The sequence below is a fragment of the Aulonocara stuartgranti genome, assembly GCF_965226115.1.
Source record: "Aulonocara stuartgranti genome assembly, chromosome: 1".
Taxonomy (NCBI): Eukaryota; Metazoa; Chordata; class Actinopteri; order Cichliformes; family Cichlidae; genus Aulonocara; species Aulonocara stuartgranti.
This window is the reverse complement of record NC_138939.1, coordinates 7,946,048-8,054,323: the sequence shown is the minus strand read 5'-3', so window position 1 is coordinate 8,054,323 and position 108,276 is coordinate 7,946,048. Positions and strand designations below refer to the sequence as shown.

The 108,276-nt window shown below is 40.1% G+C and overlaps 3 protein-coding genes across 6 annotated transcripts; all 3 read right to left on the bottom strand.

Moving 5' to 3' along the window:
- Positions 1-22,972: 22,972 nt before the first annotated feature.
- Positions 22,973-73,548, bottom strand: cskl (c-src tyrosine kinase-like). Of its 2 annotated transcripts, none has more exons than XM_082533768.1 (13): positions 73,222-73,548; positions 43,915-43,998; positions 39,062-39,175; positions 38,209-38,321; positions 34,648-34,867; positions 28,237-28,330; positions 27,671-27,736; positions 27,458-27,557; positions 27,174-27,264; positions 26,566-26,639; positions 25,831-26,026; positions 24,782-24,868; positions 22,973-24,443 (listed from the first exon to the last, which is right to left on the bottom strand). In XM_082533768.1, exons 2-13 carry the CDS (start codon positions 43,927-43,929, stop codon positions 24,261-24,263), a joined length of 1,353 nt encoding a protein of 450 aa, XP_082389894.1. In that variant the 5' UTR covers positions 43,930-43,998; positions 73,222-73,548; the 3' UTR covers positions 22,973-24,260. The 2 variants fall into 2 exon arrangements, with proteins under 2 accessions (XP_082389894.1, XP_082389895.1); XM_082533769.1 differs by lacking the exon at positions 73,222-73,548 and adding an exon at positions 44,435-44,453.
- Positions 73,549-76,250: 2,702 nt separating this feature from the next.
- On the bottom strand, positions 76,251-100,517 carry LOC309706030 (enhancer of mRNA-decapping protein 3-like). Of its 3 annotated transcripts, XM_082532220.1 has the most exons (8): positions 100,368-100,517; positions 99,492-99,671; positions 98,275-98,459; positions 87,986-88,035; positions 87,685-87,847; positions 80,116-80,269; positions 79,108-79,325; positions 76,251-78,070 (listed from the first exon to the last, which is right to left on the bottom strand). In XM_082532220.1, the coding sequence occupies exons 1-8, from the start codon at positions 100,505-100,507 to the stop codon at positions 77,736-77,738; spliced, it is 1,425 nt and encodes a 474-aa protein (XP_082388346.1). In that variant the 5' UTR covers positions 100,508-100,517; the 3' UTR covers positions 76,251-77,735. The 3 variants fall into 3 exon arrangements, with proteins under 3 accessions (XP_082388346.1, XP_082388345.1, XP_082388347.1); XM_082532219.1 differs by having other exon boundaries at positions 87,685-88,035; XM_082532221.1 differs by lacking the exon at positions 100,368-100,517 and adding an exon at positions 100,062-100,346 and having other exon boundaries at positions 87,685-88,035.
- Positions 100,518-100,653: 136 nt separating this feature from the next.
- Positions 100,654-104,326, bottom strand: cyp1a (cytochrome P450, family 1, subfamily A). Its single transcript, XM_082533754.1, has 7 exons — positions 104,196-104,326; positions 102,941-103,803; positions 102,723-102,849; positions 102,535-102,624; positions 102,193-102,316; positions 101,935-102,021; positions 100,654-101,693 (listed from the first exon to the last, which is right to left on the bottom strand). Exons 2-7 carry the CDS (start codon positions 103,778-103,780, stop codon positions 101,396-101,398), a joined length of 1,566 nt encoding a protein of 521 aa, XP_082389880.1. The 5' UTR covers positions 103,781-103,803; positions 104,196-104,326; the 3' UTR covers positions 100,654-101,395.
- Positions 104,327-108,276: the final 3,950 nt, after the last annotated feature.

Genomic DNA, 108,276 nt, shown 5'->3' with positions numbered 1-108,276 from the left:
GTGAATGTGAATGAAATCATTCAAATCAGCGGATGTGTGCTCCCTGCTTGCATTTCGACCTCGTGACAAAGTATTCTTTGTGCGTTCAGTAGATTTCATAGAGTCCCTTCGAATTTAACATGAATACGTTTGCATGGGCACAATGGCCAGGAAATGAGTCATTCAGAGAGAAGGAAAATGCTGTATATTGATTACGAAAAGCTGAAAGCAGGAACCAAGGCTGGAATTCTCATTACATACTGGCGTGGTTTAAAGTGTGAAAAGAAGCCGCTAAGAGACACACTCGGTGACAGAATTCACAGCAGAAGGAGGCGCAGATCAAAAGTGAGAAAGATGAAACACAAATGTTCAGAGGATTCAAACTGAAATAGGTTGTGAAATTGAGTGTGAACAGAAAAAAGGACTCAAAATGTGTGCAGCTGCCTCCAAAACTGCAAGCACATTTGAAAATTAGGAAGATAATTTATCACAGGGAGTGTGTAAATCATTGTGATTACTGTTATGAAAAAGTATGTCTTTTGCAGACATATAAAAGCTGAAACCCTTTCGATACAAAGACAATGCCAAAGTATTTCAGCCGATGCTGCTGAGAACACCATCTGCTTAAACAGCCTCACCTAATGACAATAGAGAGTTAAAAACAGGACGTCAAACATAATTGCAACTCTGACAGTGGAAACTCTCACCTGTTCTCACCCGTCTAAGAGAGGCACCAAAACCTCCTAAAAAGCAATTCTGCCAAAGAAATAGCTGTCAGGGTGCCTCTGAATATCTAGCCAGTCCACAAAAACTCTGGCTGTACTGTTTTTTCGCAAAAAGCCATAGAATCCCTATTACTATTACTATTTGGTGTTCATACCTCTTATATTGCATGTTAGTCAGTCCAAGGTCTAAGTCATTATTGGTGATGACCCTAACCCTATATCTATCTATCTGTCTAGCTATCTATCTATTTATCAATCAATCAGGCATCCTAGTAAGGCATCCTAGTTAGATACCTGAACCACCTCAGCTAGCTCCTTTTGCTGTGGTGGAGTAGCGGCTGTACTCTGAAGACCTCACCATCAGGAAGCTTATTTACACTGCTTCTATCTGTAGTCTCAGTCTTTCTTTCACTATCCACAGCTCATGACCTTAGGTAAAGATAGGGGATTGCTATTTTCTCTTTCATGCTCACCTCTCTCTTTGCCACGACAGACCATCTGGATCACTGCTGACGCACGTGACAGAGTGTACCAAATGTTCTCATAGACATCTCAGGTTATTACAGTGAGACTCAGTGTGAAAAAACAAAAAAGAAACAAGAAAATGCTTCTGATCACACTACTGATCTCATGAACTGCCTCACAGGCTTAAGCACTGTGGGATCTTGAAGACACTTCTGTGTGGTCTCCAGTGATGATCCTCAAGATGAAAGTCTGCACAAATCTGCACAAATCTGAGGTCTGTGGTGTAATCTGAGATACACATGTGGTTCTCTAAAAGACAGTCTAAAATTGAAATCGGAGACAGTTTTTGTTTTTTTATTGGTGAAGTTTTGGAACTTTTTTTTTTCTTCCTTGCACGTGGCCTGCAGTACATTTCTTAACACACACACAAGTCATGTTTGAACAAGTGTTGTTTCATCCCTGTGCTGTGCTTTTAACTGCTGCCAACCTGTTTAAACCCACATCAAATGCAACCCCTATCTCTATATATGCACCGACTAGTATTAACATTAGCATGCTCCAAGTCTTTGCATTCAAATGCATGAACTTGTATTAGTATAAGTAGCTCTGCTGGCTTTAAACCTTATAAGCATAGCGGCTTTATTGCCTTGCTTGGCTACCGAGTAGGCCGAGTCGTGCATCAGATAATTAAAAAAAATGTCAGGATTTGTATCCATATTTAATTGCAGTTAAAATGACCCTTAGTTGTTCAGTTCTTATATAAACTTAAAGTGAAGATGAAATGCTAAGTAAAACTCAGATATTAGCATGTTACATAAGGAAAGTAGCCATTTTAAAAGTGATGTTAGAGACAGAGAGAGAGAGGATGGCAAGCAGCAAAGATCACAGGTCAGCTCTGAGTTCACATTATGAGCATATGGCTGGCTGCTAAGCCTGCTCAGGCGCTGTAATGTCTCTACTTATTTCCGTTTTCTTTCCTCTCATGCTTCTTTACACCTCTCCTTTGCTGCTCTCACACACTTGCCTTACTCACTCTCATTCCCCTCTACTAACCCGTCCTTCTTATCCACCCCTCCTCCTTCCCCTTTCCTCAACCCCACCGCTCCTTCAAATCCCTACCATCCTTCCTCCATCCCTCCCCCTTCCCTCGTCTCCCCTGCCTGATTTAGACCTCTTGCCTGAGAGGAACATCAGAGCACAATGGGTTAGTGCTGGCTGAGCTTAAATGGAATGAGAAAACCGGAAAATTCTCTTTCATGAATAGGTGCAAACAATCGGCAGTGTGAGGGTAAACGGGGCAGAGGAGCATGGGCTGGGTAAGTAAGAAGAGTGAGATGAGGATGGAAGAAAAATGGCTGATGAGGTGGCTGAAGATGGGTGAAGGTCAAAGAAGAAGGAGCAGGGAGGAGTGACTGAAACTCACCCTAGAAGTCATTTTGACAACAAATTGTTTCCTGACATTTGCAACTTAATATACTGTACTATTAATATACTGCACATAATCTTGTGTTTGTGTAAATGGTATTTTTAGGGGAAAGGTCCTCAAAGTACACATAAGCTATCAACATTTCATGTTGAGTTTGAGGTTTTAAAGCTTTGAAAGGATTTTCTTCTTAGTGTCTTAGTAAGGAAGTCAATAATCTTCAAATATATTTACTTCTTTAATTGAAACGTACTTAATAACTTTCCAAAAGTATTAGTTAGATGCCAGTTAGCAGTGTTAAAGCGCTAAAACCCAGTTGAATTATCTTATATGTGATAAATGTTCTTCTGTGTCAGTGGAGTTTGTCTGGGATTAATTTATGCTGTTACCAGATTTAATTAAGAGACTCACAACCATACAATAGCAACTTGTCAATTGCAAAATGGACCCCTGAAGGATAAAGGACGCCGTGCTTTGTTGTTTCCTTTTGACTTTAATATGAACCATAACTCCCAAAGTGAGCAGTGTGCTTCAGTCACTAAGATTTAAAACTAAGAATTGAGACCATAAATCTGTCAGGAAAGTGTTTACTGAGATCAAAGGTCAAGGGAGTTTTAGGAAATTTTTCATAGACTTCTGAACAGTCTGACTGTTCAACATGAGGAGTTGCCTCCTTCCCAAGGTTGGCCGAGCTGTTAACAAAGGAACAGTCAGTTTGTGGACTCCATCACTCTACTGTGTTGGGTATAAATGTCTCTGAAACATAGCAAAGCATACGAGGTCCAGTTTAAAGCTGGAGGGCAGATTTTCTTATCTTTGGTGTTGCTGAGTTTGCCAGTGCATTTCTTCTTTTTAAGAATGTAACACATTATTGATTTGGCCACTCCTGAAGTGTTTGCATTCTCTCTCTGACAGATTTATTTAGTTTATTCAGTTAGTCTCTCTCACTTCCACTAACATCACTTTGGGTAAACAAAGACAAATACAATACAAATACAAATTCAACACTTTGAACCAATTTCAGATATCATGTTTGCATCATTTGTCATGAAATTACAAGAAACAGTCCTTACCTGGGCATGAAACTGCTTGTCAATTAGTTGTCGAATTAATTTTGAGCTGCCAACAATTGAGGGGCAGGGTTATGTATGAAAAATTATTGTGATTCCCAAACACTTATTAAAAAAACCCCTCAAATTGTGTGATGGAAAAATCTAGGAAGCATCAAAGAAAATTACAGCTGGGAAAAAAGGGAACAACGGCCTTAAATAAACACAAAATCACTGTTGTGGCTTTGGCTCATTGAAGAATGCTAAAACATGAGAAGAGACTGATGACACACAGGAATGGAGACAGCTTTGTAGCTAACTATTACCTTATTACTCTCTTAGTATTGTGGAAATATTTATATATATAATTAGTATGCATCATAAGTCTTATGTACTACAAGTTTCTCTGTTACTGGCAAATTCTGGGAAATAAAGCTTTCCGAACTCAGACAATACATCTGGATCTAGAAGGTGTAAATGCATGCAAATGTACTGGGATGCAATTGCCAGACAAGTTGTCAGACGGCACAGAATCAGTCTCACAATCACTTAATCGGCACTTTTTCCTCATAAAGCTACAGGTAGTAGGAATAACGTTGACTGACACTGGGGTGAAAAAAAAAAAACACAAAACAAAGCAAATTTTGCATAATAGCACAAACAATATTCACGACACTGTATTAGCAATTACAGATTGCATGTTAATTCCAGGTGCAAATGAAACACCAATGTCATCTGATTAAACTTTCTTTCATTTCTACCTATTTGCATTAATTTTCTACCTAATATTAACCATTAAAACTTGGTGTTCCTTGATTTCATGTCATTAGTGTGGTTTCCGTCTGCAAAAAGGTTCTACAAACCCACAGTACAATCCTCAGCAGACTCATTACACATTATATAGCCTGCTGTGTGCATACTTTATATCCCCTGTGATGCATCGTGCCGTAGCTTTTCCATACATCTTGTCATCTTGTTGTGACCCTGAGGTCTCCCTGAAGCACTCCATGTGTTTTCAGTGTGCTGCACAGTTCCAGCTTTGTTTCTCTTTCTCTCACACATACACTGACAGACAGGCAGACTTCAAAGTAGTCACAGAGGCAAACACTTCTCAACAACATCATCTAGCTGCAGCAGCTATGAGGGAGGTGTTAGTATTCCGATGTACACACAGACACATAAATTTACCCAGTCCCCGCATGCGCTGCCATGACGGCTACATGCATCCATTTCTCTCCGTTACATAACACCCCTCCCCAACCCACACAATGAGAAGTTATGACAGGAGTTATGACCCCCAAGTCTGTAACACATGTCTCTCTCTGCTATTTCTCTCGCAAACACACGCTCACACATACATGAAGGCTTTGCTGTCACTGACATGATGACGTTTCCCAGCCAGAGTCACATGCACAAGAGCCACAGTGGAACTGTTTTTATATTCAAATAAACACAGTCTCGGTGTGTTTACAGAGAGATCAACAACTCTTACAGTTCAACCTCAGAAAACCTGCACTCAGGTCTGGTGTTACTTAGGCTCACACAAAATTTTAGGATTCAGACAGAAAAAAAGAAGAAGAGCGAGGCAGAGGACAAAGCATCTGCCTCGGGAAAGAAAGCAATTTTCTGGACTTTTTGAGATCCTTATGGCAAAGATTCAATGCTCAGAGCCTCTACAGCTCACACTGTCTGCCACACTGACCCAGCTTCCACTAATACATCCTCACTGCCCAAGTGCGTATGATTGTTTGCCTTTGCGTGTAGCCTCTGTCTGTCCATTCACTGGAAGCTTTCAAGTGCTCATGTTTACATGCTCCCAGTGGACATGGCCAATCTATGAGCATCTGAACCACTGCAAATATGATGGAGTTAGGACAGATAAGAGTGGAGGCGGAAAATGCCTATATGTGATGACATGTGTATTCACACGATAACAGCTCTCTGTCTTACTGTATGTGCTATAAATAGTTTGTTTCTACGGAGGAAAAAAAAAGGAAATTTTGTTTGCAGAATTGTGACCCTAAACATTTTCTTTTCTATCAGCAGTCAAATGTAAAATGTCGCCATCCTAATATATGCTCCAACTAAGAGCATCCTCTCCCCCTCCCTCTCTGCTCCTCTAATAAACAAACACCACTGACTTCCTCACACAGCTCAGGACAGACCCATCTAAGCTCGCCATCCCTGATGACCTCATCTGATCTCGGCCCTCACACATCGCTGCTTCTGAATCCTAGTTATCCGTAGAGGCCTCATATCTGTAAACACGAAATACGCACACGCAGTGATTTAATGAGAAGCTATGTTGTTCCCCATGTGAGGAGGGAGTATGAGTCAGTGTGCGTGTCTGTGTGCACATGCACTATGGTGGGCGGAGGTGGAGCTAAATCGTCCTCATCCTGTCACTTCCTCTGTTCCTCTGTCTGCAAAGGTTCTCGGACGACTGTACAGATAAACAACAGACTATATACATAGGTTATAGACCTGCTGACAAATTAATCAGCTGCTGTTGTTTTTCAAAAAGATTTGCTAGATGTGCCAAAAGACCAGACTTTCAGGAAAGTACAGCAGATATAATTGCTTTGACTTGCACCACAATAAGTGTGATAATTAGACTTGTGTTATTTTGACCTATAATTAGAAGAAGTACAAATAGAGTAGGAAGACCATTATTTTTCTATTATCTTGAAACTGATTTTCTTGAATATCAAATGCAGCACACTTTCAAGTGAGTCTTCTACATGAATTTTGGAAAATTTGCTTTCTGCAAAAGTTTGATATCAGTGACACTGTTACATAAAGTGCAGTCAGTTTGCTTTGCTTGCTTTTAAGTACCATGTAGTAGCTTGCATCAATAATGGGGCATGAATTGTCCTGCTAGGTTATGCTGCACTTTTCTATGTACTCTATTTTTGGTCCATTGTGACATCATTTAGTGACCAGTGCAATTATAAATCAGTTTCATTTTAGTTCAATTTATGTAGTGCCAGTTCATTACAACAGTTTATATAGTATATAGTGAGGTAAAGACCCCACAATATTAGAGAAACGCCCCAAACATCAAATGATCCCCTATGAGAAGCACTTGGCGACAGCTGTAAAGAAAAACTCACTTCTAACAGGAAGAGACCTCTGGGAGAAGCAGGCTCAGAGAAGGGTAGCCATCTGTTACTACCGGTCAAGGGATGATGGCAAAGAGAGCAGAAATAAAGAGGATAGAGAGACCACAGAGTCCTCTTCCTCTGCCAGTCCCTCAGTAGTGAACATAACTATGGCCATTAAAATACTTTCACTATGAGTAATCTTTGCAATGTCAGAGTTATTATTGAATGTCCACAGACCAGAGTAAGTGATTTATTGTCAACTGTTTTATTCAAGGCTGTTCCCTTACAAGGAGAAATTTAAATATTTAAATCCTGCATTTCCTGTGGGGTATTTTGATAAAACACACTATTTTAAGTGAATGTGGGCCCTAAGGAGGTTTATTAAACACCTGTCTTGTCTGTCATTCATTTATTAAAGAATATACCTTTGCAGCTGTCTCAGAAATAAACTTACATCTCAAAGGACTGTACATAGCTTAAATCCTGCCTTTCTTTTTTTGTTTGTGTTTTCTTTTCGGGGGGGGGGGGGGGGGGGGGGGGGGAATTCACAGAATCTTGATGGCTTAGTGAGCTTTGCTGAGCTTAAAGTTTTCTGTATCATGAAGAGACTTTGTTAAATCACCATGGTAACAACATGGACCATTTGCATTTTTCTGTTACATTTTTCATGCTCTTCGTCAGTTTTTATTTGTTTCAACATTTTTATCAACATCTGATAACGCCTCTGATTGGAGCAGGCTGCACCAATGGGCTGGACTCCTAGGGACCATCCTGTGTACAAGAAGAGTCATGCGATGCATGAACCATCACTTTTTATGTGAGTGTGCACAGAACCCAAAGCAGAAAGTCAGCTTAACAGAGAAAGTTGATAACCATATGTTATGTTAGGTGATGTGCTTTCTAGTGGGTTAAAAAAAAACCTCCACCAACCAGTCGTTCATGTGACCCTCTAAAATGTTGCTCATAGAAAAGTTATTCTAGCACTGAATTTTGCCCTCCTCTGACATCCGAGCAAGGTTTCTCTATAACAGCTCACCCAGAACAGCACAAGGAATAGTTACATAAGATCCCGTCTATTGGTAAATGAATCTGCCCAATCCTCCACCCCTCCACTCCAACAACATGAGGCTGGCTTTGATGAAACCCACTGAAAACAGCTCACATGCTCTACTGAATCAAGCCCTCACCCCAAAGGCAAACTCATCATCTCCATCGCTGCTGGAGCGCTAACGTCTCACCCTCTCCTCCTGTGAAACCTCAGCTGAATTCAATCAACTCCAGCTCAATCAGAGCGTCACTGCACCCATCACAGCTGAAGGTGAAGGTAAGGTTAGTGGCTGAAGTAGGCCGCTGACATCTCAGGAGTCAGGGCCGAACGTTGGATTTATGTGACAGGCTGCCTGAAGACGTTAGCATTTCTGGGTGTCATGGATCCCACCAAAGTTATGGCCTCCATGCCAAGTGACTGCATAGGTAGGCTGCATAGATTTCTCTCCAAGCCAGTGGTGTCCGTCACGACTTGTCCCCGCTAACCACGAGACCTGTCACAGTCCATGCACTCCAGTGCACACCTGGCTGATGCATCACACAGCAGTTATATAAACAACAGGGAAAAAAGAAAATGCTTTATTAGCACCGACTGTATCAGTGAATAATACAAAAGTGAACAAAACACTTTTCATGACAACAAACACACAAATCATGTAAACAAAGTAAGAAGATGGCTAAAAAGGAGCAGGAGATTATTCCCCGGTAAAATTATAAGATGCTGCTTTGAAATCTGAAGAGATTTCAAAAGTTTCTTTCTTGATATAAAGGGCAGGTTTGTAGTTTTGCACTGTGCATCACAGATGTCTAACATAACGTCTCTGTGATTCACCAAGGAGCAGGGCCGCATCTAATATAGGCATTGTATACTTGCAGTACAGCACAGGGAACTTGACATGGCTGGATTTTGAACTTTAGATTGGTCAGCTTGAACAGACAGCTACGAGGCACACTGGATACCCATAAACCTTTTTAAGTATCTTTAATTTTAGTTTTTTGCAGAAGCAGCATTTCAGGCTTAAAAGTTGTCATTTTTTGATTGATAGATATGTGTCATTTGTATGCTAAAAAAAAGGGATTCTGAGGCATGTATGCACAGAGCTGCTATATGTAACATGATTGACAGCCGTGCTTTCACAGCTTTTCTTGTCACATGTTATGAGAGATGATGGAAGCGCTTTGTGTGTCTCTTTCTTGACATTTTTCTCCAAATTCATCCCCAAGTCTAAAGATAAACATTTGACCAATCTCCTGCCATCCTCCTTCAGGATACAAATTGTTCTTGTATCCAAAAGCACAAAATTTGATGGCTGAAGTAATGTTTCTGCAACAGCTTCCAGTGAGTAAGGATCTATTTTGGCTGCTGATGTGCCAGGGTGGTGATTCAACCTGTCAAGAAAGGATATGAGCTAGGAGAAGAGGTAAAAGATGACATGATCTGTTTTAAGAGGATCATGGTGGAGTAAAAGCAACAGTTTGTAGCTGACACGAGGGCTGGACTGTGAAAAAAGGATTCACAGATTTTTAGACTCACGAAGCCCTGTGGACTCCATGAAAAAATATTTTCACAGGTAGATTGTGAAAAAACCTCAACTGGGAAACATGTATGAATTCCCCTTTAATCCTTATGAGTGCTCTCTAATGTAGTTGGAAAGTGGCCATGAGACGAGGACTTGGCAGCTCTAAGTGTCAATGTATGAATATGGAAGTAGTAATTGGTTCACTTTAATCATTAATAATGGGTTTTCAGGTAAAGTGCATCACTTCCAACCTTGTGAACCTTTTTCATCTCGCTCCTTCCAACTTACACTGAGGTCACAACTAACACTCCCCCCCTCCTTTAGCCAGCGTAGGGTTAAAATGAACATTCTTGGGAGCCACGTGAGTCACGCAAGACATCACTGCCTACGTCTGTGTGGGGGGGCTGATGAGTAATCTAGTTTGGACTCAGGCAGAAGGCGAGCTTTTGAAGCCAAATCTCAGTGGAGTGGGGAAATATTAAAGCACAGACCAGGGTAAACACACTGCTAATGCAACACTAATGAGAGTAAAGGAGTCAGTGAGCGACCTTGAATAAAATTTGAATGTACAACATGGATTTGATCACATTTGGAGTATCACGTCTCACTGCGCGACTCACATAATGTCATAATAGGATAATATTACAGATAGCTGGACAGGAATAAACTCTTGAGTCACGTGACCAAAATGTCACTCAACACAAAAGTGATGATGTAAAACTGGGATCAGGTTTCAGGAGCAGCAGTGGTTGAGTGTAAATCTTAGGTAAAATGTACTCGTCGACCGAGGTCACAGGGGTCGAATGGCAGAGAGTCACAGTAATCACACCAAGACCGGGAGAGCAATCAGTACTTAGTGAGCTGAAACAATTAGCAATTAATTAATTAGTGACTGACATTACAACAAATCTGAAATAATTTTGATTATGGCCTCATTTATTTTTTTTCACAATTTTGTTTAATATTTAGGGATTCCCTCTCCGTGAATCGCTACCTTATCGTGGTGGAGGGTTTTGTGTGTCCCAGGGATCCCAGGGGCTACCCAGGGGTTGTCTGGGGGCTTTTGCCCCTGGTAGGGTCTCCCATGGCAAATTGATCCTGGGTGAGGGACCAGACAAAGAGCGATTCAGAAGAAAACATCGAGGGAACAGTTTACCCTGCCCAGGATAGGGTTACCGGGAGCCAGGCCCGGGGAGGGTGCCCGAGGGCGAGCGTCTGGTGGCCGGGCCTTAGTCCATGGGGCCTGGCCGGGCACAGCCCGAAAAGGGGAAATTGGCCCATCCTCCCGCAGGCCCACCACCCGCAGGAGGCGCCATAGGGGTCGGGTGCATTGCGTGCCGGGCGGCAGCCAGGAGCGGAGGCCCTGGCGGACTGATCCCCGGCTGCTAAGACTGGCAATTGGGACATGGAATGTCACCTCTCTGGTGGGGAAGGAGCCTGAATTAGTGCATGAGGTTGAGAGGTACCGGCTAGATATAGTCGGGCTCACCTCTACGCATGGCTTTGGCTCTGGAACCAGTCTCCTGGAGAGGGGCTGGACTCTGTCTCAGTCTGGAGTTGCCCCTGGTGAGAGGCGGCGGTCTGGGGTGGGTATTTTAATATCCCCTCGGCTTGCTGCCGGTACGTTGGGGTTTTTCCCGGTGGATGAGAGGGTTTGTTCCCTGCGCCTTATGGTCGGGGAACGGGTCCTGACTGTCATCTGCGCTTATGCGCCGAGTGGCAGTTCAGAGTACCCAGCCTTCTTAGAGTCCCTGGGTGGGGTGCTGGAAGGTGCTCCACCTGGAGACTCTGTTGTCCTGCTGGGAGACTTCAGTGCTCATGTGTAATGACAGCGAGACCTGGAGGGGCGTGATTGGGAGGAACGGCCTCCCTGATCTGAACCCGAGTGGTGTGTTTTTTTATTGGACTTCTGTGCAAATCACAGTTTGGCCATAACAAACACCTTGTTCGAACATAAGAGTGTCCATAAGTGCATGTGGCACCAAGACGCTCTAGGCCGCAGGTCGATGATCGATTTTGTAATCGTATCACCAGACCTGTGACCATATGTTCTGGACACTCGGGTAAAGAGAGGGGCTGAGCTGTCAACTGATCACCACCTGGTGGTGAGTTGGATCAGGTGGCGTGGGAGGACGCTGGACAGACCTGGTGCACCTAAACGCGCAGTGAGGGTGTGCTGGGAACGTCTAGCAGAGGCCCCAGTCCACGAGATCTTCAACGCACACCTCCGGCAGAGCTTCAACAGCATTCCGAGGGAGACTGGGGACATTGAGTCCGAATGGACCATGTTCAGCATCTCCATTGCCGAAGCTGCTGCATTGAGCTGCGGCCGCAAGGTGGTTGGTGCCTGCCGTGGTGGTAATCCCCGAACCAAATCGTGGACTCCAGAGGTGAAGGGAGCCACCAGGCTGAAGAAGGAGTCCTATCAGGCTTGGTTAGCCTGTGGGACTCCGGAGGCAGCCGACAGGTATCGACAGGCCAAACGGAATGCGGCTCGGGCAGTGGCTGAAGCAAAAACTCGGGTGTGGGAGGAGTTCGGAGAGGCCATGGAAAAAGCCTTTCGAACTGCCTCGAAGAGATTCTGGCAAACCGTCAGGTGTCTCAGGAGGGGAAAGCGGCGCTCTACCTGCACTGTGTATAGTGCTGGCGGAGCGCTGCTGACTTCGACTGAGAAAATTGTCTGGCAGTGGAAGGAATACTTCGAGGACCTCCTTAATCCCACTAACACGTCTTCCGAGGAGGAAGCAGAGTCTGGGGATGAGGGGAATGACCCGCCAATTTCCGGAGGCGAGGTCACTGAGGCAGTTAAACAACTCCTTGGTGGCAGAGCCCCTGGTGTTGATGAGGTCCGCCCCGAGTTCCTGAAGGCTCTGGACGTTGTAGGGCTGTCCTGGTTGACACACCTCTACAATGTTGCGTGGAGATCAGGGGCAGTACACCTGGACTGGCAGACCGGGGTGGTGTTCCCCATCTTCAAGAAGGGGGACCGGAGGGTGTGTTCCAACTACAGGGGGATCACACTCCTCAGCCTCCCTGGGAAAGTCTATGCCAGGGTGCTGGAAAGGAGAGTTCGTCCGCTAGTCGAACCTCGGATACAGGAGGAACAATGCGGTTTTCGTCCTGGTCGCGGAACACTGGACCAGCTCTTTATCCTCTCCAGGATACTTGAGGGTGCATGGGAGTTTGCCCAACCAGTCTACATGTGTTTTGTGGACTTGGAGGAGGCATTTGACCGTGTCCCTCGGGGTGTCCTGTGGGAGGTGCTGCGGGAGTATGGGGTGTCTGCCCTTTGTCACCGATTCTGTTCATAATTTTTATGGACAGAATTTCTAGGCGCAGCCAAGTGGCAGAGGGCTTTCACTTCGGTGGCCTCAGAATCTCATCTCTGCTTTTCATGGATGATGTGGTTCTGTTGGCTTCATCGGGTGAGGGCCTTCAGCTCGCACTGGAACGGTTCGCAGCCGAGTGTGAAGCAGCGGGAATGAGGATCAGCACCTCCAAATCTGAGGCCATGGTTCTCAGCCGGAAAAGGGTGGAGTGCCCACTCTGGGTCGGGGATGAGTTCCTGCCCCAAGTGGAGGAGTTCAAGTATATCGGGGTCTTGTTCGCAAGTGATGGGAGAAGGGAGCCGGAGATCGACAGACGGATTGGTGTGGCGGCTGCAGTGATGCGGACGCTGCACCGGTCCGTCGTGGTGAAGAGGGAGCTGAGTGTAAAAGCGAAGCTCTCAATTTACTGGTCAATCTACGTCCCTACCCTCACCTATGGCCATGAGCTGTGGGTAGTGACCGAAAGAACGAGATCGTGGATACAAGCGGCGGAAATGAGCTTCCTCCGAAGGGTGGCTGGCCTCTCCCTTAGAGATAGGGCGAGAAGTTCGGCCATCTGGGAGGGGCTCAGAGTAGAGCCGCTGCTCCTCCACATCGAAAGGAGCCAGCTGAGGTGGTTCGGGCATCTGACAAGGATGCCTCCTGGGCGCCTCCTGGGGTTGGTGTTCCGGGCATGTCTCACCGGATAAGCTGGAGGAGGTGGCTGGGGAGAGGGAGGTCTGGGCTTCTCTGCTTAGGCTGCTGCTGCCCCCACGACCCGGCCCCGGATAAAGCGGATGAAGATGGATGGATGGATTTAGGGATTTGGCTGATTTTTTAATGGTGGAATTCTTGGTGTTTGTCGAGGGCATTTTGCACAATTTTATGATGTTTTATAAATTAAACAATCAGTCTGCTAATCAAGAAGGCAGCCTACAGAGTCATTGATAATGAAAATTGTCCTTTATTTTGTTAAACTGTCAGTTTCAGCCCTAGAGAAGAGAAAATGTTGGGTATTTATTGTTTGTTTTGGTTCTCAATAATGAGGATGTGCATAGAAGATTCCCAAAATGCTGCACAATAATTGCAATCATAATTACTGCAGTTCACAAAGTGATGAGGGTGGCTATAATCATACAATTATGCAAAATCTACCAGACAGATAATGTAGATGCGCGCGCACACACACACACACACACACACACACACACACACACACACACACACACACACATAGAAAAAGGCAGAGGTAGCAGCATGCTATGATGATCAACAACATGATAATAAATAGATGCTTTCTAATGCTCACATTATTACAGTGTCCACACAACACATCCTTAAATAAAGCCGCAGAAAACTACAGTGTGAGACCCACAAATCGGCACAGGAATACAACAGCAATACCACTGAAGCAGTGATCCATTAAATGAAGAACACAACGGGGCAAAGTGGGAGGGTCAAGCGCTGCCCCGAGTGCACTTTATATTTGAGGTAAAGTATACAAGAGAACAGAGCAGGCAAATTATCCATATGATCTCTTGAGAAAAAGGCTCCTGCATACCATCTTTTACTTGTTTTAAAAAAAAACAACCCAAAACATGGAGAACATATGAGCTTGCTAGCAGCTTGCTTTGACGCGGCTACGTGATTATACATGTCTGTTCACATGTGAGTTGCCACAATGCATCAATTTAATTAATGTGAATGTGCTTGGAGCAGCCCGGAGTCATTCCTGCCCACCGTAGAGGGGCTGTTATGTCACTCACACACAGAGCAGGAAACACACACACAAACACAGAGAGAGAGTTATTTACAGACATTTTCCTGCCTATAAACGTGGAAGAATGTTCTCCTTGTATCCAACACACATCTCTGGTCATTTGTTTTACTTGGTGAGCCATTCCTCATTTTCCTCTTTTATTTTCATTTTCAGAGCCGTTTCTGTGAGGTAGTGTGTGCTGTAGAGCTGCAGCTGCTGAGCCACACACTGACTTCTGGCTGCATTCATTAGCTCCTGTGCTTCTAGGAGGATCTGGCTAACAGCACTGCACAGGCTTTCAGTCCTCATCTGTGTCTCTCCTCCCCCTTCCCTCCTTGCCAGGCTGCAGGAGTAAAATTCAGACGGTGTGTGTGGTCACCCTCGTGGATAAATGGTGAGACAAGGTGGGAGCTCTGAGAGCGCACATGGCAATTGGCCTCTTCTTAAAATGTTGAAAAGCATGCATTTGTAATCACAAACAAAGGAAAATCAGTCTAGTTGCCAAAGGTTTTTTCCCCTAAACGCTAACATTTTTCAAGCTTTGGAAGAAAACAGTGGAGGGTATTTCATACACATTGCTGCAGGACTGAGCCGATGTCCTCCCTGACCTAAAGGCAGGCCTTAAATTACAAACATCCACCCAAGAAATCCAGTAATATAACTGTGAACATACAGTTGTGACAAGCCTTTGACTGGACGGTTTTATTTGCAGTCTCCCAGGCATTTTGTGAACCTTAACATTACTTGCGGTTGGCTGCAGATCCTCATGTGTCACAATAGTTTATAGTTTGTCTTCTGTGGGTGCTCACAAAGTCACAGAAACAAAGCCTGGGTCATTTGTGAGGGTGGAAAACCCGAAAGACACAGCATTCATTTTCGAGACAGGAAATGTTCAGACGTCTCCTTTTCAGTTTATCCATTACATCTCTGCAACTGTCACACCAGGCATGTCAACATAGGCTATTAGGCTATATATAGTTATGTTTTTATGGCTGGCTTAATATTTACAAGTCAATAATTCTATTTGTAAATCCTGTTTGGAAACTAGTGTGCACCTATTAGTGCCTCGTAGATCCTGTGTGTTCCTTACAGGGTTTTTTTTTTGTATAGAAAGGTGCTGTGCCTTGTTTGTCAAGTACACCCACTGCAAATGGTAGACAAAGACGTCATCTGCTCAGGCAGCCTGCCACCCAGCCTGCTCCTCGTCTATAAAAAGTGATAACAAACTCCTACTTCTGAATGACAGCAAATGTCAGACTATAGCTCTGACTCACTCTGTGAGGATTCATCAAACCTCACATCATCTGCCAGGCGCCAGGCTGTCAGGAGAGAAGAGTCTTTCAAGCTGAACCAGCAAACTTTGCACACTAGCGTCTCCAAATGGCAACGAGCCGTCCGTGGAAACTATTTGAACTTCAAAACCCATAAATCCTGTGAGGTGACGTCAAGCAAACTAGACTCCGTTTGTTCATGTTTACCGACTGAGCCGGCACACTGGGATGACAAAAGGTCTAATTTTAGTATGTCTCCTCTTTCTCTTGCAGGAGTTGAAACATTTTGCAGTATGTTTATGTTGACGCGATATAGTGATTATTGTGAGGCCTTGATTTGTTTTGGTTCTGCAGTCCCACTAATATTTCAATACATTACATCTCAAATAGGACCTTTTCTTATTTGTGCAAATCACTAAGCAAACTAGCCATAACTCCAGTTTCCAGCAGCTCTTGTACTACCGCATTAATGGTGAGCAGGACTACTACACGGACATTGCTTCCAGGTCTGAAAAATTAAATTCGCCAATGAGCATGCGCTTTCACAGTGAGACCCGCCCCTCTCCCCCTCTGAACACCCCTGATTGATTAAAGTCAAATGTATTATCAATTATCAAAAGTGGTGCCAGATAAATTTATGTAAATGAGCGACTGTGGACTTTACACTTTAAAATATAATTAGTTTACGTACAAAAATGGTTATGAAATGGTTATGATACTTAAAATTTTTTAGTAAAATTAGAGATGATGAGTTTAATAACTTTCTTTTTTGAGGGTCGCACCTTAATTTAATTAGGAACGCATACAGGATGAGTTATGTGAACTGTCAAGGTAAGTCAGCATTACTTAATTTTAGCTTGAGCTGATTGAAAAGAAACAAAATTAGTATTTTCTTTAAGACTGTAAAATGCCTTTTTTTCATTTTAATTTTTTAACCTGTGCTCAAAGAACTTCACAGACACGGAAATACTTGTTTGTTCTTTTGTATTTTTTGTATTTTTTTTTTTTTTAATTTCTGGAAGTGATTAATCGCTACACGACTCTTTGGCATGGCGACCTGTTGCTAGCTAAACTTGGAGATCACACATCCACAACAATCAAAGCCCTGACACAGCATATTTAAAGTAATGATCCCAATAAAACTAAGTTAATTATTTAAACGTATGCATTAGAAAAATCTAATTAAAATAAAATTGAACAAATACGCAGGTGAAAAGTTCCAATAATCCAGAACAGGCAGATAAACCAAGGCCGAGTATAAAAAAAAGTTCAATTCACTCACTCACTTTAAGGACTTAACAGTTCTGTATTTACAGCTCAGTGTAGTCTGCTTGAAATTCACTATATCTACATGTTTAGCAGTCTTGACTAGTTGGTTGACTTTTGCAAAGAAAATGCCAGTGAAACACAAAAGACAAAACTTTACAATGAATTTAAATGCTTTGAAAAGATGCAGAGACTTTAAATTGATTAAAAAGCTCCAGGGGCTGAGAGACCACTGCAAAGCTGAGTGATAATTTCATATTGTTTTGGTGAGTAAAATATCTTACATTCATTTGATGGATTGTTAGTATGAAAACACTGATTGGAGCAGCTTTAAAAAGAGCATTAAAATTGTTAAATGTAACCTTTTCTCCACCTATCAGTTTTGATTGTAGCATAGTGTTTTCATCTTTGTCCAGATTTAATGCTTTTCCTCATTTATTCGCTGCAGATTTACAGCAGAAGAGAGAATAATACAGGTAGGAACGTTACCACAGATTATATGATGACTCCTCACAAGGGCCAGAAGGCCCTTCACCCTCTTCTTGTTGGGATGTGTGTTGGCACATTCCCCCCCATGGCTGGTAACCAGCAGGCCGCAGGCCCAGGGCACGAGGAGGTGAAATGTCAAGAGCAAAATGTAAATTCATGCTGACAAGCGATGCAGAAAACATGTTCTCTGCGACTCAGGGAACCTTGATATTTCACAAAGTCAAATGAACATGTCAGCCAACACTGCAGGGCAACCATTGGGTTATTTAAAGAGGAGGCTCAGAAAGCAGGCCGGTGTTACGTTACATGCAGGAGGGACTGTTTTTCATGTAGCTCAGCAGGCAAAGCTCTCCTCTGATTGTGGTTGTTATCCTCCTTCCACAGTCTCGCTCCGCCTGTGAGCCATCACCGAGTCCCACAGTGAGATACAATGACGATGAGACACAAGAGGACACACAGTGGTTCACGTTGGACCGTCATTACAAAACTGCTTCGCTCTCACCCACCAGGTCCGCTGTTGGACCCAGATCCTGCACGTTATCTGTCCCAATACACCAAGCTCCCCAGAACATCATGTGGCCCACAGCCTGAGCTATGATTAGCAGCAGGACAGCACCAGGACTCAAACCCCCTTCATCCAGGCTGCATTATAAACTGAAAAAATAAAGATCAGAGTCTGGATGCTTTGGAACCGATGACTTTATAAATATGATATCAGAGTCTACTGTGAAAATGTGATCTGGACGGCACTTGTACCTCATGTCTTTTGCATCACTATGATAGAAGAAGCGTGGCTCTGTGAATGTCGCTGTCAGTCTTAGATGCACTTTGGTCCAAACTGAAATATCTCAGCAACCACTGGATGGACAGTTCTGGGGAAGTGGAATTAATCCTGGTTAAAATCCTGACTTTTCCTCTAGCACCACCAGCAGGTTGACATTTTAGGGGTTTTCAACTGACAAAACTATAACAACGACTGAACAGCCTGTCACACTAAGATTCAGGCTCTTATATTGGACCTCTATCATTACTATCCAAATAAAGATGTTCATATCAGCCCAAAACTCTATGCTAAGATAAGGAACATGGCAGAGATTACTGTCAATTCCTGCCAGTATGGATTGAGACTATGAGCCTTATGTGCCTCATCTGCTGCCCCTCCTTGATAGCCAGCTTTTCACTACATTTTTATTGCATCCGACTGTTTAAAGGACTTAAAGCTGCCTGATCAGTTAAAAGGTAATCATCAATGCTGTTTCTATTATATTCATAATATTTAAGTTTGAATATATTGATTTTATGTCATTATGTGGACAAGATTTGTCACTAGAAAAATTAGCCTGGGACCAAAATTCTGCTCAAGGTGGCCAGGTCCTGTGGTTGAAATCATGCATAAATCATCACCCCTCCACTGCCGTGCTCATACTGAACCCTGCACTTCTCCCGATATTTCTTTGTGCTTTGCTCAGTTTTATCTTATGGTGAATTTGCTGGGATGTCCATCCCCGTGCCACTCTTTAAGCACACACCGGAATGAGCCAGACCAGCAAATTGCCAAAAAGGTGATCACACTTGCTAATGATTAATTAATCAAGTGCATTTGATTAGCACTGCCTGACTGCTTCTTTACCCTCTTAATTCAGCAAGGGTGTGCTTAATTTTTCACAGGTCTGCATAGAGCCCTGTTAAAACTCTTTTTCACATGAAAGTACGCCCCGTGATAATGATCCTCATAAAAGAAAATATGATGTTTTTTAAAGAATACTACTGAAATTATGGAGCATCATAGTGCTAGAAAAATAAGTAATGTGAATTAAAATATGCAAGATTTGGACCCCTTTGTGCTTTGGACCTGTAACTTATGGTACTTTTATAAAGGTATCTACCATTGCAACACACACTGATGGAGTGTTTTTAAACACAGAACAAGAACTGTGAATTTTTCCACCCATATAGTATCAAAAATGTTTTTGAATGGGATCTTTTACCAAAAACCATTACATCTTACATAGAGGCCAATGAACACTCATGGATATCTATTAATATACATTTCAAATTGATGGGAAAATAAACATAAAACTAAAGATTAAAGTGCTTAATTGATGTGTCTGCTCATCGTTCTGTACCAAATTCTTTTTATGCCTGGGTTAATTCATAGCTAAAGAGCTCCCTTTTCAGCAGAGGATGTCCTGATGACACTCTCTGACATCTGAGATCACGCTCCCTTCTGTCATGGTGTACATGAGCTTTCGCTGGCTGTGCTCATGAGTAGTTCCGTTTCTGATGTCATGCCTGCTGCACTCAGACACGAATAATTCAATGAGCTCTTGATGTGACAGAGTTAAATGAAGCTTCAGTGCCACACTTAACACAAACCGAAAGATGCAAAGAAGAATGTCAACATTTACAATGCAGACATGACTGCTGATCTCACAGCAAACAGAGCATGCAGTGGAGTAAAGAACATATGTTGCATATGGCCAAGAGGGGAGTGATTCAGACTGCTAAAAACAACCGTGACCCTACTCTGCAGTGATACAGAACAAGGTCCAGAATACAGCATCACACACAAGGACAGAAAAGTGCTATCAGTGTTTGAAATGTTAACATCCTTGTCAGTCCCTAAATAGAAGCTAATTGCAGCAGGAAGCAGCGTGTTTTTAGGCTTTTTAGCGAAGTGGTGAGGGGCACAAAGCCAGACAGAAAAAGACATGTGATGTGACCAAGGGATGTGTCCATGTGAAAAGATTTCTGTCACTGAGGCCACATTTGACACAGCCAGCCACATGTTGGCCTGATAATGTCAATATCATTTCCTTCATCAGCTGTCAGCTCAATGCCCGCTCCTTGTCACTAAAACAGTGTGAAAATAAAGAACTCCCACACTTGGTGACAGTGCTTGAGCTGCACAATAAACCCCCTTGAGTCCTAGAGTCAGTAATTAAGGGGCATCCAAATGTCCCCCCCCCCTACAGTCTGCTGCATCACTGACAACAATCTTTAATGGAACAGTTCAACATTTAGGTTAAGACACTTTCTTGCTGAGAGTTAAGATGAGAAAATTGTACAGCAGTCATGTCTGGGTGCCAATACAAAGCCTAAGGCATCAGTCAGCTACTTCAATTTAGCCTGGCTCACTCCAAAGTTAACAAAACACACCTGCATCATTAACGTCTGGTTCAGACCAAGTTTAGCTTGTTTTTTTTAAATTAAAGTAATGTCATGTGTTTGGCAGGGGAAAAGTCCGATGACTCACTTCTGTCATGGTGTAGCCTACTGAAGTGCAAATTTTGCAACCTCCAGCTGCTTCAGGGTATTAAAGGTTAACTACAGCGGAGGTGGCCCATCTGCATACAGGCCCTGCGAAAGTACTCATTAAAAAAACTGCAGAGTAATCCAAGCTATGCAACCGAACCGGGGGCTTGAAGAACCCTTCCATTGTGAAACCCATAAACAGCACATGATACAAGCTTAATGTTTATGTGCTGCCTGTATGTGAAGTTACACCCCCCACCTCACCCTCATTCTGTCACGCATGTAAGTCTGTCAGGTCCAGCTTGACGTGTGGGGGAGGGACCACACAATGCACATGCCAACTGCACAAAAACATGTGCAGAGCCCTGAGCATCTTCCTCATCCTTCCCTCCCAAAAACTGTGTTGGTGTAATCAGATTACACTGTCAGTAGAGTTGTGCCTGGCTGCTGCCAGTAGCACAGATCCATAACTTATCGAAAGCTGATTAACACATCAACCCCCGTGCTTGTGCCTGCTAAGAACGAGGAGCTGTGCGGTTGTCAGGATTACTTAAGTGTGAACCAAAGACTGAGGCTTCCAGATGTGAGAGCAGTGCATTAACCGTCACTGATATAACCACAAGCTCCTGTCACTGTGACACTTCAAGCTGGGCTTTACATTTTAAAATATACTTTAATAATCGCACAATAGTTTACTGTAATATTAAAGAAAAAAAAAAACAAATAGGGTATAATGAGGTGGAAGCAGATGAGCTGCGACAGCAAATGGCGTCTCATTAAGAATCCAAACGTCATTAAAGGATGCAGCTGCTTCTGACCTTTGACATGGATTGAGAAAATCTCTCGTTTGATATCTTGAGTGCCTCCTTCAGCACTGCAATTAAATCTGAGCTGAAAGCTCTGCGCTGCTCCTTTTCAGCTCCCTTGGGATCTCAGACTGTAGGATGCCTCCTGGTGGTGACTTCTGGCAGTCAGATGACATCTAGAAATCCTCCCCCAATTCCCTAATGAGCTGTAATTTTCACCAATAGCAGAGCTACTTTAGGATTTTTTTTTTTTGCAGGGTTGGCTTCTGCAAAAGGCCCGTCTTGTGCAGCCATGGCAGGATGGTAAATTGGAGCTGGCGCGATGAGTCCTGACAGCAGTACAGTCTTGGCCACGAGCACAAACTGCCGTGCTTACGTAACCAGCCTATTGTTACCGCCCTGTCACTGCCATTAAAATTCATAGGATTCACATGAAAATGCGACCCAAACAACTGTCTGCTGCTGCAGCGGAAGATTGAGAAGCAGGCGGATGGATGAGATTCAAATGAGCTAAAAGTGAAAGCACCACACAGATGGCCAGTCCACTGAACTCTTGGTCCCGTTTCAGCCTATAGGTCACTGTACTGGGGACAACTGGGCCCTCTCCAAAGAGCAGAGGAGGCACAGTGAAGGCAGCACTGGGAACAACTCAGCTGACACTCCTTCACACCTTGATGACAAACCCCATCTGTTTGTAGCAGTACTATCAAAGAATGATCACATGAGGATTATTTATAGCTGCAGGTATAAAACACTCCTCTAGATCAGTCGTTTTGCTTTCTGATCTGCATCACAAAAAAGGTAAAGAGTTGAACGGTTATATCAAAGAACTCTTTTCTATTGTTGTGTTTTGATATTATTCCTTTTACAAGGGAAAATAAGCATTTTTCATCCTGTTAGACATCTTTAACCCTTCACATTTACTTTGCAACTCACTGAAGGGCATTACAATGCAGAAAGCCGAGTGTGGATTTAAATGTCTCTTTAATTGGGATCAAGGGATTTCCTCATTATCGGCAGAGACAAAAGGAAAATGGCAAAACAGCAACCAAAAGTAATTTAAATATAGATTCACACAGCTCATACTCCCTGGAGAATAAACCACGAAAGTCGAGAAAACGAAAACAGGATTTAGTAATATTTCCACTAAGGACTGTGATCATGATGTGGAAACCCCCCCTTCTTTTTTTAGAACCATTAATAGCGCAGTGCCCATGTGGCTTTATTGTACCGGGATGTAAACATGTTAATTTTGTCTGGTGGAATTTACTTTGGAGCCAGCCTCTAGTGGCCAACAGAGGAATTGCAGTTTTTTTTGGGGGCATTTTAGCATTTGCTTTATTTTCAACCCTGAAATTTGGCGCTTGTCAAATCCAAAAACCACACATTCATAGAGGTGGGGAGGTGCTTGTACAGTAAGACAGCACTCCTCCTTCTAAAATATGCTCTCTCTCTCTCTCTCACACACACACACTTAGATATAATTATGCAGGTGTTTCCACACTGTTCAGATGGAATGATTTATTCATAATTATGATAGCATAATAAAACAATGAACATTGAAAGCACTGACAGTTGAACCCAAGGCCTCTCACACACAGCATGCACCACCCCGACCCTAGCATTCACAGAGACACTGAACATCCCTAACGGCAAGTTGCTCCTGGCTTCTGAAAAGCGTCCTTTTTTAACTCTGTCCAAGTCAGTTTTTCCTTGTTCTTTTTTTTTTAATCCTTTAAATATATTTTGATATAAAAACAAGCCCACGTATGATGAATCAACCATGTTTGTGAACTGCCTCTCCCCCTTCTTCTCCTGTTATTGCCCTGCCACCCAACCACCCACCTACCGCTCCTCTGGGTGGTCTTTAAGGAAGGATGAACATGACACTGGCCCCCTCCAAGTCTCCTCACTTCCTATTCTCGTGCTCTTCATGGACGCTTGGATTAACAAAGCAAAAACCAAAAAAAAAAAAGAAAAAAGTCTGATGTAAAGATGGTGGAGGTGAAGGAGATGCCACTTAAAAAAACCCCAAACAGTTTCATAACCTCTGGAACAAAGAAAGCAATAAAAAAAGATTTTGTTTAAAAAATAAAAATTGAAACCATAACAGTCCAATCAAAAGAAGTGTTGGAGGGAAGTCTGGAGCTCTGTAGACTGGAGGCACTTTGGCACAGAGCGAAGGCCCCACACCTGACAACAAGGCCGAGGGAAAGCAAGGAGGGATGCAAGGAAGGAATGACAGAGTTGGGCTGAAAGGCATGCAAAGCCACATGGTGATATGGGAATCTGGGAATGATCGAGTGGGGTGGACTGGAGAAGAAAAGAGCACCTGACAAACGTGGAGGAAAAGGCCAGCCTCCCCTCCAGTTAATGCCATGTTCAGGAGAGGAGGAGGAGGGGAGGAAATACAAAGAAACAAAAGGGAACTTTCACATAGAAGAAGAAGAGCAATTTGGACCAAGTGACAAAGAGAAGGGAGAGTGAGTGAGCAGTGGCAGGTGTAGGAGGAGGAAAGAGAAGCGGCCCATCGCGAGAAGAGGAAATTGTCTGGCAAAAGCTATACAACACAAACAGGAAAACAGTCCTAGTGTGAAAGCAGAGGACGGCTGGTGGACGGTGGAGGTCGGGGGAGGGGGCACAGCGTAGCAGTCCCACAGGTCAAGAGGCTTGGCAGGTAGGAGGAAAGTGCTGTGGTCCCTCTTCTCCTTCTCCTCCTCCCACTTTACAGCTGTGCTGGGCTGCATCTCGCCCCCGTCCTCTTCCCCCGGTACCCCCCACAAGCACCTCCTCTTCACAGGTAGAGCTCCTTGGCTCTGATATGCTGGAGCTTCTCCCTCAGCATGCGGAAGGAGGGCCGCATCACGGGATCCAAGGTCCAGCACTGCTTCATCAGGTCGTACACCACGGCGGGGCAGCCGTCTGGGGCATCCATCTTGTACCCTTTCTCTACCCGAGGCACCACTTCTTTCAACGGCTGAGAGACACAGACAAAGAAATGCTGACATTAGCTCAACATTTTGATCAGTCAAACTGATGCAATGGACTCAAAGGTGATGCAATATTCCAGGCAAAGGTAACTACATAACAAGAATAACTAAAAATAACTAAAAATAACTAAAAATGCGAACGTATCAACCGGTGACACATCACCTGCTTCAGTTGTTTCATGGCATGAATGAGGCCAACACAGAGAACCAGCAGTTACACTGATCTTGCACAAAAATAAATAAATGGTTCAGGCAATAAAGCCTGCCATCTGCTGGTGTATGTCAGACGTCAGCGAGCCACAGAAAATCCCATAAAGGTACTTACAATTCTAGGATAAGGCACACGCCCAAAGGAGTAGATCTCCCACAGTAGGATCCCATAACTCCAAACGTCTGACTTAGTGGAAAACCTCTGTTGGATTAAGAGAGAAGCCGAAATTCATACATTATACATAAAGGCATTCAGAAAGCAGATCAGGCTTGCGCCTCCCTCCAGACCAACAAAACCAGGTCGTACAGTACATGCACCCCCACGGTGGATTTTAAACCAAACAATCAAGATGTGACTGAAGTGCACACTTTCAACTTTAATTCAAGGGCATTAACAAAAGGACTGCTTAAACTTAAGGAATTGCTGACATTTTTATAGACAGTCCCTCATTTTCATTTTAAATATAAAGATTTCCACTCTATAACTGTCCATTTCCACTGCACTGCTGCCACAGCCATTATATTTTGGTCTGCTGCCTTGACCCTCGCATATACACACACACACACACCGTTTGTGTTTTTTTAAACCAACATTAAGATGTTGGCATCAAATTCAGAAACATTTCTCATTCTCAACATTTTCAGTTAAACTCAGGCCTTAATTCATTAACATTTCAGTGAATTTGTTTACACATTGTCCTAACTTTGTTGGAAATAGAGCTGAATAATTATTTTCCCCCCCATATTTGCAGCTTGTTCAACAGTCATACACTCTTTGCTGTCAGGCTCTGGGTGCCCAGAGTTACTTTATCTGGGCAGAAATTCTGGGCAGCTTGACAGATGATTCGATTAAGATGTTGAGAAAACCTTTGGGCTTGCTTTTACTCTCCAGCAGGAAAACTGTTTATGAGCCACTAAACACCACTCTTTGTTAAACTGGCCTCTTTAAATACTTTTAGGGCAGACAAACACACTATTAATGAACTTGCTAGACCCGGGATCAAGATTATACCACTATTTAAAAGACTGTCTTGGACTGGCACTCTCATTCAAATAAACTGATATCCTGCAGCCTCTCCTTTTTAATCCATTTTAAATAAACCGCCCTTATTCAGATCAATTAAGAGTCGAGTCAGCAACATCAACCCTGTCTCATCCCATCACCTTCTCTCTTAGTGCTTCTGGGGATGTCCATTTGACGGGCAGCTTGGCAGTGTCCTGTATGGAGGATGCCTCCTTGGTGAGGCCGAAGTCGCTGACCTTGGCGATGTTATCGTCAGAAACCAGCACATTGCGAGCCGCCAGGTCTCTGTGGACGAAGTTATTGGCCTCCAGGTACTCCATAGCTTCACACACGTCACTGCCAGGAAAGAGGATGAGTGAGAACTGGCTAACTAATATAGGGCAATAGGTGGTTGAGGATTTTACTTTTATCACCTGCCCTTGTCAGGAAAATTAGCTTGGCTAGAGGGAAAACTAAGCCATTATGATTTTCAATTTAGTTTCAGATGTAAATGCTCCAAAATGTTTTTTCACTACTGTAAGTTATTTCAAAACTTACAAGGCTGGCACAGAAAAATGAAACTTCAACTGATTAATTTGAGACAAACATATAATAATGCTCATCTGAAAGCTTACACTCATTCTTTGTACTGATCACAATGGACTTAACTTGCTTTAGATAACAATATTAGCTAGATAATTATTAAATTAAAATAAATAAGGATGTATGAGTTGCAGCAAACAACGTTCATGTTACTGCTATGACACTTTTCTCCTGAAGTTCAGTAAGAACGCAGAGGGTTAAAGTGGCAGTGATTTAGTTTCAGATCCCGAAAAGAGCAGTTTAAAAATGTTCTTTTAAATAATTCTTTAAATAATTGCTTGAAAGAGACTCACAGTGAGAACTTGAGTAAGCAGTCTCCACCGAGAACAGTCCGCCCTCGAGAGCGCAGGTAGTCCACTAGGCTGCCCTGTGGTGCAGTTTGGATTATTAACACAATGCTTACATTCAAGAAAGTCTCACAGAAAACTGTGTAGGTACATTTTTTAGCATGAATAGCCTGACTAAAAACCAAATCGACGACCCCGTGCGAAAAAAGAAAACATGTCAAAGTATTTTTTTTTAATAAGGGGAAACATTTGTTTCATCTGTACAATAACAAGTGTTTTAAAAATCCATTTGCTGTTTTACATGAGGTCACAGTCGTCATCATTTCTTGGCTTAGAAGCAAATGCCTCCTCTAGTGCACAACCTGTAACCCCCTCTGCAGATGAAACAAACAAGATATAAATCTTTTTGTACCCGCTGAATGGGGTCAGGTCAGGTGTTTTCCAGTGTCTCCTGTCTTTATGCTAAGCAAGGCTAACAACTGTTTCATTAGCGTGGTTTTGACTGTGTTTTATTCTCCTAATGTACTGAACTAGCGTTTAAATCGCAGAGGGTTAATGCGAGCATGTACCATTTCCAGTTTTAGAACTTGTCATAAAAGAGCACTTGGGCTGACCTTAGCCATGTATTCTGTGACGATGTAGAGACTGCCCCTCTCCTCCACGATTACCCCTAGCAACTGCACCAGGTTGTTGTGCCTCAGTTGCCTGTCGAAACACAGAAACAGAGGGGGGAAAAAATATGCGGTAAGCATGCAGTAAAATATTTTTTAAAAATCATGGTCAACTTCTACCCACAAAAATGACAAAGGATGACCTAATATTTGATGAAGAAACATGTCTGCAGACAGAAACATCTGTGGTGGTGTGAAGTACAAAAAGCAATAGCTGCGGATCTTACGTCATGACAGAAGCCTCAGCGATGAAAGCCTGTGCTGTAGCGTCATTTTTGATGCACTTGACCGCCACCTTGGTCCCTCTGTAGTCTCCTACCATCACATCTGACAAGGACACAGAGGGGACAAAGTTTTAGTACATTCTCCAAGGTGACCTTGGCCTGATGTGAGAAATGAAAATGAAATATGAAAATATCCTGTTTAAATTTGGTTCTTACCCCCAAACTCCCCTTTGCCAATGGTCTGGAGGAGTTTCAACTCTTTTCTGTTCAAGGCCCAGCCACCTGCCAAAAGAGGACGTTAATGACACTCTGCAATCATAATGTAAGTAATAATATTATTCCAAAAAGGCGTTATGAAAAAAATCCTCTGTTCATGACTTTGCAGTTACAGCAGCTATTTTCTTGTTAAAATAACTTTGACAATGATGTATATCCTTTAAGCAGGAGAATTAATCTTTGCATTTCTCTAGTGTAAGAATTAGCTGGGTCAGATGGGTATGTGAGGGTAAATAAAGACAGACAGAGCTGGAGATTGACCTTGAGAGCCGGTGAAGCCCAGCAGTCGTTCCCAGCCACACAAAGATTAACCACCCTCAGTTGATTAATGCTATTAAAGCTCGTAGGAGACGCAGGATTTCTCTGTACACTGTGTGTGTGTGTGTTCATGCATCTGATACTGTGAGGTTAATGTGGCATATAAAGACAAGCATAACAAAGTGTCCCTGTGTGTATTGGTGCCAGTGTCCCTGTAGGGCTGTGTAATGAGCTCTGTGTGCTCTTACTCCTAGAGAATTCGTCTTGCGCTGCCACTGTTCCCTCCATCAACTTCGGTTTAATCAGCCTGGTACAAAGGCCATCAGCGTCTTTGGTGTAGTGCTGGAGAGAGAAAGTTTGAGAATTAAATACAATCTCCATGCATAAAGAAAAAAAAAGTATGTATGCTTCAAGTGTTAAAAGTTACAAAGAAAATCCTCTCTCAAAAGGTTTTCCCTGAATTTAGGTCAGCAGTATATACTGTACTGTGCCACTGTACCTAGCTGAATGATCCGATACGGATGTTCTTGGATTACTTCATACTGTTGAGTCTATATACAAGCTTTTGATATGCAAAACAAAAGAGAGGCTGATGTTCGGGGCCACCCTCTGCAGAAAAATGTGACGGTAGCGATGAAAAGAAGATTCAAGCTGTGTTGTCAGATTTTATGAGAGGAGGCTCCATCCACCAAACAGGTACAGCATGACAGGTTTACCTTTTATCAACATGCATCTTTGTTAAAGACGAGGAGGCTCGTCTTGAGGGACGACAGAATCCCGGCCTCATTTCCATATGAAAGATGGAATAAAACAGGAGCAGCAAAGTTGGGAGGATTTACAGCAGAGTACAAAGCGAGAAAACACAGTAAGGTGTTCGCCTGAAGTTTAAGGGCTGCTTCTGCTGCTCTGTAAAATTTAACTCCAGCTCCAGTCAGAAGTACTCTATTAAAGCAGTGTGTGTTTCTAATCAGCTCCAGTTACAAAAGACATGAGTACATTTTCAGATTTGCCCTTTTTCCAGCTCTAAAACAAACCAAAAAAATCCACCAGAATAAAGTTTTATTACTTTAAAAGCTCTATTTTTTTTCTTTAAATTCGTGTAGTTGAAGAGACAGATGATCCACTATGTCTAAACTTACTAAAGGTCTTTTATGTGTCTTTCACTGCATTTCCATTTGAAACGATTCCTACTCATGTTACACAGAGACTCATCCACTGTGTAAAACATTTTAGCTTCCTTCCCTTTAAGACAGATTTCTTTTGATTGGCTGTCCTTTGGTAAAGTTTGTGGGTGGGTCTCCTATGCTCACAGCCTGAGTTGCGTGTCTGAGATGACCAAATTATGGATATCAGCCCTTACTGACATCATGCAGACCCATTAGTAGACTTGTTTGTTACTGGAAACTTTGAACATGTTTAATATGATATGAGCATCCACCATTGTAAAACAAAATAAGAAAAAGCATAAGGTGTAGTCTCTTTAAGCTACTTCAGATGTGGACAGATCAAGGGACAACAATACGGAGGGCAAGTCACTTATAAAATTACATCCCCTGCAGCTTTGGCTACTATATAAAATGCTTAAATAATCACTACACTACAGAAAAGTAACTATCAACAGAAGTCAGTTAAAAAACAAACAAACAAAAAACACAAAGGAATAAAAATCTACACTTTAAAGTCAGACACACTGTGATGAAAAGATCACACTTGGGAAATGTTTAAACCTCTGCTGGACACTGTCAGTATTAGTGTAAAGGTGAGGTTCCTGGGGAGCATTTACTGTGGGAACAAGGAGGAGGGTGAGAGGGCTGGTGCATTTGCACCAAGCTGACAATACAGGGATGACTCGTCTACCTACAGAGAGCTCTGCTGTCAGATGGAGGCAGCGTGCAAAGTATGTGGTACAACCGGTCTTTGGGCCACTCTGGCATGTACTGTTGTTGGTCTGTCTGCCAGCCACGGAGAAGAGTGAGGTTATAACATATAAACAGCTGAAGTGACAATGACAGTGACAAGTGTCCACTGCAGCTGCTGTCTCTACTTTTTATACTGTATTTCTGATCTTTTAAGATTTTTTTCCACAATCCTCTCATTCAAGATGAACTCTTCTGTCACTCCCTTCCCTATTCTGGCCCACTTGTCAACCAATCGCCTTTCAGCAGACGCATACATCATCTGCTTCCAGCGATGTGCAGATAGGTTTTGGAAGACTGCATGGCAGCAGACCTGACATGGGTGAAAACGCCTCTCTGCTGTCTGTCCAAATGGAAACGTGTATGCAGACACATTTGTGGGACCATATTACACTTTACAGTTCATCCTTATAAAGACAACAAAATAATCTAATCCCAGTCCATATCTGCTTATCAATTTAGGATAGTATTACAAAGGCAAGGACCCTGTTTGTCACGGCAAGTAAAGAAATAAAGACCATCTGCGTTGAATTGCAAAGGCAAAAAAAAAAAATCATGTGAAAAGAAATCAGTGCCTCCTTAAGTGATAGCAGAAGTTACATAAATCATGAAACCTCTTTGTGACCACTGTTACACAACTGTGGACTGATGTGATGACTATAGACTGTAAGATATGATTATAACCACCAGGGGGCAGCATGGTGAAGGAAGGCTGAAGACAAATTAACTGCACATGTAAAATAGCCACAGTTATACACAAATGATGCATTTAGATTATGTATAGCATTTATCAGGTCATTATTTATCATTTCTGAAGCGTTGCCTATATGATCTTGAAAAAGACAGCCCTGAACGGACCTTAATTAGCATTGCTTATGTAACAAATAATCACTGAAATGCAATCTTAGAATGCATGACAATGTGTTTTTAGAGCACAAGTGGCTAAATCACAATCTTCCCATGTGTAATTAGCAGAGAAAGGTGTGATCACAGAGTTGAAACAGCCAGTGAGCACCCTAACAGACAATACTTTGACTGTGCAATTACACCCCTAAAAATACCATATGGAGCGAGCTTTGCTTTTGTTTTTGTTTTGTTTTGTTATTTTTAAAAACCACGTGCATCAGAGGATGCGCTGACTGAAGACAGAGGTCTGCCAGCATTTGATGTGTAGGTCTATATGAAGAATAACAGAGCAGAGGAACACCGAGCGAGCCGGAAAAACACACAAGAATGTAAGGAATTCTATCATGCGCAATTATAGAGAAAGAAGAGACAAGGGAATGCAGACAGGCTACAGAATAAAGATGTAAAGAGATACCGAAAGAAAGAAACATAGCAGGGTAAAGCAGGGAGACGGAGACAGTGGAGGGCGAAAGGAAGATACGGAGATGAGAGGAGGAGGAGGACAGAAAGCAATATGCCAGGTATCCACCAGGGAACACAAAGACAGAAAGAAAGGAGGAGGGAGGGAGGTGGAGAAAGGAAGTAGAGGCTGAACTGAGCCCGGAGGGTGAGTGTGTGTTGGAGAGTGTGTGTGAGAGAGAGAGATTGTGGGTGGCTGATAACAAGAATGCGCTGGGGATGTAGATGGTCTCGTTGCCAGCTGGCACATTCCTGCCTGTCCACTTCCAACGCCCCACAAGGCAAAAAAGATGAGGCCCAATTAAAAGTGTGATAGCCGCCAATCCAGCTCTTCTCTTTATCTAAGAGGATGAAAGGCCTTTATCTCGCTCCCTCTCCGTTTCTATCATCATGTCTCCCCATCTTCCCCTTTCCACACTCCGTCCTTCCTCTGAACCAGCTTACAGAGAGCAGTCAGGGAGTGAGAGGATCAGACAGCTTTTTGAAGGATACGTACTTGAGTCAGAGTTTTGGGAGAAGTCCACAGAGATATTCAGCATGTGTGTCCTTTACAGAGTTATGTAATCAAACTGCTGCATCATTTATCACCATATAACTACCACAACTTATTTCTATTAGCTGTCGTGCCATGCAGTTTAGAAGATGGATTCCAATTGTTTACTCCTAATAAAAAAACAAAACAACTTTTTTGTTGATTCAAACAGGTTTACATTTTCCTTTTTACCAAACAAATAAAAAATAATCAATAACCAAAGACTGCAGGTGTAATGTAAGATAATCAGCTTTTAATGCAACTGACTGACTGTCACAAATGCTAGGGGAATGTGATGGGATCATTGGGTGACCTAGGGCTGCTCAATTAATCGAATTTTAATCACGATTACGATCTGGGCTTTCAACGATCATTAAAAATGACTGAGCCGATTATTAGCCCCTCCCTCGTGCTTTACTCTCACGCTGCTCCGTGTGGCAAATCCAGCGCACCTCTCTGCATTTCGAACATGCGTCACAACAATTAAGAGCAGCGGTCCCCAACCCCTGGGCCTTGGTCCGTGAGTCGTTTGGTACCGGGCCGTGAGAGTTGAGGCTCAGGTGTGAAATGTATGGTTTCAGGGTTTTTATCGGTTTTCAGCGTTATTTTGTTATCGTTTTGATCGTTAACTCGGTTTTCCTTGGTCTTTTCACGTGTGTTATGAATAACTCTTCTTTTTTTCGGTACCGGTACTAGTTTTATTTTGTTGCATTTATCCGCGACACCTTAAAGGCCGGTCCGTGAAAATATTGTCGGGCATAAACCGGTCCGTGGCGCAAAAAAGGTTGGAGACCGCTGATTAAGAGGACCCGAGGGAAGCTCGGAAAGCTAAGCAGAAGTTATTTGGAGAGGAGAGTGACTGCTGTTGGTTGAAAAGAGAGGTAAAAAAAGACTTCAGTGGTGTTGCACACTATTTTATATTATTTTTTAAAGTCATTATTCAATACATTCTTATTGTTAACCCTTTAAAGAGCCGCACGTTCAGTTTTGTCTATCTATTTTTAAATCCCTGTAGAACCTGAACCGCGTAAGCTAGCGCAATAATTTGTTTTGTATATGAAACCGGAGGAGTTGTACTTACATCTTGTGCCATCAGCTTGTCCTCGGTCACGGTTTCCTTCCACATAAAACTTTGCAAAAATTGCATAAAAAGCACTTGCAGGAACAAAAACATAATATTACAGAAACACGCGTTGCCACTTCCCACAGTGAAACAGACGTCAGCACGAACTGTCACATGTCCGCCATTTCCTGCCCTAAACCGGACGTGACGTCATTTTCGCGGAAAATGTAGTTTTTTACTTGTAGGCCTTAAAAGCCTATACTGGTGTTTTTATAAGTCATGTTTGACTTTTCTGAATAGTTGCTGGGATGCTTAGAACTCGAATTACACTGCTGGAAATAGCTTATTTTGATGCACCTGCTGTTTTCTTTGCAAATTTGCATCATAGGATTGTTTTTCGTTTTTCCTGCAGTATATAAAAATTGGTGTATCTCAAAAATAAAACTATGAAGACACTCAAAATAAATTTCCTGTTGTTGTAAACTATTTTTTGCAACTTTTTTGTATTTAAAGTTTTGAGGGATAAACCTCTTAAATTTCTCCAAGTAGAAATATATGTAACAAAAACGATTTTCAATTTATTTTTTTTGTAGTTTATTGCACTTTTATGCAATTAATGTAGTTACTATGGACTTAATGCATACATATTATTAAATTATGGGCTATAACAGTTGTATTGATGTATAGTAACTTGAAATGCTCCCAGAAATGGCACTACAGCATGTATAAAAAAAAATATATATATATATAAGCTCTGGCGGACTTGGTTCTATAGTAGGTCTTAAAGGGTTAAATAAATATCGTCAAATAATCGAGATCTCAATTTCAGTGAAAATAATTGTGATTATCATTTTTGCCATAATCGAGCAGCCCTAGTGTGACCTAATGGACAATGAGATACAATATTTAACTGTAGAAAATACGTGATATAAGAGGCTTTTAGCTCTGTAATAGACTAGAAACAAGTCTCTCGTACAGTGTTAACTGTGTTAAGATCTAAAACACCTTTGATAGACAGACGAAGCATATCTGAGAGGATAAACAGTTGGCCTGAAACAAACAGAAATATAAATTCTCATAGGAATTATATAACAACCTTTTAAGGGGAAAACAAAAAAACCCAAAACAAAACAAGTAGGTTTGTTTTCCTGCTGCTCTTCAGTTTTACTGAAGAAACTCTGCTTGTTTCGGCTGCTCCCTTATTCACAAGGGGTCACCACAGCAGATGTAGCACATGTTTGATTTGGCAGATTTTTTCCACCAGATGACCTTCCTAACGCAACCCTCCCACAGGAGGAGATTTAGTTCCTCTCCTGGTCTCAAACTGGGATCTTTCATGTGTCAGGCACATGTGTTAGTTGCTAAACTATGGCGCCACCCTTTCTGAAGAAAACCTAAGATGGAATAAACTTTGTAAAATCCCCAACTTTTTTACTGTAACAGTTATTTTAAGGATCGATACTACTTAATTTGAGCTACCTAAATAAAATGTAGCCTAACTCTCTGTGACCTTCAGGATAGAGGAAGTATGCACTGGAACATTAAAACAAGGTGACATTTAAAGTTTCATTTTCTTACAAATCGCTCTCTTTGACGTTCAGTTAAATGCCTCAAGTCTTTCGGCTCTTAAAAACAAAAACCAGCTGGAAATGATGATGATGATTATGAGAAGGCATTCATCGTTTTTTTACTGCCAAACTGAATGCCAGTAGTACTATTAAAGGTGTTCTGTCAACAAAATTAGACTACAAATAACAGCTATATGCTCTCCATCCTTCCTCACCTCCACCAGCTGCATGAGGTTCTCAAAATACTCTTCCTCGTCGATGGTGAGTTTGCCGTTGTGGTAGATGATGCGGTAGTGCTCCACCTTGCCATCACAGCTGACACACAGGGTGTAATCTCCAGGATAGTTGGTGCTTTCCCTCACCAGGAATAAACCCGTCTCTGGAGGGTAGAGGAGCCGCTCGGCCTGCTCCCGAGTTATCTTCCCATGAAACCAGCTGGAGAGAGTGAAGAGAGGGGTGGGAATGAAGGACGTGAGGAGACAAAGAGGGAAGAGGGAGAGAGAGTATGAGGACACACAGGATTGACTGGAAGTGTTTTATGGCCGCACACAGAGTGTTTATGTAACAATGACGTTGTTTGATCTATGTACAGAAACTCAACTTGTGCCGTTTTTTAAGAATATATCTCCAAAAAGAGAGAGAGAAGAAAACAACTAAATTTCAACCATACAGAGGTACCAAATTCCATGTATCATGGCCCACAGCATTCCTCTGAAATGAGAAGTGAAAAACAAGAGGGGGGCAGTAATGGGAAGCCGACAGCAGCACTTCCACCCTGTTCAGCTTGAATGGTGAAGGGGCGAGGCTGTCTGATCTTGGGGAGACAGTGAAAAAGTACCTGAACCCAAACAACAGGAAACATGGTGCTAAAACGCACGCACGCATGCATGCGCACACACACATACACAAAGCCTGGGGCAGAGTCGGAAACTGACATACAGGCACTGCAATAACAGGAAAATGCAAAAGCTGCTCAGACAAGGCGGGGAGCAGGATAAAACCAAGTCACCCATTCCCGACTGCGGTCAGAGAGACCAAGAGACGGATTGAACTTTCACCACCCGCTGTAGCGAAAAGGAGGGAGATCAAAAACCAACTCCACCTCCTGTTAAGTTAAAAAGCCGATCACAATTCTGTTGGTTGTGGCAACAAAGAAACGCTTGGTTCCTGATTTAGAAGCTAACTGTTACACAACGAGCATCAACCTCGCCATATGGCTTGATAGGAGGCATCTATATGCTACTGAAGGACGGATTAGACAGCAAGATCACACACTTTGATCTACTCAACCACCATCTTTACAATCATCTGTTACAAAAACAGAATTTTTTCACACTGCTGTTGCTTTTCAATGATAATGCATCCTCCGTCGAGTTTAAATGGTAAATGTTTTTTAATCTTTGTTAGATACATTTCAGTTTCCTACAACAAAAGCTAACACCCTATTTCAGTATTCTGAATTTCCTTCCATTCATGGCTATTGATCTGTGGTATTAAGCATAAACACAGGGGGGTATCCCATGTACCCTGCTGATTTCTGCCACTATTTGTATGAAAGGTCACATTAGCCACCAAGAATTGCAAAGGACAAAGTCTCCTTATCGGCACTGGCTGGTCAATGGGTGGTAATTAACAACTATGAATGATTTAGCCCACTTTCCTGTGGCTGCCTCTGTCACGCCCTCCTCCTCTTCAATCACTCCACTTGGTCTCCTCAGACAGCAGAGGCCCTTGTGGTAAAGCTGCTTAACATGGCTCGAGTTGATTAGATCAGAATAGGGAGCTTCTCCGATGGAGAGAAGCTCTTTAACTCCCAATAATCCGAGAGCAGGCGCCAAGAGTGGATGGCCCCAGTAACACAAAGCCCAGTGGTAGACACACACTTGCTGCTTTGTCTCCAGAAATTAACCGCAGTTTTCAGAAATGACATCATATTGAAATAAAAGTGAACAACATGTTCAGCACAACTTGGAAGGAATGAGTAGGACAGCGCAGATGAATACGCCAGCTTTCTTTAGGGTGGTTTGGTTACATGGGTCAGATATCTGCCACATGAGGGCAGTAGATGGAGCAGAGTCAAGTAAAGGACGCAAGCGCTGTATCTACAGCCGAGTATCAACCGATACGGGTGAAAGTTAAAGCAGAAAACCACAGATGAACCCTTACGTAACCCAGAAGAGAGGGAGAGGTCCTCTCCGAGACATTTGCTGATGATTCATAAAAAAATCCAAAAGTCCCTGCAGGATACAGAGAAACGACTTCTGATGACTTGAGTTAAAACACTGAACTATGCAGTGATCTCAAAGGCAGCAATTAGAGCAGAAGGTCAGGATGTGAAAGCATGCTGAATATTTGGGAGTCAAAGAGCAGTGAGTTAGTTTCATAGCACCCTCTTCTTCTTTCCTCCTTTCTTTTAGAAAAGCAACTCTGAGAAGGACATTTGGTTATGGCTGAAAACAAGTTTCATTAAATTCATTCTGAGCTACAGATTAATTACAGCTGTTCCCCACGTTAGCCTTTAATAATCAGTGTTGTTGTGTGCACACAAATCCCTTGTAGCTGCACAAGGCTCATTTTAAGTTACTGCACCACCGGGCCTCCTAATATCACACACAAAACATGCCTGAGCTGAATGACACAGTAACCAAATTTAAAATGGTGTGAACAGACGGTATGAGGTGGCAAATAGAGAGGTCAACGCTTTCAGCAGCAGTTGATGAAGGGAGACAAAGAGGGTCAAAAGTCTATATAAATGTTTCCTGCCAACATTTTAAGAACATATCATTAAGAATAGTTTGAGCTACACATGCAATGCTGACAAGACTGCATTTCACTTTCTATCCGCAGCTGACACCTTTATTGTGTTAATGATTTCCTTCTAGGAGCACGAGAAGAGTTCATTGTTGCTGCACGAGGTTTGAAAGGTACAAGGAAATAAATGAGCAGCTTATGTATATAACTCCTTACTGTCAAAGAAAATTAGATACTTCCAATACTGGAAACACTGAGAAACTGAAATACAATCTGTACTTTATCTTTGACTTAATTAACTTAACTATGCCCATTACAAAAAACCACAACTTTGAGGTCCAACTTACCATTCTCTTCTTGCAATTCATGTACTTCCTACTGAAATTAAGAACTTTCTTCTGCTTTGCAAAGTTTTAAGACTTGTTTATTACCATCTCAAGAGTAAACACAAATGGTCTGACAGCTCTCACAGCTTTCAACATCTTATAGCTCATAGCTCGGTTGCAGCAGCTCGGCTTTCCTGTCTCCTTTCATTTGAATATGCCTCTCGTTATGTTTTCCTCGTTTTGAATAGCTGCATTTTCAAAGAGCCCGAAATGTCACTCAAATCTAGTGCACAGCTGGCTGTAGCCTCTATGGGTGTCTGACACAGACAACAGAAGACAGGGAATTTTCATCTTTTGAAGTCAAGACTAATTTCTCCCTCTCACAGCAGGAGACAAAAGTGAATCGGGCTATAACAACTTGTTCATACATAAAGATGTCTGAGATACAAGACACAGACCATTAGTATTTTGATTATAACTGTATTCTGTCGCAATCCTGGAGAACTTTGGTAGTTTCCTAAAATGTTATTTCAGAATGAAACAGTTCTGCAATCCTACAAAAAAAAAAAAAAAAAAAAAAAAATTTTATCCTCTTACATTGCATTAAAAAAATGTTTGTATGGTCTTAAAAATAAATGCAAAACACCACAAACACACAGACATGACAGTTTAACTGGGATTATCCATTCTAGTACTCACGGCATAAGACTGAGTTTCCCTCCTGACTTGACGCCTTCCCTTTTCTGGACATAGTTAGCTGGGATGGTGCCCTCTCTGCCCACCTGGTTCCTTGCTCTGTACCAGTTTGGATCCTGAAACAGTCGAACACACCACAACACAGCTGAAATACCATAACTAAGGCGGGGTACCATTTTTATACCAAGTCATTTTGTGGGTAAGGAACACTTCTGTACCTTAGAGATAACACAACACAGAAAGACACAGTAGAGAATAAAAGCCAAAATCCACTTCAGCCCCATCAGATATTTGTGGGCACAAGCTGTTGCATCAACAGAAACCAGCGAGTGCCTCTAGCTAAAAGGAAACCCACCAACTGAAGCAATAAAGCTGTTTGATAGGATTAAGTTCATTGCACCTTTTTAAAAGCTGATACACTTTTTTTTTTAAATGTAGCTCTTTATTTGTCTTGTCATTTGTCATACAAATGAATAAACTAACTACTTTGTTAGGGACAAAACTTTTGGTTGTCTTGTCTTCTGACTTAAAGTACAAAAAACTAGGATTGTCTCATGAAATACTGCACAAATCCTGTTATAGGTACTGTTGCTGACATTTCAAGAATGAAGACAAATCCATGTCCTTTTACATCTCTGCATACATCTGTATATTGTTTTTAACATACAGAGAACATTTTACAAGTCCAATCATTGGTGAACAATCCAAAAAAAAAAAACAACCCTATTAACTGTGAAAACCCATGAAGAAACAGAAACAGCTTAAACAGTAACTTATTCACTGAATAATAATTGCTAGGATGGCAGCTCTGTGGGTTTAGTTAGAACAACCATATTCAAGGCACTTGTTTTCTTACCCTGGTGACTCCGATGATGGTCAGTACGTCTCCTTTACAGAAGGGTAAGTCCTGTTCATTGGCAGTCTGAAAGTTATACTTGGCTACACACTCTGTGCCAGTCGACCATGGTACCTAGATTATAGAAAACACAGAGGAACCAACATTATCTAGAGGTGTAACTCATAAGGAGCTAAATGAAACAAATTACAGAACACAATAAAAGAGTTTAGAGGTGGAGAGGCAAATGGGGAGGGCGAGAACAAGTCCTAATCACAGTGTTATGAGACTAGGATCCACTTATTAAAACCAAAGCCTGCCAGCATTACAGTCCTTATTCTGAATGTTTCTTTAGAGAGTTTACTCTTCTTCTTATGTTGTTTGTTTTCCCTTTTCAAATCTTTCAGGACCGTGTTAAATCTGTTCAAATCCAATAAGGCCTCAACAAATAAAATCGTAAGTAACACTTTTTGCAGTAGTTTCCTGGTGCAGTACAGGAAGTATGAACATTAACCTAGCAAGTAATTTTCTTCCCCATGTTTAGAGAAACTGGAGCTTTCATGGAAACTTGGGAGTAGGGATGGGTACCGGTGTCCGGTGCCATCATAAACGGTAGTAACCAGACCGAAAAGCAGCACACATTTCGGTGCTTTATTTCGGTGCTTTTTTTTCCTGAGCTGTGATACACTTCTAGCCAATCATTTTACGTTTCCGAGAATAGTAGGCGGGCCCAGGTACGTACGTTCTTTTAGAGCAGAGCTACAGATTAAAAATGTCCAAGCCGAAGCGGTCAAAAGTCTGGCTGTACTTCACAGCAAAATATGCAAACTCAGCAGCCTGCAACAAGTGCTTTAAGCTGATACTGTGATACTGTCAAAGGAGGTAACACCTCAAATCCGATGAAACACCTGGCGATGCATAGCGTTTTTTTTAAAAGCCCAGAAGTGAGACCTCACACGAGCGCATCTACTGCGGGTGGGTTGCCTGTTATGCAACATCCCCCAAAAACACGAAGAGGAGAGTCCTGGCCCCTAGCCCTGCCAGTGTAGCAGAAATGATGACGGATGATGATGGCAGCAGCAGCCGTTCTTTTCTGCGTGAGTAGCTAAATGTTGTTCGTGTGTAATTTACGTTGAGTAGGCTAACCACGTTATTACATTAATGCATGTAAGGTGAACTAGCAAACATCATCATAGCTACATGCAGCTGTCTTCTTGTTTGATGGCAGATACTCCCTTCACCCTGGCCAAAAAGGCTAAAATGACCAAAGAAAAAGTGGAAAACAGTTAAACATGAGAGGTTTTTGGACAAAGTTTGTGTTTTTTCCATTGTTTAAGCACTGCTTCCAGCCAAGAGTGATACCATATATGCCCCATAGCTGCAGAAAAGGCTAACATTGTTATCTTTTTACAAAAAACAGCTGAACATGAGAGGTTTTTGGACCAATTTTGTGTTCTCCATTCTTTAAGCACCGGTTTGAGCACCGTTTGAGCACCGGCACCGTTTCAAAAGTACCGATTTGGCACCGGTATCAGATAAAACCTAAACGATACCCATCCCTACTTGGGAGATTACTGTGCTAAACACTGAGCCACTGTTCAGTCATTAAAAGAGTTTATTAATCTAAAAATTAAACGTTAAATGTTGTGCATGAACAAAAGGTGTGGCATAGATAGTAAGCAATAATTTGTCTGGGCTGAGCTGTGCTCGATATTGCACACTTGAAAGGCAGAGATAATGCACCCCAAGGTAGTTATTTGAATCTTGACAAAAATGTTAAGACTGCAATAACATATCAGATAGAAGCAGTAACTGTATAAAGCAGCAACTTTATTTGTGTAATGGTAGTACCCTCCCCATGAATCACGGGCATAAAACCCTATATAACACCTAAGTGTCTAAAGCCAAAATGTTTTTCTGCTTTGATATCCAAATAAGCATTTTTCTGGATGATCTGCTAAAAGGAAATAAAAGGGACCTATGACACTCATTTCGAGCTCCAAATTTGAATTCTTGGAATCAAAAGTAGCTTTGGATGATCAGTCCATGTTTACATTACACTGGGCCTCACTGCAGCCTTTCATATATAAAAATTATATATGAAAAATGAAAACAGATCTTCTCTAAATACATTTCTCTTTTAGATTGCCAATTGACATCAGCTTGATAAACATGTCTACCATTAAAAAGCATTTAAATGTGTAATTTAAAGGAAATTTCACCATTTAATCGCATAAATTTAACTAGTGTTGAGATGGGAGTTGTTGACCGTTTCAAGCTACTCAAACAAGCATGGAGGACATTTAAATTCAAGAATCTCATTTCAAACTTGATGTTTTTCCATTTTCAGACATTTAGAGTTCAGTTACCACTCCATGGGTTAATTTTGTTTATGCTTGTAAAACAAAAACCGGATGAGGCAGATCTCCTTCCTAGATACCAAACAGTAGGTTTATTAAATCTGCTGACCTCAGCTTATTCCCAGCATAGCCCTGCCAAACCTGTACCTGCTTAGAGATAAAATAACCCTGAGAGAAAAAAATAAATACCTGTGTATGTGTGTACCCAAAACAATGTGCTTTCAGTGAGAATTATTGCCTGTTCACTCCACTGCAGTGACTTTGAACCTCAGCTAAAGCTCTGCCATATAGTTGCACTCACTATCAATCTTGACTTGTCTAAAAGCCACAGCTGCAAGAATCACATATAAATGACAGAAAAGAAAGGAAAACAGAGCATTCAGCTCGCACTGTTAGATCAGCAAAGCGGTATGATCACTATCATGCCTCAATAACGTGAAATGACAAAGCCAGAGAACAAAGCAGCAGGTGTGAGTGAGCGAGTAGAGCCCTTGAACAAGCTGCTTTATTTGCAGTGGAGGCTGTGAATGTGTCTATCGCAGTCAATAGAGCGTTACGAGTTTGATGGCTGCCGTGACACAGAAAAACCCCCAAAAACCATTGCATCTCCCATAGCCTTCATTTCCATGTGGTCACATCAAGAAAAGAACTTTATTAAACTGAGGCTCTGCTAGACCTAATGTGTCATTGGGGGAAATTTCCTTGCGGCTCTTAAGTAATTTAAGACATAGCCTCATGCAACACACAAAACAGCTGGGGAAGAAAACTACGGCTAAATTTAACACCAAGTTGCGTTCATATATTTTTAACAGCAGCATGTTTTCCTTGTGTTGTTTCCTAAGAGGGAAGCGCTCGAGAAGAGGATGTAGATCATCCACCTCGAATTCACCTCTTGGGCGATATACAAGTCAGTTTATTGTATTTGCTTACTCCACCTCTACAGTCTCCACCCCCATCCTTACATTGTCAATCTTTACAGAGGACTTTACATTTATACTTCTGCAAAGCTTTGAATTTTGATGCTTAAATATCTAGAATAATGAAACTATTATTAGCTACAACTTGGACTGATTGAGAAAACATTAAAAAAAGCTAATAAGTGCAAAAAAGCATAATCAGCTAGATTTCATTCATCTGATGCAATTATATTTCACAAGATGGTTACATATTTAAAGCGTTAAGCAAAATGCAATTCTTAATCTTCCTAAATAAAATTCTACTATTTAAATATTGACAAGAAAAAGAGAAGTTAAAAGTAGTTGTCAGTATAACTCAGATACGTGCAATTTGAACTTCCAGCTTTGTGCTAATAGGAAGCTTCAGTTTACGATTAGACAGAATATAGAAGAAGGATCAAACAAAAGTTAAAGTCTTGAAGTTTTAAAAAGTGCTGTGATCACAGCATCAAGAAACCTCTGGCAGATCAAGGAGGAGTATGCTACAGTGTTGTCTTAATCTAGAGAGAGAGATGCTTGTCATCCACATTAAACATTAACAAAACCAGACAACTGTTGCTTGGACATATTAACCTCAAGAGGGCAAACGTAATGCAGCAACTGAAGACGTGAGGAAACTTTTCTATCTTTACAGAAAGGCATTATTAATTTAATGATTTGTAAACAAAACCACGGGAACTTATTTGGAAGAGTTGCACATGTATTTATATCTAAAGTAAGAATAGTGCTGTTGGAAGATCAGATGTCTGTATTGGTGGTATTTCACAATGTTATGCTAGCAGCTTTTCTTTGTGTGGTTACATTAGTTTTTTGACTGAACTGTAACCTGTGGGCCAGCTGCTTGATGTGACAGAAAAGCTCAGACGATTATGATGTGTCATCGTTATGTTCACTTTAAGACTTGTTGGGAAGCCTTTACTGCACTCAGTTACATAATGTGCTCTTGTCAGCGTGATTAATATTATTTCACTTCATCTATCTTGTCAGCTCCACTCCACATGTGATGCACGTGTGAGTGAGCGCAGGTGCACTCAGTGAGAGCAGGGTAAAAAGAAACTATGGCAATCATAAATGACAGTAGTACGCAGTGAAGACTCGCTGCACTGAACTGAGAGTAGAGCAAATAAATGGGGTCAACCATTGTTTCTCATTTTTATTCACCTAAAATTTACTAAAGAAAAATACCAATTCATTAAATTGGATAAAGTTAGGAAAGCAGTTTTAACTGAAACCTGATATGCCCGATACATAAAATAAAAAAAGGTCTCTTCCTCAGGAGTGTACAGTGTATTAATGTAAAACTGGTATTGGGGTGATACCAGCAGATACCCAAAACAAATGTATTAGATTCATAACTGGGAAAAGAGTTAGATCTATAGCTTTTATAGACTTTGTAACCATCCAGAACAACTAAAACATGCTAATGAGAGAATCTTGAGTTTTCATTTCAAACAGATTCTTTGAAATATAGAGAGGAAGAGGATTTTTAATTCTATTACACGTGGACACAAAAAGTGTGCAAGTAAAGGTGGAAAAAAGCAATATGTTCTTCACTTACATGGATCCCAGACATGATGAAGGGAATTTGGCAGCAGGTGTCCTCAGGCAGGTAGCGGTCACTGTTCAGCTAGTACCATGAGAGCTGTAAGACATAAAGATAAAGGCATTAGAAAGACAACAAATGTATTATATAAAAACTGCTGAATGATCACAGTGTATGTCATAACAATAAGAACACAAACAGCCACAAAAGCAAGTCACAAGCATATCTCACTGGCTGGTTAATCAGCCCAAATGAAACAGTTCCAACAACTCTAGCACTGATCTGATCACTCTACAGCTAGCATGGCTGACAGATTAGTGGATGGTGTCTGCTACAAAGTGTTAGTAGAGATTAGGGCGAATGTGATTTAAATTTAAAAAAAAAAAAAAAGGATTAAAATAACGTAAAACGCCAATCTATCCATTCTCTTATAGAGAACAGGACACACTGGACAGGTCATCAATCCATTGCAGGGTTAATATGAACAGACAACCACTCATGCTCACGTCTGACCAACTTAGAAATGCCAATTTACCTAACCCATGGATGCCTTTGGACTGTTGGAGGAAGTCAGAGTATCTGGGGAGAACTCTTGTAAACATGGAGAGGACATGCAAAGTCAACACACAAAGGCTTCGGTTAATTCAAACCCAGAACCCACTGCCGCTTTAAGACAATAACCAAATGCAATCATTGCACAGTAGCAATCATAAGTTTACTTACTGTCTAAAAAAAAGAAAGCATTTTATTAAAGTGCTTAACTGCCACTAGAGCAGGGCGATATGACCAAAAATATTTATCACGATATACATTTGAAAATTTGCGATAACGATATAACTGACAATATAATTGACACTAGACAAAATACTTTACAACTCCTCAACTTTATTAGTGCAAAAAAACCCAAAAAAAAACGATCAAAGTATTTTCACTTAAACGAGCAGGTGTTTTTTATGTGCATTAAAGTTAAATAAAAATTTAACAGTGCAAATGCAAATTCCTTGCTGACAGTTTAACCAAAAGGCATTTCCAGTTGAAACTGGCCGACATATCCTCAGCATAACCATGTATAATATCCACAGAACTTAAAAAGAGGTTATACACGCACAACACGGTAATATTATGTTGAAGCACAGTATGTATCACTCTGCGAGGCTCCTGCCTAATATAGCCGTAATGCTCCGACAATCCATCAAGCTGTGCGGGTTCGTAGTTTAGCAAAGTCGTACTAAAAGATTTGACAGATTTTCGAGTGCCGTGTACCACATAAAATCGTTTCGAGGTCAGTAAACACAACCAGAATTCATACATAAGGCACACGGGATTATAAAGGGCACTGTCGATTTTCAGAAAAATCAAAGGATTGATTTTAAGTGTGCCGTATTTTCCAAAAAACACTGTAATAACGACGGCCCGCTAGCATGCTCTACCAAAAATAGTGCTGGCCAAACCAGTTCCACACCACTGAAGTTGCAGCATTTTTAAAAACCAATTCTGATTCATCCGTTTCATTCAACGATCCGCTTTCGCCCTTCTCATTCTCCGCCATGGTTTTTCCACCATGTGCATATGAAAACAAAGGCACTGTGCATGTGCGTTTTACCCATATCCTATCGCGATATTTCATTTTCTTATCGTTGCCGAACATTATACCGGTATTACCGTGAAAGGTATGATATGGCCCAGCCCTAACTGCCACATTGCATTTTAAAAGATTACTTTTTTAATTTTCTACTGCACAAAGTCTTACACAACACAGCGTTGTTATAATGAAGCAGAAGTAACACTAGGTGCAGGTCTCTCACGGTAGGCTCCATTCAAGCATCTTACTTCCGTCCAGTCCAGAAAACAGCAAGTTGAAACAGGGAGGGTGGAGCGTAAGTAGGAGGAAGTTGCTGACGAACAGTTTCCAGTGGTTCTTATGGAGGCAGGAAAGGGCTGTATTTGGATACCAATGTGAACATGTCTACACTGCTGATCTTTAGACTAATTTTAAATGGTCTAAACCTAACTTTAAAATAAAATCAATTTAAAAGAGGTCAGTACTGGGGGAAAAACAACAACAACAACAAAAAACCCTTCAAATTGGACTGTGACTTGTTCTATGTATTGTAGATGGACTTGATGAAAAACAACCTACAGCTTTCACTTGGATTATATTTCACTGAGCATAAGCAGGCGATTCCCCCAACTTATGAAATAACAGAGCTCTGTGTAATTTTAGATCCATGAATATGATGCATCTCCTTCAAAGAGCCTGGCATTCTCCCTAAGAGCATCTATAGCAAAGCTTCACAGCCCTACCATATCCTGTGTTGAAACAGGAAACAGCCTAATTGCAGACCACTGCAGAGCAGTATGCAAACTGACAGAGCCAAATATATCCAAGGCCAGGCTGCTCCTGTGAACCCAGAGGGTACTTCTTTTCCCTTTACCATTCTTTACATCTAAAGCAACCCTGCTGGAACAGAGCAGCCACACTTGCTAGTCAATGGAAAGGAGACAAGTGAGTGCTATTCTTATCTTGCTCCAGCGCTGAGGAATAGCTGCAAGCTATTCAAGAGCTTCAACATTTCACTGATCACATCACTCTCCATAAGTTCATCAAGTGGTCCTCAATAAGGGCCTCTGTCTTTGTCAATTCAATTTTCTACTGAAAACATTTGAGCAATAACACCAACACTTTGTCCCACAGAGCAGACTATAGATTTCTAACACACATACCTGCATCAACATACATGTTTGATACTGGGAAAGGCAGTCCAGAGAGTGCAATTATACTGTACAGTATTCTTGCTGAGTATCTGTGTAAAAGCCCAAGACTGTGCTCAGTCTGACAATGGCATCCGATTTAAAAACAAGACAAAAACAAAAACATAGGTAAGTGTGCTTGAGTAAGCAGCTACAATTTCTGGCACAGTGTGACGATTTATCAGATGTCAAGACACGGAACATCTTCGATTCCTCTGAAACAGGATTTTTGATTAACATAGTACTACTTTGTGCAAGAAATTCTACCTGGTGCGTGCCCTTGTATCGAGTGGACTGGATAAAAAGCCAATGTGTTCATGTGCTGTGGAACCAGAGAAAGCCAATCCAAAACCAAAAACCAAACACACTTGAAATTTGTGTTAAATTAATTTAGCAAGACAGTATACACAATACATTTATAAATTTAAAGTTTAAGTGAGTTAAACAATTCCCGGTGAATATTACTTTTTTTTTTTTCCTTGCTTTTATTTTTGCTTAAAATGTTTATCCATAACAGACTAGCCTAGGAATGTGAACCTTCAGTTTTCCTTTAGCCTGATGTAAATATGAACCATGATCCTGGCCAGATGAGCAATAAGCACAAACAACAAAATCTTGTAAAGAGAAATGGTTCAAGTGTATGGCTGTTCAAATATCACATCAAAGAGTACATTTTTAATTCAGGCTCACAACCCCCCCAAGTACCACATGTACCACACATGAATGCAAATCACTTCTTTCTCCACGCCCCTCCTCCTAATTGTCTTCTGTTGTGTGACAGGAGCTGAGTGTTATGGCAACACACCAAGTGATGTAACAGTAGGCTTTGATGCAGCGCTGCTTTTCTCTCTGCTGTGCCAGATGCCAGTAATAATGTTATGGTTTTATTTTATGTGTCGTTTGTATTCTAACCTGCATTGTGTGTGCCATCCTGTTCTTTTTAAACCTTTGTGATTCATATCAGCTCCTGCAACCTACTGCACTTTGGTGGATGTAGATTAAAGAAATTAAGTGCTCGCCTCCCATCTACAATATGCCTGTATGATCTTGTTTCACCACATTAATATTTCAGTGCATCGAAGCTCTTAGACAACTTTCTGCATTTTCCATGACCTCAGAGAATACAGCGATGTTAACTCTTGTTTCTGTACTATACACCCCCAACCTGATTCCTGAAGAGCTGTTGCTCAGCGCACCACAGAACACAGATACAAAGAACTATCAAAAACTATGACAGGACTGGGTTTTTATTATATGGTGTCTATACTTCACAAATCAGCTCTGAAAAAAAGACAACTGAGATAGCGGTAACAAAAGATGATTCATACACCCCCACGTCAGCGGACAGGACAGTTACTGCAAAATAATCTATTGCTTCATTTTATTAAAAAGAAAAAAGAGAGAGAAAAAGACCAAAAATGTCAAAACAGAATTAACAAATGTTTCCTTTGAAACAAATGTAACACTGACGTAGGGTCTCTAATTGTGTTATTGGTTCATTTTAACACATTTTTGGTTCATTTGCTTTAAGAAGTTGTAATTTGTTCCAATATAGAAATTTTCCTATTGCATAATTTCATAAGAAGTGAAATGCAAGAGACTGATTCTGACATAAAATAATGTTGGAGTTAAAGTGCATTTTCGAATTCACAGTTCTTAGAATACTGGGAAATTTGTGTCATCTAGATATAAAAGATTAAAATCACTATTTAGTGATTGCAGAGAGCAAAACCTCAGGGTACTTGAACTGATTTAACCACTGACACAAGTTTTCTTTTCTTTTTTTTCTTTTTTTACCCATTTACTGAAAGATATTTCAATTAGAGTTATTTAATGGACATGGACATAATGTGTAGACTCTCAGCTTTCAATTGAGGGTATCCACATTCAAACCCGATGAAGGCTTTAGGAGTTTGAGCTCCTTAACATGTGCCACCATTTTTTTTTTTTAAAGAACCAAAAGTATTTGGACAATTGACTCAAAGGCTATTTTATGGGCAGGTGTGGGTAATTCCTACGTTATGTCATTAATTATCAGTTAAGTTGTATCAGTTGTGATCCAAAGCATACCACATCTGTAAGGCACAGCAGAGGTAATGTGATGGCTTGGGCGTGCATGGCCAGTGGCACTGAAGACACTAGTGTTTAATGATGATATTCTGACATGTTCAGAGACATATTGTCTTATCAAATCAGCTACGTGCGGTCACACTGATTGGGCGGAGTTTTATAATAAAGATGGGCAATGACCCAAAACAACAGCCAAAGCAACCTGGGAGTTTATTAAAGCAAAGAAGTGGAATATTTTTGAATGGCGAAATAGGTCACCCGATTTTAACCCAACCAAGCATGATTTCACTGGTTTAAGAATAAACATCAGAAAGAAAGACCACAAACAAACTGCTGCAGTAAAGACCTGACAGAGCATTAAAAAGGAGGAAACCCAGCATCTGGTGATGTCCATTAGTTCAAGACATCAGGCTGTCATTGCCAGCAAAGAGTTTTCAACCAAGTATTTAAAAAATTAACATTTTATTTTCAGTTATTTTATTTGTCCAATTGTTCTAATTATAGCCCCCTGATGGGATTGTGTTCAAAAATGATTTTGTTTCTCATATTTTTATGCAATCTTTTTGTTCAGCTCACTGAACTAAAGCTAAACGTCTGCACTTCAACTGCATCTGAGTGGTTTTATTTAAAATTTATTTTGATAATGTACAGAATCAAAAATGTTCCTGTCCAAATGTATATAAACTGTATAGCTATGATCTTTGGCTAAAGAGTGGATATAAAAAACTGGGCACAAATGAGATTCCTCTGAGAGGTGTCTTGGCTTGGTTTTAGAAATATAGTGAGCAGTTCACTCATTCAGAAGGGGCTCTGAGTAGAACTGCTATTAGACAACATCTAAAGTAGCCAACTGACAATGTTGAAGCATCTGACAACAATGTCTCCTGAAGACCTCCTAGGTGGGGTGTTTTGAGCATTTCCTACTGGACATCCCATAGCAGACCCAGGATACATTGGAGTGATTGTGTGTATTGCCTATCCTGTACTGGGAATTCAATAGAGTCTCTTGGATGAGCTGGCCAGGCAAAAGTATGTATGCAAGCACAATTAGATGGCATTTAGTTAAGATACAGAGTCTGTGTTACTGTTCATTATTTAATAAACAAAAATATATTTTATGCTTGAACAATTGATATCCAACTTGAAAAACAAATATAGTCCTGGTCATTTTCTTTTTGGGGAAGACCAAAACCTCTTTGGGCAGTGCCAACATGGAAGCTACAAGAGCATATTTTTGCTTTGGTCGCAAGCTAAAATCTTGTCCATTAAGCTTTAGGGGTGGGGGAAAAAAATCGATACTGTGTAGTATCGTGATATTTTGTTTGCTAATAATGTATCGATACAAGGACAGCAGAAATCGATATTTTGTTACAAAAAAAGTTTTTGTGGACTGGAACTCTGACTTCAGAGCATGTTGATCAGCTCCTTTTTCTGAGCAAGAATCCTGACATTCCTTCACTGTCCAAATGTGTTTAACTTGTTTTTTGGCAGCAATAAACATGACAGTTTACTTATTTTAATTTAAAACATGTTTTATTTTAATTAAGTTTAAAACTTTTTTATTTAATGTAAAATTATATTTTGTTTTAATTTACTTTCAAATTCTTCAGTTGCTGAATGGGCTGCATAGTTTTCATAAATTGCATAGTTCAGAATAGCTATAATTGTACCAGATGGTTGCATTCAGTTAAGTTGGACTAGACTGTAATACAAACCGTTCAGTTTGTCAACAATAAAACTGAAATGAGAGAAAGACTGAGTGTGAGACTTTGTTATTAGATAAAATGAATATTGATAAAGTTTACCTTTATGTACAGAATCTGAATATCGCAAAATATTTTAAAAAATTGCAATAATATCGTATTGTGCGTTAAGTATTGTGATAATATCGTATCGTGGGATGTATGGTGATTCCCACCTCTATTAAGCTTATGGTTCTAGTCCAGCTCTTATTATTTGACTCAGTCCAAGAAATGCAGCACTGGTTTACTAGACACCTATCATTTGCCTGCAACTATGAGAATGTTCAACTGATTGCTGCCATGTCAGTTTTCCTGGATAAATAAGAGCTTAAACAGAAATCACCAGAGAAGGCTGGTGTTTAACTGAGATTGCTGTTGTTGATTTCTAAAATTACTGTGACAAAGCCTTGGGTTATGCAAGCTCAAGTCCACAGCAGGCCCAAGGCCATCCACAGATTACAATCTAACAGTAATGCTTCTACAGGAACTTATTAAAGTCTTTTTTTTCCCTTCTTTTTTTTTTTGACTTGGGGGTGGCAACTTAGCTTGACCTAGATTTCTGTCTGTTAAACAGCCAATAACTATCCTGAGGGAAATTTTATTTACTTAGACAGCATTATGCCACAGCTCCCATCACACTCAACAAAGAAGAGCATTATACATAAAACTTGTAAACAACATTCCCAAAGAATTCCAAGACTGGTTAGTCAGGTAATGCTATTCAATCTGGTGCCAAGAAAGCTCCATTCACAACACAAAGTGTTTTCAGTGCATTGCATGTTTTAAATTCCAGCTGTGTGTTGGTTCTTGGGAACTGCTAGTTTTCGACGCTGCGCAAACTCTGCGCAAACTCTGCGTCTTTTGGCAGGACTCCAAGCAAAATCTATATTTTGCAAAAACAGCTTTTTACTTAGTAGTCTTACTAAAAGGGGGCAATTAATCAAATAAATTATTCATCATTTATGACTTCTTGAAAGACCCCATCTTACTCACATGAATATATGTTGGGTAAATTAACTGCAGACACTGTCAGTTTGTTTCGAACTTCAAAAAATTAAAAGCTTATAGAACTACCAAAAAACTAGTTGCTGTCAGTGAGTGTGTGCTTTTGATCTATGTTTATGTTCACCCACACACTGATGCAGCTGGCATGCTTGGACCTACCAAGCATCTAGTGACATTAACTAATAAAACTCATCTATGGGGGCAATTAAGAACAGAACAGAAATGAGGTGCAGACAAGGAAGAGCTGGTGCACACAAAAAAAAAATGTTGTGGGTCTTTTGGTTTCCGTAAAAAAGACTGAACAAATCTACGTGTAAACTGCAACGTGTAACTGCAGCAGCTAATACTGTGTGAATTTGAATTATTCACTGAAGCAGTAGTAGTAAATAAACACTGCAAATGTGAACATACATTAGGTATTGTTCATTCTTGTCAAAGTCAGGACACGGTGGCATTTGCCCACCTGGAGCATTTGGACATGTCCCAGTGCCATGAGTGCCGTTTTGGCCTGCTGTAACCAGCCAACTTGTAATAATATTAATAACTAGTAAGCTACTGCTAAACCAACAAACAGGGTTGAACTACAAAATTAGCAGTCTGGTGGTTTGTGGCGTGGAACAGAGTTGTGGCCTGCTCATGCGTCAGACTATTTTGGGTTCTCTGACTGTTTTGAAGAAAAGCCACAGCGTTATAAGCCAACTTGGGTTGCAGGTTCAAAATTATTTCTAGTTGTGCACAGATGTGTATGATCAACAAATTAAGAAGACAAAGGCAGGCCATTACACACTACCCCAAAACCCTGTTACGCTTCCATTTACAACCAAAAACATATAATGCTGAACTAAATTAGACTACATGTTAAGTGAGTTGATGATAAACTACTGACAGACAGACAGACAGACAGACAGACAGACAGACAGACAGACAGACAGACAGACAGACAGAAAACAACCAAACTATTAAATTCTGCATTTAACTGACAGCAGATAAAGTGTTATGGAAACAAGAAGAGAAGGAAGAAGCAGAGAGCAGAGCACAGACAGCCATGATGCAGCACCCAAGGAACAAAAAGGGCTAAGGCCCTGGACTTAACAGCCCAACAGAGCAGTTTGGTGGTGCCTGGGCTTGAACCAAATTGTAGTGTTTTTAATAATATATGCTGCTGAACAAATGAGTTTATATATGTATAAACACTATTTACTAACCTCATTTTGTGTAGAGTAAATAAACAGACTGTATATTTTTAAACAATGACGTATCAACAGTAATGTCTTATCTCTAGCACATGGAGTTATTACAATTATGGCAGTAAGTGTAGTGCAGCTGTGACTATCGAACCTCAACTCAGACACAATACAAAGTTTGTATTGTATTTGTATTGTGTAAAAAAAAAAAAAAAAGGCAGGGAAATATGGAAATGTGACCTACTGGGTATGCAAATATACAGTATAAGCTTAAACTAAAAAAATACAGCTTTTGTAGAGTGAACAGTTAATCCATCACTTCCTGACCGCCTGGCTGTTCAAACTGTGAGCTTTGCACTCGAATTGAGTTTCAAAAATACAACCCCACAGAAAATGTTAAAAGCCAATTTTTAGAAAGAAAAACAAGAATAAAAAGAAGGGGCAGTAACTAACCAAACAATGTCGTTATTAGATCACAGCATACAGCAAGTCCAATGGGATGACAGTTAAACAGAAATATTTGGCAACAGAGTCATCCCATCAGAGGACAAGTGTCTGAAAAAAAAAACAAGTACAGGGTTTTTTTAATAAGCTTTTGATTTTCAAAATCAACAGCACACTGGTGCAAAGCTGTACTGAAAGAAACAGGGTGAGGGATTAAAATGGACATAAGAAGAAATAGCAGCAGGCAGGCTTTGTGGTGTGCATTTGTCTTCGTATCTGCATCTGCAACTACACTGATGTGTGTGTATTCAATGTGCCAAGAGACTCCCCACAAGGAAGCAGGAAGTAGGCACCAATTAGTGGAAATGCAGAGAGATGATGTGCCTAGAGATGCAAGCAGCTTCCCCAGACATTTAATAGGCTTCAGTGTCCACATGCCCTTCATCTGGATGAGCTGTCGTCCAGCACAGCAAGCAGCCACTACCGAGGCTCCACATGCTTCACTGATCACATGACTTTGACTGTTCAGAGCAAGGGCGAGGCAAAAAAAAAAAAATCACCATACAACATAATTTCTCCACAATTCTAAAACCAAACCACAGTGTTCAAAAAGACCGAAAAGCTTAACTGAGGGTGAATTCAGCTGATTTTCAGGTGGACTAAAAGTAGTGGCTAGTGGGTCATTCAACATGTTAGCTCTCAAAGACAAGCATATGGCATTTTTCACAGAGAAAAACATTTGAAAATATACCATATCAATATACACTGATGATAAAGTACTTTGATCTGATCGACTTATAGGCTGAAGCAGCCAAACAGGCAAAGCTATATGTGGAACGAAACCGTGACCGAGGACAAGCTGATGGCATCAGATGCAAGTACAACTCCTCCGGTTTCATATGCAAAACAAATTATTGCGCTAGCTTACACGGTTCAGGTTCTACAGGGATTTAAAAATAGTTACGTAAAACGGAGCGTGCTGCTCTGACCGGCTTTAAAGGGTTAACAATGACTTTAAAAAAAATAATATAAAATAGTGTGCAACACCACTGAAGTTTTTTTTTTTTAAACTCTCTTTTCAACCAACGGCAGTCACTCTCCAAATAACTTCTGCTTAGCTTTCCGAGCTTCCCTCGGGTCCTCTTAATCAGCGGTCTCCAACCTTTTTTGCGCCACGGACCGGTTTATGGCCGACAATATTTTCACGGACCGGCCTTTAAGGTGTCGCGGATAAATGAGGGAGGGGCTAATAATCGGCTCAGTCATTTTTAATGATCGTTGAAAGCCCAGATCGTAATCGTGATTAAAATTCGATTAATTGAGCAGCCCTACCTATTAGGGACAGTTAATTTGGATAATTCTTCACAGGAAGTGTCATGTCACTCATCACCATTATATGAAACTACATGTTAAACTGGTTAAAATCTAAAATTAAAAAGAGACAGGCGATCTCTCCAAGGTGTAACCTGCTCCTAGTTGACACATGCCAACACCAGAAAGCAGCAGCAGCGGTCCACAAGGCAAAACGCAGGAAAAGTTGAAGGCATGAATTCACTGAAATATACAACATATGTTTAAGTTTGCATAAAACCCAAAGGAGGAAATGACTTTCTTGTAAACGTTTTTTCATCCAAACACACACACACACCTCAGGTGTATGTTTTAACAGTTGCGTAGCTTGTTGCAAAGTGTAAACACAGCTTAGAATTGCTTCGTCTTCCTTCTAAAAGCTCTACAGAGCTATTAAAGCTTTTAAGTTAATGAGGAAAAGAGCTACAGAAAATAAACTGATTCCATGATATAAGCTTTAAAAACATCTGCCTGATTTGTTCCTTTACACTACATGTATTAATCCTAATTCACACCATCTAGATTGTTTAAATCAAAATTAAATGCAATGGAAGAAGACTAAAGTAATTTTTTTATTGCTGAGATGCTGGTGGATGGTAAGAATCTTGGTTATGCTTTGGTAAGAAACTTATTTGAGGTTGTGGCGTAATCACACCTTAATATTGCATAAAACAGCGCTGGTCACATTTTCTGGACACCTGTTCTGCCATCTGATTGCACCATCCAGTCTGCACACCAGTCAAAACGAGAGGGGGAGAAAAAAAAAATCAAACAAACAACAAAACCAAAATCGGACAGAGTGGGCAGCGTCAACTGAAGTTGTCGATCACTTGACTTAAACACCCTCAGCACTATGGCTAACCTTTCAGTGCAGCTGGCTAACAATGAAGAAGTCCCTGGAACTACACATGCTCCAAAAACTACCTTTATTTTTTAATCTTCACAGAGAGTAATAAATCTGTGACAGCTTTTGAAGCAGGGCTCCGTGGTGTATACATTTGGATCGATACATGTAGGGTTTTATCTCCACTTATTCCTTTTTTGGTCTTGAAAGACAGTTCTCGGATTATACCAGGTTGAAGTCAGAAGAGAAAGCCATGTTCTCTCCAAGTGTTTGCAGAGAACCCTGAAATCTCAAGAAGAACAGAGCGGCAGGAGAGAGGGAAGGAAGTTCAGAGAAACTGTGGCTTACTCAGTCATTATGACTGTGTGGCTCCCTCTGCCATCTGCCACATGAAACATTTCTAGCCATCGCCACCACCTTTTCTTTTTTTTAGCCGAGGTGCTGCTGTAACTGTCCCACAGAAATTCTTGTTCCTATTTTGACTTTCTGATTTAGCAGCAACAGAGACAGACGGACGGTTGCAGTGATGTAGGCTGAGGCGATTTTGTGGTCTCAGAAACATTTATCCAGTTTAAAAATAGTGCCCAATACATGGATAATCATAAAATGAACTTAGCAGCTGCAGCTTAAATTATTTTAAGATTTCAAATTAAATTTTAAACATAAGCAAGTTGTGATTTTACCAGAAAACCTGCATAAACCTAAAAGAAATTATTACAGTAAATACTAGTCAAAGTCTGAACTGAGGAAGAAAAGACAAAACAAAACAAAAAAACCCTCCATCCTTTCTTTGCAGAAGATTAAAGGAGTCATGCGTGTATCTAATCCGTCGACCCCTATTTTTATCTGGCTCAATAAAAAATAGAGCAGCGTGACACAGAACCCTCTCACTCTACAGTCAGACAGGCCAACTGACTGACAGACAGGTGGGAAGACAGGAGGCAGCCGTCCAGTCTGCTTCTCTGACGTAACAAGTGACAGGGTTGAGCTTGCCGCTGATGACAAATTACAAAAGCAGAGAGACAGGAAGTGAAAGAAAGAAAGGAAGAGGGAGAGAGAATACCCCCTTCCTCCTACTCCTCTCCACCTCCCCCTTTGAGTTCTGGGAGGCTGCTGGACTGGAGAAAGCAGAGGGGAGGAAGGGTAGTGGTGACGGCTTATTGTTTGAGCTCTGTGTGCTGCGGTTCCAGTCTCAGCACACACTCATACTAGCCCAGCTATTTATATCCTCTCAATATCCATGCAGGCGGAGGCAGGCTACAGTCATTTTCATCATTTCCTACATTCTGGAGACAAAGAAGAGACTACTTGCTGGGAGTGAGCCTGCTTGGACTACTTTTAGAGGATCGCCCCATTATTAATTGCGTTGCATTTTTGGTTTTCATAAGAACATACATTAGCTAAAAAAAAAAAAAAAAAATCCATATTCATACAATTAGCTGAACGATGATTGTTCAGTTAGTAGCACCAAATATATTAAAAAGGGACAATCAACTCTATTAGGACTGCATTTAATGAAGTCAGGGGAGTTGCTAGATAAAGTCTGGTCTAATCTCAGACTATGCAATGCATGCTCTACGAGTTGCCAAGGCACCAAAATGGCTTGCTCACCTGACTAAGGAGAGACAGAAGAAATGTAACAGATGCTTGAAATGTTGACTGTAGTTTCTGTAAGTATTTATCATCACCAGCATTTACCTTCAAGTTACTCTAGTCCTATTTTGAATGATGGGGCACGGAGCTCTTTGTAAAGGTTTATTCTGAGCAATTGTGATGGCAAGAGTCAACAAAGTGAAAGCAATACAGGTTCAAAAGTACAGTGCAAGTAGGTGTGTGTGGGGCTGGCTGTACAGACTTAATTACATCCATTAATGAGATGGTAGGTGTGACAGACCAAGGAGAGCTCAGTGGTGATGTTATGCAAGTGTTCATGTTAAATGCAGAGGTGAACAGAAGGAAAAGATGACTTGGGTTCTTGGAAGCTCCTCAAGTAGAGATGAGAGGTCTGAGACAGAAACGGACGGGGAATTGCAGTCCATGTGAAAAAAAGTTCACTGGAGAAGCAGTTTAACAAGGGGGCTACATCAGCGAGCCAGGTGGGAACGGAGACATAAAGCCCCGTGTTCAGTGGGTAGTAGTGACAGAAGTCAAACTAATAACCAATGGATTGTCCATTAATCAAATTATCATTGATGGGTTTGTTCTTTGAAAATCGAATGCTTAAATTAGTCCCAGCCATTAAAATGGCCAGGCTGCCTGCACAACTAAAGTCTGTAGCCATTTTGCACATGCACTTCAAAACTTTGAACTTTTCTAGATATTCTTTCTTTCGTTAAGTTGTAACGACACAGAAAAAAAAAATAAATACTGAATGCTTTATTGTTACTCCGGCTTGCAGGCTACCACATTTATTACTTCAAACAAAATAAAGGGAAAATTCCTACCATCACTTATGACAGACTACCTAATTCAAAGTGTAGCTCTATTACCACAAGCAGCATTACACTGCAACAGATGTTACACAGCAGTATTTACAGTACCACAGCAGAAGTCTAATGTAAACACAAACGTACCCTAGGGAGTGTTTTCACTGGAAATTTTAAATAAAAGCTGCTTAGCAGGTTAACAGTAAAGTAACGTAACCTTCTAACTCTTCAGCAGCCTGCACAATATGACAGAAGGAACAGTCTTCTTGCATATTTTCAAAGCATTGTGCTTGTTCAACATTGCTGAACTAGCTTCCTTTTTACTAAATCGTAATGCGTGCTACGGAACATACACTCATGGTGCCCTCATGTCAACGACACACTTTTAGGCCACATAAAAATTTACACCCGTATTTATTGCAGATCATGTTAAATGTGTCTCCACATTGTAGTGGTTTACACATTTGCCAGAAAAGTGAAAGATCCCGAGTTTGATTTTGAAAGGAGACACAAATCCCTTTTGGGATTGCATCAAGGAAAGCATCCAGAGTAAAAATCTGCCAGATTAAATATGTGCGGCTACCTGCTGTTGCAGCCCATTATAAATAAGGGAGCACCCAAAAGTAGCTGCTTCTTCTCCTAGCAATTGTCAGTATTGAGATAATTCTGATCTCAATACTGACAAAACCTTTTCTGGAAATGAGCAGCCCTGTGAAAACATCCCTAACAAACTGCTGTGTGCTAAATGTGCCCAGATTCTCCAGATTTTCCAGACTCTGTGAAAACAGCTCAAGTGTGGGAAACAATGCAGTGTATATGTGTATATAAACAAATAAGCACACGCAGTCATGGCTTAATATACTATACCTTAAACGTGCACATTTATATACGTTATTGGTTTAAACATCCTAGGAGAGTGACTGAGGAAGGGGATACACAGAGAAACCGCCTGCCGATTCTGCTGCTTTCATTGCCTCTCCTATTCCTTTGATGCTAAACCGCGACAACTCCTCTATTCAGAGCAGAAGAGGAGACGAGGAGGCAAAGCACGGCGATGGAGACACAAAGAATCTCATTAGAAGCAGCCACAGCGGGGTTCGGGTACAATATGGCAGCAGCATTAGTGGCAACAGCAGCTCAGAATCTCTTCAATAAAAGCAGCATTCAGGGGCAGTGGCACTGAGACCACGCAGAAAAAGATTCAGTGGACAATAAAGGAGGGAATTAGGGAGAAGAGAGGCATACAGGGAGAAGATGAAGCCAAAACCCAAATTGCAAATGACACTTGAAACTATTATGGTTCAAAACGGTGATTATACAGACTGACTGCACAACGAGTAATCCCAGATTTGGAAATAACCGGAATATTTTCCGCCTTTGAAAATAAGGTAACTACAAATGGATGTTACTGCTCAAGAGAAAACAACAACAGCTAGAAAAAGAGCGTTCTTCTGAAAAAATGAGAGATACACTCATCAGGTTGTCGTGGTCAACGAGCGTTTGACTGGCCAGACCAATCACAAAAGGCAGTCATTGATAAATCCTTTCTGCTCAGCAATTACAATATTTATATAGTTTACCAAATTTAATTGACGAATCACTACTATACTTTTGATCTCCACATTATATTTCCAATTTAATATACGTGTGCTATTACATAATGTTTCTTTAACTGCCAACAGATCTTTGTAACGCAATTAGGATGCAGAAAGAGAGAGGAAGATGATACTAAATGAGAGAGAAAAAGATGCTCACAGATGGAGAGGACAGAGATCAGGAGAACAAGGACATAGAAAAAAAGAGGAGGAGTCAGACGAGCGTAGAGGACTGGTAGGTGTAAATGACAGCGGCTAGAGGCATGGAAGTGTGGTTTCTTGGCAGAGGACTCTATCTGCTCATCCTTAATGCAGTCATCTGTTGGTTCCATCGCCAACCATGAATAATAAAGGCTCCACCCTGCTATGCCAGTACTCTGAATTATTAATTCACAACCACAGACTTGCATTAGCGCACACTATGGGGTACGGACACATTTGCCTGTTTAGACTTGCGCACACAGTGTGTGTGTGCACATGCATATTCACCACACTGACAACGAGTGAAATTAGTGTTCTCTCTGAAGCAGGTTTTTCTTTAGAAAACTGCTGTGACAGAGAGAAAGTGATGTTTCTTTGTTTTTGTTTACTTGGGGTAATCATTACTGTTACTTCCATGTAACTATCAAAGCATGTCAGATTTAATAATAAACAACTGTAGAATTACTAAAACAAAACTATAACAGGAATTTCTAAAATCAACACATCAAAATAATGACGACACGTAGCTATCCTTTTGCTTTGACAGGGATAAACTACACTTAAAATATCTCGCAAGCATAACCAGTTCAGAATTACTACTGTTTCAGCCATAATAGTACACCCCAAGAGATACTATTAACTAGGTCATTGGTTTCTTTTCATAGGCTTGGTTAAATGATGTAGCCCAATTAGCTTAAAGGAGAACTGACAGATATAAATGTGCAATGCTGCTGTGACTGTATGTTAAACGCTCAACACTGAAAATGAGGGACGGTCCAAAGAATGGCTGTGTGCACGACAGAAATGAAAATATTCACATTTCACCATATAAACAATGTCCTACTTTAAGTCCTTTTAAAATCATACTAAGCATGCCTAGGACGTTAAAATGCAAGCGCACACACACCAAAAACTCCTCTTACTCACCTGCTTTGCATCTGCTGCAAAAAGAGCCTAACTGAAAAGACACTCTCCTACACACTGTGCCTCTGTTAAATCAAAGCAGAAAACATCTCTGCTTCCCCACACAGATACCAGGCAACACAACCTGCCAAACAGTCTATTGTTGGGCTGGAAAACAACACAAGACTAGCAGAAACAAAAAACAGAATGAGAAACCCGCAGTGAGCACATTCGCTCAGAATATACAGCTGTGTGAACGTTTTAGTGCATGTGGTTCTACGAGAATGTGTAAACTGGAAAAATGCATTTAGGCAGCACATCCAGATCTTGTTTTTACCACTGGACACTGGGTGTTAAGGTGACAGTAATGGTGTAGGTGAGAAAACCCAGGTAGACAGCGAGGCAGGCATGAGGTATTAGGAGACTTTCTGCTAATGCAGAGCCAATGTTTGCACAGACAGCAGCTCCAAATCTTCCCTGCAGAGAGTAGGACTTGGGGATTTCTTCTGCAAATTTATGAAAGCTTGACAGACTTCATGCACCGATAACCCCATTCACTCTCACAGTCCAGGGACAGGCACACAGCCTTAAAGTGAAGTTTGATGCACTGTATGACCTTAAATACAGTTTTATACCTTGGTCAGTAAAATAACATACAGAATTAGAAAATTACAAAAAATATGTTATACAAAAAACAAACAGACACGGTTTACTCTGCTGAGATTTGCAAGTTGACCTGCAGAGTTCATAAAGTTAGGGCTTCCTCCATTTGTGATTAACAAGTACATACGTGATTAACAAATTGAGCCAGTCTTAGGCCATTTTCACACCTAGAGTTCGCTTACTCTGGTCCGGATCAGTTGATGAATTTGTAAACTTGTAGCTTTTACTCATGGTTTAGTTTATTTTCACACAAAGAAAAATCCAAGGGAACGCGTCACTACAACCCAAGTGAGAGTTTTAAGTCTGTTCTGGGTGGGAGTAACAGAGTAAATACAGGAAGAAGGTGCTGTACTGGATGACTATTGGAAAATATTGAGTATTTACATTCATTTCACAGATAGTTGCTAGTCTGTACAGACCTTTGCACATTTATTGTATCTTCCCGCATTGAGAATTCAAAGTTTATGTGGCTATGGGCTTTTTATTCCTTACCTCAAACTTGTAATGTACACCTGGTTATTGGTTCGCACAATAAAGAAAGCACTCTGGAGCTCATTTGGGACCATACCGAGACTCCTCCTCCAAAGGGTCTCAGTGCGATTGTTCTGGTCCCTACCAAAGTGCGATTACTGTGTTCACATCTGCACGAGCGAAAAGTACTAATAAGAGAATTATTTTCACAGTTAAAACTCACCATAATACAAGCTATTAAAATGCACCAACGCTGAATGCTTAGCTATAACACAATACAAATACAGGACTTTTCCACTTTTTCACAATGGGCCGTTGGGGAGTGCCTACACACATAAGGTAGATTGTTCCGCATACAGTTAAGACAATGAATCTACTACCTTACTCAACAAACACATATACAGTCTTCCTCTATTTCTAAATCAACAAATGTATTCTATGTTTGAGGAAATTAACCCCAGTTCAAAAAGCACTGGTTAAAATTATTTCTCAGGAATCCTGATATATCCATGCATAACTATGGTATAAAAAATTGAAACAGTATTTATTAATATCATAACTTCACAATGAGCGTGAAGGAACCTCCTGTGCCAGTAACAAAAAATCTTCTGCTTGCCCTACTGAGACATAAAAACAGGAAGAACATTGGACAAGAACCACAGAAAATGATCTAAAAGTCTAAATTACTTGAGACAACGAGATTAAAACTCAAAAAGACCAAATAAATACTTTGGGAGAAGTGTCTGGATATGAAATGACCCTGAATTCTTACATTCCCAGGAGACTCTGCCTTTACAGAAACTTGAGAAGGATGGGTTTATTTTCCTTAGACACTGACCCCATAAAGTTGTCGACATCAGGAGTCACAGCAGATGATCTGTAAATGAGTGATAAAATGTATGTACACAACTCAGAGTGGACTATGAGCCTTTGTGTGAGTGTGAGATGCGCAATTTTATGAAAATTAGGTTCATTTGGATAAGCTCTTAACTGGTTAACATATTCAGTCAGTCACTTTTTTATTTGTTTAGTGCATTGTACCTGCGTCACTTTTTTAAATTTAGACTTATTTATTCATTTTTAATTTGCATGTACTGGTACGTAGAATACAATTCTGTTGCAAATACCAATTTTGTTAAAAACTGTTCATTTCATCCAAGCCTGGAGTCTGAATTGTCAGTTTTAGAGCCTTCTTTCTTTTGTTGTTCTGTTGTAGTGCACTGAATTGAGATGGTGATGCAACAAATGTCTTTGTGATGCCCGTAGACTGACAGAATATGGAAAACTGAAGACATACAGTTTAAAAAGCATACATTTTTCTCAAGACATCCCAGGTTGTTCACTTGTTTTGTAGATAAATGGTTTATTAAATATTGTTTTCATATTGAAATGCTTATTTATAATATAAGAGAAAAGAATAATCTGGAGGTGTTTTGAATAGATTATTATGGAACTGTTTTATTGGGCCAGGGTGTCAGACAATCAATCATACAGCTTAGTAAGAATATGCAAGAAAAAGGGAAAGAGCCGAGTTCCGAGTAGAAACTAGTTATACAGTGCAAACTATGCAACCAATAACACCTGCTAACATGCATACTACTAGATCAGCCTTCAGTGTATTTCTAAAAATACACGTTTAACATTGAGGTTCCATTGGACCATGTGTAACAGGACTAGCCTGGGAATTGAAACTTGCAAAAGAAAAGCCTTGTTTTCAGCCTGAAACTTAAAATGACCATGATGGTGGACTTGATTTATAACAAGATCCAAGCCACACAATGCTGAATCTAATGAACATGTAAGATTCCCATTGTGTACGTACCCTAAATAAACGATCCTCAGCAACAGATACAGAATATAACGTAAACTTCCTTAAAGACCAAATAATTATTTATTTTACCCGCCACCATTATTTAGAGTATTAAGTGCAACAAAAATATACTATTTCTCTCTATTTTCAATATTTCAAGTGCTGACTAAAACACGTGGGCTATACTATTAAGCTATTTTTGTGAGGTAGGATTTTAATTTATGAAACACAATAGGCGGCCTTTAATCAGTCCATCTCTAATCTGTAATTATAAACCCACTTACATATACATCTATTCAGCTGCCACCTACTGCTCAGAATATTATTTTCTTGAGATTATTAGCTGTTGTATCAGAAACATGCTCAGATGTAGGCCACAGTTAACGATAACCATCTGCACTTTTAATGTAATCTCTTCTAAGACAAAAAAAGAAAGAATAAAAATGTTGCTTTATTAAAAAGATAGCCTGAGGGAAACTGCACACAAAATAGATCAAGTAAAATCTTCCTTGTATTAAAGAGGAGCTAATTCAGGTCACTTTACATCTGAGCACTTTGTGTGACATCATTAAAGCACAAGCGTTTACTGTATCTTTGAAGTGTATCCGATGACTCGAACGCATTGGGGGGTTGAAGAGGGCAGATAAAAAGAGGAACTGCTGAAGCCTCCCTGCTAAGACAGGATTCATTGCCATTATCATCAGTGAATCATCTTGTATTCTTTTTAGAACAGTCAAAATAATTCCAACTGGGTTTAATGTCGCCATAACTGAAGCAAAGGAATACACCAACTTCATAGTGACTGCACTACTTCCTCCGTATTTCCCCCCACTGGCCCAAATATGAGGCGCTTCAGTGAACCAGGACGCAGGTGTTATATGTAGAAAGTCAGACTGAACAGGCAAATGAGATTTAACCAAAGGACCAAGCATCCGAACACACAGGGTATATACACAGCAGAGAGGTGACAAACTAAAGAAGCCTTAAACCACGAATCATATGATGAGGAGATTTGGTGCCCCCTCATCCCGTGGGAAGCATTTTATGAATTTTTTACAAATTAATACACAGTAGTTCTGAGTCATCACATTGTCCTGTGATTAAACTTTCCATCCTGGTGGAAGTGGTCTTTTCCAGGATGTGCACACCAAGGGTGAATGAGTGGTTTGATGAATATGAAAATGATGTGAATCACATGCTATGCGCCTTGCAGCCACTACATTTCAACCCAACTGAACACCTTTAGGTTGTGTTAAACTCCGCCATTATCAAATAAGGTAAAATCTTTTGGAAGAATAGCGTTCCAGAGACTTGGAAAAAGTGCACTGAAGCTGTTCTGACAGAATGGGATGTCCTAGCAATTGGCTAATAAACTTCGTGTAGACAAAACTGTCAGTTTTTCCTTGTATCGTGTAATGTGGTCCATTCAACTAGTTGATTTATAGATGAAAACAACCAGACAGAAAAGGAACTCTACTGAAAAAATCCTGTCAAATAAATACACTGTATCGCAACAAAAATCCTTTAACTGACCTAAACCTTTGACTGGACATATTACATGGGACAGCTGTTCTGAATATGTCAAAATCTCAATGATCTTTGTGCAATAATCAGGTGGCAAGACTCAGATATTTTCATATAATTTCTTCATTTTCTTGGCAAAAGGAACCTAAACTGGATAATAGGGCTGCCACAAACGATTATTTTGATAGTCGACTAGTCACCGATTATTTTTGCGATTAGTCGACTAATCAGATCATCATCCATTGAACGTAAAAGTACAGCTTATTGCACCAGCAGCATCTGCTCTTATATAACTATCATTAGCTTACAGCTTTAAGTGTTTAAGGTCTGTGCTAACTAAAAATAAAGACAAGATGATAGTTAATTGAATTCTAATTAAATGTGCAGATTGTTTCGGTGGAGTTTAATAAACTCAGCCGATTTACTCAGGAACAAATAAAATACTGAAAAAAGCCAAACAATAACATTTTAAAGTTATCTAAGTGACTTGTATATGTTTAACCTGAGTAGGGCGGTGGGTTTGAAAACGATCTGCCGGGAGTCCGGTGCTCTCATGGCCCCCGGCTAGCTATCGAGCTAGTGGGTAACAGACGCCTCCGAAAACGTCGGAGCGCTTTTGAAAATATGTGGTGTCTTGATAAACTGAGCAGATATTTGAGGTTTACACAGCTACATTCTCACCTGAAAATATGTTAAACGTTTATTTTGTGACCCAGAAAGAATAATAAGAGTAATATTAAAACTAACTAGCTGCCGCCATTGTTGACAACTGCACTGGGCCGCGCTATGAATTCTGGGACAGAGTTTCTTCTTCTTCGGGGTTTAACGGCAGCTGGCATCCTTGTACATGCAGTGCTGCCATCTTCTGTTTCAGTCCGTTATTACACTCTTAAATCCTGCTACTTATTCCTGCTTTTGGGATCTTACAAAGCTTCAAATGACGCGTCGACTATTAAATCAGTCGTCGACGATTTTGATAGTCGACGTAATCGTGACTAGTCGACTAATCGTGGCAGCCCTACTGGATAAGCAATCGGGAAAGTCAAAATATAAAGGATAGAGTTGCTAATCTATAACAAATGGAGCCACTGATATAACATGATTAAACAATGTTTTAGTCATGTAGCGCATGTTAAAAAGTCTGTTGCAGTGGTTTAAAAAATACATTAACATGCATGTAAGACCTATACAGATATAAACAAATGTATATATATTAATATATATACACATTTTAAGTTCTTAAGTGCTGTTGTGCTTTAGCCAACAGGGGCGATCGTGGCTCAAGAGTTGGGAGTTCGCCTTGTAATCGGAAGGTTGCCGGTTCGAGCCCCGGCTTGGACAGTCTCGGTCGTTGTGTCCTTGGGCAAGACACTTCACCCGTTGCCTACTGGTGGTGGTCAGAGGGCCCGGTGGCGCCAGTGTCCGGCAGCCTCGCCTCTGTCAGTGCGCCCCAGGGTGGCTGTGGCTACAATGTAGCTTGCCATCACCAGTGTGTGAATGTGTGTGTGAATGGGTGGATGACTGGATATGTAAAGCGCTTTGGGGTCCTTAGGGACTAGTAAAGCGCTATATAAATACAGGCCATTTACCATTTGTCACTACCTTAATAACATAAGACAGCTAAAGTCGCTATCGGGTGATGCTAATAGCTAAACAGCTAACGTTACCATGTGTGGTGTACCATTTAATACTTCAATGGGAGGTTTAACGGCCTTCTCCAAATTTGTCCTAAAGTGCTGTTCACTGCTGTGAATGTCGTCTACTAGTGAGTGCAGGGGCTGTGTGCCTGCCTGTCTGAAGTGGTGCCTGAACTACAGAAGGCAGAGATCATCCTTTTGGTACTGACGCCGTTGCAAATTAGTATCCAATTCAATGAAATGGGCTTTACACCAGCAGCGAATCATTTGGTCTTGTGCTCTTCTGCATGATTCCACTGAAAGAGGAAGTGTCCAACTGTTTCCCATAGCGAACACATATCCTTTTCCTCATTAATTTAAATCAGCTCTTGCAAAATCCAAAACAAATTGATGTCATCAAGTTGATCTTTCATTTAAATAACCAGTCACTGTGTCTGCTGCTTTTCACCATGAGGTAACTCTTGGTAGACAGGTAAGGTGGTGTATTGAAGGATGATCCCAGTGGTTAAATGGCAGTTTAATTTTGGACTCAGGGGATTCTTTAGCATGCTATATCTAAGGTATTACTTCATGTTAAAAATGGTTGAAAAGATCTCATGGGGTTGTTATCAGGCTTCTTTTCTGATGACAATACCTCTTAAAAATATAAAGCAGCCACACAAACAGGAAGCTTACATATGAAACCAGAAAAAATATTTATGGACAGCTGTGACTCATCACACACTGAAAGTACAGAAAATGACAAAATTAATAGAAATAAAACCGTTTTCTTGGTTGTTGGTAGTATCTTCAGACGTTCAGTAGCAGCATGTGAACAGGCAAACAGGAAAAAGCTAAAATGTCGGATTATATCATTATCCTTTTGTTAAACAGTTCCCAGTAGGAAATCTCCGGAGCCCGTGGGCGTAGTGAAAGACTAAGGCATGTGTCAGGCCTACAGCTCTCCTCATTGCCTGCATTGTGCAGCTAGCCAGCAGGCGTGGCGGTAGAAGGCCCCCGGTCGTCAAGGAGCTGTCCAGCCGCTGCCCAGATGGAAAAGCCAAGCTGAGTTTGCATGCAAGACGGCTGCCACAATTACACTATTCTACTGGGATGCATGATCAGTAGGAAGAAGTGGATGTAGAGGTTTTGCCTCTATTACAGCACGGGGGATGGGGGACGGAGGTCAGAGAAGATGCAGTAGTGTGAAAAAGAAGGGCGAACAAATCATGAGTGTGAAACTGTGCTAAACATCCATACAGAGAGATTAATATAAAACAATATACAAAAAAAATATAAATAGCTACGTCTTCAGCAAGTTATCAAACTGCTCCAGCTCTAACTTAATGGCCTGCAGCATGTCCTTGTTTTGCTCTGCATCCTCGCAGAACTCAGTGTGGTGGCACAAGAGTTAGTTCTACAGCTCCTGCAGGTGAGACCAGCCCTCCAGCTCAGTCCAAGACACCTGGGCTAGAATATATTTGAATGTGTGATTTACAAATAAATCATTGGAGAAGAAGCTACAAAATGTTGAAGACTGCCAAAACAGCAACCTGCCAGCCTGCCATTAGTAGAAACACATGAAAAAAAAAGGCCTGTGCTGCTTATCAGTTACAGTTACTAAATTGAATGAATTGTTACTTAGTCGGCTATTAATATAACTGGACCCAGGAAACTGATCTCGATGTTGCAGAGCAATGTCGACTGATATTAGCCTTTCTGTCAGTTGCTGGTCTATCTGCAAATAAGATGACGATTCACATAAGGAGACCAATGTTTATCTGCTTGGTCACATCAATTTTATAGTTTTTGTGCTCTGGTTTCAGTATTTTGTAAGACTGGCTTTGTGCTCATTCAAAGACAGTGTGATGAAAAGTTAAAAGGTTGTGATCAGTCCTTTAATAAGATGGTAAATTTTATGTTTTCAGGTTTTGCACTGTAACCTGAACCTGTAAACTACAGTAATGAGTTGGATAATGACTCATCAAATAAATCGATTATAAAAAAATTCAACACAAATTCTTTGCTTTAATGCTTTGTTTAACTAGAAAAATTAGCAGGAGACCTTCATCAAACATCCACTGCAGTTTGTTTTAGAAAAATCAGTAATCCTCCAGAAGTTGTAATTAACATCTGCAGATGAACTGTTAACTTAGTCTGATACCCCATGTTTAAATTATATAGCATGGTGAAGGCTGACAGCAGCCGACCTATTTTACATGGAAGTGACACCTGCAGAAAACGGGGGTGAATCTAAAGGGGAGCATGTGGTGTACTAGACCACATTTATTTCAAGGCTTTCGCAACATTTTCAGATTAAAAGTGAAATAATATAAAATATCATATTAATTAAAGTGCATTAATATTTAAAAATATAAAAATAAATGGGGTTTTTTTTCACAAGCCAATAAAAATGTACATGGGCCAGTAAAACTTTGATCTTCTGACCTGAGAGTTGTTAGGTTATTATTAATTAACATTTACACCATCATAACATCTTGTTTTCAGCAGCACAAAAACTCTCCTTCAAAGTCCAGGGCAAACTTCAGAATGCTGATATGCTCACTTCTCTTCATTGCAGCCACGACATCCTCCTTTAAAGGCTTATAAAATAACTAACTCATTCACTCGCACACTTGAACAATGTACGCACACATATGCACATTCCTTTTGGAAACCACCAATATGGCTTGGGTTTTGTTTGTTTTTTTGTTTTTTTGACAGACATATGCAGTTAAACTTTAAAACAGGCCACTCACACACCGACTCTATTCAGACCAAGTCTTTTCTTTGCACTACTTCTCCAATGTGCACCCACAATTTTGTTGTACATGTACAATGACAATAAATGGAAGTTCTATTCTATTCTAATTTCTAAAATGGAAACCAATGAGCAGTTCGTTTTGAAAGACGTATGTCCTTTTACTAATGTGACAAAAGTATTTCGTATCCAATTAATCGGTGGAATAATCAATAGATTACGTGATTACTAAAATAACTGATATAGACAACATTATGATACAGTTGTATTATAATGTTATGCTATATGATGAAAATTATGATCACCTACCAGCTGAGACAATTAATCTGTTGTTCACTACACAGTTATATCCAGTGATACTGTGTGATGCACCTAAAAAGGGGAAGGAGTGCAGGTGCAGTGCAGATGTGCTGCCAATTTCCGTTTCTATCATTCTTTCTAATCACGTGTACCACGTCTTGCCACTTTGCATCTTGCAAGGTCTAACATAAAAGTGCATTACTCAGGAGGTATACACAATAAAAGCAGCAGACACAATACATCACACTGAGCTACTAACACACGACACCACGATGCTAAAATGAACACAGCCATGAAATAATTGATGAATTCATCCATGCAGAGTGACATGAGAGCCTACTGTGCCTTGCACTATGTGTGAAATCCTGTTGCTCATGGATGTCAGTATTAGAGACACAACAGTACAAACATTTCATATCAGAATTATTAGTATTAACCAAGTGCTTCTAAAAAGTGATGAAAATGCTAAAATCTACTGATACACATACCAAGACAGTTTCGCCAAGCTACATCCTGTCCCCTAAACATCTACCAAGGCAGCTCCCTCTTATAAATCAGAGTATTTCAAGTAGAATGTGCGTGAAGGACACTCTCTCCTTTTGGGTGACAGAGGCGAAAGAACAACTGCAAATAATATCCAGTGTGAAAGCAGTTATACTTATACTGTTTTATTTGTTTACTCTTGTCTACAGAACACAACAACAAAGCTGTCAGCTTCTGGACTTTAATAAAATATGTTGGCTGGGTTACTACATAGCACGGTATCATGGGAAATGAACAAATATAGTCTCCAGACAAAAACCCACCAAGATAAAAGTCACATTAAGATAAAAGGGTACTTACCTTGCGTTCCCTATAAAGTGATAACAAGCAATTTCACTTTAAATGATTAAAGAGACAGCATGCGCTGAAGAGAAGAGTCCTGTGGGGGGGTGGGGGCAACTAAACGATGTCATTGTGTTGAGGTCAGCAGGGCCTTGGACAAGCTTCAAATGTGCAATGAGATGGTCAGTGTAAAGACAGAGAAGCCATTACTTCCCTGCTGAGCACATAAGCCAGGCACAAAGCTTAATATGAGACAGTAACACAGCTCAGCTTCTTGCAGATTTAGGGATCGAGCAGACATAGTCCCCCCCCCCTTCCTTCTCGTAACCCATTGCTAAATAGAAGAAAGCTGACGTGTATCCAGGCCAGTAGGCTTGTATTGTCACCTTTACTGCTTGTCAAGCTGCACCTCAATCAGGACTACTCTGATCTACCCATCAGTCATTCAGGGTGACGGGGATGAAGCTATTGACAAAGAGACAATAGGAATGGACAGAACTAAGTGTGGTCAAAGGTTTCCGTCTGTAAGGTGTGGGCCACCATACTACATAAGTCTGATTTTTCAAATAAAGAGCTGTGTGACCTCTCATCTCAAAGCGCACAATCTCAGCTTTTTCCAAAATATGGCATTTTCTAACATTTAAGGTAAAGAGTTTTCAGATGAAAACAAGAAAATGTACTTCCAGGGACCCTCAGTGCACTATGCTGGACATTCAAGCTTATGGGCAGCAGGTTAGCCCTGACAGACACAGCATATGGATTCCTAACATGCTGCAGTCTGGCTCACCAGATTCCTCTGGGGATAACGAATGCCAAGCCTGTGCACCCCCACTTCATGCTTTGTAAAAGAATTTATTTAATAGAAAACCAGAAGCTTCATCCTGCTTTCATCAGCACTATGTGCTCATGATAACTAGCACGAGTCAAGACAGGTGGGGAAAAAAAATAACTTTCTGACAACAAAGGAAGAAAAATCTACTCTTTCAAGTTATTGTTAGTTTTTGGCTTTAATTCCAGTTTTGGGGTAAACTCTTAAACCATTGTGCAAAATTTAGAGGCAAAAACAGGTGTCTATTTTATATTACAATCCAAAAAGAGCAAGGCAACTATCTCTCCCATCAAACAGCTGTTTTGCTTTCATCCAGATTATAATGCAAAAAGCCAATCGCTGGTCAAACCTGCTGAGGCAATCAGTTATTAAAATAGGCAACAAGATCTGGACTGATGATATTTGAGATTTCAAGCTACTACAACATGCTAATGTATTAGATAACAAGAACTGGCACAGAGATAATACACTAATCATAAGATTTGTTCCCTGAAAACAACCCTGGAGTAAGATCAGAACTGATTAGGTGTACTACAAACCATTAGAGTTAGACAGTCTTCTCCTAAACTACACAGTAATATTATGTAAAGTACAAATACTCTATAACCATGCTTTTGGGTACTCAAGTCTTGGCTTGTAAAGGTATGTACGTTTCAACATTGCAAACAGGCAATTATATTTAAGTTCTGTGCACGGAACCTGCACACAATGCCAAAGCTGCAGGGACAAGACGAGTCGTAATGCCAATTTTATAAACTACCAATAGGACTGAAATATGAATATTGCAGCTGTGGCTAGTGCAGTTCATGTCCTTTAACCTGTGAATGTATCCTTGAGCAGGACACTAAATCATCCCTATGTAATTTTAGTTAAACCTGACCTTGCACCTTCCGGTGGAGCAATGCCAAGTGAAAAACAATTTCCCCGTGGGATAAAGAGTATCACATAACTAAGTGTTTTTTTGGTTGTTGTTGTTTTTTTTTTTAACAGTTATCGTTATTTTATTGGTCCTGCCCTAAAACCAAGACAAATGCTGAAGTGAGTAAGGATGTTAGCAAGCTTATATTAAAACATGAGAGATACGAATTAGATTTTCCTCAGGAAAGGGGCTGGACCTCAGCTCGATCCCTGTGTTCTAGTGCAAGGCGGACGAGGCTAAGATTACTGGACCCATTATCGGACAGAACCAGTCTTTTGTCGCCCTTAATTCCCAGCAACACGCTGAACAACACTAAAAGGTCAGACCGCAGTATTTGTGCACAGGGTTGTAATTTCAACGACACGTTAACTGAACCTCTACCTTTAGATCCACCACAAGTAAAAAAAACAAAAACAAAAAAACCCTGGAAAATCTGCCTGTATAACAATGCTGTACTTTTTGTTTTGTTTTGCTGGACCCATGTTTTTATTTTTGGGCTTCCACGCGGTATTGCACCACAGCGTTTCCACAGACAAAGACTGTCAAAGGAAATGGTCAAGTACCCAAGACACGACCAAGGTGTCCGACTATGGAATCAGATGAAAGAAAAAGGTAGTGACTCGGGAGATTTTCAGCACAGGCGCGTAAATCTGGGTGACACAAGCATACAAGGCAAAGATCATTTTAACAGATGCTTTATTTATCCGTCTTCTGCTGTACTGTCAAGCTTACTGACTGCATTGGTGGGGGAGTAAGGAGTTGTAAGTAAAATCAGTTCAAGCCTAGCATAACACTGAATTGCGTCCGATAATGGATCTCGTGACGCTACGTTGCTCGTTAACTAGCAGCTCAAGCTAACACTCCCATTCGGGTTTGCGCTTCACAGCAGCACCTATTTAGAGCAAACGGCACTTTCATTCTGTTAGTGAATGTAAGATAAAAACCTGACTCTAAAACGTAACAGAAAGCCCAGTAATAACACTCCTGTGTGGTGTAGCTCCTGAGCCACCCCTGTGCTAAAACCCTGTGTTGCAGCGGCAGCAGCAACAAACCCAAGACAAAACAGTCAATGCGCTGTGGGCAACTCACCCAAAAGATACCACTGTGCTGTCGACCATATGCTGCTGCAGTTCAGCGATGAACACCCATTAGAATGATTCCTGCGGTTGGGGAGCATCCAGGTGTTGCGGTGTTAAGATTACACTATTCCAAACCCTGCTTCGCTTTGACGGCTGTTGTCTGTGCTGAGACCGCATATGTGTGTATGCTTATGTGTTTGCGCGTGTGTGTGTGTGTGTATGGAGCTTTGTGAGGCCTGCTGCTGGAAGGAAATGGTCTCCACTCCGTCAGTGCAAAGCGCATGCGCTTGGGAATGGGAATAGCACGGCCAACGGGCGAGCGGTCTGTGAGCACAGCCGTGTGGCCAACAGGTGAGATTGTCAACCGATGGCTGACTTGTTACAGCGGAAGGTTACCCGCTAAATGGCCACCTGCTGCCCTTTCCAACGGGATAAAGCCGCGGTGCAGTAATACAGGATACAGGATAGATATACGCTGTCATTTACTAGTAATAGACTGCAATTAAAACAGATTATTAAGAATTTCAAAGTCTTATTTGGTTTTCATAGACATAAAATTCTTTTCTTTCTCTCTTTTTTGCAATATTTTCCAAGTAACCTATATTTGACAACAGCATGATAAAAATGGAAATTCTGTTTTGTGGTGCCACCGCATTATTTTTAGTGGCCCCCATATGGCGACCCCTATGAAACTATTCTGGAGGCGCCCCTGACTGTTAGGGCTGCGTGGTGATTTAGTGCAACATGTTCGAAGAATAAAGTGGACTACAGCACGTGTGACCTTTGATAGCAGTGCTCCAATGTGTTTGTTTATTTTTATAATTCCATAAGGTACTGTTATTCAGACCGAAGGCATGAATAATGTTTATTCAGTATACCTATCTACTTTAACGCAGGGGTGTCAAACATAATGCCCAGGGGCTAGAATTGGCCCTCCAAAGACTCTAATTCAGCTCATTGGACAGCTTTTAACTAAAGTTAAGTACAGGGTGGGCCATTTATATGGATGCACCGTAATAAAATGGAAATGGTTGGTGATATTAAAGTCCTGCTTGTGGCACATTAGTATATGTGAGGGGGCAAACTCCTCAAGATGGGTGGACTTTTGTTTTTTCAATAGGAAGAGGACCATGTGACACATCAAACTTATTGGTAATGTCACAAGAAAAACAATGGTGGGTGGCCCACCCTGTATATTTAAGTATAACTTTTAAGTTTCATAGGTTTTACATTTTATAGCTTTTCTGACTCTTTTCTACCATTTATACTATACTAAAGTAAATAAGTAACAAAAAATAACTTTTTGGTATTAAAATTAGCAAAACATTGCTTTTTATAATTACACTGAAATCTGGGAAGTCATCTGTTAGGGGTTTTATAACAAAGTGGAGCCATGAAGTGGTAGGCCACATAAAATTAAAGAGAAGGGTAAGCAGATGCTGATGCAGGTGGTGGGCAAAGATTGCCAACTTTCTGTGGAGAGCTTCATGGAATGAGTTTCCATTTCTGAGCAGCTGCATCCAAGCTTTACATCACCATGTGTAATGCAAAGTGTCTGATGCAGTGGTGTAAAGTGCGGCACCTTTAGAGCAGTGCAGACGTGACCTTGGAGTGACAAATCATAGTTCTCCATCTGGCATTCCGATTGACCGGGGGGGGGGGGGGTGTTATGGTCTGGGGGTGGCCCCTTCCTGTGCACAAAGAAACGTTCATAAAAACATAGATGAGTGAGTTTGGTGTGGAAGACTTGACTTGACATTCAGATAATTAATTATTAAAAACTAGATATTTTAAATGAGAATAAGAAAGAAAAGTATGTCTTTGTGCCCGCCCCCCCCCCCCCCCCCCCCCATTTTCCCTGTTCATGCCCTATCGGCCCCCCTGGCTAAACTTTGCTAGATCTGCCCCTGCACAGTTAGCAGCCATCAGATAGAAAGGGATCCTGGTGTACAAAGTAATATTAAATAAATTCTAACAACAGCTTCTCAAGCTTAAACGTGCTGCTGTTGTTCAGCCGCTGGTTTCCTCTTTCTGGCGCAAAGTGGGCGATAAACAAACAAGCGAGACGGACTCGCAACAGAAAAGCCGATCAGCTGATCATTAATCAGTTTCACATTGAAGTAGCAGCAGGAGAGGGAGGGTGAGAGAAGAGGTAGTCGCTCCATATATCGGTTGTTAAGGTAAACGCTGGAATGCTTTACAAACATTCAGAGATGAACTTACACACTTGCTTTACTTCTCTCTGGGATCACTTTCTCGGAGATGAAATGCTCAACCAGACCACCTACAGGTTGCATGCCACAGCCGCTCTATCACGTGATGCATACTGCTCCAACGTGCTAAGGTTATGAGCCGAGTTATGCCATGTTGCAAGTTTTGTGAGGTGCTTTTTTGATATTTAATGGATCGATTACATTTTTTATTTCTCTCCGATATCCGATCCAGTAATTTAGGTCAGTATCGGACCGATACCTAATATCAGATCGGTCCATCCCTAGTGGAGACTGCACTGTACTTTGAGAAACTGTTTAAAATGGTTAACCTTTTTAAAACAAATTTTAAACATTTGGATTATTACCTTTTACAATGGTAATAAAGTTACCAAGAATCTTTGTGAAGAACCATCTGCAATTACTATGTCTAAAACACCAGCACATCAAGTGATGTTGAACTTGTTTCAGCTTAATGGTGTAATGTCACACTGTATACACTGAGTGGATGTAAGTTTTTAAAGTACCTTAGCAAATCATTCATAACTATTCATATTCTGTAATTATTCTTACAGCAGTAACCTTTAGGAAATGAGGGTTAGAAATACCCTAAGTTCAAAGAACAGAACACTTCTGAAAAGATTAACAAATAATGCTGCCCCCTGGTGGTGATAGTTTGAGTTCGCAGTTTAGAATTTTAAAACATACCTTTCCATGCTTTGCTGGTGGTCCAACAAGCATAATTTACGAAAGAAAATGTCCTACAATAAAGAGTCATTTGTTCAAACATCACTGGGTTTTGTAGTAAGAATTAAAAGGCAGACAGGCATTGAATTCAACATTTTTATTTTGCAAATCTTCTCCTTTTCCCCCCTTTTACACCAATGAACCTCAAAATGAGACTTCTCCACAATCAAAAATCCAAGGCATATTTTAAAACGTGAACTGATGAGTCATGATCACATTTTAGTCTCCGCTACAATGAAAACAATGAACGGTGAGAATACACAAGAGGCTGTAGTCACTGTGACCTTTGTAATCCTGAGTGGTCACTTTGATATTGTGAATATTTATTTTTCTGCAATTCACTCACTCTAAACAAATTCCCTGATTCCTTCTTATTGTTTTTGGCAAAATACCTATTGCCATGTTCTAACAAAACATGACAAATCAGCAAATGCACAAAAAGAAATGTGTATGGACACCGAAGATGAAGTACAAAAAACAAGGAACAGTTATTTACAAATGTAACAAGTTAACTGAGTACATAAAGTGTAAAACTGCAAAGCCTTCATATTTATACCCTTACATTTCAACTATATTTGTTTGATGCAAAAAAACGTTCATAAAACCAGTCTTATGAGCTTTTGAAAAACTGTTATTGCTCCATTTCAAAAGTGCACAGCTTCAGTTTTGAAAATAAAATACAGACTTTTTTGTTCAGGTACAGTTAATATTTTGCTGAAATGTTAGCTTTAACAGAAATTTTTCATGATGACCAAGAGCAAGTCAGTTAGAGAGGTAATTTAACTGCAAGTGCCAAAAAGGAAAAAAGTTATGCAAATAGTAATAACAACAACAACGCCACAATAAATAGCAGTAATACTTGGAAAATCAAAGTGGTAGAAAACTACTATGAACTAAAGACACCAACTAGTGTAGAAAGAGTGCTACCACAATATCAACGAAAATATAAACTTCTGTTTTTCCACCTTTTTAAGAAGTTATTCCTGAGATGTGTTCAAAAAAAATAAAAATAAAAATATAGATTCTGTATAATATCACATTTTCAATCGAACATGCTACACAATTTATATGACAAAGAGCACCCTTTTCAGTAAAAAAACAAAAAACAATACAACATATGGAAATACAATGGGCACAGACCTAAACTGTGGAAGATGAATGGCAGTTTTGACTGGCAGTCAGCTTTAGGTTGAGCGCCACTCCAGGTCCGGGAGTCATGATCTGACTCCACATGTAATTTAAAGAAGGAAATAGGAACTGTGTATTTGCTACTTTGACTGGTCACAAGGTCAGAGGTCAAAGATACTCACAGTGGTCAGCATTTTGTAAACATATTCACATCACCACAGAGCCCTTATCAGAACGCACAAAGAACAGGAAACCTCTCCCCTTCCAAAACAAGGTGTCACACACAGCGTAACACACAGTTTATTCTTTCCAATGATGCTTCCAAAAGTATCAATAAGTGTCATACACATTGCAACACAGTTTTGCTTGGGGCATGTTGTTGCTTGTCTGCACACTCAAATGACCCATTCACTCCAAGCACCAATAAGTATAGACTCTGTTATACTGAGTGCAGAGGGATGACGAATTTGCATCCAAAAGGTGAGTGGTAGTTGATTCCAACTTCTTGGTAAACCATCTTAGGGAGGCCAATATCACAGAGGTAGACTCTGCTGTCTTTGTCTGCTAAAGGCAGTGGAAGTCCTAAAGAGAGGGTCCACTTTGCGTCCACACTCTGAGGCTGCTCACTGACTGGGGGATCAATATTTAGGACTGGAGCACGGTTCTTGTTGGCCCAGTCAGCAACAGATTGGTACCAGGACTGCTCTTTCAGCAGTGGATTCTCATGGCAGTCCAAGCAGTTGATGACGAGATCGACTGGGCTCATGGGCAAGTCTGGGACACAGCCAAAGAGGGAGAATGTTTTTTAGTTGTATTGCAAAATCATAACACAGAAAAAAAAAATATTAGTGCATGTGATCCCATTACAAACAGTACATTGAGACACTACAGGAATTGAAAGTGCCAACACATGTGGCACTTTCAATTCCTGTAGCAAGGAGTGAAATTATCACCCCTTTCAAAAAGATGTTGGTGCATCTCACCATTTAGCTTTTAATCCAGAGGGGTATACTACAGAGCTCAACCTATATATTAAGTATTCATTGATGTATTATGTTGGTACTTATAAACACCCGATAAAAGAAAATGTAAAAAGTTAAGAGACAGGAGACACACCCTTTTACCACATTATGAGTCAAATAGTTCATCCACCAGAGGACATTCTGCAGCTTGCCTGTTGGCAACATGTTTGGATTGCTATAAACACAACAACCAGCTGATCCGAGCAGAGTTGGGCAGAGCATAAATGAGTAATCCACGATTTGTTATGACAACAAAACAAGAATATTTTTAAACTGCAGTGTCACATTATCTTAGTAAGGACTCATAAATAACCTATACATAACAACTGTTAAGGAAATGTGTTTATGCTTTATGTGTGTGGAAGAAAAAACAAAAAGACAAAACACACACACAAAAAAGGGGGGTGGGGATAAAAAGTCTCTCCCTCCCTCCCTGCAAGACTTCCAGCTGTCTTCAAGATAACACTGATCAAAATAACAGTAAATAATTATAAACCAAGAGTGGATTATCTTGTATTAATTTAGACTAACTAAAACTTTGCAGAGATAAAACCAGTGTTTTGATTTATAAGTTTACGTCCAAGATATCAGTATGAGCTCCAAGCACAAGAGTCAGGAGTGTCTTAAATTGTGCACCTCCACTAGAGGGCAACATTTGCCTATGATAGTCAGTTACAACTGGGCAAGGTTAACACACAGTGCCCCACTTTTCTAGCAACATTGTTGAGACCTTTGTAGGCTACAGTGTGAATACAAAATACTTTAATACTAATACTGGTGGAGTTTTACCTTTGACGCTGGAGACCTGCTTTCCGCTTGTCTTGCTGAAGAGGTTGACCTCACTGGTGACCGACTCTTGCATCTTGACAAAATTAGGCAGGAACAAGATCACCTCCACTTCATGGTTGGCTAAGTGCCTACCACAGCTGATGCCTTGGGCTCCCTGAACATGGGGACCACACAGAAGGACTACGGTGGGTCTCTGGTGGACATTTTTTGGTGTGAGCCTATGAATATTTGAAAAAAGAAAGATTTCTCCATAAAAATCACAGGCAATGACAAGCCCATGAATTACTTTGCGATCAAACTGGCAATGCAAGTCTAAACCCCATCTCAAGGATTTTGTGGGAAGTCAAACACTCATTAAATTTCTGTAGAAAAGAAAAACTGAACCCCACCAAAGGTTTGTTAATTTTGATTATGGGAATTATGACAATGGTACTTGACTAAAGCATGTGAGCTATACTAAGTATTTTATTTATAATTACATTTTTAAAATATCCCAACCTTGATAAATCTTAAATAAAGTCTTCTATATTTACAAGGTTTAATATTAAACTGAACAGAAGAATTGAGTGCCTGCTGGTTCTCACTGAAATAGTTGTGATTTTGCACTACAACACAAAATTAAACCTGATCTGAGTGCACTGTACTTCCAATTTAAATCTGACTCATGCAAGTATTGCAGTGCAAAGTAGATGAAAGGACTGAGGCAATAAACCAGTTTTGTTATGAGCTACTGTGTTGTGTTTCTTTGATGTTAAATAAGCCTCTGCCACACTTAAAAGTACATGTAAATAATACCGAACAGGGTTTGCTTTGGTCTTTTAGGATGTTATTTAATCTTAATGTAGAATGTAGTGTCTTCCTAAAACAATAAGCCTTGTTTTTCAGACAAGGATGTTTAACACACTGTTGTACATTCTTTTTCTTATAATAATACAAACCACTAACAGTAGCTAGCCATGAGACTGGGAAGTCTAAGGTGCTACTGAAGCTAGGACTGGTACTCCTTACCTGTTCGGTCCACCTAACAATGTGAGAGCCATCTGACTGGAACAAACACCGACTGCTTCTAGCCTGCGCTCAAGAGAAAGACCCCAGCGCTCTGCAGCTGCTAGGAGTTGTTTATGAAGCTCATAGGGCACGGTGGGAACCACCAGACCTGTGTCTGCAAAAAGAAAACATGTGAGATAGAGACTGTGTTAATGTGTTTTCATTTCAGCACCAGTTTTAGTTACATTCTAGAAGCAAAACATTTAATAAAACTGAAGCCATTTAGCCATTAATCTCCATCAAAATGGCTTTAGAAACAAAAGTAGAAGCAAAGTCAAATCTAATAATAGGACTTTGGTGATAAGGACATATTAGTCTACAGATAAACACATTCCCAGGTTTTCCGGCGGACAGTAGTCGGGTTGCATTGAATCAGAAAGTAATTCAAATAACTGGATCGCAAAAAAAAAAGAAAAAAGAAAAAAATAAATAACAGTAGGGCTGTTTGATATAACGATATATATCTGATGACGATATAAAGAAATCTATCGTTTCATTTTACGCTATCGTTTGTTTCGTGGTGTCGCAAAATAAACTGTTTACGGCAATATTTTTTCATCGTTTTGATGGTCACTGTAGTGGCTATATTCATTTCTTAAAGTTCTCTCTTTCTCTTATATTTAATATAACCACACTATGGACGGACAAGCGCCTGTTGTTATGCGTTGTCCTTAGCAACAACGACGGTAAAACCATCGCGTGTCCGCTTGTTTATTTTCCACATAAACCTTTCACAATAAAGCTAAAGATCCTGTTGAGACTTTTCAAAATAAACTGAATCACGTGAAAGAGTATGCAGAGTGTTTACGGATGAGAAGCCAAAAAGAGCCGCCAGGTGCTAAAAAATAAGCCTTCGACTCAAACGTTAGAACAGGCTTTTCCCCGCAGCAGGCTGTGTAATAAATACTCACAAAGAAAACGGCGGCCGTTAAAACTTATGTCTAAAAATGTATAATTTCGTATATCGTTAAAACACTCGACTCCAGGTACACGACGCCCAGCTGGAAACACGTCACGCAAGTCGAGCTGCCCGAGATTCACAGAATTTACAGAAAATCTTAAATTTTTGTGATTTATATCGTTATCGGGACGATACATGTCTTATATCGGGGATATGAGCTTTTGGTCATATCGCACAGCCCTAAATAACAGTAATAATAATTTTTGCTTGACATCATGCAAACTCAAGCATTTCATGAACATTTGCGACAACAAATAAACCTGCAATAGAAACGTATCTGGGAGCATGTGTGCGAATAAAAAGTGCGGCAATATGAAGCTCATGCAGCCCTCAGCTTCTAAACAAAAAGACTGATAGCACAACAGCAGCAGTGAAGATGATGCTGCCATAGTTTAATGTGGAGTCAGTCCACACACACAGACACAGAGAAGAGCATTGGGGGAGCAGTTACCGAGGTGGTGAACTTAGGTGGAAACTAGGGATGGACCGATCTGATATTACGTATCGGTCCGATACTGACCTAAATTACTGGATCGGATATCTGAGAGAAATAAAAAAATGTAATCCGATCCATTAAATATCAAAAAAGCACCTCACAAAACTTGCAACATGGCATAACTCCGCTCATAAACGAAGCACGTCGGAGCAGTATGCGTCACGTGATAGAGCGGCTGTGGCGTGTGAGACTTCTCTGCGGTCTGGTAAAGCATTTGGAGCCTTGCTACAAAACCGGCATTTCATTTCATTTCAAAGTTATCCCAGAGAGAAGTAAAGCAAGCAAGTGTGTAAGTTCATCTCTGAATGTTAGTAAAGCATTCCCACGTTAAGCTTAACAACCGATATATGGAGCTTAATAGTTCTACTAAGTACTCTTTAAAATACCAGAATAGGGAGGATGGAGGATTTAAGTTTATTAGATTGATCAGTATTGCTGAACTATGAAATATTTTGGGTGCAGTGTATTTTTTGCATGAAGGTATAACAGAATAGCTTTAGTGTTTTTTTGTTGGTTTTTTTTTTGTTTTTTTAAACTTGAGTATGAACTTATACAAAATGCAGCAAGATATTAAAAAAAAAATGTTTTATTGATTTAAAAAAATACACTATATCGGATTCATCAGAGTCAGTATCGGCAGATATTCAAATTTATGATATCGTATCGGACATAAAAAAAAAAGTGGTATCGTGCCATCTCTAGTGGAAACAAATCATTTTTCTAGCATGTTTTGTTTCCACTTGTTACTGTAATCACCAGTAAAAATTTTACTAGGAAAAAGTGTGGTTCATCAAATGACGTGCTTAACAAGCTCTGACATGATCAAAAGTGAACTTGTAGCTGCTTCTGTCCACGGTCGTTTGCTTTACACAGCAAAAGCTGCAGACGTTAAAATATGACAATGAACTGTTATGAACTTCGTCTGACACCATGTTTAAAATAGGCAGATTGCTGAAGGCTGATGATAGCCATCCCACGTTCTATCGTTGTGATACCTGCAACAAGGAGAGGTGAGTCTAAAGGCGAGCATGGGGTATAGTAAAACATGTTTATTTTGAAGGTTTAGGTAAAATCATTTTTCAGATTTAGTCAATTTTAAAAATAATATATAAATAAAACTGTATTATACATTTAAAAATATACACAAGGAAGCTTTCTTGCAGGGCAGCACAAGAAAGACATACATGCTTTTAACTGACATTACTTTACGTGAGATTTTTTTTATTTTTGGATTTCATTTTAATATGCCATGCATTTTTGAGAAATCTATGCAGTTAAACTATTAAAACATGAATTTTTAAAATAGAAATTAATGAGACTTTTATTTTGAAAGTCCTGTGTTTTTTGTTTTTAATATTTATTATTGCTCATTAGTAAGACTCTTAATTAATAAGAGACTAATGACTCTTCTTGTCATTGTTTGTTCTAGTATAAAGTGATCACAGTTTTTTGTCCTTGTCACATGATCTGTAAATAGTATCTCTATGTTTTTACTAGCTTGTGTTTAACACCAACCTGCCAGAGGGTCTGGAGATGGAAATTAGCCCAAGGCTATAATCTGGCATATTTACATTTGTTAAACTGTTCATTAATATGTATTGCCCCTCTTTCTAAATAAAATAAATAAATACATAAAGACAAAAGAATGTCTTACCTAATTGCTTGATTAATCGGTTGAATAATCAATAACATACTGGATTAGGGCTAGGGCTGCAGCTAACTGTGAGTAAACTATTGGGGAAAAGTTGTTCTTCCTCTATCTGACCTGATCTTGCTCCCATCACAAGATTCTCCATTTCCCTTCTTGTTTGTCACTGCTGTCTGAGCAAACAAAGGAAAGATTGGCAGCCTTTAGAAAAGATGGCAAACATGAGGCAGTCAGAGTGATAACGCCTATTCCCCACAGGCCCTGAACTCACACGCACCATCACATGGTTTCTGACCAATTCCCAGCTCTTAGCTGCGGGACAGGACTGCACTGCACTGGACCCCCCACACTGGCTGCTTCTCAGTCAAAACATGCAGCGGGTTCACAAAAAAGGGGGGCAAACATCACACAAATATGAACACCTGCACCTGTATCCCAACATCTTGTGGTGAGAAACTGGGGAGGGCTAAAGTAAGATGGATGATGGTGGTGATTGGGCCAAAAAGTGAGTCCATTCATCTTCTTAAAAACACACCGTTACCCATGACCAGATGAACCATCAGACAAAGTATTTAACCCAAAAACATTATGCATGCACTATACACTTTTAGGTAAGATTTGCCACCTTTTGACTTCAGGAACCTTTAAGAACTGTGTGAAGCACTCTCCAAATCGTTTTGGAGGCTTCAGCTACTGGACTGTTCTGTCTAACCTAATGACTCTTACTTTGGACTTCTTAAAAAATTCTGTTTTTAATTAGCTAACTATAGGAGCCAAAAACAATCATTTTAAGAGCACCGTTAAGAAAAAAGTAAATCATTGTTACAAACTCTTAATACACATTTAATTAATTACTACAAAAGTAGCTTTTGGTTCACAAGTCAACTTTTCATAAGAAGTCCTATTTCAAGAAAAATTCTTAAATTCCTTTGTTTTTTTTAAATTGCATCCTTCATACTATGTAACCAAACACAATTGTTCTTGTGTATTTCCTTGAATTACTGTAATGTATATCTGCAGTTTGTTTTTCTTTTTTTAAAAATCACTGTACAAACTAAATTGTGTGGAAAGCTTCATAGAGGGTGTGCTAATCCCTAGCTATCCATTGCCTGTGGCACATTATAAGGGTAATAAGAGTCAAGCTGGGGGAACTGTGCGGCTCAGGGTCCCTTTGATAAATAAAGCTACTGGGAGGCAGTTAAGTCCTTAATGGCCTCTTACACATCTCCAGCCTGGCAGCTGAGAAGTTGGTGGCCTCACTGGTGTGCACAGAACTTACACTGACACAAAGAGATGCAAGCACGTGCACACACACACACACACACACAAACACAGACCCCACATCACACTCATATACACCCACGACTTTGCACCCAGACATGCAACACTCAATGACACACACATTCTACACACACACACACACACACCCTCATACACAAGATAATTGCATATAAACACAGAGTCTCATGCCGTGCCTGACCGAAATTCTTGCTTATCTTTAGGTCGGCCCTGTTCCCCTCCCACTATTCTTTATTGATACCACACAAAGACTGCTAATATGTTTCAGTGGGCAACAAAAATCTAGAGCATGCCAATCCTCCTGTGAGCGATAAGCACAGGAAAGTCAACTGGTTCTTGTCATGCAAGTGCTGCCTTAAGTGCCAAGCTCAGAGGAAGTGGGTGTTGCATTAGTATGCACTAATTGCTTTTAAACCAACCCATCAGGTGCGCTTCGTAACTCTGCTGCTTAAGTTTCTGCAACCAAAACGCCCCACCTTTCTCTCGCTCTCACATATGCATACAATTCACACACACTCTCAGTGCAGTATTAAAAACAGACTAGCTAAACTGGGTAGCTGTGAGTATACAGCAGCGCTAAAATAAACTGAGCTGGAAGTTATCCTTCAAGCGTGACAAGGAAACTGGCAAGACTGAAAGCAATACGCGCTGGTTGGATACGAGCCATGTGTGACTAAGGCTTGCACTGGGGTAGGGAGGGAAAGCAGCCCATTTCATTCACTTCTGTTCCACTTTAAGAGTTGCAGAGGTAGCAAGAAGAAAATAAAACTAACATTAAAATTTGAAATATTACCTTTTAGTAATTTAGTGGTTCAAACAGCTTAATATTGGAGCGCCACAGAGGTTTTTGAGTCTCTGTCTTCCTTATTGTTTTTACCTTTTCTAGGCACTATTAGTGCACATAATAACAAGGTTAATATATGTGCAAGTAACTCCTATGAGCTCAAGCTCATGCTATACATTGCTCTAAACAACCAGGTTAGAGTTGTTAAAAATGGGTTGTAACGATTCAAAATATGCTTCCATCTATGCCAACAAAGTGATGCAGCACGAATAGTTAAAGTAAAAGAAGCTCATATTTAAATCATTGCAAAATGTTTTCTAATTTGGCTTGCCTGACCTGAAGTTTCACTACAGTAGGGAAGAGAACAGCACAACTACAGAGGCTGCAACCTTCACAACAATGACTTATAGAAACAGAATCTTAAATCCCCATGTCTGCTTGTTATGTCAACCTAACCAACAGCTGGGCACTTTGTTTTACTTTCTGTGTTCTTGCACTGTGGTTTTATCTGTTTACTGGCAAAGTTTCCAGGTCAAGAGCACTGCGGTTTTTTCCTGCTTCAGAGGTGCTGTTTATGTAAGGCTGTACGGCGGCATACTAATTACAGTGTGCAGAGGACGGGGATTATGATGACAGCCCTGGGAAGCAAATCTGTCTGCACGGTAAGAAAGGAGGCTCTGCTTGGAAGCTATCTGCAGAATGGTTGGCAGCTGCTTATACTGAGCTCTCCTGAGTCACCACATAAAACTGTCGATCTGGGATAAAAACACCAATGTCACACACACCCGTCACCCTTGTACTGATATCTAGTCTTGCTCATCTTCAGAAATTTACATAGAACCATGCATCCTGAGGAAACAATTTAAATTTGAATCATTTGGTGTCAACATTATGTGACAATGCAGGGTTCAACACCTGACATTATCCAACGGTCAGCAAAATATGCAAATTACATTTGACCACAGAGACAACTAAGAAGCATACTTTGACCAAGAAAAATGTTTTAAAAAAAGCACCTCATTTTAGGGTCTGCCTGTGGCAGGACTAATTTATTCTACAGTTAATTCCGTATCAGACCACATCAGTAAAGTTTAAAAACAGGCCACTCTTTGTGCTACAGCCATTACTGCTCACCTGACAACAATCACATCTTTGACTTCAAGGCCTGTTAGCCATTACCTATCTTGTGTCTGTGTTAACCAATTACATAATATTCCTAGATTGAGCCAGTTTGAGAAAGGAGAGGGCCATCATTTCTATAGGCTTATGCCACAAGAGGTTGCAGAAGTTGCATCAAATGGCAAACAGTTTAAAAAAAAAAAAAAAAAAAAAAAAAAAAAAAGGGGAAATGGCCTGTATCTGTGTTGAATAAAAGAGACACTATTAAAAGCTCATTTAATATCAATTGTAATAGAGACTATGTCACCATTTGACAAAAGCCATAACCCTTTCGCCAACTGTGCTTGTCAAAACAGTGCTGTTATATAACCAGAGTGTACACCTAGCCAAGGTTGAAACAGTGGGAGAAAAAACTACTCTGTCCAAAACAAACGAAACTAAAGACACACTTAAAAATGTCCTGTATATTTAATGTTCACCATCTTACATAAACTTAAATAAGAATACTTCCCACGATGCACAAAGTATTAATGAAGGTGAGTCAAACTGTGTGGTAGCAAGATTAATTTTGTTCTTTTATCAAATATAGAAAACCAGTCAGAAAAGGCCTTGCATTTACATACTTCATTCTTATCCACTATTTATTTCTGTGAGGTGTGATCACAGAAAGAGATAAAATAAACAATAAAACAATAAAATTTGCCTGTTACTCATTCAACATGACATCCGAGTGAAGCTGATATTTTTCAGATGTTACCTCAAAGTCCTTTTATGACCAATTAGAGAACAAAATCACAACTCTTTAAAAGTGACCTGAATTTTGCGTGGAATATTGCTAGTTATTATAGCTGGGTATCCAGCTAAAAAGAAACAGATTTCTACAGTTTTCAGGTGTAGTCCACAGTTACATAATTGTGTAAAGAAAGGATCTTTTTTGTTTTTTTCTTTTTTAAATATTCACAGCGTAGTCTAGCATGGATCACTCAGAGTTTGACTACTGTTTGAATGTCCTGAAGGGTCTGGCCAAATGATCTGAACTAGGCTGTCTTGCAGGGCAGAGTACAACTGACTCACCGTTGGCTCCACTTGCAGCTTTGGCTTCTCTGCAACTTTGTCTACTTTTAATTAAAATGAAGTTAAATATTTTGAAACACTGGACCACAAATGGTCATACACAAATGTGTCCTTGCCACAAAAAATTTGTGTGTGCATCTTCTTCTTACCCGTACAGTATTCCTTGCCCCCATGCTGGGGCACAGTTATCTGTCTGTATGTGACCGGTTTCACCTCCAGAATATTCTCATCATGGCGATAGGACTGGGTCTTCTGCTCAGCCTGTGTATTGTGATGTTGTAACTTGTTGCTGTTGCTACTGGCCCCATCAATCTGGGAAAAAACAGCAGCCTTGTCGAACAGAGCCAGGTTTCCCTCAAAATCAAAGTCAGTGTCCAGATTCTCATCAGTCCCATCACCAAAGCATTCATCATTCTTTGATCTCTGCCCTCCAGCCCCTCCATTCCTCACATTGCTTCTCCTGGGTGTGGACTGTGTCGTCCCTCTGCTGTTTGATGAACCTGGAGACAATGGAAAACACAAACTGAGGATTGCTCACATAAAACAGGATTTGGTGTTGGACAATGCTGGCAAAGATTTAATCAGAACATTATCAGGGGTAGGTGCACAAATGGGACCTCATGATCCCTGAGGAAAAGAGTATATGTGCCATTGCAAACGATTCAAAACTTGTTATGGATTTAAATACCCAAGCATGCAAACATTTGAAAAAAAGAAAGATTACACTCAATCATCAGAGGTGGTCTGTATGAAGTTAATAGTATATCATGTTAGCATTTTGAGCAGATCCTTTACTCTTACTCAAGGAGGAAAAACAATAGAGTTACGCCACTACATTTAAATAAATTAAATAAAGTAGCAATGCTTGTCTTTTTCCATACATTTATATACTAGCCATTAAGATGTTCATAGTTTGCTGATGCTAGGCCTGCTGGCATAGTAATATTCCACTACAGCCACACGCCCTCATTACTCTGTTCATAGCTGAATAATGGTTAAGGCGAAAACAGGAGGATCAGATGATACAAAGCAAAGTGTGCCGACTGCTTACGTTCTGTCTTATTGTAAAGAGCCAAAAAATATAATACAGTCTGTTACCGAGTTTGTAAAAAGAAAACTTATTCTAGACTTTTAGTTGGAGTAGAGCAGGGGTTCACATTGATGTGAACCTGGGGCACTTGCAAAGTGCTCTGAGATTACTTATGTTTTCAACTGGTAACAATAAAAAACTGAACTGAAATGAAAATGTTGACCGTCTCTACTATATTTGGCAGTAATGTGGTCCTGGCATGTGTCACATGTTAGATCCAGTTGTGAATTTTCAAGACAAGCTGACAAAAGGAGTGTGTTCATTTAGGTTCATTTTTGTAAGCTAAGCCTGAGCATGTGTCAAATGATGCCAGTCTTTTACACACATAAAATGACACAGCAATGTGTTTTGTTTTGGTTTTTTATTAAAAAAAAAAAAAGAAGAAGAAGAAAAAAAGTTGGTCACCATTTCTTAGCTTTGTTGAACCCCCCCCCCCACCAAAAAAACCCCAAATAGATATATGCATAAAAATAGATTTAAAAGTATTCTTAATTTATAAAAAAAACAAACAAACAAAAAAAACAAAACAAAACACCTAGTGTACCTCAAATTGAACAAAATATTACAATAAAAATCTGGGAATTATAGTGTAATTAATCTCTACTATGGTGTCATTTAGAATCTAAAGAACAAATTAATCATATAGAACTTCCCGTCTGAATCCCCAGGATTAAACCCCATCAGCTGCAGGTTCGGAGCGGGGAGCCAAAGGCTCTGCTCTAAGCTGGCACACGCCTTTTTTTTCCTTGAAACACAGATTATTTTAAATATATATATTTAATCTGTCAGACCCCACTTATATCCTAATCATCTCTAAATGAAGCTAGGAGCTGTCATACTATATTGAAAGCCATTGTGTTATAAACCGTGTAATCCATACACAAGTTCCTGCACTCAGCAGTTTCAAATTCGGACTGGGAGGTTGCAGCCCTTTTATCTTGGATAGCTGTTACTGCAGACTCTTATCGTCTCACGGATAGTTACGATAGCTCAATGAGAACAAAACACTGCTAACACTTAAAAGGTCCAATGGCTGAATGAGCGGTGCTTGATAAAGTTTATGTACATGTAAGCACCAAAAAAGAAAAAAAAAGAAAACAAAACAAAAAACAAAACAAAATGAACCAAGGGGAAAAAAAAAAAAAAAGCAAACTGGAAAAACCTGGCCTTCAACCCCAACTATCTAGAGCTCTCTCACGCTAACAAGGAGACACACTCACACGCTACTGTCAGTGTGACAGCTAAGGTACTCTGGCTTCTCTCACGCTATATGCTGGAAAGCATACTGTCATCGTACACTTTGCTTGACACAAATTTGCCAGCAAAACTAATTTGACACCGCTGTAGCTCTATTCAGCAGTGAATTGGTGCCCAAACATGCAATTACTTTTTACATCACAATATTTTTTTTTTTTAAAGAAACTCATATATATATATATATATATATATATATATATATATATATATATATATATATATATATATATATATATATATATATATATATATATATATATATATATATAAAAGCTAGCGTCTTATTAGAGCAAGCCAACAATGTCATTATTTACAAGGAAGTGTTTTGTCATGCTATGAATCAAAAATCTGAATGAACTTGGCAAAGCTCCAAGTTAAACAGGCTAATGAATAACAAGTAGACAGACAGTGAACCTTACTGATTTGAGTTTAGACAGTGCGCCCCAGGGTGGCCTCTGTCAGTGCGCCCCAGGGTGGCTGTGGCTACAATGTAGCTTGCCATCACCAGTGTGTGAATGTGTGCGTGAATGGGTGGATGACTGGATATGTAAAGCGCTTTGGGGTCCTTAGGGACTAGAAAAGCGCTATATAAATACAGGCCATTTACCATTTACCAAACTTCCCACAACAGATACAACTACAGAGGCCTGGAATGTTCTTAACTGAAATGTGAGTTTAGGTAAGAACACAGTGTTCAAACTGTGAAAGCGTTTCATAAAACAATACATTTTATTATTTTTAGAGATCTTTGTGGTTTTCATTAAATTGGTCCTTGCACTACTCAATATCTGGTTTCATCAGTTATCATCAGTGATTAGAAGAAAAACAAACAAAAAAAACCCCAAACAATCCCTACGACGTAAATGTGACTAAAATAAATAAATAAAACAAAAAAATTAAAAACAAAACAACCACATTAAACAGACACCAGTAAATACATTTGAAAATGCAAAGCTTAGAAGTGCCATGAAAACTTGTTGGTGAGGAGCAAAATCAAAATCAATCAAAAATGGAAGAGCTGCTGATGATTGTGGTGAAGCACATGCACACTGATAATCAAAAGGCAAAGTCAAATAAAATGACCTACTTACATACTTACAATAGACTCTCGAAGTCTATTATAACGGCAGCATTTTCCGATTAAAGGAAGTGTGTGAGGTTACTTAAAGAACAAGGATGTTCGTGATGGCATGGAAAACACAATAGGAAGGCAACAATGGTGGTACGCAGGGCAGTACAAGTGTTTGATTAGATTTGCAACTAAAAATAAATGGTTGCAGATTTTAATATGCATTAAGGAGCACGTAGGCATTTGAGTCTCACACAGTGGGCAGCAAAGAGGCAGTAAAAACATTTCGTATTTGGCTTTTGGATTTATTTATTTATTATTTATTTTTTAACTATGATTTCACTCCATATAAGCAGCTCCTCCAAAAGACAAGTTGAATGAGATCTGTTTGGGGTTAATGAAATCAACTGTTCTTCTATACCCCTATGTATCCTCCTCTATATTCCCTTTGTGCTCTCCAAGAGAGATCATTAACAGATATTAAAAATAAAAAATAAATAAAAAAAATTCCTAGAATCTGTGATCTTATGTGTGCAACAGCCCACCCTGCCTTCCCGTCTTTGTGACTGGGGGCTTTTTGGGAGCATGGCATTGCGTGTGAAAGGACCAGCCCAGCCCAAGCCACTCAGCACGTTGGCCCTGTGCAATTTGGGCATTAGCTCCCTGGCCTCCAGCCTGAAAGCAAGAGATTAAAATAAAAACTCAAAGGTAAACATTGCTTCCACAATTGATATCGCTTTGGCTTTCCAAGCACACTGGGACAACATGGCTTCCTGTCGGGGAGGGGGTGTCGGTTTCCTGTGCTGGCCAGAAGCAAGTCAGGGAAATGAGATTGGGGGGGAGAAAGAGTGAGAGAGAGAGCAGGGCACTAAGCACAAAAGCCTGGCTTTGCATAACCTTCTCTTTAGGAGCAGACACCAAGAGGGAGGGGTAATGTTTATTGATTTTAGTCACACACGTATTGTAAAGAGGAACTTTGGTACAAGTGTTTAGCACGCTATGGGAATCATAGTGGGGAGTTTTAGCGAGGCACTGTTTGGTCCCAGGCTCAGGTTTCTGAAGAGAAGGCAGCAACACGCACACAGGAACTGACAATGGATTAGCAATTTATGACTTATGACTTGAATCTATGACTTATTCATTTAATGAAACATGGAAAAGACCAGTTTTCTATTGTTCACGTTTCTATTTCGATGTTCAGGACGTAGTGTTTAATCACACTGGAGAACACTGGCAATTTTTTTTGACCCCTGACTCTTCCATTGTTTGGTGATCCTGAGTGTAAAACTGAACAGACTTTAAATGACTCCAGCAGAGGCCACAGAGCTGTCCAAGCAGATTTCCTCCTTATTTGCTGCTGACTAGAGGAAATACTGTTTTAACTTTTATCTAATCAGGAAGGTTGAGTAACACATTCTGATTTTTACAGCAATGTGCACAACTTGGGACAGGAAAATCTAAATATGTGCTTCAGTGTCAACATGCATCAGAGTTTGCATGTAAAAAAAGGTTACGACTGACAATAATAATACCCCAAGATCTTGGTTTTATATTTAAAATGTCGATATGAGTTTAAAAACAAAAAACAAAAAAAACAAAAAAAACCTCTAAAATACAAAACAGAACTTTATCATTAAAGTTACAATAACAGCAACAAATTAATCAGTTAGTTCTGAAACTAACATCTGCGAAAGAGATGCATTGATCACAAACTGACCATCATACCAAATGAGATACCTGTATATTCCTCTATAGCAAAATCTACTGTGCAAGATAAACAAACAATTTAACAATATGCAACATAAAGATGGTAGAATCCATCTTTAATAGGGTTAGTCTACTAGGGTTAGTCTACTTTATCACCAGCTTCTTTTGACAAGAGATGCCCTTGGTAGCCTGAAATCATAATAAAACCTTATTTAATCCTGTCAAGGACAAGGCTAGTGCATTCACTATTCTGATAGCGGGGATCTCATTGGAGCGTCACTTACCGTATTTTTCGGACCATAGGGCGCACTGGATTATAAGGCGCATTAAGCGAAACAAAACAGTCAGATAAGTCAAACTAGAGATGGCACGATACGACTTTTTTTTATGTCCGATAACGATATCTTAAATTTGGATATTGGCTGATACCGATATGAATCCGATATAGTGTGTTTTTTAATCAATAAAACTGTTTTTTTAATATCTTGCTGCATTTTGTATAAGTTCATACTCAAGTTTAAAAAACAACAACAAAAAAACAAACAAACACTAAAGCTATTCTGTTATACCTGTATGCAAAACATACACTGCACCCAAAATATTTCATAGTTCAGCAATACTGATCAATCTAACAAACTTAAACCCACTCCATCCTCCCTATTCTGGTATTTTAAGCAACCACCTCATGCTCGTGATGCTTAATCGACATTTTACATCAGATTAAAACTTTGGGTGTAAAATTCAGATAATTATTTATTAAAAGCTAGACATTTTAAATGAGAATAAGAAAGAAAAGTATGTCTTTGTGCCCCCTTTTTCTGTTAATGCCCTATCGCCCCCCTGGCTAAACTTTGCTAGATCCGCCCCTGCACAGTTACCACCTGTCAGCTAAGTAGAAAAAGATCCTGGTGTAGAAAGTAATATTAAATAAATTCTAACAACAGATTATCAAGCTTAAACGTGCTGCTGTTGTTCAGCCGCTGGTTTCCTCTTTCTGGCGCAAAGTGGGCGATAAACAAGAGAGACGGACTCGGGACAGAAAAGCTGATCAGCTGATTATTGATCAGTTTCATATTGAAGTAGCAGCAGGAGAGGGAGGGTGAGAGAAGAGGCAGTCGCTCCATATATTGGTTGTTAAGGTAAACGCAGGGATGCTTTACTAACATTCAGAGATGAACTTACACACTTGCTTTACTTCTCTCTGGGATAACTTTCTCGGAGATGAAATGCCGGTTTGGTAGCGAGGCTACAAATACTCAACCAGACCACTGACAGGTCTTGCACGCCACAGCCGCTCTATCACCTGATGCATACTGCTCCGACGTGCTACGGTTATGAGCAAGTTACGCCATGTCTCAAGTTTTGTGAGGTGCTTTTTTGATATTTAATGGATCGGATTACATTTTTTATTTCTCTCCGATATCCGATCCATTAATTTAGGTCAGTATCAGACCGATACGTAATATCGGGAACCCTCATGTTAACTTTTATCGAGTGGAAAAAAGTTAGCGTTCATCCTCCAGCTTCACTGTTTATGTTATGCTTACATAGCTGTGTCGCTAGCGATCACGTAGCACATCATTATATACCAGCTGGTCCAACTTCAGTCACCATACAAAAGGTAACTGCTGTTTAGTTTTCTGTCTTCGTTTATGTTGGAAGTGATAGCAGAGCTGCACATTTTAATTTTTTCAGCAATCTTTCAGTCAGAACATGTTATATCATGTTTAGGTAGAAACTAGCAAAGCTAACTTCCTTTTAACTTCTAACTGTTAAATTTAACAAATTCTGTTTTAATGGATGCCGTGAGGTATAGGGACTTGTAAGATGTTGCTTTAGTTATGGTGACTGAAATGATAGTATTTTATTAGTTTGTTACTTAAGACTAATAAGCAGGTATCAGCATCTGTATATTGCACCTGTAGAGTTGATAGGGCTTGCCAGTGTTAGCTGGAAACTAATATGGTTCCTTCTTGCTCAAAAACAAAAAATATCAAGAATAGCCATTAAATTAAGTGGATGGGTGAGTAATATCACAGTGGTTATGTTAATCTTTTGCATGCAGTCTAAGGGCACATATCAACCCACAGCATAGGGTTGGGCGATATAACGAGTTTTTTAAAAATATCGATATATTTTTATACGAGATATAAGATGTGACAATATCCTTTATATCGATATATACGTTATAATTATAGTTGTGGAGCCACAAGTTTGCCTCTCTTTCGTCCACTTTTGTCTCTACGCAACGTTACTCCGCCTCGCCTCTCCTTCACTGAACACAACTCCCCCTCCTCCCCCATAGCTTCACCTGCAGGCAGCGACAAGATGAACACGGCAAATCTCCGTTAACGAGTTACTGCGCATCGCTCCGTGCGTGGGGCTGGACGGCGTCAACGTGCTAACGAGCTAACCACGCTAACGAGCTAACCACGCTAACGCCATGCAGCCCACAGGGGCTGCACAGCCTAAAATCCTTTCATTTTCTCAAAAGTTGACAGCGCGCCTTATGTATGAATTCTGGTTGTGCTTGATGACCGCGAACCGATTTTATTTGGAACACAGCGCTCAGCAATCTGTCAAAAAATGTTTTAGTACAACTTTGGTAAGCTACGGAGCAGCACCGCTTGATGGATTGTCGGAGCATTACGGCTACCGAGGAGCCTCGCGGATTGAGACGCACTGTGGTTCAACGTAATATTACCGCATTGTGTGTGTATAAGGACCATAAATGGCACCTGAAGCGAATTTCAAACTCCAGGCTGTCGGTCACGCAGTAGAAGTTGGGAACAGAGCAGCTGTGAAATCTTTGTTATTATGCTCAGCGTCTGTTAGTTTACATTTTGACTGCACAATTGTGAGCTTTTTGTTATGGACAAAAACAACAGTTTTCTTTTATTTATGGAGCATTATTATTTAATAAGTGCTCATAATTTATTTTTGAGTAGTTTTTTTCATGTACATCTGTGCTGTATGTTAATAAAAGTGCCTGTGTGACATCTGGGACACAGCTTTGACTAAGAACTCTCTTTTTGTTCTTACTTTATGGTTTTAAAAAAATATCGAGATATATATCTTATATCGCCATCCAGCTAAAAAATATCGAGATATATCAGCACAACAGTCACTCCCTACCTGTCCAACTCTCGAGCTTACCCGAAACAAAGCTCAAGTTCACGCATCACCATTTTGACAATGTGAAATCCAGGAGATTGTCTTTGATGTGTATAGAGTGTGCATTCCAAGCGTGACAGTTTGGCTGGGAGTGGTGTAACGCTGCACTACTTCAAACAAACCAACTAATTTCAAGTCTTTTTTCAAATCAGTCAAGGCACCTTGCAATTGCATCTCATAATAGCTGTATGCTTTTTAAAAAAAATTCAATTATCATCCATTCACTTCCACTTATCCTTTTACAGGGTCGCGATCCCAGCTGTCTTAGGGTGAGAGGTCACCAGTCTGTCGCAGAACTAACATATAGACACAGACAACCAGTCGCACTCACATTCACATCTATTTGCAATTTTAGAGTATCCAATTAACCTATCCCCACCAACTGCATGTCTTTGGACTGTGGGAGGAAGCTGGAGTATCCAGAGAGAACCTACGCAAACACCGGGAGAACATGCAAATTCCACACAGAAAGACCCCAGCCTGATGGTGGAATTGAACTCAGGACCTTCAACAGTGCTAATCACCATGCTGACATTCACTTCCACTTATCCTTATATTACTCAGTTCAAAATACTGACGCATCCTCCTTTACATTGAGCTGATCATACACTGGGTGATTTTTTTCAGTCGCGTTTGAGCTCCTACTCAAACTGTACGACTGAATTGCAGGGGTTAGAAGTTCGTAGCTCACGATATATGTTCTCACACTATATGGCCCGATCCGAGGGGCGACCAGGATTTCAAACAGGTTTGATTTTCTTGTGACCACACGATTGCTGACTGGGAGCTGGCTGTGAGGTGCTAATTGCTTCTTGTTATCTCTTGTATGCTAAGGCGAAAATCGGGCCGATCCCCAAAAGGGTCGCACGAGTGAAAAATCGTCTTAAAATGTGCGCAAAAATAGATAAATAAATAAAAAAATAAAAATTAAAAAAAAAAAAAAATCGCACAGTGTATGCCCAGCTTTACATTACATCCAGCAATTTTATGCTAGTTTCTTGTTTCTATCAGATAAACATTTCCAAATCACTGGAAATCTGTGATTGATTGTTTGGTGAAAGCAAAGTGTGTATATCAAACTAGTGTTAGGTCAGGGTGGCATACAAAACTAGTCGTGATAACCAAAATCTTTGAGCTCCCTTCCAGTATCAAAGACAAATTGATACTGGAATACTTTTTAGTTTCAAAAATTGATTTTTTGAAACTAAAAAGATGAATAAATAAAAGAGATAAATAGCAGTACAAGTAAAAACACAATACAAGTTAAAAACAGTAAGAATTTAAAAACTAAAAGCCATTGTATCAGGCTATTAATCATTTTATAGTTTAGATTTTATGTAACCAAAAATGATTTGCACTTCCTTTTTGTTATTTGGTGAAGAACATTTCGATTGTACAAACACAAACTCTGATGTTGAGTGACACTGCACTTTTGCCCATCTTCAGTGAGGCAACTTTCAGGCAATTAAAAGTGTGATTGGGAAATATGTGAAATTGCTGATTGTCAACAGTTTCACATATTGCCCAATCCTATATTGTCAGTGAACAATATCAATTTCATTTTCTACTTAACAGAAGAGAACTCTATGGCCATTGCTGTGGTAAATTCCTGTTACGTATTTCATCACTCTCAACATTATTGCTGCACTCTGCAACAATAGCCCTCTGTGATTTGACAACTAGGAAACAAAGCTTCACAGTAAGCAATAAGCTGAAGTCTTAAAAACACAGGGATTTCCCCATTTTATAAAGATGTCAAACTGTCTCATTGTTCTGGAACAACTGTAAAATAATATGCCACCATTCTCGTATGATAATGCCTAACCACATGCTTTCCAAGCTGTGTTCAGTTGCTGTAGTTTGATTAGCACATCCTTTGTTGAGTCTAAAGGTTACTCGGTTATCTGTCATATCAGTGGTCAAGATGTTATATGAACGGATGCTTACAAGTACAGCATTTGTCTCATGTCATAGCAAAAAGGTTTCTGACATGTTTAAAAACATAAATTTGGCCTTTTCATTGGTACAAAACAGATTTTTTTCTTCCCTACAAGTCCAAAAAAAACAATACTTAAAAATGAAAAAAATGAATTTAGTAATTTTCACCATACATTTGAATTTTGTTATTACTTTCCAAACAGACTTTGCATCAAATAATAGGAATATAATTAGATAAGTAGAACATAGAACAAATTATTAAAGTGCTGCATTTTTGCCAAAGTCTAAGTTTGTGTGCACCTGCTTGAGTCTTACCCAAGAAGGGTATGGAAGGAAAAACAAAACAAAACACTAGCTTATTTTTGTTAACATGAACAGAGGTGAATTACACAAGTGACTATAAGGTACTGACCTTTAGTGTTAAAGTGCTTTATTCCTATATTAACTACCAATTAAATAAACAGCTAGATGATGAAATGTCAATTCTTTCAGGTCATGACCTACCTTTACGGGGGTTGCTGCTCAAACCAGAGCTGTTGCTTATTGCAAGAGAGTGATTTGTTTTGTTAGTCTGGCCATGGCGTCCTGTTGATATGTAGCTGGGTTCTGTTGCAGTGTCTTTCCCAGCGCTGGTCTTGTTGACTTTGTTCTGGATATCCAGAAACTTCAAGTCCTTGATATCCATAGCACTAAAAGGGACAAAAAAACAAAAACAAAACTAACATTACTTGGAATCCAAATGGTACTACGTTAATAATAAAATATCCATTCGTTACATTGCTGGGAAATAATTTTCAATCCAAAACCAGAAAAAGTGATATTAACGGAGTTCTTGACTGGTTCTAAAATTTTAAATTAATATATTTTGCCTAATTTTAAAGCTATTCATTCAACAAGCACTTACAGTCAATTCGTTTGTCATTCATAGAAAAATATGGAGTTTGGGATGACTATGTTTAAAATTTTCAATGAATACATGGTGATGCCAAACTTAATAAAAACTAAGTAATACTGGTACAGTTATGGAAAAAAATAAGTATATACCATTATTGACGTCATGACATTTGGATAAACAAAGACTTGATTTTCTCTCATACTGGGCCTATTATTACATCTTTTTGACTTTAGAAGCCACTATAAAACTCATTATCACAATACTGCTTGTTGAAACTGATGCTGTCAAACAATTTATGTCCACTGTTACGGTGGAAAAAAAGAACGCATTTCTGATTCGTCTAACCAGAAGTCAAAACAGGCCTTCACCTCTGGGTTTACTGGCAAGCAGTAGCTTGTGCTGATGTTTTCTGTGGTGAGCATGGATTCCTTGAATTTGAAAAATTTTCAGTCAACTCAAACTTCAGTTCACTGCAAAGAGTTCAATAATCATTCTTTACTTTTAATTGCTAAAACATGATCAAAGTTCAACATAACATGGGGATCTGTTGAATTATTAAGCAAGGTAGTACACTTGTTTAGTTTTGTATTAATTTCCAGATGCTTTTTATTTCAGCAAAATAAAAATGTGACATGTCAGTAGCACGCACTGAGGATTTTATACAAACACACACTTTTTTCAAAGTTGTACTCATGCACTAAAGGGGAAGCTGAAGGGTCTTTAAAAACACACACACACACACACACACACACACACACACACACACCAAGGAGAATTACAAAACCTGGTCAAAGTTCTGAGCTCCCTGGTGTATTCTATGCATTACCTGAATGTGACCTCAGGAACAGGACACTTGACTCCATTGTGATAAGGATGTTTCAGGGAGATTGTTTGGCTGACTCGATCAACAGATGAAACCTCACCCTGATAAACTCCCAACGTTGCTCCACAGTCTATGGACACAACACTACCCACCCAGTCTGTGGCCATTCTCTTTACAATGATCCTGTTTTAAAAACAAAAACGGAAAAAGGGCTTTAGTGAGATAAGTGTTAGATAAATGTTTAACAGGCTAATTCAGTGTAACGAGTACATACGGTTTGCAGACTAATTTATTAAAAGTTGGCTAACTTGGGCCATTGTAGGCATGACCAGCAATTAGCCATCTGGCGTACAACTTGTTTTTTTGACCAGAGACCTTATAAGAAAAAGACTTTACACTAAGAGTCCTGAACGCTGAGTATAAACTTTGCGTTAGTAAAAGCGGCCGTGGAAGCTAAAAATCACAAGATAAAACTAGATTTTAATTAGCTTAACTAACCAGCACCTGTGTGGTTGTGGTGGGCGTATTACAAATCAGACGTTTCACAAGTAGGTGTAAATATTAGCAACCTACCGTTTTAGCAGGAAAGCCTTCGTTTGTCATGTTGTAATACTTAGTTATTTATTTAAAAATGACCAAAGCTGTTGCTGACATTCTTGTGAGGACAATATTTAAACAAAATTACGCAAATCTCAACATTTCGCCGTATACCAAGGAAGCTATGATAGCTAGCTCGGTAGCTAACATTAGCTTGTCTTCTGTCCCCTCTTTTTTCTTTCTTTGTTTTAATAAAAGCAGATTGCAGCAATTTTGAATTTGGTTTCTGTCGCCGTTGAGCTAAGAGCCTAAATCTACTGAATCTACAGTGGGTAGATTTACCTTAGCGAAAAGCTGTGGTGAAATGTCAAAGCAAGACAGAGCCCAGGCTGTTGTTTTTTTTTTGTGAGCGCTGTGTTCCGGGATACTACGTCACTTCCTTTATGTCCCACGTTGCTTTGTTTGTGTCTGTCTCCACTCATGTGACGATCAATACTCACACATAATCTCACTATGTACACGATTCTTCTACAAAACTAATTATATTGTGATTATTTATGTGTTATTTGTTTCTTTATTCATTTATTGGCGGTCTTTTTTCCCCCAAGTCAAGATGAACGAGAACAACTAATTAAAATACATTTTTATTTGTGTATCAAGGTTTCATGCCCTTACATTTTGTACATTACCAACTGAAATATAAAAGTGTATTACATATATTCCAAAATCAATTGATCGCAATGCTGTCTTGATAAGTCATATAATTGCACAGCAAATATAAATGTTATGATCTTAAAAACAAAATAAACAAACAAACAAAAACAACATTATGAAATACAAAAGTCTTGGTGTTCACTCAAAATCACATTTTGGGATACAGATATAGCTTCAGTGTGTCTTACATCCACAGCATAATGGAATGCAAATAATTAGCTTACATGTGTAAATGTTATCACAAGGTAAAATATGTTCACTTCAGAGTCCCGTAGAAAAGGTTTGGTTGCAGCATACTAAACTATCCACCCAGTAAGACATATGCTTTGTCCCAAAGTTCAGTTGTTTTGTTTTCATTTCTGAATGGGAGCAGTTTATATTGCTGCTAACAACACAGCAAGAGAAACAAACTAACTCCTTAAACTTCACTGAGAAGCAGCAGCCATTTGCAGAAGTATCTCTTAGCGAACCAAAAACAGAACAAGAGACATGGACCTAGACATCACTTGTGCAATAAGCAAACTCTGCTTATTTGCTTTAATGCTATTAGCTCTATAAGCCAAATTTGATATCCATTGTCTTACATTCTAACTTTGATCCTTACAGCTTCAGCTTATATCACCTACTAAGTTACAAATTGTACATTACAAGGAACCTCACTGCTCATTCTTAACTCGCATTGTGGCTCTCAGATGGTAGCGTTTGTGCTTCATTGTTAGACCATACTCTGGGGTCAGGTCTAGCTGGTCTCCAGGTAAAGCTTGAAAGTTTAGTTTTTGAATGAGGATAGCCAAGAAGAGGAAGACTTCATTTCGTGCAATGACCTCGCCAATGCAGCGTCGCTTTCCCAAGCCAAAAGTCATCACCTTCTCTCCCTCTACCTTGTTGACCTCAGTGCCATCAGCATTCAGGAAACGTTCTGGCTTGAAGGAAAATGGATCTTCCCACAGCTCCCTGAAAGGTTCAGAAAAAAGAGGAATAAAAAATATTGCGCTAACAGGCTTGAAAGCTTACAAATCTCTAGGCAGATTTGGGGAAGGAAATAAAGACTACTATTGTCTTTCTTTACAACTATCCATAAAATGGCCTGGTGAAAGACATGTTACTGTATTTCTCTAGTATAGGGTAGCTTTGAATATGAGTCAGTTTGCATCATTCGTTTTGGCAAAGTAAAAATGTAGCAAAGGAAACCTACGGGTCATGGTTGATCTGCCACTGATTGATGAAGACACAGGTGTCTTTGGGGATGAAGAAGCCATTCAGTGATGTGTCTTTTGTGGTGCTAAAAAACAACAAAGTGTTAATTCATTGCATAATGACAGGTTTTCACGTTTATTTTTATGACTGTAAAAGCCTTGTTTTGTGTCCATCTTTTTGGTCTTCTGTGATACTTAGCAGGTCATTTAACACCTATATCCTTTTACTTTCTTATTACAAAATGAATGAATCTCACCAGTGCGGGATTGTGAAGGGCAGGTATGAAGAATGGCGAAAGAGTTCCAGGATGTAGGCTTCAAGAAGGGGCAAGTTGTTCCGATCAGAAAAAACAGGCATACGATCGAGACCTACTTTTTCCTCTGAAAATGAAAAGAGATGATAAAATATTAGCGTACGAGAAGATGAGGATTGACATTGTACCTTCTGACTCTGTCAGTGATTACCAAATTACAGTTAATCATTCTGCTTTGAGAGCAACAAGATGTATCGATGCACTTTCTTATCATTTAGTTGTTCTTTTATCAAAAATCTATCATGTAAGAGAAATACAATATGTCCCCAAAAAAACTATACGTACTAATTTCTTCAAAAAGCCTGTTCTGGATCTCAGGGTAAGCCACAAAGTACATCAGTGACCATGACAGAGCAGTGGAGATGGTGTCAAAACCTAGGAGAGACACAAAAGTTCGGTCAGAATATTTTTTTCTCCGAAGTTATGTTCCTTTATGATTATATCATTTAACACAAAGAAAATAATTCTCCTACCAGCTCCGAATAGATCATTGACGATTCCAACAATCTTCTCATCTGACATCTGGACATTTGCATTCTCGTCCAGCTTTCTGTCCTCGCAGTGATCTATGAGGGAGTCTGTGATGTCACGGATGTTGTCCTAAAAGTGGATTTAAGGACCATCTAAATTAATGTCTGTAATTTCTGCAAAGTACAATGAGCTAAATAATATTGTATAGTGTGAGGCGTACCTTGTCAAAGGTGGCATAGTGCTCGGTGACAAGCTTTTGAACGAATTTGCTGAAGCGAGCATTGAGGCTCACAAATTTTTTCATTTTTGTGCTGGGCAGGTACTGAAGAAGGGGGATGAAGTCCGCTGGGTTGCCACTGCCCACAACCTTGACAAAATCATCACTGAGGTTCACTAAGCTAAGCAGCTCATCGTCATGGTGGTCATAGCGCCGGCCAAAGCACATGCCACAGATGACATTGGCAACAGAGACGACGACATAGCGGAAGGGGTCAAAGCTGCCTTTGGTCTTCATGACAGTGTTGAGCTCTTTGATCAGATACTCAGTCTCTTTGCTGATATGTTCCTCCAGGGAACATGAGTACTCTGGGGTTGTGCTATCTAAGTTGGAAAAAGAACGCAGGGCACTGTAGGCCAGCTTTCTGCGGGCACGCCAAATGCCAGCTTGGTCTGTACTGAAAGACAGACTCTTGCCATCATTGATGTAGCGAAAGCTGTACAGGTCAGGTCTGCCTGAAAACTCGTCCCCTTGTTTGATGAGAGCCTGTCGAACTGTTTCATTACCACTTAAAACGACCACAGGACGCATGCCAATCTGGATCTGGAAGACGTCACCGTAGCGTTTGCTCATAGAAGTGAGACTCAGGTAGGGTCTATTTCCCAGCTCTAACACATTCCCAATGATAGGGAAGGGTTTTGGGCCAGGGAGTTGCTGAAGCCCCTCGGGAATCTTGTTTTGTGCATTCTTAATAATCAGGTAGACCAGACACGCTGTTGTCACAGCCACCAAAACATGTGATACTGACAGTGCTCCAATGAATGGCAGTATCATTAGTGCCATGATGACGTTTTTCTGGCTTCAACCTGTAAATTAAATTGCAGGTGCATTAGAGCAGTGTAGACAATGGGAGAGAGAGAAATAAGTGTTACGCAACATGTAGAAAACATTCACTATAAAGTTTGAAGTAACTGAGAACTGACGTGTATTTGCATGTATCTATTTGGCTTTTTATTTTTAAAAGCACACCAGCACTTATTACAGGTAGTCTATGCAAAGTAGTGGCCTATGTGTATAGGTATAAATTAATTACTACAGTCTATGATTCAGGTGAAAATACTAAGTAATGCATCAAAGTTATTCTAGCAGAAATAATCTCCATTTTGCACTTCTCTTTTCTTCCAGCTAATAAGTCAGTCAGCCTATAAATCAGTCTGCTGCATTCTTGCCATTTTGTATATGCATGTTTTAAGCTTACCTTTGATGAACTGATGCAGGAGAAACGGCACTCTGATTCCTGGAGTAGTTTTTCCAAAGTGCATGTAAAATGTTTGGAAGAGTTGTTGTGAGGTCACACTCTTGATGTCCCTAAAATCGGCAATGGACTCCTGCTTTATACTGTGCTCGACAGCTTGATTGGCTACTGTTTGTGACGTACCCTGCCCCCTCTCCCTCCCTTTTTTGTCATGAATGAACTTAGTACAGAAAAAACGGTGCGTGCCTGCTTGCCTGCGCGCGCGCGCGCGCGTGTGTTCTGGAAAAAAAATACATAAGAAATGCAAAGAGGAGTCATCATGTCTTTATCATTTATATGAGTTTATATTTTTTGTTTAGGGCCACATATGGCACAATCATTTTTTATAACTTCCACAACTGTAGAACGGTTTTTAATCTGTGATTACATTGCCTTGTGCCAACTTTCTTCGGACTGATTTAGCTTGTTTTTCGAGTGTCACAGTCTGAGCGGTAAAAAATACTGTTCTTATTCTCATTGCCAATGATTGCAGGCTGTTGCATCTCCGTGATTCTTGCCCAAGCACTCGGTGATGTCTCAGCAATTCCTTCGACCAACTTATAACCCGCTGTAACTTGTATCGATAATTTAGGGCAGCTTGTTACTAGCGTGATGTGAAATTGGTTTTACTGGGCAAGAATGGACAGCGCAATGAGTCGAAAATCACCTACATCATTGCGCCCAGTTTTGCATGAAAAATGTATCCCCTAAAGATGATAACTTATTGAACTACAGAAGGACCTCGTCATGCTTAAAACATTTGGAGTTAGAACGGACGTTTGTGACAACCCCCCAGTTGTAACCTCCCAGACGGCTTTAAGTCCTGATAAAACAGTCAGATGCCATTGCGTGCTTGTACCTGTTCTCCGCTGGAGTTAAAGATTGACCAGTTGCGTGAGAGCACAGTGATCAAGCCCTCACCTCTCCTTTGAAGGGGATGCTGGAGGGGAGGGAGAGAGGAAAGGAGGGAGGGAGGGAGAGCAGTTAGGTTTCACTGCTCGAGCGCTGGGACAGATACGTTCAGTATTCATATCTTATTGTCACCACTTTTATTCTTTCAGTATATAATTACACAGAACACAGTGTAATTTAGGGGTTAACAACTGCATTTTAATAATAACTTCATTTGAGAAGTGAAGCTTTTTAAAGTTGCCCCCACCCTGCAAGTGTATAAGTATATTGATTAATTATTTCCCTTAAAATATATATAGTCTTTACTATTATACGTCTGCATGAGATTTGTTATAAAGAAAAACTTGTAGAATTAAGTGTTAATAAGATTTAAAAGTCTGAACTCTTAAACTATCCTCACTTGCTTCTAAGCAAGAATCCCGCACAGAACGCAACCTGCACTTTACATTTCACTGATCTTCAGTTTGTGTGATCACAGATGTCAAAATGTGTTACTATAAAGTTCTCGGGGACTTATGATCAGAATATAGATGACCTTTTTCAACATGACCTAATTGTATACGTTTGCTTTTACAATCAACTTACTAGTTGTGTTTTTAACGTACAATCACAATGTCATCACAAAGCAATTTAACGGTTATTCAACAGACAGATATACATTTTATTTTTTAGGCCTGTGTATTAGTGCTAATTAGTTAATTATACGAAACATGTAATATTCTGAATATTTGTTCAACTACGACGTGATTGGAGGCAAATGTTGATTTTAATGCAGCAATAAGTTCTTCAAAAAGTTAATTTTCTCTGAAAGTCCGTGTGATTTGTATTTACCCGGAGCTTTGGAAAGACTCTGAAAATGATATTGAAAAATTGTTCTCAGTCCATCGTGGGTTCCGAATTCTTATTCCAGCCACAGCAATGCAAAGATGATGAACTAAAGGGTTGGGCCGTGTTGGCGGTCATTATTATTATTATTATTATCATTATTATTATTATTATTGTGAGGGAACAAAAACTCAGACAATCGCCATTTCTCAGAAAATAGATCTTAAAACAGTAGATCAAAAATGTCCATGATAGCATTATTTTTTAAGCAGCACTGGTAAAACATTAAAAATGACCAATCAAAGCACGGCGTTCACCATCGCAGCCTTTTAAATAGTGTTGCTCTGGAAAAATCCTGATCAGAAGTGTCAGTTATAATTCGGGCTTTAAACTTTAACCAAGCCTGTTATTGGGCCTAATTTTCTATGAAATACACATTTCATTTCACTTCATTTTATTTATTATTATGCAGAGTGACATGAAAAGTCTCTGCGTTACATCCTGAAAATTTCTACTCAGCCTTAATTTAAAACACCACCAAGAGTGCTCTGACCACCATACAAGCTAAATAGCAGGAAAAAGAGAAAGATATTATGGACAAATGTATTTTAATGCGTTTTGCCCGTGATATAGACATTTTTAAGCCTAAAGACTTTAATTAACTTCATCAAGTGAATGTGGGTGGAAAATTAATTTTTAAAAATGAAATCTATTCTTTGGTTGTTGAAAGTATCCCGTTCGCTTTAATAGGGTGTAGCACATAACCACAATTTATTGATTGATTTGCCTGTTTACTCCCCCCCCCCCTTTTCTTTTAATTAAGATGAAAAAACTCACGAATAACTTTAAACTAGCACACAAATAAATAAATAAAGGCAAAACTTTTCTTTGTTCATCTGGGGCGCAAAATCGGCGACGCTGAGCTTTGTCGTGCTCCTCCGGGATGGGAGTGCTGATTCTCCCGAGACTCTGCAGTGCGCCACGGCGCTGCGCCTCTGGTGCTGCAGATTGCGTGAGAAGCGGAGCTGCCGTCCAAAGGGGAGGGTCTCGGTCTTCTGGACAATCCTAAATCTGCTTGGTCAAGTCACGCGAAGGCAACAGCCTCTGGAAAAGACACAAGGGTTTTAAACTTGCAGAACAAAGAGCGCAGACACTTTTTTTCTCCACCCTGCTTGGGCACGAAGGTGCACATATTTGCGCGCTATAGCTTCTGTAAATGCGAGGATCTTGGGGCTTTGGAGTCATGCAATCTGTCACTCAGGCTTCATTCACTGCAGTCATGTAACACCGTGGGGCCATTCCGAACTGCCACACAGGCGAGAATCCACCTAAAGCAGGCAAAGAAAGTTACGAAAACTGAAACTTAGGAACAAGGTGAACCAGTCACCCTTTCTGTCACGCAGCAGTTCCCAGAGGTTTTGCAAGGATAAGAACAAGGTGGATGGAGTTTCTGGGCAAAACTATTAATTAATTTTAACAAAAGAGGTCACTGCAGTAAAAAGGGCTTTCAGATCTGTGATCATGTGTGGTAATCTTCAAATATTTTCTTTAATATGTAAAGAAACGTAACTGCACAATGATCTGCTGAAGTTAATTTTCCTTTTACAATGAAGCAGCTCTATTTTTATTCACAATGTTTTAAATATGTCACATTTTTACTAGCCCTACAAACTGGTTGTAACAATATATTTTATATCATTATCGTAACACCATAAATAAATTATAAAACAGGTTTATAATGCAGTTATGGAGGGAAAAGATTATGTTTACCTTGCATTAAAACCTTTGCAACAGTTGCAAGATTTTGCCAAGCTGAGGAAGTAACAGAAACTCACCTTTCAGCAGTGTCAGAATTCAATAATATGAAAAGAATAAATATTAACTTTAATGCAGTCCAGTGAACCTAAGTAAATCCAAAATCTGGAACAGCATTGGAGTATCCCTTTGGCATTATACAGTATACACCACTTGAAGTGTTTCCGAATCAAACGGATCACATTTCAATTGTTGCATTTGTAAGTTGTGTGATGGGTGTCAATAAGCCCCAGGGATAAAACTGAACCCGATTTGAGATGAATGCGACTGAGATTGTGTGCGGACCGCCTGACATGGGAGCTTTTACAGAGAATACTGTGTTTACAGTGGCTGCAGGAGTGTGTGTCACATCACAAATGGTGAGCAGTATTCAACAGCTGTAAATGCCACAAACGTGGGGAGCAGGTGAGGAAAGATGTGGGAGCATTGATGTGAGTGACAGGAGAGTTGCTGTGGTGAGGGGCACATTCTTAACAGGATTAAAGAGATTATT

What these genes read in the sequence shown, in the direction of transcription:
- cskl (XM_082533768.1), bottom strand. An exon ending in TGGCAAAGGGGAGTTTGGGG is followed by an intron (nt 27,558 to 27,670) that starts GTAAGAACCAAA and finishes TGTCCTTGTCAG; the next exon opens with ATGTGATGGTAGGAGACTAC. An exon ending in GTGTGCCTTATCCTAGAATT is followed by an intron (nt 24,444 to 24,781) that starts GTAAGTACCTTT and finishes TGTGTCTCTCAG; the next exon opens with CCGTTGAAAGAAGTGGTGCC.
- LOC309706030 (XM_082532219.1), bottom strand. Translation starts at nt 100,507, where the DNA reads ATGAGTGGAGACAGACACAAACAAAGCAACGTGGGACATAAAGGAAGT. An exon ending in GTTCCTGAGGTCACATTCAG is followed by an intron (nt 98,460 to 99,491) that starts GTAATGCATAGA and finishes TGTCCCTTTTAG; the next exon opens with TGCTATGGATATCAAGGACT. An exon ending in GAGCAGCAACCCCCGTAAAG is followed by an intron (nt 88,036 to 98,274) that starts GTAGGTCATGAC and finishes CATTGTCTCCAG; the next exon opens with GTTCATCAAACAGCAGAGGG.
- cyp1a (XM_082533754.1), bottom strand. Translation starts at nt 103,780, where the DNA reads ATGGCACTAATGATACTGCCATTCATTGGAGCACTGTCAGTATCACAT. An exon ending in ACTATGCCACCTTTGACAAG is followed by an intron (nt 102,850 to 102,940) that starts GTACGCCTCACA and finishes ATCCACTTTTAG; the next exon opens with GACAACATCCGTGACATCAC. An exon ending in CCCTTCACAATCCCGCACTG is followed by an intron (nt 102,022 to 102,192) that starts GTGAGATTCATT and finishes GTTGTTTTTTAG; the next exon opens with CACCACAAAAGACACATCAC.